This window comes from Kryptolebias marmoratus, linkage group LG8 (assembly GCF_001649575.2).
Source record: "Kryptolebias marmoratus isolate JLee-2015 linkage group LG8, ASM164957v2, whole genome shotgun sequence".
NCBI classification, from domain to species: domain Eukaryota; kingdom Metazoa; phylum Chordata; class Actinopteri; order Cyprinodontiformes; family Rivulidae; genus Kryptolebias; species Kryptolebias marmoratus.
The window spans coordinates 18038076-18165981 of record NC_051437.1 but is presented as its reverse complement, the minus strand read 5'-3'; the positions used below and the strand labels follow the sequence as shown (position 1 = coordinate 18165981).

At 40.3% G+C, this 127906-nt stretch overlaps 8 protein-coding genes across 14 annotated transcripts; 6 read left to right on the top strand and 2 right to left on the bottom strand.

Moving 5' to 3' along the window:
- Positions 1-15795: 15795 nt before the first annotated feature.
- On the top strand, positions 15796-52147 carry LOC108244602 (adenylate cyclase type 6). 2 transcript variants are annotated; one of them, XM_017430950.3, is made up of 25 exons: positions 15796-16009; positions 16239-16347; positions 19012-19191; positions 19302-20196; positions 35180-35329; positions 35692-35813; positions 37862-37973; positions 38186-38313; positions 38476-38634; positions 38707-38848; positions 38993-39121; positions 40846-40874; positions 41103-41250; positions 41349-41446; positions 41581-41668; positions 41745-41861; positions 44319-44468; positions 45366-45535; positions 45712-45744; positions 45830-45856; positions 45949-46081; positions 46325-46588; positions 48023-48227; positions 48399-48523; positions 50373-52147. In XM_017430950.3, exons 4-25 carry the CDS (start codon positions 19303-19305, stop codon positions 50496-50498), a joined length of 3549 nt encoding a protein of 1182 aa, XP_017286439.1. In that variant the 5' UTR covers positions 15796-16009; positions 16239-16347; positions 19012-19191; position 19302; the 3' UTR covers positions 50499-52147. The 2 variants fall into 2 exon arrangements, with proteins under 2 accessions (XP_017286439.1, XP_017286438.1); XM_017430949.3 differs by having other exon boundaries at positions 15797-15939.
- Positions 52148-54316: 2169 nt separating this feature from the next.
- Positions 54317-65812, top strand: galnt6 (UDP-N-acetyl-alpha-D-galactosamine:polypeptide N-acetylgalactosaminyltransferase 6 (GalNAc-T6)). 3 transcript variants are annotated; one of them, XM_017430953.3, is made up of 11 exons: positions 54317-54488; positions 55689-56194; positions 56753-56925; positions 61538-61687; positions 62729-62963; positions 63051-63168; positions 63262-63462; positions 63610-63741; positions 63828-63929; positions 64017-64175; positions 65230-65812. In XM_017430953.3, the coding sequence occupies exons 2-11, from the start codon at positions 55716-55718 to the stop codon at positions 65341-65343; spliced, it is 1863 nt and encodes a 620-aa protein (XP_017286442.1). In that variant the 5' UTR covers positions 54317-54488; positions 55689-55715; the 3' UTR covers positions 65344-65812. The 3 variants fall into 3 exon arrangements, with proteins under 3 accessions (XP_017286442.1, XP_017286440.1, XP_017286441.1); XM_017430951.3 differs by having other exon boundaries at positions 54317-54544; XM_017430952.3 differs by lacking the exon at positions 54317-54488 and having other exon boundaries at positions 55521-56194.
- A 189-nt stretch (positions 65813-66001) lies between these two features.
- On the top strand, positions 66002-69791 carry LOC108244581 (glucose-6-phosphate 1-dehydrogenase). Its single transcript, XM_017430897.3, has 12 exons — positions 66002-66720; positions 67254-67291; positions 67442-67550; positions 67631-67848; positions 67926-68084; positions 68200-68325; positions 68408-68501; positions 68594-68780; positions 68897-69132; positions 69215-69291; positions 69425-69517; positions 69609-69791. The coding sequence occupies exons 1-12, from the start codon at positions 66490-66492 to the stop codon at positions 69697-69699; spliced, it is 1659 nt and encodes a 552-aa protein (XP_017286386.2). The 5' UTR covers positions 66002-66489; the 3' UTR covers positions 69700-69791.
- A 706-nt stretch (positions 69792-70497) lies between these two features.
- zgc:158263 (ceramide kinase family protein) lies at positions 70498-77608 on the bottom strand. Its single transcript, XM_017430877.3, has 13 exons — positions 77234-77608; positions 75960-76055; positions 75694-75831; positions 75410-75538; positions 75252-75315; positions 74998-75143; positions 74841-74915; positions 74588-74740; positions 73029-73134; positions 72038-72141; positions 71728-71924; positions 71338-71636; positions 70498-71171 (listed from the first exon to the last, which is right to left on the bottom strand). Exons 1-13 carry the CDS (start codon positions 77355-77357, stop codon positions 71072-71074), a joined length of 1731 nt encoding a protein of 576 aa, XP_017286366.1. The 5' UTR covers positions 77358-77608; the 3' UTR covers positions 70498-71071.
- A 1300-nt stretch (positions 77609-78908) lies between these two features.
- naa10 (N-alpha-acetyltransferase 10, NatA catalytic subuni) lies at positions 78909-81690 on the top strand. The gene is made up of 8 exons (XM_017430887.3): positions 78909-79095; positions 79250-79348; positions 79449-79507; positions 79595-79640; positions 79727-79842; positions 79987-80031; positions 81014-81098; positions 81200-81690. The coding sequence occupies exons 1-8, from the start codon at positions 79075-79077 to the stop codon at positions 81380-81382; spliced, it is 654 nt and encodes a 217-aa protein (XP_017286376.1). The 5' UTR covers positions 78909-79074; the 3' UTR covers positions 81383-81690.
- Positions 81691-84211: 2521 nt separating this feature from the next.
- Positions 84212-94210, top strand: LOC108244562 (rho GTPase-activating protein 4). 3 transcript variants are annotated; one of them, XM_025009271.2, is made up of 22 exons: positions 84212-84290; positions 85996-86085; positions 86256-86427; positions 86518-86680; positions 86814-86876; positions 86961-87089; positions 87192-87320; positions 87403-87624; positions 87712-87813; positions 89289-89468; positions 89592-89676; positions 89903-89930; positions 90034-90127; positions 90226-90286; positions 90481-90558; positions 90660-90788; positions 90871-90976; positions 91681-91908; positions 91990-92039; positions 92111-92330; positions 93189-93237; positions 93483-94210. In XM_025009271.2, the coding sequence occupies exons 1-22, from the start codon at positions 84254-84256 to the stop codon at positions 93654-93656; spliced, it is 2589 nt and encodes an 862-aa protein (XP_024865039.1). In that variant the 5' UTR covers positions 84212-84253; the 3' UTR covers positions 93657-94210. The 3 variants fall into 3 exon arrangements, with proteins under 3 accessions (XP_024865039.1, XP_024865040.1, XP_024865041.1); XM_025009272.2 differs by having other exon boundaries at positions 84218-84290; positions 92132-92330; XM_025009273.2 differs by lacking the exon at positions 84212-84290 and adding an exon at positions 84318-84612.
- A 1589-nt stretch (positions 94211-95799) lies between these two features.
- Positions 95800-98806, top strand: ssr4 (signal sequence receptor, delta). The gene is made up of 6 exons (XM_017430888.3): positions 95800-95986; positions 96173-96291; positions 96378-96452; positions 97139-97228; positions 97317-97382; positions 98368-98806. The coding sequence occupies exons 1-6, from the start codon at positions 95815-95817 to the stop codon at positions 98470-98472; spliced, it is 627 nt and encodes a 208-aa protein (XP_017286377.1). The 5' UTR covers positions 95800-95814; the 3' UTR covers positions 98473-98806.
- A 7261-nt stretch (positions 98807-106067) lies between these two features.
- avpr2aa (arginine vasopressin receptor 2a, duplicate a) lies at positions 106068-127697 on the bottom strand. Of its 2 annotated transcripts, none has more exons than XM_017430966.2 (8): positions 127455-127697; positions 122536-126646; positions 121549-121607; positions 113807-114183; positions 110921-111166; positions 110531-110677; positions 108399-108969; positions 106068-106804 (listed from the first exon to the last, which is right to left on the bottom strand). In XM_017430966.2, the coding sequence occupies exons 4-8, from the start codon at positions 114179-114181 to the stop codon at positions 106602-106604; spliced, it is 1542 nt and encodes a 513-aa protein (XP_017286455.1). In that variant the 5' UTR covers positions 114182-114183; positions 121549-121607; positions 122536-126646; positions 127455-127697; the 3' UTR covers positions 106068-106601. The 2 variants fall into 2 exon arrangements, with proteins under 2 accessions (XP_017286455.1, XP_017286456.1); XM_017430967.2 differs by having other exon boundaries at positions 106602-106801; positions 127455-127693.
- Between the last annotated feature and the right edge of the window lie 209 nt (positions 127698-127906).

Sequence of the window (127906 nt, the reverse complement as noted above, 5' to 3'; positions counted from 1 at the left end):
AAGCTTGCCTCTATCAATCTCATCATCGCCTTCTCTACCAATCACACTAATAACCACAGATCTCTTTCTCTCTCATCAGCATCACACCCTCAAAGGTTGTTTTTTTTCATACATTCCTCCCTCATGTCAGTCCATGCTTTGATCCTGCAAAACATAGATTTTCTTTTTGCTCTCACACTGGGCATCATTTCACTAAAAGAACTATAAATAGGACTGAAGAAAGACTGAGCTAAGTGATTGTGGCAAATAATTATATCGGTGCACTGTAAAATTTCCACTTTAACGTATGAGTTAAAAGGCTGTAAGTTAGGTGAACAAAAATTTTAATGTACTAACATCGATATGTATTGATTAAAAACCCCTTGTTGCGTACACCTCAGTGTTAGTTTGGTTGATTTGAATTTACAGATTAAGCTCTTTTAGGTAGTTGTTTGGAATTTTTACATCTATTTAATAAATGGTAAGTTTTCTAAACTTTGTTTTAGTGAAGTTAATCTTGATTCCTAACTAAACTACTTGGTGTAGCTTTTAAATCTGAAAATCTATTTAACCTGTAATAACGTGTGTGATTATTTGAATGGAAGTTATTTTCTGATTGAGTTTAAACAACATTACTTTAAATTTAAAAGTTCACTTCAACATACACGTTGCTGCTTTTTGAGCTGAATTTGTTTTGGCACAACAAAAGATTTTGTCATGGTGTAATCCTCACGTTGCTCCAAAATTTTCTAACTGTTCTTTAATTGAAATAAATCTTTAAAGGGATAGTCTGGTCATTTCTAGGATGATGTTCTGTCAAATAGTTATCAATAATTAGTATTTATCAGCTGTAACATCAGTTGTGGAGCAGGAGGAAGGAGAAAATGGCAAATGTTTCTGTTTAGGCTTTTTTGTTCTTTTTAAATTGTTTTCAGGCTTCTAAAACACCTCTTTCTCAAAAAATTCTCATACCGTTGTGAAAGACGTTACATTGGCTAATATTAAACCTTTACACTTTTGTACAGCACAGTTTGTTTAGTTCGTCACGTTTCCTCATCTGAACCATGCCCGTGTTCCTACACAAACGTATGCATGAAGAGCACAGACCGTGTATACTCTGGTGGTCCTGAGAAGCTGCTGAATGTGTCAGTCCGACGGGAGTCGAGTGAACCTTTGGACTGACTAGACGTGCTGATCAGGAGGACTATTGTTTTTGAGAAAGAGTTGTTTTATAAGCCTGAAAAACAATAAATGGGGTAGTAGATTTCTGTACTTTTCTGCATACTCAGTGCTCTATGACTGATGTCACTGTTCATAAAATACTAACTATGGGTATCTATTAGACAGAACATCACTTCCAAAACGACCAGACTATCTATTTAACTTTTGAAAATGATCTACTGTATGCAAAAACTGCCTTAAATCTTGTGAAAAAAATTACAGAATAAATAGTGTTGTCTTTAAAACAATATGCATTTCTAATTCCGTTAGGCAAACAATTTTCAATTTTCAATTTAACAATTTATTTTGTAGCCAAGATGCTTTAATGCACCTTTTCATTTTATCTCCACAACTTCACCCAAAGTTCGTCAAACTGACACTCATTATTAACAACAAACTGGCAAACGCTCCTTTTACAGTGGCCTCAAACCATAACAGGTAACTTTTCCCTTTTGATATGTAAAAATGAAAACCAGAGGGTGGAGCAATATGTCCAACAGAGAGCTGGACATAAATGAAGAGACACAAACAGGGCATGTGTAGTGTGTCTGTTCGCTTGTCCAGCAACATCCGGCTGACAGCAAGGTGATGCATGAGCGTACGGAACAGAAAAGCAGAGGTGAGTCAGCAAGCAGCCATGTAGAGTCCATCAGAGGTCCTAATAAGGCAGCAGAAATGCCTCAGCTCTGTTATGGGACGCAAACTTAACGTTCCGGGCAAACTGTAGCTGCACACACGCTCATCGGGTCCCCCCAGGCGCTGAGGACCCTACTTTGGGGTCCATTATTGCTGGCAGCATGCAGGCACACACGCTCGCCCTCATTCAACTTTGCCTGCTCAGAAATTAAGTGCACTCTGCTAAGGCTTTTAGCAAAAAACATCTCGGGGCTATATTTCTGCACGGCTTTTCAAAAATTAGGGGGGAAAGCACACACAAACAGAAACATACTGTCATCGCAAAAACTCTCAGATGCCTCTGGTCCAGAGAAGAAATGATGGCTATCGTTTCTATCATTAGAGTTGTGCAGGAATAGTGATAGACACAGTGCTGACAGTGGACAGGGGAGGCAGAGATGGAAGGAATAAAACTAAACAAAGGCATTGTTCTCCAAATTCTGTGCTTTCTACAAAAATATAAAACAATGATGAGAGGGTCAAAAGAGGAATGAAAACATGAAAAGCAAGGGAGGAACACAGTCAAATACCTGGAACAATAGGACGAGAAATTAACAGAAAAAGATCTCTTGTTTTTTGTCGTCTCTTGGCTGTTTACTCGCTCTAAATATAGCTCTCCTCTGCTTTACTCACACTCCTCCCATCGCAGACTGGGGGCTGGCAGCGGGGAGAAGATGGTAGAGGATTGTCAAAGTTCACTGAGTTTCCATGAATTCCCCCAAGAAGGAGCAAAGAAGATTTGATACCGGCTCAGCTACATCCGTTGACGCCGGATTGCCCATCTGAATGTGAACTCGGAGCCTCAATGGAAAACCAGAACAAACAGACGCAGAGCCTGTCTCTCACCCGACAACAACATTTATACCATCTCTGCAGCAAAGATGCATCCCTTTTTTTCCTGTCCTTCTGTTATGCAGGCATGCATTTCCTCAGAGTTAATGCAGGTCTTCACAATCAAGACAATAAAAAACACACTTTGTTGGTGACAACTCTCACTGGATTGTGTCTATTTTTATTCTGATGAAAAGATTTTTGTTTCTCTCTGTTTTTCCATCTCCTGATCTCTTGGTATTCACAACATAATTACTTTTTTTATTTTTGGACTGTTCAAACATGGACACAGATCTCACCAGGCTATGCTTCTTTCAGCACTGCAAGCACATCTATATCTATCAAAACACTTCAGGGTAACAGCAATATTTGCTGAATACTGAAAACTTGTTCATTGCAACCTCTGTAGGAAGTATTTGTATCAACTGGGTGGAAGTGACACGCACTTGAAAGCAAACAACGTTGGGATGTGACTTTTGATAGTAATTTGTCATTAGACCCATATGTCAGAGGTGGTGTTTATTCTTGTTTTGTCAGCTTTGAAATACTGGTAAACTGACCTCTATCATTTCAAATGTGGAAATGGAAATAGTCATTCATGCTTTTATTTCATCCCGCATTGACTACTGTAATTCCATTATCACCTCCTAAGCTTTTTACCTCCAAGTGCTCTCATGTTACACCTTCTGTTCAATACACAACTCAATCCAAGGTTCTGGTCTGGACTTTTAAAGCTCTGCATGGTGATGTACCCTCATGTGTTCCTGAACTTTTACAACCTTATGTCACCATCAGGACCCTGAAGTCGACTGATCAGAGACTGTTATCTGTTCCTAAATCAAGGCTAAAAAACTAAGAGTAACAAAACTTTTGCAGTCATCAACGCTTTCATCTGCAATGACTGAAGACTTCTAGTTTAGAAGTTTTTATCCGGTTGTATTTTGGCTTTTTTTATTTGGTTTTATTTCATATTGATTTGTTTTATCTTGTGTCTTACATTATTTTGGTGTGAAACACCTTGTGGCTTTTATTTTGAAAGGAGTTACAGTAAATAAATATTATTTACTTCCTGACTTCCTAGAGAGAGTTCAGATCTTGTGAAGTAGGGTTCAGTGGAAAGGCTATAAGCAAATAACATCTCACCTGTTATAGATAGCTTATTGAACCACCTCTTTTTGGAGAAAAGGACATTAGTTTTCATAGTGATTTATGTGAATGTTATTTTATGAATTTTTGCATCAACATCAAAGTACTTGTTTATTCCAGCAGAAACATTATGACAGTCCTGCTGGAAGTGTCCCATGTTTAAACTCTTTTTCTCCAAACGGAGGTTATTCAACGAGCTATCTATAACAGGTAAGATAGTAATTGTTCATGACATTTTCACATAACTTCACTGCAAAAAGATCTGAATGAACTCCTTAAAACCCAATCCATTTGTCTTCAGCAGCTCATATCTCAAGGTGTTCAAAATGTAAAAACACACCATAATGTTGTATCTGTTTGCAGCAGGAGCTGATGCAGCAGAACTCAGAGAGGTGGATGTTTCAGAGCCAGGGAGAAGTGCAACCAGAGTAGGGCAGAGTGGATCAATATTAGAGCCACCCAGATTGATACTCCATACAGTCCTTAGCAGCTCCACCCTCCTTCTTCTCTAATGTAACTTCAGAATATGTTCACCCTGCCTGTTGAGAGGCCTTGGTAAGAGCCTGCAGCCGTTTTACTTCCAAGTCATTTCCGTTTCTATAACTGTTTTCTCCTGAGTCACCATTAATTAAAACAGAAATATTCTGATGTTGGAAGGACAAAGTGCATAGTAAGTCAGCTAGAGCTCAAATCTCAAAAATGCGCGACAGATAAAATAAAGGCGACCGGTAAGGTATGACTCATCTCAGACGGACAGAGAAGGAACAGAGGAAGAGGAGCAGGAAGCAGCAAACCTGGTCAGGAGTCTCTGCCTTCCGTACAGGCTGTCAACTTGGCCTCGCCGGCTACACTGCGCCTCCCACACCCCCTTACCCCCACCCCGCCCCTCAGGGACCCCTCAACCCGACTCCACCAAACCGCTTCAAAGCACGGAGAGGAGCTGCAGCTAACCCACATAAAGTTGTGTGCTTTTTTTGTGTGCAACGCAGAACTGCACCGTGCTGAATCCTTCATTAAGCGCGATGCGTTTGTTTGAAGCTGACCTGATTCAGGTTTGAGTCAGGCCTAATTGGTGCATCTTGAGTAGCGGGCCTGAGCTAACTGTGGGAATGTCAGATTTATGAATATGTAATGCCACCCTACATATTTGCACGTTCCAGCTGTACATTAAAATGCCTTCTCATGGGAAGTCCTTTCTGCATGTACATGGTGTTAGTTAAACAAAAATAAGAGTCATTTGTGAATAAAAACAGCAAAAGTTAGAAGCTGAAGAAAAGAAGCTATGCTTATTGAGGTACAACTTACATTTATTGTGGATCACACCACTTTTATGGATGAATGAAACTAATTTCTCGAATATCAGTGTAACAGGGAAGCACATTAACCAAACAGGAACTCAAAGCTAGAATTGGGATCTTTGGTTCTCCCAACATTGCTGGTTCATCAAATTTAATCAAGGCTTTTGCACACTGATACACCAACACACACACACACATACACACCAACACACAAAGCACTTTGCTCCTCACGGGACAGGCTTTTAGTGCTCTGTCTCATGCAGTATTTAATTGACCTCGCACAGGAAGCATAGCGGCCCCAAATGCCCCCCTCCCCCTTCCCCCCCTTTCTACAGAGAAAGCATGAGCCAGTGCACCCACAGCTTCCCACCGCTGCTGCTCCTCTGTCACACAACTGCTCTCCAAATGCCATTTTCTGCTTTGGAGCAACTACAGAAATGTCAGCGCTGAGGGGCAAGAAATTCAGATAAGCTTCTCATTTGTACAAAATACTCAAGAAATGATGTCATTACTCACTTTTTCCCCCTCCGGAAACTTACAAACTTTGCATTAAAACTGGATTTCTACAAACTAAACACACATCTGTAATCTAACCAGATGCCTTGATTAAAAAAAGCAAAAAAATAGAAATAAAGTGCTGATTGTCAAGCTTTGGAGGGAATCGCATCAGAGCACAGCCAAGTGATCAGATTTAGATGAGATAGCAGTGTACTTACTCAAATGGAGGAAGGAGAGCACTCTCCCCGTCTCTCTGCGCTCGCTGCTAGTCAGTCATGGTGTGCTCTCTCTCTTGGGTAACAATGAAGTGAACTGTAGCGTGCTTGTAAGGAGACTATCCCTCTCTCTGTCTTTACACCCCCTCCTCTATTCTCCACCACTCTCAGCACTCAGACTCCTGCTACGTCACGGAGGCTCTCTCTGCTCGGCACATCATCATCCTCCCCACCCTCTCTCCTCCTCTCCCACTCTTCACTTTCGTCTCTACCTCCCCACCTGCTGTACCGTAGGAGCTGTGCATTGCAAAAGGTGCCCAAAATTCATTCAGGATTCTATGAGGAGTGACTACAGAATGATTAGGATGGGAGATTTGGTTCGGTGTTGAAGTAGTCGGCAGCAAAAACATGTAGAGTTTGACAACCTAAGTCTGAACGGAGAAAACCGGACATTCCAAGTTGAGCAGAGCGGGGACATTCTTATGAAAAACTGAGAAACATGAGAGTGTGTTGGTGATGAAGGGATTTAGAGGCTTTGTTTAAGATGTGGAAGGATTCCCTGTTCAGCCCAGTGTTCAGAGAGTGTGCTCTGCAGATGTCATGGCTGGCTGTGCCGTCGGACAACTCAGACACAGAATGTATTACATTACAGACGTGTAAAGATGAGGATGTGGGACATTTTTTTTCTGAAGAAGAAGTAAGCCAGGAACAGAGCTGTAGCCATTTTGGTCAACCCCTGTAAATAATAGGTTGTGCAATCTCATGCAATGTTGTGAGATCTCATGGGATGTTACTGCTCGGAGTGTGTGTTGAGTACAACTCTCAGCTTCAACCACACCACTTTGAGCTCAGTATCTGTAAAACTGACTTAGTTACAGCCATTTTCTGTCTTTGATAATGTTGATTAGCTGTGGAAGCCATCTTGACTAGGTGTAAGTCCAAAAGTTAATCAGTTTCAGATGAAGATCCAGTGAATACTTTTTGAGATTTCCATCAAAATTTGTCCTCTGGTTTAGGAGACAGACACAGGCAAAAACATTATCACTCTTTTATCTTCAGCGGTGGGTGATAAGAATAGATATATCTGTTTCATACATTTTGAACACTAAACTAATTAAAAAGAAAACACTAAGACGTTTGGCTCCGCAGAACCCTGATGAGAAAATCTCCATCATGACTGAGATTCATAAATTATACGAGAGGTTGCTGAAAACATTGAGGCGGAGAAGAAGAAGGAAAACAAGAGGAGAGCTAGACGGAAGAGGCACCCCCTCAGATTCTGCATGAGCAGAAGATGTAAATAAAATATGAATGAATGAATGAATGAAGTTTGGAAAGTTCAACTTCGCTGTGCTCTGCAGTGAGCAGGAGGAGAAGACGGAGCTGCAGCCGAGCTCTGAGTGCAGACGTCTGTCAGGCTGTCCCGTATGAAGCGCCTCTGTGGGCAGAGATGCTGCTGGTGCATTATGGATGAGGGGTTATTTTAAGGCACTGGGGAGGCTGCATTTTGAATTTTGAGCAAAAGGAGATGACACGCAAAAGCTTCTGTCAAATCCTGAGGTTCGTACTGTACTGGATTGTTTTAGGCATGCAGGTACAGAACGGGTGCCAGCTCAGACTTGACCCGTGTTTGAAACACACACACACCAAGAGATGGGACGAGGCAATTAATGGCATGCCATTAAAATGACTTTAAGTGTCACCAAGCAGCAGTAATAAAACATTCACTGGCACAGCTTACATAAGCTCTGGTGTGGTTGTTCACTGAGCAGTTCATTTTACCATAACACAAAAAGACGGCTGCAAATGCAAACATTAACCAGCAACAAATGATAAAATAATAACAGAATCAAGCAATGCATTAAAGTGATGAATATTAAATTAAAGTTCTTCTTAAATTAATTCTTTCCATAAAGGAATGCACATTGCCTGACACTTTTCATGCCAGAGTTTTAGGCTGAGATCATGTTTTGATAAAAAAAACAAGGGAGTTGTAGCCACGAAACCTTAAAAATAACAATATGTGCAATGTCATGCAATATCTTGCATGATCTGTTAGCGCTTGGAGTATCTGTTGTGAATGACTGTCAGAAACTAAAACACTACATTTTTGCTCAAAATCTGAGAAATTCACTGAGGTATCGCTCGTTCTGTACACACCCTCTTGAATCATGAAAGGTTAATCAGTTGTAGGCGTCAACCCAATGATTACCGTCTGAAAGTTGCATTAGAAACTGTTCATTGGTTCATGAGATATTTTGCTAACGCTGCAGACACGCACAACCAAGCACAGACATGGGCAAAAACATAACTGCCCTTTCTTTCAGATAAATATGAAGATGAAGAAAATTGAACGGATTTTACCTGTAATCTCTTATTAATTTAAAATATATATAGATGAAGATGCAGTCAGTTTATTCCAAAGTGCATGTCTGAAGAAAAAAATACATATGTTGGTTTTTTAAGAAAACTGTACTTACTTGCCTTTTTTTACTTTTGTGACAAGCTGAGAGACTTTTAGGACGTCACCTTGAGTCCACTGCAGAGACCCTGACTGAACCCTGTGGAGTTTGCCTCACAGAAAGACACTAAAGCAGAAAAAGGATGGAGCTTTTCCAAGTTGGCAGGCTGGCAGCACAGTAAGGTCATCACTCTTGACTTTTTAATCACCTTTAGCACAGTCCAGACCCTCTGGGTGGGAAACAAGCTCACAGAGATGCAGATGGATACCCTGATGGTGTCAGGGATGATGCATTATCTCACTAGTAAGCTTTAGTTTTTAAGCCTCAAAAAGAGACAGAAAATGTCTCAAAGTTTGTTCATCCTAGAAATCATAAAACAACGAGAAAAGCATTATGAGCATGTTTGATTGCTAAAAAACAGACACAGCAGACTGGCTAACTCAATGCAAGTCAGCAAAGAGTCCAAAATTATTAGATTTTATAGATTTTTGTGTTGTTTTATGGTAAGTTTTTCATCCTTTTTGTTCTTAGTTCATGTAGTTTCTTAGTCTTTTCTTTGACTGATCAAGTTTTTCTAAACTCCTGCTTTCTCTGCACAGCTGACTTCATTTTATAAATGCACAAATACAGGAACCAAAGGCAAAAATATGACCCAAAAAAAACCCCATAAAGAAATCAATTAAACTGAACTGAGCCCCAAAGAAAGCACTCAAAGAGGCAACCAAGTAGAAGATAAAAGGCTTTGATATTACTGATTTGTTGCGTTATTATTTCATCACTTTTCATAACCATCATAAGATATGTGTCTCAGCTCCTTATTAGGAGTTGATTTATAAAACTAAGAGGGAATTCATGAATTGGTAAAAGTACACTTTGAAGTAATTTGGATGAGTGTTGTGATGTCGTGTTTATGCCATACATTTTGCTGAATCATTTGCAGCTATTGCATCATCAACTGCAACACATGAGTTTATGTTTTTTTTTGGGTGGGGGCTTACAGAGAAAACCTTAAAAACCTCACTTTGACACAGGTATTCTTTTTTATGTGGTATTTGTGTGAATGAGGGATATATTTTTGATGGATGTCCAGTCATTACTCCACAGCAAAGAGAAGGGAGGAGCCAGGTTGTATTCAGTACTCATCCTTACTCAGGCTACACAGTAAAAGTACTTGATTACATGCAAAGGTTGTGTAATAAAGTAAAACATTAAAAGTACTGTCATTAAAATGGATTGACATGGTTTAAGGTAAAGGTATGTAATGTATTACCAAAAAGAAAAAAAGACAGACAGAACTGAGCTGGAAAACAACTGAAAAACTCGAGGACTAGACAGGTAAGGATTTGTCAAGAAGTCTTGACAAAAAGCAGGAACTATATAACCTGAAGGGAGATAACAAGTGACGAGGGGCAGAAGGCAAACCCGACTCAAAGACTTCCAAATAAAACAAGAATTAAAGTTAGGGGACTGCACATATCACCATGTGAAGAAAATAACCAAATACAGACCAACATGGGAGACAAACCAATCAGTGCATCTGAACACAGAACTAAATTACAAATTTTAAAACGAAAACCAAAAATTATAACAATTTCTGCTTATTTAACAGTCCTGGATCTATGGCATATATTCATTTATAGGTCATAATACACTTTAACTCCATTGTTTTACCCATGATTCATTAATTGTTTGTTTTATTATAAATGGGTTAATTATATGTTATGTTAATTATTAAAAGAGCTTGCAGTTTTTTGTGAACTAATTATGCAACGTAGAATTTTTTGAATTTGAAAAAAAAGGTCCTGAATGCTGCAAAAATCCTAAATTGTTAATTAAGTTTGCTTTCAGATGACAACAAGTTACTTCAATCTGTACTAAACAGCACTTCAGTAGTAGTTTGGTTCCACCACAGGGTTTTAGCAAAGCACTTTGACTTTATGATCATTTTTAAGAGTGATTACAGAAGCCTTTTATAGAACTATAACCCAGATGTGTTGTGTCAGGAAAGATTGTGTGGATTTTTTATTTATGTGTGGATGACATGACAAAAGACAGATGAGTGCATGTAATGTGTCAGCATCTCCCCGGTAATTACGATCCATCAGAAGAGAGGAAAACAGCCCACCTCGTTCAGCAGGAAGATGCTTGAATTGGTGAGGGACATCCGCAGCTCACAGAAGTCTCATTCGTCACAGCTCAAGTTAGGTGAAAAAATACAGATTTGTTTTAACAGGGTCTAGGAAAAGGCATCAAGTAATGACAGAAAAGAGTCTTTCAGGAAAAAGAAAAAAGAAAACATACAGAAAAACTTGTCGGCTGCTCCTGAGCGCTCCTTAACGAGAAGCTGCTGAAGCATCTGTGAGCTGAAACCTCCAGTTTCTGCTCCACGGCTCCATCATCAAAGTCTTTGTACACAAAACCATGCGGACACACGGGAGGATACATTACAGCTTTCCCCATAAATTATGCAAAACCTACAGTTTTTTTTTTTCTTCTTCTCTCGACCCAGTCATGACGAGATATTCTATTTTTGAATCTGAATATCTAATGATTTGTTGGTGTGAGACCTCCTGAATGCTCTAACTCAGATAAGTATTTACAGCAGAATGCACGCTAAAGAGGAAATAAAAAGTGTTTTGAAGCTAACATAAATCAAAATAAAGTCATAAAAGGTGCTTGTTTCCAGAGACTCGTTTTAAAACAATTTAAACTAATCAAAAACTAATAATCAAAGATTGAAAAAATGACCGTGATCACTCCGAAGTGTGACGTATCCAGTGCCACAGGAGTGCCAACAAGACAGTAAACAGCAAATACAGACAGTGTGGGGGTGAAATGATTCAGTGCATTATAATTAACTGTGTAAAACCATAACTCCAACAGCTGTGTCGTTCTTCAGCTTCCTGAAGTACAAGAAACTTGGATGGATGTGGTTAGTTAAGCTCCTGGTGAAAATTACAACCCAAAGTCTGCTGACTGACTGTAGAGGTAATGTTTTAAAGAGGACCACCTGAAATACAAACCCTCAGCAGAAGAACCACCGCCTGATGTCGGTCCACCTCAAACTGTCCAGATGGGAAGCTCCTTGTAGATTGTGTGACATCATTATAAATCTAGGGGGTTCCCCTTGTGGGCTCCAGTTCTCGACATCATCACCGTTTGAAAACATGTTTTCAAACTGGTACTCTTCTTGACAAAACTTCCTTCTTCTGCTTCCATTTTCCCTGATAAACACTGCGACAGGAAGCTCCTACAGAGGTCTGCCACAGCTTCTACGTCATCAACCAAAGCGGTAACTCCGCCCACACAATCGCCCCACTTCAGGATTGTTACACAAAAACTAAAACCGAGTTTTTAATGTTTTAAATCAGTGAAATGGACCACTGGAGTGTTTTATGATTGTGGTTGACTAAAAGAAAAACATGAAGCCTCCTTATTTTGATATTTTTATTGCATTCCTCCTTTAAAGCAAACGTGACCTTTGAAGCTCAACAAGCCTGATCCTTTAAGCTTATGTAAAACAAGAGAAATAACATTTACTGTAAAAATTCAGTGTGAATGCCGAGCTCTGAATGACTTCACTGAAGAAGCTGAGACAGACTCGTTAAAGCTAAAGGAAGCAGAACGCTAGCTGAAAGGTTTGCTAAAAGTAGCTAATGTATCAAAACTCCAGCTAAAAGTAGCAAAATGCTAGTTCAAAATAGTAAAAAAAGGTTAAAAGTAACAAAATAGCAAGCTAAAGTAACAGGCTAAAAGTAGTAAAAGTTAACTAAATGCAAAAAGTAGCAAAAGGCTAGCTAACTAAAAGTAGGACAAGAAGATAAAACTAGAGAAAATATGCTAAATCAGATTTTAAAGAAAAGTATGTTTCTGAAGGAACTGAAGAGATCTCAGTGTAGGAGGAAAATATTTGTGAATATTGTTAAATATTTTAAAAGTATAAAAGTTACAAAAATCAAAAGTTAAAGAACATATCTCCTGAATGAGCTGAATGTTGTGATGTATGAACGGCTAAAATAAGTATGCAGAAGTTATTAAAGGGTTATACCCACCATTCAGAGGACAATAACTGCAAGTCAAAAATCACTTCGTCACAGGCTGAGATTTCATTTCCCATTTTTTTTCTGCATCAATTGATAAAACTTGTGATGCTGTTTTTAGACTTTTTGTGTCCCCGGGGTATAAAGGTGTCGAGGCAGAGAGGATTTGTCTCCTCAGCTTTCACTGATCCTGCACTCCACCCTCAAACATCCTGTAAACGACCTCCATTTACACAGAGACGATCGACCGCTTCTGTCAGGCAGCTTACTGTATGTGTGCTGCCAAAGTCAGGAACACGGGAGAAAGTCACACAGACAGGCTGCAGGGCCACAGAGGGGCCACCTTTACACTGAGCCACTGTCTGCGGTTAGCTTCACTTCAACAAACCAAAATGAACCAAAAAAAATAAATAAATAACGTCAGCAGGTTTCTACATTTGCTGCTGACATTCAGAGATAAAGAAAACAACTTTGGCACAATCCAGGATAATTATAAGCATATAAACTGCTTCTGGGAGACTTATTGAGCAACCTTTTATTACTCTCAGAGTACATCACTATCATGTCATAGCATTTATTTTATTTTATTTTTTTTTTACTTTCACTGCAGAGAAATTATTTAAAATGAGAAACATGGAGAGAAAAGATAAGTCTATCAATGACCAATGCTGCCCACTGCTGGACAAACTGACAGAAATGACATTTTTACTCCAGTGTGAAAAATAATATTATTAACAGCTCCGGCAGCGTGCTGAAGTGTCTTTGAGCAAGACATCACTGCCCCGACATGCTTACTGGTGTTGGAGTGAGAACATAAAAAATGCCTTAGATAGAGTATATGAACTATGAAGTAGAGGGAAAAAGCATAATATGTGTGTATATGTGTGAGTGAGTGAACTGAGAAACATTGTAAAAGCACTTTGCAGGCACTATATCAGTTACAATTTCCATTTAATAATGTTGACAACAAAAAAGTACAAAAAACACAGAAAGATTATTAAAAAGCGTCATTTTGTGCCTGATCTGAAAGTCTAAAAACTGCAACCCCAATTCTAAAATAGTTGAGAGGCTCTGTAAAATGCAAATAAAAACAGAATGCAATGAGTTTCAAACCTCATAAACCTGATTCACAGTGGATCATAATAAACATATCAGCTGTTTAAATAAGATATAGCACTTTTTTGGGGGTGGGGGGATAAGGTAATTCAACCTGGAGAGACTCCCACAGAGAAATACTGTGATTAAATAGTTTTATTGGACATGAAAGACGTAAGATATTGGCGCTCGGACCCCGTCAGAAGACGTGAGTTCTGCACAGCAATAAGCTTGGACAAGAAGCTTAGGATGAGGATTAGCGGAGTCTTCCCCGGTCGAAGAGAGGAAGGAAGCTTGAAGGAGCTGGGAAAATAGAGCTGGTGAAGGGGTGGAGGTGGGTTGAAGTTTGGCTCGTGAACAGATGAAGCCATGATGGTAGTCCCTTTAAACGAAGGCTTGCTTGCTGATTGGTTAAGATGGAGGCACGGTCTGGTGCTGATAGGCTGCAGTGGAAGCGCATGATGCAGCGATTGGATGATGCAGGTGAGGCTGAGGCAGGTCTTCCAGTTTGAATTTACACCCAGGCTCCGTTTTTGAATTTGCTGGCAGAAAAGTTGTTCCAGGTCCATGTTTCCTTCTTGTGAAGCGTCCCCTCTTCTTCTACCATCAGTCTGTAAACATCTAGAAGCTGAGGAGAGCAGCTGTTGGAGGCTTTGGAGGGAATGTTGTCCAATCCTTATAGATTATAGACCTGAATTTAAGATAAAAATATGACTCGAAACACATGTTGAGAATTTCTTTTTAATGTTGGAGGCAAAACAGCCGATCCATCTGTGATTACGTACAGTGTAAGCAAATAAAATAAATTAGACATACAATATATAAATTAGTATTGTTTTTTTTAATGGAAGTGGTTCATACATTTTGTTTATTAATAATAATTAACGATAAGAATGCTTTAAAATGTGACAAATACTATTTTTATTCATAAATGACAACAGTTTCATCTTACTTGTTTCAGGTGTGCCTTGTTGTAGATCCATGTAAAACAAATACTATGACATAGTAACATAACAAACATTTGACCACATATTAGGACATGTAATGTTTTGCATTATGCCATAAATTAAATATTTAATATTCCTGCTAGGATTTCTGAGGGTGCTTTTGTTGTTTTAAACACAAAACCTCTACAACTTGTGTCAACACCAAAGTTTCCCAAATGGTTTTACAGATAAATCCTAATTATGTGAATTATTTGATCCTTGTGTTGACATTAAAGAATCTTACATCACTGCATTGTTGTTAAAATGATAAATAATCGCTCTTTCTGGACAACTGTGTGGAGTCGATTCAGCATCACGCCTTTGGGAGACATCTGAGGTGATTTTATGAATCGCTGCCACTAGATGATGCTATAATGATATTTAAGCTTTGTTCCCAAAAGAATGATCCAAGTTTTATATAGTTTTCTGCCACTTTCTGTGTTGTGTTGTAAATATTGTGAATTTTTGTGAGTTTAAAGTTGAACTTAGATTAAAAAAAATAAAAGTATAAGCTGGGTTTGAACAGCTGTAAGTTGGTTTTAGATGATGGGAGGGAGATTTTAAAGAGGGTGCACAAATCTTCAATCTGAGCTACTGCAGGTACAGTTTCATGCAGTGTTAGATCCTACATTGAGCTCATTATATTAAAGGCACACTTGCAAAAATATTTGACTCAATGTCCCCTTTTTGTGATCGGTGTTGACAGGCCACAGCAAATTACTCATGTTAAGGAGATGTCCCTTCACTAAGAGGTTCTAACCTGAAATGTTTTCTTATTTTTTTTCTAATATACATGGAAAGGATACTGCTCCTTTAGCCTTAATTGCTTCGTATTGGGTATGGCCTACTTCACCTGATCTCTCTCCTGCTAATAAGGACTTAATAGAATTCACAACTTTCTTGTTCGGGAGGTTAATACTGCTAAACTGGAAATCTGCAGCTCCCTTAAAAATACAAGCTGGATTAGAGAGGTTCTTTATTTTCTTCAGTTGGAAAAAAAAATCAGGCTGGCTTCGGCCTGTAAAGCTGGATGAGTCGAAATAACGTGGAGTTTGTTAATGGCACAGGATGGCAGATCATTCTGAAATAAGCACCATATATTGTAAATATAAATATAAATTAATTTATTTTAGCTCTATTATGAAAGTTTTGCTTTAAAATGGAATTTTTGTAGCAATCATTGAATGTAAATAAATAAATAAATGTTTTTGTTTTTAAAAAAAAAAAACTTAACTCTGAAGGTCCCACAGCTTGATATAACCTCGGGCCACCACTAGGGGGAGTCATACGCGCATGATTGGAAACACAACATACGCGCGCGCGTGTGTGTTCCTGTTGTTGTTCCATCATTAGGACCTTTACTGGAACAAAATGACTGACCTTGCCGGGACTACTGACCTCGGTGGGACCAGAACCCGGTCCAGACGGGACCCGACGCCACCGCGGAGGGCTTCTGTTCGGCGTCAGGCTGCAGTCTGATGTGGCCATTAATGGTGAGCTGTAAAGTTCAGGCTTGCGCGCAATAAATGGAAGTTAACGCAGCGTCCTCGCAAGGATAGCAAGGTTAGTGTGTGTGTGTGTGTGTGTGAGAGAGAGAGAGAGAGAGAGAGAGAGAGAGAGAGAGAGAGAGAGAGAGAAAGAGAGAGAGAGACTGTGTGCTTGTGCGCGTGCGTGAGAAAGACAAGAGGGTGAGAGAGAGGCGTCGGGACTGTAGAGCGGAGCTCTGACTGGGAAGAGCGAAGGTTGTCCTGCTCGTTTCCCAGTTTTCTCCCCCTCCTCTCGCCTCTTCCAGTATCTGGAGCGAGGAGCCGCCACCGGGCTGGACCGAAGCCCCACTGCGGTGTTCGGACTCACTCCTGACGGATACGTGTAGTGTCCGTACATGACATGGATATCCGATGGTAAGTGCGCTGCCTCCTCTCTCTCTCTCTCTCTCTCTGTCGGGGAGGCTTTGTGGCAGCTGCCGTGCGCCACATTCATTGTTAATTTGTTGTCAGATGATACAGCAGTCGGATCAAAATGCCCAACAGCTGACTTGTGGTGTTTCGCTGCTCTGGTTGCGGCCAGGACACTTTCTGCAGGACTGGAACATACGCAGCCAAGGCAGGCAGGCAGGCAGGCAGTACGGGCAAGCCGTCCAGAATCCGCGTTATCCCGAAACAATCAGCTGTTTGCGTTTGTGGGAGACAGCAGATATGTCTGGTTGTGTGTGTGTGTGTGTGTTTGTGTAGGGGGGGTCCAAACGTGACACGGTTTGTTCCTGGAGGAGGCAGGCCCATCTCCCTGCGCTGGGAACATGTACCCCACACCAGCACTGAAGTTGGAGCTTTTACTCCTAAGTTAGACTCACGCACTCGAGCCTGACTTACCTGCATTTGTTTCTCCCCTTTTTCTCGTGAGCTGTGATTGAAAGATGGGAACGCACGCACGCACGCATGCACGCGCACACACATTGCAGTCGACTTTCCCTGAGGCCACTTAGTGCGACCTGTTATGTGCGCACCAGACCTACCAGACCGACACGTGTTCACTGCTAAATGTGTTTTCTGACACCTGCCTCAACAGAGACGGCGGCAGCACTAATGGTTCGTGTTAAACCTAAAAAATGTAATTAAATTAAATTAAAAAAGAAAGAAAGACAACAATAGCCTTTTGTCAGCCCTCCCTCCCTCCAAAAATGCCAGCATGACCGTCTTAATTTGTAATGCATGCTGGATGTCTGACTCATGTGATTCAGATTCAGTTCCTGATAGATGCCTTGCATATTGTGTTTTATAAGAGGCGGCTGACTTGTCCTAAATGTATGAGAGGTGTGTCAGCTAATGAGTTATTAATGTGCAGAAAGAGTGGGTCATTTATTCAACTGTTCGCAGCATGTAAATAACATTCTTGTCAGATATATTACGACTGGCTATTGATCAACTTGGAGAAAGTATTCATTCCATGTACGTCTACAGCTGATGAACTTCTGTAGTCATCCTTGTTCGAGTTGAATGGCTATAACTCGTGCAAATGTACAGATAGTGTCCTAACATTTAGGCAGCTGACACTGATCCCCAGCACATATTCTGCGCTCTAACAAATTATCTAAAATCTTTGTTTCAAATTTTGCTTTGAACTATATGGAGTCAGCTGTTGTGTGTCTTTCAGCCAAATGTCCCGTGAGCCACTTGACGGATTTTGCCGAAGGAAACAATCCCTGGGTGTCAGTCTACAACTGATTCACTTTTGGAACCAAGCCAATTTAAGATGGCTGCCACAATCAGCTGACCTTAGAAAACACAAACACGACTACAGGTTTAGTCATTTTTATAGATTTTTTGCTCAAACTCGGTGTGATTGTAGCCGAGCGTCCTTCACAGCACATGCTCTAAGTGCAACTCAGATCTTTGCTTATAACTTTAGCTTTAACTGTTGGAGACACCCCCGTTTGTCTGCTAGCCAAATATCTCATGAACAAGGGCATGGGTTTTAATTAAATTCTGTTAGAAAGCAATCATTGTATGTTCATCTACCACTGATTGACTTTGGAGTCAATCCAACTCAACATGGTCACCACAGCCAACTGATATTAGCCAACACAAAAGTCGCCACAACTCTGCCAGTTTTACAGCTATAAAGCTAAAATTTGGTCAGGCATTCTGCGAGCATGACGTCACGTATCCCACAAGACTGCATGTTATTTTCAAGGTTTTAACCAAAACGCTACAACTCTGTCATTTCTCAACACAAGGTGATCTTAGTCTAAACGTCTGGTATGAAAGGCGGCGGGTGATACGCATTCATTCAAGGAATGCTGGGACTTTTATTTACTACCGTGGTTTAGTAACTCATTACAGGCTGCTGGTTTGTGCATTTTGCGCGTGCTGTTCTCATCATTATCCTCAGCTGATTCAGCCTGGCAGAGATTTGCTTGTTACGTTTAGAGGTTAGCAGTGTCCTTGTATGTGCAGCCAGTAGCCAGCTATAGTGAGTCATTAAGGCTAATGGGGGGAGGCATGCACAATTTAATCTGGGCCGGAGAGGTTTTGATCTGCGATGGTCCCCACTCAGTCAGGTCTTTGTTGTCAAATCGAGCCACTCGAGATGTTAGGCCCAGATTTGCCGCGACAGAGTGAAGCAAGAGTGCAGTTTCGACCGAGAGCGATTGTTCTCGGGGATTCCGAAAGCCTCCGGTGGCGAATGATCAGCAGAGTTCGTTATAATACGGCCGTGATCAACATTACAGCGTGATGAATTGTCCAGCGGCACCTGCTGCAAGAGGAAATATAAATCAGTGAGATTTTGCTGTCAAGTGTTTTGCCAGCAGAACAGAAAATCATGCAAACCATGGAAATGTCTCAACAAGCTGTGCGCTGCAGGTGATGAGGGAGAGCGGAACGAACGAGCCACTCACTAGACATTATTTACTGACTCAGAGGGTCACATAAATTGATGCACATGCACGGTGACTCCGGTAACAGTTTGTCTCTGCTATGATCCTGAGCCACGGGACTTTTTTTTTTTTTTGCTCAACTTCACATGTTTGTTTTGTTTTGTTTTGTCTCTTTCCTTTTTTTTTTTAGGCAAACAGGTGACTTATCGAGATACTAGGTGGTGACACAAAAAGAAACAAAGAGCAGCTCAAGCCCAGACACACCTCTGATGCCTCTGGCCAGTCTGAGCTCATGTTGTTTGCCTGCCGGGATAAACTAGTGGCCTGGCCAGAGAGCACAGTGTTTCGTCACACAGCAAAGCCCACACAGGTGAGAGGCTCGTCACATCTTTACCTCTGTTGGCCTAGAAACGCCAAGTTTGGCATTGTTTTTGTGTAACGTTTTTGCTTATTTTTAATCGTATCTTCTGATTTTTGCAGGATGTCGTGGGCCAGAAGCCTCTTTGTAGGCAGAGAGAACGTGCAAAAGACAGCATGGGGAGAGCGCAATGGCAAAAAGAGGAAAGACAGCTCGTCACTATGCAACCCACGTTACATGAGCTGCCTGAGGGACCCGGAGGACTCAGAGATCCCTAATGCGGCCCCTCAGCATTACCACTGCGAAGCAGGTACCAACGGGGGCAGCTTTGGCCTGCGCTGCGGGTGGCAGGAGGACCACTATGGGAAAAGGACAGGCGGCGGCAGAGAACTGGGTCTAAAAGCTGCCGACCGGGGATTTGAAGATGGTGAGCTGAAGGATGCGACGAAAGAAGAATCAGAAGACTTAGCAGAGGGCAGCTGCAAGAGGATGACCGCTGCAGACTGCTGGATGTGGCTTTTGGGGGTTTTCCAATCCAAAAAATTTCAGTCCGCTAAGCTGGAACGTCTGTACCAGCGCTATTTCTTCAGACTCAACCAGAGCTCTCTGACGATGTTGATGGGGGTGCTGGTGGTGGTGTTCGGAGTCATGCTTGCCTTCCACTGCATCAACACAGGCCGCAATGTGGCCTACATCTCAGTACTCGCAGGGGCCATCGTGCTCTTCCTCAACATGATGATTGTGTGCAACAGTAAAGGCTTTCACCAAGACTACATGTGGATTGTGAACTACACGGTGATCGGGGTTCTGATTGTATTGGAGGTATTCGGGGTGCTGATAGTGTCGCCCCGCAGTGCCTCAGAGGGCATCTGGTGGACGGTGTTCTTCATCTATATATTCTACACTCTGCTGCCGGTGCGAATGAGAGTCGCGGTTCTTAGTGGAACTGTGCTGTCCATCATTCACATCGTCATCGCCTGGCAGCTCAACCAAGAGGACAAGTTTATTTTCAAACAGGTAAGTGATGCCAGAGTCACTGCAGCGCAAACGTCCCATAAAATCTATTTATATGTCCATATAAACATGTTTCCATTGCAATATCCTTATTGTTGTATTTGGATTTCAACATAAATAGAGTTGAAAATCTGCACTAATTTGGTTTTCCAGTTGAGTCGCTGTTTCATTTAATTAATTTTTAACAGTTGGCAGATAAATTTAATTGGATCACCAATTGTGTTGAGGAACATGTTGCTATTTCATTATCATTTATAGCTTTTATTAAGAAATTCGGAAGGTCTGTCTTTGTCATTTTGCAAAAATGTAGAAATAATGAAAATGTGATGTGAAGGTAACAGTTTTTTTTTTTACATTACATCAGTAACAAATTAATGTTCTTCACTGCAGAAAGTCTAATATTGTTACGAAACACTTAGGTTTATTAGTTTACTCAATGCCTACAGTGATTTTGCACACTACGTGTATACATTTATTTTATTTTATTTAATTGATTTTTGTAAACTTTAAGACTAACTTTAGCACACAAACATCATAATTCTGAGTCAACATTCCCTTGGTCGAATGAACATAAAAAAAGCAATAATTGGTCTTTGCTTTGGAAATAAATAGTTATAATTTTGCTCAGAGTAAAATTTATTTTCTAGATTAGATTTAGTCTTGAGCTGTGCAAAATTGGCAAATTAAGTGGATTAAGCTTCTTTAAAAAACGTATCAGAAGTTGAGAATGTTGCCCTAAAAGGGGTCTGCTTGACTGTGAGACTTTAGCTGCTAAAGCCTGACATCAGTCGGCTCCACAAAGCGTTATGAAACAGAACTACCACTGTGAACTGGGTTCTGCTGCACAATGATGTCACGATAGGAAGTTTTTACACTTTGACACAAAGCATTTATTGTTAGTTTAATTTTTTTAATAGCATTCAATATGTGCCCTTTTCAGTCCTGTTTGATGCAAAAAATATGCAACAAACCCGAGTTGAAAATTAATGAGAAAACAAACAAACGTAAAAAAAACAAAGACAGAAATGATCCCAGACGTAGCTGTCACCCTACAAACAAGAACAATGTTGTCACTGTATTCACTTGTGGAAATGGCCTACTTTATGTCTCATCAGTATGGGACAAACATTGTGCCGACTCCTCAACCACTTTTCCATGTCAAAGGTGTCAGACTAAAAGTAGAAGGTTCCGCGGAGCTCAGCAGCTTTTCAAAGGAGAGTTTTAATGAGCCTATGTTTTGAGCAGCTACTGGCAAACGCTTGTGGGATTTGCAGGAGGTCATCGGGGTCGAATGAGCCCGTTTAGCTGCATTGTCGAGGAATATCATGATAATGTAGCTTGGTGCCATTCAGCTCGTAACCCCCCCCTAAAACAAGGAGCCTTTTGTAGTTAAATGAAACAGGGTGGGGTGGGATTTTCAGATTGTGCAATGATTTTTTTTTGGAAAACAAGAGTGAAGTCTTCCTCATATTGGAAATAGTTTGTAATTGCATCAGCTTGAAGCACACTGGAAAAACCTCATCATCATTTCTTTGCCTCGTTTTGTGTGTTCTCCATTTTCTTACTGCATTTGTGTAAATAACACGTGCACACTACAGAAGACTTTACCATAAAGGTATTCTTGGATTTCACAATATCTACAAGGCCTCTGCTAAGAACTTTTTGAATTTGTAGCTAGTTTTTAGCAATTTTTCTAGGATTAATAAATCATAAAACAAGTGCAAAATGCACACTGTATGCTCTTTGGTCCAACCAAAAAACCAAAAAATAACTAGATAATTGTTTCTAGTGTAGAGTGGGTTTGTGTCGTGTGTACTTACTGACTCACTTCATATGTAAGTGGGTCAGAGCCATTGTTAATGATATTAGTAACAGCTCTACCTTTCAACTAAACAAGACACTTTCCACTTATTGCTTCTACTTTGTGCAATTGATCCTCAATTTTCCAGCCTTTTAACTGTACTGAAGGTCACTTCATGAAGAGTGGAGCAATATAGTTCATTGGTAGAAGAATTTTATGTATTAGTGAAAAACTTATTGTTCCTGTGATGATTTACATGATTTTCTGGATGTTTTTAACATTTAGATTTTCCATTGTTTTCTCTCATATTAACATGTTAAATGAAAAATTCTACAACAAGATTAGTAGAAGTAAACAAATCTCCTGATTGGATTTTTTTTTTTTTTTTGCTATTGAGCAACTCAACTCAGTCATTCTGAATAAGGTAATATTGACATAACTCTGCTGGTTTAGTGAGCCTGTGTGCTCACGACCTAAACCAGACAGGGTGCTCTGCTGTCTCTGGGTTGGTTGCAAAGGTCCTCTGATAATGGACTGTCTGAGGGCCTGGACCCTCATCACAGATTATTCCATGTTGCTTGAACAACCAGCGATGGAGCTTGGACCTCAAGCTGTTTTGTTGAGGGTGACACTCGTGCTCCTTTTTTCAGTTTACGGGCTGCTTTATAGATTTATGTAAGAACATGGGGGTTGCTTGGCAGTGCAGGTCTTGAAAAAATCTTGTTGGTTGTTGATATATTGAATTAAATTGTTCATTTTAAAAAAACAAAAAAACTTTTAGATATTTAAGGATCAAGCCACACAATTGTCTGCCACAGTTCCTCAGTTTTTAGGTTTCAGTTTAGGTTTTGTATTTGTATTCCTTGTTAATCACTCCTGTTCTGTTTCGGCAGCTTTACTTTCTGTTTTATTTTGTAGTGTCACGTCTTTTGTCCTTCTTCCTTCCCTGTCTCTTTGTCATACCTGTCCTGGATTTTTAATCAGCAAGCCTGTTCCTCATGTTCATCATGTTTTCACTGCTGAGGTTTTAGTATCATAAGTCCTGTTCAGTTGGCAAATAAAAAGGTTTATTTCATCTCTAAGTTGCACATTTGGGTTCTCAAGCCTTCATCTGTTCTGGTTTTAGTTTGGTGACATTTGCCATTTGCCCTGGATGTGACATTGTTTTCAAAAGTCTGTTAGTGGGTGGTCTGCTAGTGTTGTGCCAACAAAACAATCCATCCATTAAAGGCAGCCCTTATGTGTGAAGCACTGTTTGATTGGCAGATATACCAAAACCATGCTGCCCACAGATGTGCTTGCCTTTTAATTGACTTAGTATGCACAGGCCTGGCAGATGCTGAGTGTTGAAAAAACATGGCAATAATTGGCTAAATTAATTGGCTGACCTCTATGTTACAGTTTTGTCTCAATGTCAACAAAGAACATGCTTCAAGCTGCGTGTAAATATTAAGGAACTCCATTCAGTCTGTCTCAGGTTTACGCTCATGGAAAGCAGCGAAGTGAAGACCAACGTGCTGAAAACATTCAGGAGGTATGCCGATGGATCACAAGGAGAGTGGAGTTAAAGAGACTAAGAGGCTGATTTACAGGGAATCCAGTCAAACTGAAAACCCAGCAAGGCTTAACAGAGCTAAACCAAGATAAAACTTTGGTGGAAAGGACCCTACACTAAACAAAGGAAACCCAGGAGTAGATTTATTGCAGGGACAGATGGCATCGATCAGCTAACACGACCCATGTGAGAAACAAGGCAGAGAAGCGTACTAATGGGTAACTTTTAAACAGGCCGAGATTTTCCGAATACACAACGCAGATAAATCTAAAACTCAAAATCAAAACCAAGACACACAAATTAAAACATAACAGGGGTTCCTGGTGTCGCTCTTTAATTTGGTCCCCATTCTTGTCCCAGCCTGTTCCTTTAAAATTTCCCTGCAGAGATATTCATGCAGGATCAGAGCTGAGAAGATGTGAAACGGATGATGCTCGGACAAAAGCCCTCTTTGTGAGAGACCTCCACGATGAAGAAGGGGAGGTGGGAGTTTGTGGGGTTTAACAGTGGTGACAAGCGGACGACCGCTGATGGAGAGCATGAAATAATACGAGGGTGACTCACCCCGCTGTAAAAGACCCACTAGTTTATTCTCTCTCTTTTCTTTTCTACGTCCACTCGTTTTCTCTGAGTCATAATTCCATTCTCACACGACCCTTCTCAAATGAAGTGGCCTTTTATTTCACAACAAGATGAGGCTGAGCTCATGCTACTCTCGGGGATTGCTTCCATTGATCCCGACAATTCACCACTCTGCACCGCCGAGCTTTTCTCTGCTCTGAAAAGTCTCTTCACAGAGATGAAGGTATAAGTGCTCTCGGGAACAAGGATGTGACACTGCTGCTCACATGAAGTACCTCCATCCTCTTACAGGCACACAGTTTGAGGAACTTCAGTCCCTCTTCCTGTACATGCCTGCTGCCAAAGTTCAAAAGAAGAAATCTGCAGCGTTTTGTGCGAATGCCTGACTTTAGCCTTGTCCTTTAAAACTGGCTATCTGGGTAAAAGATATCTCGGAGGATATCTTGACTCAGACTTTGACTTCCATGCTGCAGTAATTGATTAAATGTTTGATAATAACTACTGAACAATTTGTTTTGGACTACAAATGATTCAGAAAACCTTTAGCCCCAAAGTCTGTTTTTTCCCCCCTTTGTTTGCAAATTCATCTGCAACTCCCTCATCTGTCATTGTTGCTTTTCTTTTAGTTTATAAGTTTGGAACAAAATAATATGACCGTCGCTTTCCTCAAATCATCTTTTTTTTATTCTGTATGTAGTTTCATACAAGTTGGAAAAGTCAGCATTGCGGTGGCAGAGAATTTTAGCGACACGGATAAAAAATAAAAACAGCTGGCACAAACTTTTTTATCGTTTATATGAGATCAAAGTAAAGAAACCTTGTGTACTCAATGGCTTAGATCCATTTGGCGGGATAGCTATTCCACAGAAGAGAAAATTTAATATTTACTTCTGCTTTTGCTGGAAATCACTCATTTGACTACATTTAGTTGAGGGGAAGAAAAGCTTCTGTAACAGGTGAAAATTATTTTATCACCTGGTTGCGACCCCTGACTGATCATCTTTAAATTAGACAAAAAAAACAAATTTCAAGTGTTATTTACATGACTTCAGTACTGGTCATTCATTTAGATTTTCTGGCAGTTTCTCTTTCTTTATAAAATCCAAATGTCCTAAGTAAAGATCTGCTTTAACAGAGGTAGACATTTGTTGATTTTGCTCGTAGAGCTGTGAAATTAGAAAAACGTGATCATATTATTGTGGAAGATGATGATGGCGATTTTGGTTGAGATAAACCCATATTTTCCTTGCTCCTCTCTGTCTGTTTTGTCATCACAACACTCTGTGTGCTTTAGCATCTTGATCACTATTATCTAAACCAGGTGTTGGCATCAAAGGAAGTGAAAAGTCATCATGGGATTGGCCAAACAGGCGTGGAATAAAATAATTTGTAACTGCAGTCGAAAAAATAATTTGCAATTTTGATATTATGCACATTGATATTGCAATAACAAGAAACGTTCAACACATTGTGCAGCCCTAGCCACATGTTTCATTTTTAATACTTCATTTTGGCAAAGAATTTTCCTCAGTTGATAACACCTTTTTCCAATTTGATCCCGTTCACTAAGATATGATTTTAGCTCATGGTGTCAAGCTCTCAAATGGTGATTGGTTCGTAACAACCACATTTTACCCTCAGAGAGTAACCACATGCTCTAAGTGTGTATTTGTCGCTCTAATTAATAAGCACCTTTTACACAATGGCTTTTGCTTTGATACGTGATTCTTGTTCTTTCATGTTCAGAAGGATAAACTAGTATTTCCATATTTTCAATTAATTCCTGTATAACAAATCTATGGAGAAAAGGATCCGTGAGGGTTAAATGTTCAGGTTCAGGCTTTGCTTTGGTCATTGTTTCCTAATCCAACATGGAGGAGAAACCTGTTCTTTTGGCAGACTGTTGTAGGATCAACATATATAGGGCTAGTGGAAACATACAGATCCTGCAGCTGAACGCTGGTGAGTAAGATACCAATCAATGAAATGTCATGAGAGCAGCTGAGGCTTACATAATGTGTTTAGTCCTGAAAACAACTTGAAAGCAGCCACTCAGGTTACTGTACCCTTTAGGGAGTGATTTATGATGTCTACCTGGAAAGTAGAGCAATGTCTAAAGCTCATTTGTTCTGGGAGAAAATAACTTCTGCCTTCTGGCTCACGTGTTTCTCTAAAAGAAACTGAAACTCGCCACAAATGATGCACAAGATATAAAAATTTGTTATTATTAGTTAACTGTGATGTTAGAAATTAATGAACCTATTGTAAAGACAAGTGATTCAAGTTAAAAGGCAAAACTCACCTTTGTATGTGGAATAAAATGTAAAATTAAACACATTCAGGTGTCAGTAAAGCTAGAGAAAATGATCTGGAATTTGAAAATAGCAGTCATAAAGATTTAAAAGATAGCTTATTCATTAAATTGGTTATTTAACCAGATGTGTCCTTTTTGAGAAGCAACAGATCTTCCAGGGAGTTGTGGTCAAAATGGTGGTATAATCGCAGCCTTAAAAAATATTGATCCATGGAGAAGTTTCAACACAAAAAGATAAAAAACTAATTTATATTTGGATGCAATACAAAAGGAAGCAAACAACTAGGGGAGAAATAAGCAACAAACACCAACTAAGTCCAACACATTTCAATATTAGTAAAAAGTGAAGTAAAACAGATAAAATTATTCTTCAAAGATTATTAAAATTAGGCAAGTATTTTTTTTTATGAGCACTTAAAGTATTTTTATGTTCTATTTACAAAGACAATTTGATATTCGGTATGAATATGTTATTTATAAAAAGAGTTCAAAAGCAGCTGCTTGTTGCTCACTGTGCTGCGTTTAGATGGTGCGAATCTATCCTTAGAACCTTCAGGTTCTAAACAACACAGCAGCTCAAATAATAGACCCCCCCCCCTTCCCTTCCCAACCACCACCACCCTCACAGCCCCACCTTCTCTGGACAAGGGAGGGAACGCTGGTAACTATTACACGTACTGTATTACAACCACAGGCGGTGATACAAACGCAGATGACTTGGTGGGAAAAATTTAGGATTAGCAGAAAGCCACAATTTGCTCTTAAAATACGACCAATGATAAGGGAAATGAGACCTGCACTAAAAATAAGTGTGTGACTCAAGGACGAGGAAGTCCAAGCTTTTAATAACAGTTCATTGTTTACCAGCAATTTGACTCCGTACAAGTAAATAACAGGGATTTAAGGGCTGAACTGACAGGGAAATCAGCCAAGAGATGCATATCAGGAATCCTTTACTTGTGGTAAATCATGGTGGTCGTTGGATTTTAAATGTAATGAATCCCATTGAGTGCCGTGTCGATCATAGTTATAGTTATAGTACGGTCGGAGCGAGTCTGTAGTAGCACGTTCACTATCATTGTACAAACAGGCACCAAACTTCCTCTCTCTGAAAGGTACACACGTCTTCCCAGTCTTTATTGTGAAGGCTATCACTGACCCTTTTTAAACCTGCTCAGTCTTTTCAAGGACCCGCTTCTTAAATGGAAAAAAGTAGGTCGTTCTAACGGTTATTTCCAGCTTGTGTAGACTTTTTTTTTTCTTAATAAAGCTGCTTTTTTTATTGTGCTGAGCTTCATGGCTTTCAAACATTTTTAAAGAACAATGTCATATGAAGCAACAAGACCCGTGTCACATGGGAATAATTGCACACATTCTGGGTAAATCCAAAGGAATTTGCACTTCATAATCTAATTCCACTGAATTGTTCCACTAGAAAATGCAAAAGGCCCATTAAGTTTCTAGTTTAAATGAATATATAAACAGTAAGATGGTACTGTTTTCCCTAAAGAGTCATTGTTCCTATATTTTCCTAAACATTGAGTTTGTCCCAAATCCCATTTCCCGGAGTCTTTTGTTTGGGTACACTGCAGTACAGCACAGCAGCTTCTGAGTGCAAGATGTCATAAAGCAAAGGTCGGAACGCTTGCTTTAGTTCTCCAAACACGTGTTGAAAGCCTACACTTGTGTCTAAATTCTCATGAAGCTCTGCTTATACATCATAAACATGTCACGTGACCACCACAGACGGCGCCCCAGGAGGCAGATCTGTCACATGCACGAACTCAGTATCAGCACATCCTTGACTGAGCAGCCTGTGGAGGATGGGTTATTTATTCCCGCTGTTTAAACTATAACTTGTTCTTGTCCCAGTATTGATCTGTGTGCTTTGTAATAAAAAAACAAACTAAATTGGGCATTGTTCAGGAGACAGAACAGAGAAGGACAATGGTTCGGAAAGTATTGTTACTATCTGGATAGTACAAATTCATGTAATGTAGGTTAATGCTCCATTCCCTGTGCTCAAGTCAGACATGGTGTAATTTTAGTCTAGCAGCTATTCTCCTGCTTCGAAGGAATCTGTGATTATTCAAGTTGCATTGGTCAGTCTAAAGGGTTCACATTTGTGCTTAAAAGGAGATGTAACAGCAGCTGAACTGGGAATTCCTAGATGTTTAGCTCAGACTCGCACAGCTCAAGGTCTGGACTGCTTCACGCAGTTCAGTCTTAACTCGACTGGTCGCCTGATTGGTCGGACTAATTGAGCAGATTTGGTGTTCCTTAAGCCAGCATGCTGTAACCGCAGCTGTGTCTTTGAGGGTGTCAGTGGACAGGAAGTGGTGGTTTAGTGAGAACACAGCTGGGAGGAGAGCGTTGTGTCCAGTCCTGCCCACAGCCTCCATCAGCCAAGCACTGAGTTTGGATCAGAGAGCTGCCAAGAGACCACTGACAAACAGCGAGCAGGGGGCTCTCATTCTCTGTTAGTCTGTTTTATATGAAGAGTGATCATTTAAAAACTGTTTTTTTTTTAAAACTTGAGAAGACAGATAGACGGAACTAGTGTTCCTGCTTGAAGCATTGTTACCACCAACCATCGATGGTGAAGAAGGAGGGATAATGTTTTTGCCTGTTTGTTTGTCTGTATTGTTAGCAAAATACCTCGTACTATCAAACAGATTTTAATAAAACTTTAGGAAAATAATTATGCAACTGATTCAAGATGTCTGCCACAGCAAAGCAGTCTCAGCAAACACAGAAAAAGCTAGAACCTTTTAGTTTTACTGATATGGAGCTAAAACATGATGTGACTGAGAGTGATTTCCAACTGATCATCCAAGATCTGCAAAAAAGGCTATACCTTAGTAAATTTTACAGATATTGTGCTAAAGCTTGGTATGGTAGAAGCTGACAGTCATTCTTAACACGTACTCCAAGCACTGACAGATCATGTGAGATATTACATGAGATTGCACACCATGTTATTTTTGATCTTAGTCTAAAGTGAAATGCTAGGGCTTTAATTCTTAATATCAAAATGTTTGAAAATCTTTGACTAAATATCTGAAGTAAATGTGCTGACAGTAAAATTGATGACGACACAAACAAGCTGTAGAAACGTGTTCCATCACTGACAACTTTATATACACAAGTGAGAAAGAAATGAAAACGGGAGCAAGAGAAGTAAAGCAGAGCTGAATCGGTCTATATGTGTTTGGGGTTTTTTATATAAAAGTAGCATTCCTTAATGGTAAGTTTTAAACAAAAAATTTGCACACTCTGTTAGTACTCAGGGTATGTGTTGAGAATGAGTCTCAGCTACTACCATGCCAAATTTCAGCTTGATATTTGTGAAATCGACTGAGTTATAAGCATTTTTTGTGTTTGAAAATGACGATCTTGAATTGGGCTGAGCCCAAAAGCTTAATCATTTGTAGATATACATCCACTGATTACTTTCTGTGAGTTTCATGAAAATCTGTCCAGCTGTTCATGAGATATTTTGCTAACAGACAGATGAAAGACACGGGAAATTACATGATCCCTCGCCTTTTACAGTGGAGAACTATAAATAATAACAGGTCAAACAACTGCTAATAAATTTGCAGGTATTTTTGGAAATTTTAAACTTTTCAAGCAAAAATCTCAAATAGTCTTACTTCAGTTTGTTAAAAGAGCAGTTTTACAATTTATAGTGTTCTTAGTAATACAATGATCAAAACAACTTTCCATGGGAACCATTTGGTGTAAATTCAAATAACCATAATTTTCTGGTATAAAACAACAAACAATATAAATATTGGTAAAAGCAGCAGCGAAATGTCAATAAACATGCATATTTCTCTTCAAAACCCGAGGTTGCGCATCCATTTATTTTTCAGCTCAAACAGGAAATTGTGGGAAAAAGGAGGGGAGAAGGTCAAATGATTAATGTCCTTTCAGCAAACTGAGAGTTGGATATTTTTTCAACAAAGTGAAGTCAGCCACAAGAAAGCAATGAGTCAAAGTAATGCAACCCTCCTGCTTTTTATTTCAGGGAACAGCTTCGTTCAAGGCCTTAAATAACAACACAACAACAACAACAGAGAAACCTTTCTGTCTGTGCTGAGTTTGAACTTTTATTTTTAGTTTTTTGCTTTCTTTCAACTGTCTTCTTTGAACCCAGAAAGCCCTTTGTGGGTTTAAATGCCTCTAACCTGGTGCTCTGAGGGCAAATATGAATAAAATAGCAGAAAAAAGTAGGATAATCACGACCAACTGAATGCATTCTTAACAAGACACATCCCAGTTTGAATGGCAACTGGGTGCTTTAATGTTTTGAAGAAAAATGTGTCATTTTAGAGAAAGGTTTTTCATAGTAATTTACTAATATATGGGAGACTTGCTCTTGTTTACTTTTCCTCATTTATTCATTTATGATTTGTTTGGATAACTGATGTGCGGCCTGCCTGTGTCCAGCTCACTTTAACTTTATAGACTTTAAGCTTTTCACAAAGATTATATTCTGAGGTCTCACGGGTCGCCGGGGACTAATTTTGGTTTGGTTTTTTAGTCGTGATGAAAAACTGAACTCCAGATGGCAGCAGCCCAAGATGGCAAAGGCAGGCGTCCACACCCCTATGAAACATGTATCTTTATAAGGAAAAAGCTTCTTTTCTGTGTCAGTAATTATACATCATAGTAACCCTCCAATTAGATTGCAACCAGCGCGACAAAGTCTCATCGTATTCGCTATTTTTACCATTTTGCTTCCACATGTTATCTTTTTTAGGATGCCATCCACAGTGTGATTCTGGCCTTTGTTGTTCTGTTCTGGTATACATTTAAAGACTTCCAGATGCCTATCAAAGGTCATTTTCTGGAGATTAGCTTTTATGTCAACAGCAGCCAGTGTCCCGAGAGCCTGTGTGTGTTGACTTATGGGACAAAGCACTCTGGCCTTTTAGAGTTTTCAATTCCAGCTTTTGTGGCGTCCAGTCTTACTTGAATATCTGATTTTTTTTTTTTTTTTCTTGTTGCAAGTCTTTAAAAGCTTGAAAAAGAATCCCAGTCACCTTCACTCATCTAGCATAAGAACATAGCACAAAGTCCTGTCTTGAAATGTAATATAGTTGCCTTTTATTCATCAGTGTATCAGTTTTGGTGTTGCTTTTTGTCCCTGAGTGAATGGTTAGCAAACTAATCTGTTCACAAGTACATTTCAACTTTCTTGTGCTTGAGGGTATTGTCCGTCGGGATATCATTAAAGACGGAGTGAATCTGCTGTGTGTTTGCCAGGAAGAAATCTTTTCCAGCCCCTTCCTCTATTTGTTTTTTAACATTCTGTCCTCCTACTCGACTTTATAAAGCACCTTGCTGTGAGCCGCACCTTATAAGCCAATGTTTGGACTCCTTTTAACTTCACCGCCAAGAGATCCCTGCAAAAGTAAATGTTGAGCAAGGCTAACCTTTGAGAGCCAAAAACCTCTCAGATCGAATGGTCAACTGACCTCACTTTGAGGATACTCAAAGTCCAGATCACTGGTTGTCAAGAGCGCGTAACTGTGCTTTCACTGGTGCCTTTCACCACATCTCTGTTTAGGAAACGGAAGGTATTGTTTTGTGATTTATGTGCAGCAACAAGCTTCAGGATCGAAGAGCTGCCTCTCACACGTGAACATGCATACCACCTGTTCAAGATTTATTCAAAATCCTCTTTGAATACCATGTGTCGTGACTAAGCATAACATTTTGCATCAACACAGCCTTTGTTTACCATATATCCCCTCACTTTCACCTGTTTATACCTACAGACTATTTAGAAGCCAACCTCTGTCTGGCATTTCAGTTTAAAATCTCCCAGAGATGCTCAGTTAGGTTGAGATACTCACACTCTTTATTGATGGGTGGGTAGATTTAAATAACCTTGCAAAATGGACAGTGGTGAAAAGGTTTATAACAGCTATGACATTTTTGAGATTAGAGCTGTTTTCAAACAGAAGTAATCCACTTTGGTCTTGGCCTTGCTTGGACTAGCTGTTGGCTCTTCAGTCTGGTGAGCATTAAACTTTGTCTCCAAACAGAGATACTTTAAAGAGCTATCTACAGCAGGTAAGACATTTCCACATAATCCCGCTTCAGAAGATCTGAACTACTGATTCAGGGTGGATTGTTTGACTGTAGCTGTTGCTGTTCCAATAATTGTAGATTTTCCGTAATTGCTTTAGCATGTTTTAATCATTTTTTTGCCTTACATGTTCATTGATTTGCACGTAAGCATGGTTTTACAACCGAATTTTGTGTTTTCATGGGACTCTGGTTAAAATAAGTCAGCACTTGTGATGTCAGTTTGTTAGAACTCTCTGTAGGCTTCTTGAAGAGACTTCTTGAACTGTCTAAATGTAAACTGCGTATGTTACTGAAAAGTGTAGCCGTGGGAACTGCAGGTGGTCCTGAATCTCAGACGGGCCACCTAACCGAGTTATCTTGCTTCGTCTCTTTAGAGCCATCTGTTTGGCATTAATGTGGTCAGGTTGTATTAAAGGTATTTGAGACTGGAGTGTCGGGTGTCCGCTGGTCGTCCGAATCGGGAGACCCCGGCTTTTGACTGGTTTAACAACACAATCGGCTAATCACAAAGCGAGTGACGGTGTGGCACAAATGGTTACGTAAAGAACATAAGTGGATATAGGTCCACATACCTGAAATCTTAAAGGGAATTCATTGCACCTTTTGATAAGCGTTGTATAAATTCTTCGATAGAGTATCAACCATTCTCTATCAAGGGTTTTAGGAAAAATGTTTCTCACTTTCAGGTTTCAATCTGTTCAGGTGGCCTAATGAATAAAAAGAATGATAATTAGGCTTTCTGACAGCTGCTGTTGTGTCAGGGGTTGGTATTTTCCCAATACGTCAAAAGTCTTCTTCTGCACCTGCAAACCATCAGTGGGTTTATTTTTGTTGACTGATGTGGCCCTAATCGAGTTTAGCCATTTGTTTTCAGGTTGAATAGGTGGCTAGAATTGATTGTCCTTTCTAATACTCCGAGTGGAATTTGCCTCCCTCTGTTTTGCAGACACCGTGTTCTGTTTTAAGCACAGGTTGTCAGATAATCTCCGTGTTGTTGTGACAACAAATGCTGAGGTCTTTTGTGTACAGTGTAAACTTGTCTCAGGACACCGCTTTACTTTTACACAGGCCGTGCTGAAATCGGCTCATTTAGGCAACATCTGGATGCTAAGGCGGCAATTTTAGGACCCCCTCCTAATTTAACGTTCATTCATGTTTCGAAAAGCCAGCGACGCATCCTTGAAAATATGCAGCATATGCATGTGTGCAGATAATCACCCTCTATCTCTAGCGCCTCATCTCTCTTCCGCCAGCCTTTTGACGAACTCATATTACAAGCACGCACACAAACAGACTCTGGTTTGGCAACATACCAGTCCTTTGCTCAGATATACTGGTACTGATGATGAGATTTTTCAACTCTTCCTGCTATTAAGACAGATTGAAAAAGTCGACCTTTATGTGAGGACAGTGTCGGCACGTTTTTTTCTCATTACTGACAATATCATCTTTGGAGGAAACACTCTGGTGCTCGGGTTCATGGGTCAAGAGACTTTCCCAGGCTGGAGTGTGTTTCTGAACATGAAGATCTGTGTGTGTGTGTCCAAGCGAAGGGGAAGTCCAGAGCTCAGTTTGTAATGTTCAGTCTCGGTTGTGGACTGCTGAGAAAATAAATCACTAACAAATTTGGCTTAACACACAGATTAACCAAGAAAAACACAGAAAGTGGTCGTAACAGCAGAGAGGAATGCCTTTAAGATCAATAACCCCACAAAGTTAACTACACTCTGTAGCTGAGTTTAATTTACTCAAGGCACAGATAATCTTATACAGACTGTACGCTACACTGTCAGAGCTCACAGCACTGGTTACACATATGGACATTATTATTTTTTGCAGCAGTTTTTTTTCTCTTGCTTAAATCTGCACATTAAAAGACCATTCAAGTTGTATGAATGCTGGTTTCAGCATTAATTTGGGTTTAGCTGCTTTTTAAAGTTTAAGCCATTAAAAGTTATGGCTAAAAGCCAAAAAACTAGCTAAATGTAACTAAAAGCTAAACTTAGCAAAACCATATCTAAAAGTAGTATAAGCAGACAACAGTAAAGCCAGTATGTTGAAGTACATCACAGAGAATCTTTTTGAAGACACTGAAAAGATTTCAGTGCATTTCTATGGGAATTTGTTTAGGAAAAGGTAAGTAATTCAAAAAGTATAAAAGTTACAAATGCTAAAAGTCACACCACACTAATTCTGATTGAGCTGAAAGTTTTGACATATGAATGGTTTAAATAGCACAAAACATGCAGAAGTAGTTTGGTTGAAAAGAACTCACTAAATAAGCTGTAAAGAGGAAAACAAAGTGTTCATACAATAAAATCTGGTATCGCAAAGTCCTTGTGAACTTGAGTGAACCATCTTGGTGTCTTATCTGCCGTGCAAAACACAAAGTGATGAAGATGTCCTCTTACAGAGCAACCGACATCTCCAACCAGATCAAATCTGATGGCTTCTCAGACTTTTGAGGAATTTTCCACCTTTCAGTCACTCCTGTTTCGCAGAATGTTATCAATTTCGCTCAGTGACCTCACCCAGTTCAGCCAGAGTTTACTGTATTCTTGTGATAAAACCTGTGTATACTTGGATCCTTTATGCCCGACTGTGTGTGTGTGTGTGTGTGTGTTTTCAGATCAGTGCCAACGTGTTGATTTTTCTGTGCACTAACATGATCGGGGTCTGCACCCACTACCCTGCTGAGGTCTCCCAGAGACAAGCCTTTCAGGAGACGAGAGGATACATTCAGGCCAGACTGCACCTGCACCGGGAAAACCAACAGCAGGTAGACACACACACACACACACAAACACACACACACACACACACACACACATAGAGCCACCTGTAAGTTCAACCAAAATAAGCCGTGCCCACAAAAAATACATCACAAGTGCAAATGAGCAACAAATGGGTGTCTCCGTTTCGTGGTCCAATTTGTTTGTCTCAGTTTTCGAGGTTGACAATATGCTCAGGAGTGTTGCACGTTTTTCCACTTCGTTCTATTTGACTAACACGTTCCCACGCAGAGGCTGGCAAGGCATGAGTGACTCATTCAGCATTCTCACTGCGAGAAATGGTGAAAACAAATGGACTTTCCTTCTCCTTCTTTTAATTCCTCTCCCCGTCTCCTTCTCTGCGTCTCAGGAGCGCTTACTCCTGTCAGTTCTGCCGAGGCACGTTGCCATGGAGATGAAGGCTGATATCAATGCCAAGAAGGAAGATATGATGTTTCACAAGATCTACATCCAAAAACACGATAATGTGAGGTAAGCCTAGATGGGGAAACATACAGCTCGGTCGTACGTTCTTCCAAATCATCGCACTCACCAAAGATGGTGTGGCGGGGCTAAAACACGGAGCTCTGACCTCACTCTGATTTCACTAATGTGCTCGTTACAGTGATCCTCAAATTTACTTGATAACTTTTATCAAGTTGGATGTTAACTGGAGCGCACTGTTGTACGTGTTGTTGCAAACTCCAGCTCGTCTCCTGAGCTGAAAGAACTGAGAGATGATCAAAACTCTCCTTCTGTTGTGATGCCTGCACTGGTGTGGAGAATAAAAACGAGGTTCCAAGCAGAACTCTTCTGTCACAGACGACTCAAATACGTTCCGTTGGTCCGCTTCATGTTATAATCTGTTGCATCACTGCTTCTCTGCCTAAGTGTAAACTTACAGGACCGATCCATTGTCGAAATGGAAACCAAGATTAAAACCTGCTGTCTCTGGCACAGATTGATGCTTAAGTCATTCTGGGAGAACAAGAATCCCAGACAACAAATACATCAGTTATTCAGTTTTTGTGGTTCAAAAAATGTCTTTTTATCCATAATGTTTCCATAAGTCTATTAAGGTTTTACTTTTTTATGCCACTTTTTCTTTTAAACTGTCCTTCAGACTGCTGAGTCAAAAGTTGAATTTAGAACAGTCTCTTGATTTTTTTTGACCAAATTTAATATCTACTTCCCAAGAAGTCAGCTGCCGCTAATAGGTCAAAGTTAGAGTTGTACTTATGACCATAACTTTTGATCAATAAACCCAATTCTAAAATAATAAAACTAGCATTCCATGAAGAAATGTGTATCGCCCCTTGTCTTGCATGCCAAATTATTACCAAAGATCATGTGTGATCTTTTAGGGCTCAGAATATGTGTTGGTGATAACTCTCAGCTACTAACACACCAAATTTTGTCTTAATATCTGTCAAACTGACTAAGTTGTGGCCTTTTTTGTGTTTGCTAAGGTCAATTAGCTGTAGCAGCCATCTAAAATCAGATTGACTCCCAAATATAATCTGTACATCCAGATGTACAGCCAATCATTACCTTTTTAAGAGTTTGATTAAAATCTGTTCACTGGCTCATTACCAGACAGAAAGACAAACACAGGCAATCTCCTGCATTTCATACTATCATAAACTTTTATTTATTTTAAATTTTCTTAACTAGTTATAGTTTTTTTCTTATCTTCACTAACATTTGCACTGAATATAGCTTGTTTTTTTCAAGAGTGTCAAAATAATCCTTCCACTCCCCCCTGCCTCTGACTGGCTAAAACTAATATTATTGTTTGGGTTGGTATGGCTTAGGCACAAGGCATGCAAGTTAGAGTTTATAAGCAGATTATAAAGTCTATATAATGATAAAAAAGGCAAAACAAAAAAAAGAAAGTATGCAAAATGAAAAAAATAATATAGACGGCATGATTATCACAAACATTGTGTAATAAAATGCCTGTGTATTTTGTATCCTGACAACAAGGAATGAGCTAATAAAAAAGGCATGCCAAAAACTACACTCACAACATGATGAAAGACTATCAGTGGTAATCTTATCATTTCAGTGACTGTATTCTTTGGAGGCAAACTAATCCATCCTGGCTCACAACCTTAGTCATGGTGGGAAGAGTCAAACATTCTCCAGACTGCTGTTTTGGAGATCCAGATCTCCTGCTCCCTCCAGGGGTCAGCCCGATGGGATCCACAGCGCCATCTGTCACCTTCAGCAGGAACTTTTGTTTTCATTCTCGTTTCATTAGTATCCAAAGTTAGAAATGAAAGGCACGCAGACAGGCAGATGGAAGGAATCGGAGCGGGGGGGGGCTGCTTTAAGAGGGAAAGGCTGGACGCGGTGACCTACATCAGCCCAGGTGATGAGGTCTGCGTCCCCTCCTAGTGCCTCTGCTGCTGGGAGGGAGTGCCATGCTCACACCCTTTGTACTTTATCCACTGATCTTATTTTTTTTTCTCCTCTTTTTGCTTTTCTTTGTTGGTGCCCTCTTTTTCCCATCTCTTCCACGCCCACCCTACCTGCAGCATACTGTTCGCAGACATCGAGGGCTTCACCAGCCTGGCGTCTCAGTGGACGGCTCAGGAGTTGGTCATGACGCTGAACGAGCTGTTCGCCCGTTTTGACAAGCTGGCCTGGGTGAGACACTCGTTAACACCTGCAGATCTTCGAAGCGCTGCCTCTTATGTAACTGTGCTTTGTAGCCTCAGCGGGTGTTGGGTTAGATTGTATAACCCACTAATTAGAGACTGACAGGTTATCTAAATCATGCATCTACTTGACATTAGCAAGCTGTGTGTGTTTGCTGTAATTGTTATTGTTGTTGATGTGTTTTCATCTTCGCTGTACAGGAGAACCATTGCCTGCGTATCAAAATCCTCGGAGACTGTTACTACTGTGTTTCGGGGCTGCCTGAGCCACGGGCTGATCATGCCCACTGCTGTGTAGAGATGGGAGTAGACATGATTGAGGCCATCTCGTGAGTAAATCGCACACCGGCAAACTAAAACACAAAGAAGTTACAAAGCATTTCTCTTAAAGGTTCATTGTAAATATCTTGTCATGATTTCTTTAGAGATGCTGTAAAGCTGAATGTGGCTTCTGACAACTGTGTGTGTGTTTTTTTTGTGTGTATTTGCAGGCTGGTGAGAGAAGTGACAGGTGTTAATGTGAACATGCGGGTGGGCATTCACAGTGGACGCGTTCACTGTGGGGTGCTGGGCCTGAGCAAGTGGCAGTTCGACGTCTGGTCTAACGACGTGACGCTCGCCAACCAAATGGAGGCCGGGGGGAAGGCGGGGTGAGTGCCTCCCATTCCACCTGCTGCTCCACTGAAGTTTCTGCTGACGGACTTTAACTTTTGTTTGTGCAGACGCATCCACATCACCAAAGCCACGCTGCAGTACCTCAACGGGGACTATGAAGTCGAGCCGGGATGTGGAGGCGAGCGGAACGCTTACCTGAAGGAGCACAACATTGAAACCTTCTTGGTGCTCGGCTGCAGCCAGAAACGGGTAGGTGCTCGGTCGAACATGTTCCCGATTATCCGCATGGCCCGTTCCAAATGTCACACGAGCGCCACATTTCACACAAACTGTAAAATAACTTGCCACCTGGCTTAGAGAACTTTGTTTGCGGTGGGGGGTTTTCCCTTTCAGAAAGAAGAAAAAGCCGCGATGGCCAAGTTGCATAGAACACGGGCAAATTCTGCAGAGGGACTGATATCGCCGTGGATGTCTGATAGACCCTTCTCCAGGAGCAAGGAGTCTAAAGTTTACAAGAAGATGGTGAGAAACACTGACACTACGACTTTTATATTTGATGCCCTGTGCCATCCTCTCCACTCTCTAGAATTCAGTCTAAATGTAGTTTTATTTGTTTCAGCAGCTCTTACTAAAAACTTTTTTGTCTTTTATGGATAAAAAAGTTACAGAGTTTGTGGTTTCCAAAACACTTAATACACCTAAATTTTGATTTTATTTATTAAAAGAAGAACACAAGTAATATTTCGACAGTCACAGGTCAGTTGCATAATAAAAGGGCACCGAGGAGCTAATTCTGCAGCTATGCTTGAGTTGCAAAGAGTATATTAAATATATTATATATTATTTAATATATTAAATATCTTCTGTCAAGATCTGAATCTATGGTTTGTGAGTGAAGACCCTGTATGTTGACAGGATTTTTGACAGCAGTGAGCAACAGACACAATTTCAGTGTTGAGTTGAATCACAGCCCTCGCATATCTCCAGCTAAATTTGTCCTGCGTAGACCCCATCTGCATGAACGGAAAAAAACACTTTACGAACAAGTTAAAAAGGCTCCAAACTTCTTTTTTTCGGAAAGAGGTCAACAAGAAGGTTATTTTTTTTCCCTCGTGAACACCATCCTTGTTTCTCAATCATGCTTATTAAAAATTTTAATTTTGTTAGGAATGTTTCAGTTACAATGAGCAAAACCGTAATTGTCTGTCGAAGAACAATGGACACAGCTGCAATGCTTAAGCAGGTTTTTAGGCCTGGAGTTATTATCATTGGCATTATCTGGAGGGAAAAGTGATCATAATTAGACTAAAAGGTGAAGGTAAACATTGATATTTGAAACCTAAGTTAAAATTACTTTTTTAACTTATAATATGTTTCATTGTATAATTATTTTTGAAACGATCATGAGTAAATTTAGCCAAATGCATGCTGAAAAAATGTTCTCAGTTTAACTCTGTATTTTATTTGAGTGGTTACACTCAAAAGCTGACATCGGCTTTACTTTTCTGACCTTTCTGAAATGTTTTATTTACGTTTTCTTTTTAAGGAATGTTTTGTAGATACAATATGCCTTACTCAGACAGCACATTTTAACAGGTAAACATGCTCATTATGATGATTACTGTAATCATCCCTGCTCGGCCATGTTAGCATTGTTTTGACGTTGAGAAATTTTATTAATTTTCTTTGTGTATGTGTTTATCCTTTGTACTTCTGATGCAACAAACATTAATCTAGTTTTGAGGACCAGAACAAGCCTAGTGGAGACAATGGAAATGTGAGAAGATTCATTGATTTGTTTAGTTCAAACAGACAGGAGTCACAACAGGGCTCAGAGGGATTCTTAGTTCATCATGTCTAACCTGGTTGAGGCTGCAGCTGCAGATATTTTTCTGATCCTTCACTTTTCCCCACTTACCCCCGACTCCCTCTCTCTGTCTCTAAGCTTGAAGTCTCATTTCCTTTTATTTCCTGCATTCTTTCTCTCCTCCTCCTCCTCCTTCTCCTTCTCCTCTGTCCTTTCCATCTCAGAGGGTTTGAGCCCTGGGGGCAAAGAGGGTGTAATTTGAAGCCTCCGAGCATTAATTAAAACATCAGTCTGGCTCACAGGGATTAACTGTGCAGATGCCTCAGACACTGTCTATTTTTCAGTTTTACTGTAACTGCACAATAACATATTCCCTCGTCGTTTTCCCCTTCTGAAATTTTTGCTCTCTGCATTTGTTTTTTTTTTTTTTTTTTTTCAGGGCATTGAAGCAGCATCCAGCAAAGAAAGGTGAGTATTTCAGCCCCGGTTTCTGTTATTAGGGCAGCTCTTGTTATTAGAGGTTGTCTGGCAGACTGTCACTGTAGATCTTTCACTTTGGAGCCTGGTGTTGATTTTATTTTAGTCAGAGCCCACACAGCACTAATACCAGATTAGCCCTGAGTCTTCCTGCCTGTCATAACCTCATCCTACAACTCCAGACCAACCTTAAAGTGACCTGCTCCATGTATCTCTTAGCCGCTGCATTCAGGAGGGTCTGAACCCAGAACTCGAGGTGGACGAATTTCTTGCACGGGCTATCGATGCGCGCAGCATTGACCAGCTGAGGGAGGATCACGTCAGGAAGTTTTGGCTCACCTTTCAGATGCCCGACCTCGAGAAAGAGGTTAATGCTTGAATGTAGAAAAGTTCTCCAGGGAATTGGGAAGTTTCATTGTTTCTTACTGAGCCTAACTGTGATGCAAATATCTTCTTCTTTCTCAGTACTCCAAAAAGGTTGACGATCGTTTGGGAGGATACGTGACCTGTGCACTTTTTGTCTTCTTTTTCATCTGCTTCATTCAGACAATCGTTTTCCCAAAGTAAGTGAGCCCTCCGTGAAGTTGTCTTTCCGAGTTGAGACTGAATTACACGCAGGAAATGTGTTTTTGATTCGTGTAGGAGGAGTTAACGAGAGCTGTACATCCTAACGAGCCTCCTTTCTTCTCTTCCACAGAACAACCCTTATGCTCGGGCTTTACATCAGCATCTTCATCATCCTCGCCAACATCCTTTTCATCTGTGCCATCTATTCCTGCATTAAAGTAAGAATCGAGCGCGCAAGCATCACTCACAATATTTACTGTCGCTTATCTGATCTTCTTGTCGTCTGTGCTGAAGCGCTTCCCAGCTGCCTTTCAGACACTCACCAAGAAAATAATCCAGTCCCGAGCAAACAGCACACTGGTGGGCGTCTTCACCATCCTCCTCCTCTTCGTCTCTTCTTTTGCTAACATGGTAGGCATCAGAGATCTTTGTTTAGTGGTTCTGGAATGAGGAAGCAGTTGTTTCACATGAACATGCTGTTTCAAGATGTCCCCACCACATAAATTGTAAAAAAAAAAAAAAAAAAAATCTTCTGAGTTGTATTTTGTTTGTTCTTTCAAAGTTTCCCTTGCACATGTTGCTGATATCATTTTTTTTTAATTTAAAGAAATCTTGAACTACTCTGGCTTTAAAACCAGAACAGTTTCCCAGGGGAGCATTAGAGGCATCTGTGTTAAATTTTATAAGACATGACTGTAGCCAGGAATTAAATCGGGCCGTGACTCTCCAGGGCTCAACCCCAGCACATATGCTTTGTTATCAAGGTTAACCTAACTTATACATACTGTTCTCACAGGGGTAGAGTAAGTTAAACAGAACAGGGCTTTCTTTCTATGGTCTGTGTTGACAAAATCTAACTCTACGAAGAAGTAACAGGTACTACAGCTGTTGTTCCAACTTTCTGCTATAGTTTCACATGAAAAAGGGCATTGCACACTTACTAGAAAACTCAAATATTCCTCACATGCTGCAGAAAATTGTTAGTTACAATAAATCAAAATAGGCTTCCTGCCACTGCTTAGATCAGGACAGAGAGATTTTAGGATTTTCTATTTAGCTCTGATACTGTCCCATAACATGCAAATCATTTCATTGATCAAATCAAATATGCTATTTATAATATTACCTGTATAATTAACATCTCAGCAAATCCAGAAAAAATATGAAAAATGGAAATAATTTATTAATCATCATCTACTTTTTTAAAGGCTTACACTTCAGTCTAACTACAGCTTCTTAATGTCACACAGCAGGGATTGGGCTTTGGCTAATGAGTGTATTCAAGCTTTCAAGTGTATTTTTATATATATTTATTATGCTGGCAATGCAGGCAACTGTGTGACAGGTTGAAATAGGGGCTATAAGGTGTTACATGCTCTCAGAATTTGTGTAGAGGATGATGCTCAGCTACCACCACACCAAGTTTTAGCTCAAAATCTGTAAAACTGGCAGAGTTAAAAGCATTTTTGGCTATTTTCTCAGGTGAGCTGGCTGTGGCTGTTGTGTCCAAAAGTTAATCAATTGTAAACGCCAAATTAATGAATACTTAATGTTAGAGTTGAACATTTTTCATGCATTTGAGGCGAGTTGTTCAGGGGGGGAAAGACAATATCACAATATGCAGTTATTTTACAAACATTTGGCAAGACTTGCCTTATTGTTAAAAACTTAATAAAAGTTGAAGTAAAAAAAAGTCTCTGCCTGTCGAAAAAGAATTTCAATAGGTTACCCGCCTATTTTTATATGTTGACTTATATTTTATGAACATGCAAGTACTTTTGCTTTATTATTGATTTCTCACAAAAATAAAAATGACTCATGTAGGTTTGTGTAGTTCAGTGTTTAGACTTCATCCACAAGAGTTTGCTCTTTTACTTTGTTCTAACATGTAAAAATTGCAATAAATGTCGAATACAAATCTTGTATGATCTCACAAGCTTAAGTTTTTGTATTTATGGCAAACGTACTGAGTTGTGTTATCTTTCTTTCGTGCTTCAAGTAGATTTTGTGGCTTTGAACAAATTCTCTTTCATGGGAGAATGGCTCTTCTGATTGTAAAGGTTGCTTTAGTGCCAGAAAGACCATTTTTACAGCTGATTCAGACACACAAAGCATTGCATTTACAGAAAGGTTTCTTTCCTAACTTTAGACACTGCCAGCTGTATCTGGAATGACTCAGATTGACGTACAGAGCGGACGGATCTGTCTCCTGCTTTTATCTCCAGTTTGTCAGATGGTGTCAGATGTTATTTCCATCCACACATGTGATGCTCTTATTGGAACCCCCAAACCACTGAGCCTCCCTTCTCAAAAAATACCATTTAAACCCTGACTGTGAGACATGCGCCCATGTAGAAAACATCGGTCTGTTTTTAATCATCATGTATTATTAACTTTAAATAGACTTATTTAATTTTATGTTTGCATATTTGTTCCTTTTATAATTTTTAGGGCTCCCACAATATCAGATTTAAACAGCATTACTGAAAGCAATAGATATTGCCTAAGTTTTATAGTTGTTTCAGTCAAAAGTTGTAAATGACGGTTATGCACAATCTCATGCAATATTGTGAGATCTCGCAAGATGTAGTAGCACTCACAGTATCTGTTGTGAATGACTCTCAGCTACTACCACATCAAATTTTAGCTCATTATCTGTGAAACTTACAGAGCTACAGCCAGTTTTGTGTTTGCTAATGTTGCTCGGCTGAATGGGGTTGACGTCAAACGTTAATTAGTTTTAGAAGTCCACTCAGTGATTACTTTGAGTTACATTAAAATCTGTCCACTGGTTCATGGGATATTTTGCTAACGCTACAGACAGAAACATTATCACCTCTTACATACAGATTTCTCCTTTCTTGCCAGTTTACGTGCAGCAGAGAGAGACTGCAGGACTGTGTGGAAGAGAAGCTGAATGCCTCTGCGACTCTCTGCCTGCTTTACAACCTGACGAAAACAGCCGACGACGGTTTGACTCTGTGTTCTAGTCAGACTCAGCCCTGCCATTTCCCCGAGGTCAGCCCCATGTTTGTTGGCAATTTTTTTAAATGTTTCTGTGTTTTGAATGAAAAGTATGTTGGAACTACAAAAAAACTTAATTTGCTGTGAAAGTGCAATGTGAATGGTTAGTGTGAACGTTAACCGAATTGTTAAAATAAGCAGAAGAGAAGCTAAAATCAGCTAAACAGCAGCTGAAAGCTAAAATCTGGAAAACCTTAATGAAAAGCTAAAACTAGGAAAACTGTTGTGACAAGCTAAAATGAGCAAAACAGCATCCAAAAACTTAAATGACCAAAACTGTACATAAAGCTAACTAGCAAAATTGTAGCTTAATATTTAAAATGGCAAAAAAAGTAGCTTAAAGTTAAAATTAGCAGAACTGTAGATAAAAGTTAAATTTTGCAAAACTGTAAGTAAAAGCTAAAATGAGAAAAACAGAAGCAAAAAGCTAAAATTGGAGTAGCAAAAAGTTAAAATAATTAAAACAGTAACTAAAAACTCAATTTAGTCAAAAAAATGAGCTAAAAACTAAAATTAGCAAAGTTGCTAAAATGAGCAAAATTGTAGCTAAAAGCTGCAATTAGCAAGACAATAGCTAAAAGCTAAAACGAACATAAGACAAAACTAGAGCAACTGTGAATTGTAAATTTCGGAGAACTGGAGATATTTCAATGTATTTATTAACATTTTTCCCTCATATAAAGTTAAATAATTTTAAAAAGTATAAAAGTTACGAACACTAAAAGTCATGACGCACTATTCCTGACTGACTCTGCGTTGATACATAAATGGTTAAAATAGCACAAAGTATGTGGAAGTAGTTTGCAAACTTTCAGCCTGAAAGCTGCAGTGTGAATGCTGACTCAGCATTCAGGCAGTCGTCACCATAACCCTGTCTTCCCCTCGCTGCAGTATTTCAGCTACAGCGTGCTGATGACCCTGGTGGCCTGCTCCGTGTTCCTCCACATCAGCAGCATCGGGAAGCTGGCTCTGATGCTGCTCATCCAGCTCGTCTTCCTGCTGCTGGTGGAGTGGCCTCAGGTGGCCCTGTTTGACAACGCTGACCAGCTGCTCACTGCCCTGTGAGTCCACACAGATTTACTCCTGTCCTAACACTCAAACCTTATACTGACGTTATGTGTCACACTGCTGTGGCTCAGGTAGGATACGGCCTACTTTTCCAAGGTTTAAAAAGTAAAAGACCTACTTGTGAATGTTAAGTCCTATTTTTGAATATGTTCTCATTTTTTTTCCTCAGGCAATTATCACCTGTTAATGATTCCCTCCAACAGTATGTTGCATTCTATGTTTCGCTCTACTTAATTTAAGTGGTGTGTGCGATTAATAGGCTTGACTTTATCTTTTCTTTGTTCCAGACTTTTCAATGAAACTGCAGAAGGGTGGTAAGGAACTGTCATTTCTTTTATATCTTGGGAAAGATCCATTTTTTTCACTCCAAATCAAGACACTGACTCATAACTCTTTTCGTTCTCAGCCCGGAAGATGTGACTAGAGTTCCCCTAAAGGTCATGATCCCCATAATCCTGACGGTTTTCGTCCTAGCACTCTACTTGCATGGCCAGCAGGTGGAGTCCACTGCACGCCTGGACTTCCTCTGGAAGCTGCAGGTAAAAATACAAGTTTAATTAACAGGCAGGTGATAAAGTGTTTCCTCATGTCTGTGTTTCCAACACATACTGATCGCACAAGAAGTGTTTTTAAAACTTTACCATTAACTATTGGGGTCAACACTGTCTGTTAGCAAAAATCTCATTAACCACTATCCAAATGTTTTTGTGCCTGTGTTGCTGGGACTTCAGGAATCTGGTCTCCTGATAGTCGGACTGAATGTCCTTTTTGTCTCTTCTTAGGCCACAGAGGAGAAGGAGGAGATGGAAGAGCTGCAGGCGTACAACCGCCGCCTGCTGCACAACATCCTGCCCAAGGACGTAGCCCACCACTTCCTAGCTCGGGAGCGTCGCCACGACGAGTTGTACTATCAGTCGTGCGAGTGCGTCGCCGTCATGTTTGCCTCCATCAGCAACTTCTCCGAGTTTTACGTGGAGCTGGAGGCAAACAACGAGGGGGTCGAGTGTCTCAGGCTGCTTAACGAGATCATCGCAGACTTTGACGAGGTAAGACGTACGGTGATGAATGCAGTGGAGAAAAGTGACTGGAAAAGGTGTGTGAGATGGGAAATAAAACCAGGAACAATCAGCATTTACCTGTGTGTGAAACTGCAGTTTGAATGCTGAGTTTGATGAAGTTTGTAGAAGAAGCTGAAACTGAATTGTTTAATTCAGAAATTATAAGCAGCAAAAATTATACATAAAAGCAAAATCTATTAAAACAAATGTTTAAGCTAAAAAAAAGAATGTTAGTTAAAAACGCCAAAGAAGCTGAATGGTAGCTGAAAACTAAAAGTAGCTAAATAGTAGATAGTCAAAGTCAAAGTCAGCTTTATTGTCATTTCTACAATATATCACAGACATATTGAGAACTGAAATTTCTGTTCTCTCTGGGCTCCCAGGCCACACAAGAAAAAGTGTTTAAGAATTATGGTAACAAAAAGAACAAAAGACACAAATGGCAAAAATTGTAACCAAAATGTGAATAACAAGTTTGAATAGTGCAAATTAGTAGTAAGTGTATATGTGCAAAATTTGCATGAGGAGAGTAAAATATATATATACAGTTATTAAATATTGTACCGAGAATACTGTTTGAATAAAGTGCAATTCCTTAGCAGCAGCTTAATTACAGAAGTTTGTCTGGGGGGGGGTTATGGAATTGGAGGGGAGGGGGAGGTGAGACAGTTCCAGTCCGTGTTTTATGTGGGAGTGGGGAGCAGTGGGGGGAAAGGGGGCAGAGCAGGGAGGGAGTTGAGTGCCCTGACAGCCTGGTGGTAGAAACTGTCTCTCAGTCGGCTGGTCCTGGCCTGGAGACTGCGCAGTCTCTGCGCAGTCTCCTCCCCGAAGGCAGCAGGCAGAGGAAGCTTATGTCAGCAAAACAGTATATAAAATTAGCATAACTGTAGCTAAAAGGTAAAGTAAGAAGAATGTTAGCTAAAAACTCCAAAAAGCAGAAAGGTTAGCTAAAAAAAAAGAGTAGCTAAGAGCTAAAAGTAGCAGAATGAAAGCCAAAAGTAGCGTAAGAAGACAAATAGAGCTGGTAAACTGAAACACAATTGAAAGAAAATAACGTTTGTTTGTTTTTTAAATAGAGATCTGTAAATATTTCTATGGGGAATTTTAAATGAAAGTAAATATTTTGTAAAATATAAACATTTCAGCAACCAAATAACAACACACACTATTACAAATCAAGCTGAACATTTTTCATATGAATGGTTAAAATTGCACAAAATATGCAGAAGTAGTTTGTTTGCAATAAAACATACAGGGACAAATATAAACAGTCAAACAGCAGTGTGAATGCTGACACAAACACTTGTTTTCTGCAGCTGATAAACACTGTTTTGCTGGCAGTGCGTGTTGTTCTTGCACTTGCTGTTGATGTTCACGGCTCTCATTTCCTCTCCTCGCGCGTGGCTGATTGCATGTCTCCAGATCATTAGTGAGGAGAGGTTCCGTCAGCTGGAGAAAATCAAAACCATCGGCTCCACCTACATGGCAGCCTCCGGCCTCAACAGCTCCACCTACGACAGAGAGGGCCGGTCACACATCCTGGCTCTGGCAGACTACGCCATGAGGCTTAGGGAGCAGATGAAATACATCAACGAGCATTCCTTCAACAACTTCCAGATGAAGATAGGTAAGCCTGGAAGACTGAAGAAATTGTTCCAGACACTTTATCTGATGAATCTTCCCTGGACGGGCTTTGTTGGGTTAGTCACAGGCAAATTAGACTAATGTTCTTTTTTTAGGCAGCCTCGTTGTTTTCTTTAAATGACCGAAGTCTCAAAGCAACACGATTTGTTCCCAGGGTTGAACATGGGGCCTGTCGTAGCTGGGGTGATTGGAGCCAGGAAACCACAGTACGACATCTGGGGGAACACAGTCAATGTGGCCAGCCGAATGGACAGCACCGGAGTACCGGATTGCATCCAGGTACCTCGTTAGCACCCGCCACCGACAGCGAAAAGGCGTGTTTTTTATTTGTTTGTCTGCAGCATTAGCAAAATATCTCGTGAACCAGTGGACTGACTCATTGGATGTACATTTACAACGAATTAACTTTTAGAGAAAACACCATTTAAGATGGCCGCCACAGCTAAGTGAGCTTAGCAAACACAAAAATTGGTATAACTTGGCCAATTTTACAAACATTGAGCTAAACTTTGGTGTGGTAGTAACTGAGAGTCAGACCCAGCACATACTCAAAGTGCTAATGAATCGCTCAAGCTTTGTTATTACCTTTTGGAGTCTGTGTCTGACTGTTAGCAAAATATCTCGTGAACCAGTGGACAGACTTCAAAGACTCTCAGTAAGTAATCATTGGATGCACATCTACAACTGAACAACGTTTGGAGTCAACCCATTTCAACACGGCCACCGCAGCTAATCATCTTGCTCCAACATAAATGCGTCACTCATTTCTGTTCAGATGCAAATCAGTGTGCAGCTCAGACAGGTTTCCTTGAAAAAGACTTTATAGCTCAAAGATAAAAATAGCAGATAAAAATACTTGTTGAGTCTTTTAAACATCTACTCTGAAGAGGTAGAACTCCTTCGTGCCAGACGTGCTGTTCTCTCCTAGAAATTAAACTCTTCTGTCCCCCCTGGGTGTAGACGGAAATTTTAATTTCCTCCAGAGGCCATGCATCCACCCCAACAGGATGATCATTCGATTTATAAACATTTAGCAGCTGTTGTTCTGAAATCAGTGAGTTAACCACAGTAAAGGCTAACTTGGGTTCATGCTGCCATCTGTAGTCGACTCAGTGTTACTGCTTATTAAAATGTCCTCCCATCTTCACCAAAGCAGGAACTAATTACTTTGCTTTTATTGTCAAATTCCTGTGAATATTGGTTAGGGTTAGAAGCTCATCCGAGGTTCTGTGTAGCACAAAGTTCCTAGGCAGTCTGGAAAAATATGAAGTTTAGTTTTAGTAATTTTCATGTCTGGAAAAAATGAAAATAGCATATAAGAAAACAGTTGTGTTTTTCAGACTGATGTATTTGTTTCTTAAAGGATAAAAATTTGACCTTTTAGAAAAACACTTTGTTCACTCTGAGTAATTTATTTTTAGATGAGTGTAAGACAAGTGCCTTTCACATTAGTCATAGAAAACGTTTAAACCGCAAAGTACTTTCTTCTTCAGCGCCTTGCATGACAGCTCTGTGTGTGTAGGTGTGTGTGAAACGCTGCAAAGCACTTTAGGAAATTTTAAAGATGCCGCGTTACTTCCGTCTATGTTCCCTGTAACGTAAGCGACATGTCAGTCAAACACTAGCCCGTCCCTAAAACAAATGTTCCTTTTACTCCATAGTTTTACAAAATGAATGTTTTATTGAAGAACGTCATGATTTAGGACATAAATGTTCCAAAAAAAATAAAAGAACAAGAATCCTCTTTGTAAACTTTCATATTTTGTTTGTTTATTTGTTTTGATTGCTTTTGGAACGTGCAGATATATGAAACCTGACGACTTTACAAACATTTACTGTAACTTTACAGGAAATGTTTGCACTTTAGGTCCCTGTTTGAATAAAATTTGAGTTTGGTAAAAGTATGAAATTCTAAAACTGTATAGGAGTCCCAGAAGTAAAAGAATATATTTCCACATATTTACCACGGTTATCCTCTGAAGTGTTTGCAACTGAATCTGACTGAACTGAACTGAATTAGATTGAATATTTGGAGATTGTCCAGATTGGGAAATTGGTTTTTGAGACTGTTGTTGTCTTTGGGAGGTTTAAATGTCTCATAATCTTTGTGTCAAATGTCCAATCCAAGGTGACCACAGACCTGTACCACATGTTGGCCAACAACGGATACCAGCTGGACTGTCGCGGCGTTGTCAAGGTGAAGGGGAAGGGGGAGATGACCACCTACTTCCTCGTCAGCGGCCCCCCCTGGTAGTTAACGGCGGAGCGACCGGCTGCACGGGGACTCTCACTGCGTTGATGAGACTGAGCGCTCAGCCTGACGATGAGCACTGTTCAGACACACGGGGAGCAGGACGAGGCCGACAGAGACGAGTTCACACGTGGACACATACGTGGGTCACTGCTCGTGTCCGAAGGCTTCGTCTCGAGCCGCCCCGAGACATCACGAAGCCCAGTTTGCCTTAGGATGGAAGCGGCTATTCTTGTGTTTAAGAGCAATAGTACAAGTATTTTATCTGGAGTCTTTATTTATTTTTGTGACAAAACTGTCTTTCTAAGAAAAAATATATGCAAGGACAATGTGAAGGAGAAGAATAACCAAAGAACAAACGACACAGAACACACCGATGGTTCTGTTCAAGAGTACAACAAACTCAGCTATAATACTCCACTTTGGAGAGCAAAGGCCACGGTAGCATCTGTCGTTGAACTCTTTATTTTGCTGTTAATGAAGGAGAACGCATAGATATGCAGACTGAAAACACAATAACCTTGGTTCAGACTTTTGTGTTTATCAGGGCTTTTTTTCTCCTCTCTCTCTCTCTCTCTCTCTCTGTCCCTTACAGTCTGTGATTATCCACAAGGCTGTTTGTTGAAATGTACAACCGAACACTCGTTCTCTGCCATGTGTTTTTAGTCTGGGGGAAAAATATTAACAAAGAAAAAAACAGGAAGTGCAAAATGAAGAAGTAAGATTTGTTTTCAAACCACAGAAGAGAGATTGTAAACTCGTTATAAAGCATTTTATATGTGTGTGAGTTGTGAGTGTGTGTGTGTGTGTGTGTGTGTGTGTGTGTGTGGGTGTAGGTGTTCGGGCACATGTTACTGAACACTGATCTGTAAAGGGGCCTACCCAAACTTTTCACTGTGAGGATTTTTATGATCTGCTTTCTTGCCAAACGTTTTTGCTGCAAAGGCACGTTTTAGTCTTCGTAGCCGTGAGTCCATTCCTAATTTTTTTGAGTCCGAATGATGTTTTTAAGGAGATTATGTCCTTTTATGCGCCTTTACTGGACTGTGATTTATGACTGACTTCATTCCAAATGAAAGAAGCTATGTTTCTGGGGAGGCTTGTGTTACAACAAGTGAACGATAACTGAAGACCTGACAGCTTCAGGATGAAGCGCAGACTCTCCATCTGCTTTGCCTTAGATATTATTCAGCACAGATGTCAGCGTACTTCACGGGCCAATATTCACATCATTATCAGTATTTGACCCCAATTTGTAGAAGAATGCGTTTGAAACAGTGATTAAATGAATGTATGCAGTAATGAAGATTTCTGTTCACACTACTGAAGGAAGGTTTTAGCTAAAACACTTTAGACTATTTGTCAGCTAAAGGAATAGTTTTGCTTTTGGTGTTGATCTCGTTTCTCTTTAGGCTCCGAAACACTGACCAGATGATCATATTTGCCTTTTTTTATTTCTGTCCTTACAAAGGAAAAAGCCAAGTAAACACACTTGCAATCTACACTTAAAACATTCAACAACTAGTGCAATGATCAATTTACTTATATTCCCCTATTAAAAGAAATCAATAAATGGCTGTTTTTGCACTACTGTGTTTGATTTCCATTCACTAAAACACACAAAAAAAATTAAAAGGTGTTTCACAAAGCCACACTTTTCCTCCTCTGCGTTTGTCTCGTCTTTCATTTTCTCTCATGTCAATCTGCAGCCTGCAATCAAGACTGCACCGTGTGACAGTAACCCTTTTTCTGAATAACACCGTCTGCGGTTTCAAGAGGGTGGTACAGGAGAGAGTATTTAATTGCTCGGGCGTAAATAATGCATTTCTGATGAGGTTATTGCAATGTTCACTTACAGCACTCAATGGTGATCATTAATTAAGTGACATAAATTCCCCCCTAATCCCTGATGAAAAACGCACTAATGTTACTCTAATAGATACATGACAGGGACATGAGCTGCATTATATTCACAGGTGTTTTAGCGGTTCTGGTGCCCCATTGTAAGCATTCAGGACAATAACAGGCCACCGAACTGAGACATTCAGTACTTATATAAGAGTTTTATTGAAATATAGAATTTATGGCATAGATATCAACAACTTCATGTTGTACTTTTAGTGACGTTGGGACAAAAGTTGTTAACACTGATAGTTTTCCGATAACAGTGGCCTAATAAAAATTCCCTAATATTAAATCCCAATGAATCATCCTGGTGTTTATTTGCAGAAGCTCAGCTTTAGGAACAGACCAGGAGCCGGATAAAAGAAAAGGTTGAAGCCCTAATTTAAGGGAGTTTATTATTATTTTCATGTTTATTGAGGCATTTTCTTATTTTAGTTACATATGTCGTCTTGGAGACTCATTCCGTTCAGCACGAAGCTGTTCTGAGACACTGATCGTTGTGTGTACTGTTCCGGGTAGGCAATATTCTCAACCAGTGGCCATGAATAAAGAGTGTAATATATATAATAAGCTACAGCCTTTTAGGTTTACTGGACCTCAGCACAACTGGTACCAAGCGAGGAAGTAAAAGCTGTGCCATCACTCCACTCCAGGTAGCAAACTTTGAGAAACTGAAAGTACACTTAAGTACTGAAGTAGTTTCAGGGGGCACTTTATGGCACATCATTGAAACACACACATTCAGGAAAAGTTTGTGAGGGAAAGTTTTCAGTTTCTTCATTTACAGTGCTGTGCAAAAATCTCAAGTCATCCCTCATTTTTTATATATATGTTTTGCTTCCAGACGATCAGACTTTCTTGTCAGATTTTAAAGTGATTTCAACTGATTTTTCTTCAAGCTTTTTCAAGGCCTTTTAAATAGTTTTTTTTTTTTTTTTTACTTTTTCTATCAAGTACTTGTCTATTTTCAGAGGAATGCTTTACTTTTTTATTTTGTGTAAGCCACCTAGCTCCTAAACTCAAAGGATAAAGCAGTGTTGTGCTTGTTGTGGCCCAGTGGTAAATGGGGGGTTCGGTGGTCCAATCCATATTGAAGTGTCTGTGGGCAGCTCTCAAAATGCTCATTGGTGTGTGAGTGAGATTATAAAAATGTGTATACAGAGTGGTCTGTATGAGTGTGTATAATGAATGGGTGAACAATAACCACTTTGCAGAACTTGGGTAAGTTTAAAAATGTGCTAAAAGGTTGTGGATGAATTACATCTTAGCAGGAAAACAGTCTTAAATCGGATTTTAAGGGACTTTGCTATCAGCAGTCTATCAGAAAGACCTAACTTGTTCAAATTAATTTAGATGAATCCATTAAAAAAATACAAAAGATAATACACTGATTCATAAAACAGTGCTTTAGCACCAATTGGGTAATATCATAAAGCAGAAGGCTGATGCCTGTGTCACGTCCTTGCAGGATTTTTTCCCTATTTCTTAAAGATAAGACTTTCAGATATTGTTCATCTGTTGTAGATAGCTTTTTTTAAGGCTTGGCTTTCTATCTTTTGTCCTCCACACTGCTGGATGTGCAAAAAAAGCAGCTAAAGTCCAAAGAAAAACTTCAGAAAGCCAAAAGGATTGATGATCAAGATTATTTTTAAAAGATGCTTCCTGGAGGACAAATATAAAGAAGTCTGAAGTGGTTTAAAACTTTTCCACAGCTCTATGTGTCAACTTAGCAGAAAAATGTGAAAATACTTTATTAAAAGCACATTTCCTGCTTGAAAGCTCCAACTTCAGCGGCGTTCTGACGCCTGTGATGCGTCTTTCTGTCTGTTCTCGGTCCCGCTCTCTGATTGGCTGCCTTCCATGTGATACAGCTCGCACGCGCCGACCAGCAGGGGACTCGCTTTAACACACTATAAAATCCTTTTTTTGCCTCAATGGCACCTGTCGTGAACTCGGGACTGCTACGGTCCTCTTCTACCCTCAGCGTGAGTCCACCTTGAGGAGCAGAACCGAGCCGGGCCCGGTTTAGGAGGCACGCGGAGCAGAGGGAGGACAGGTGTCGCGCGACAGCAAGCCTTTTACTTTTATGTAAGCATTTCAGAAACTTTTTTCACCCCCTCCACCGTTATCATCGACTTCCGGAGGTTTGTATTAAACTTGAAGCTAAGTTTTGTTCCTCAGCTCTTTAATATTTATGTCGGCCAAAAATAAAACATAAAAAAAGCGATGTGAGCTTTAAAGTTGTGACATTGCCACCATCTCTTCCTCTTTCATTTTGTTGTAAAGTTAAGGGTTATTTTCTATGTTTGTGGTCTCATCTCTAGAAATCTGTCTGCTATTTTCTCCACGGCTGTATATATTTAGTAAAAAAATATCATCCTGATCTTATCATTTCCTGTAAACTCACACCGGTATGATTATAATCAATGTTTTTGTCCATCTAGTATTGTCTTTATTCTGTCTGTTACTGGGAGGTGACTGCTGAGACACAACACAAAGTAGGCTGTTGTTTACCTTTTATTTATTTTATTTTATCTTTTCAAAACCAAGTCTTCTCCTGAATCAGTCATGAGGCCAGCTGGCTTAAGGATAAAACAAATTAATTATGAGCCAGGTAAGAGTGAGTCTCATGAACACTGATCACCTGAAGGACATGCGGACGTCCTGCTCGCCTGTAAGATCCTGTTTCACACAGCAGGAAACAGTCTCCCATTGTGTCAAGACCAGGTGAAGCTATGCCACCTTCCACATAACAAAACTCCAGTTCCTGTTGCAGTGGACAAATGTTCATGATGATGATGATGATGATGATGTGTGTGTGCGTGGTAAAGACAGATCGGTCAGCGTGTCACTTGCCGGCTGCACCTGCGGCGTCACAGCTCACCTGTTGCCACGTGGGCCCTGGTGGACTGTGGCCAGAAGCAGGTGGATTCAGGTGTTTGCTGAGAGGCGCGGCGTGTTTGTTCACTCTCACCACCTCCCTGTTCTCTCTCCACTCCCCCCTGCGGGACTGTCTCCTAAAGAGACGGAGCAGCAGGAGAAGGAGGAGGAGGAGGAAGAGCAGGGTTGGCTGGATCAGCAGCTGCTATGACACTTCGAGAGACACAAACCGGTTTGACAGATGTTTTTTTTTTGTCACCTCGTGCCTGTCATTTTTCCTTTCATTCAGGATTAACTTTGTGAGGGTGTAGAGGGGAAAGGCAGGGGACAGGAGCGTATGCTTTTAGCTCAACCATCCAGCGAGCGATCAAACTCAAGAGACCTTTTCCTTTTTTTTCTGTTTTACAGCCTTAAGGTTCTCAGCCTTCTCGAAACATGCGTTTTTTACGTCGCCGGATGTCCCCTCTGAAGCTGGTGCTCCTTGGGGGCACACTTTTCATGGTGATCCTGGTGGTTCTTCAGAGGGACGTGGGCTCTTCACCTGCCGGGGACCCCTGGCTACAGGACCTGGCTGACAAAAGGGACAAGGTGATGATCATGGTCCGAGACGCCGTCAACAACATCGGCTTCCAGATCGGAGCTCCGCAGCCGCCTCCGGTTCAGGAGCAGCCCACGCAGGACCCCAGATGCCCCACGGGATTCTACACTCAGGCCGAGCTCAAACCCCACCTGGAGAGGCCACCCCAGGACCCGCAGGGCTTCGGAGCTGATGGAAAGGCCTTCCAGAAAGATCACTTGAGCCCCGAGGAGGAGAAGGAGAAGGAGGAGGGCATGACGCGTCATTGCTTCAACCAGTTTGCCAGTGACCGCATCTCGCTCAGCCGCAGTCTTGGCGACGACACCAGGCCTCCGGAGTAAGTTCTTAAACCAGTCTTTAATAAAAAATTTAAAAAAACGCAGTCGCTGCTTTGCCAGGAAGAATGTCGACGTGTAGACACGGCGAGATAAAAGTGCGTATCTCAGCTGGAGCAGCGCTCACGCTGGTCAATCATTTACACGCACTTTCGATTCACACTCGCAGCTTTCTTGAAGAATCACTTTAACTGAGTCGCCTGATTGTAACCTGGACTTCATGGCACTCAGGAGCCCCGGCTGAGATGAGGCGGCGTTGTCAGCAGTCCCATTCACAGTAAATGTTTGTCCAACGTGATATCCTGACACCATGATACCGAGAGCCTTGACACATTTGCTTTACAGAGGTTTCAAGTGGCTTTGAAAAAGAGCTGTTTGTTAATGAGTGAGATACCTAAAGTGGCACCGTTCAGTCAGACCTTGAATATCTATAAACAATAGTCTCCTATGCTTGGCTGTGTGAGACCTTGCGTGACTTTCATTTAATCAGATATCCCTTTCACGCTGTCTTTTTTTTCTCTCTCTCTCTCTTTGTGCTTGGTGTGGCTTACCTCGCCCAGGTGCGTTGACAGAAAATTCCCTCGCTGCCCTCCTCTGCCTACCACCAGCGTCATCATCGTCTTCCACAACGAGGCCTGGTCCACGCTGCTCAGGACCGTCTACAGCGTCCTGCACTCCTCCCCCGCCGTCCTGCTGAAGGAGATCATTTTGGTCGACGACGCCAGCACCGCAGGTGAAGGCGCTAGTAACGCAACATTCGTGCAAAATGTGTCAAAAAGCTTTAAATGCTGTGACAACAAGAGAGGGTACTGCAAGACAAAAGGGCACCGACTTGTGCTAAAATCAATGGAAACCTGTAGAGTTTTGAAGGGAAAAAGTGATGTGAATTTGCGCCAAAACCATCTGGGCTCCGCCTCTATCAGTAATCTGTTGCTCCTTCAGGTTTTATCTCATTTTGATTGTTGTTGTTTGTTTGTTTGTTTGTTGAGTGACCGTTCAATCAGACAAAAGACAGAAAAAAAAACCTTTCAGACAAAATCAGAGAACAACTGCAGTGGTCGATTAGTTACACTTATCGGAGCTCCACTTATTTATTACTTCTTAAACAAAATTAAAACTTCACATTTGCAGCTAGAAATATTGTTCCAAAGGCTAAAATGTCAAACCTGTTTAAAACATGTTCTATGTCTTTGATTTTATTTATTGTAGTTTATTTTATAAAAAAATATATGAAGTTTTGAAATCTTTTCACTGAAAAAAACCCCTTTGTTTCATCTTCCTCTAAGAAACTCTTTTAAACACTTCCCCTACTTTTACATTTTCATTGTTGTATCATTAAATTAGATTTTTTTTTTTTTTTTCAAAGCTGAGGGAATTTTTAGCTCCAAAATTCAGAGGTACAGCGTTTGACTGCTTTTAATTTAGTTTGCATCCAAAGTAATATTTTGACAACTGAAATGCTTTGATTAGGAGTTGCGTATAAAATATGAAATTCATTTTCCCATTTACACATCTCTGAGCAGTTTAAATAATAACGGAAAATTAAAAAACTGAACTCATCAAAAAGAAACAAGTTACTCATTTATCGCTCTTCTCTCGCTGCTCAAGTTTGTATTTTCTTTTGGTCCACAATGCAGAACATCAGATGCTAAAAACATCAGCAGGATGAAACGGTGCCCTTGAATTGTATAAATGATACGACCAGTATCAGAAAATTTCACAAAGCCTATCTTGGTGCGTTAAACATAGTCCTGTCTGAGTTAATGTAATCAGAAAATGTTGATTAGTTTTCAGTGTCTAATTCAGAAGGTCTTAATTGGGTGAATATTGCTGTGCATGTAAATGGACCAAATATGCAATGAGTGCAGATTGGTTATTTACTGTAATTAATAATTATCATAGTAACTCTTTTTATGTACAAGAAAAAACATATTTAAGTTATTTAAAATTCAGAGTGTTTGTCTTTATAAATGCCCTGTAGACAACTAGGAAACTTTTATCTCACAAGTCAACATCTAACTCCGCTGAGGTTTGCTGTTGTTAAAGGGGACCTATTATGCAAAATTCACTTTTTGCATGTTTTTGTACTTCCATTTGGGTATCTACTGCTTCTAGAAACAGTCCAAGCTTAAAACAAAACACACCCAGCCATTTTTTGACAACAAGTAAATGTTTTCTGGTGTCTGAAAAACGACCCATTTCAAAAACCTCGGGATTGTTGCGTCGCAATCCCTGTTGCCTAGCAACCCCAAGCCGAGGCCAGCCCCTCACCTAGCAACCCCGAGTGGAGCTCCGCCCATTTCATTACAAGAAGACCGCCACGTTAGTTCTGCTGGTTTTACCGTTGAACAATGCCTCCTGGAAAAGGAAAATGTTCTGTTGTCAGCTGCAATATAGAACGTGTCCATGCATGTTCTCGCAGTCACAGAGAACGGAGCTGCATGACTTCATTTTATTTTTGATGCCAATGTCCCCGTGATATCGACAAAGAAAGTTGTAGTTTGAACAGCTCACCTGTCCCAGAAACACGTCTCTGTTAAAGTCACGGCAGGTGTGTCTAAACTTACACTAGAACTACGTTAATAAAAGAGAAGAAAAGTTGGGGGAAAAAAATAAAACTGATATTTACCAGGGGACCGGCTGAACACTTTTTGGGTTTGGACCATCTGATTGTCGCTGTTCGACTCGACAAATGTCGGTTCAGAACCGCTAAGTGCCCCTGTCTCAAAGTCAGAATCCTCAGAGTTTGAATTAATAACGATATAAATGTGTGTCAGATCAGCAACGTTTAATCCTTCAGTGAGTTTTGATGTTTTCAGACGGGACACTGAGTTGGGGGCGTGGCCAACAGCAGCTAATTAGCCCTAAAATCACTCATTCTGAAATGAGCTCAAAACAGGCAGAACTTATCAGGTGAAATCTCAATATCTGACAATGATTTTGTGTATTAAATGTAATGAACACGTTTTGTACAGAACACAGACCTATCCTAACTTGTTCAAGGAAGCAGAATAGGTCCCCTTTAAACTGAACCCTGATGAGTGAATCAGAGCCCAGATCTTACTTTATTTTGAAGTCTGGAAACGTTCTGTATTAGCTCATTGCCAGCTACTTGCGTTACATTCCGAGGTGTAAGTTTTCAACCAACGATGTCACTATGAACCGGGGCTCCTCACTTCTGTTCCAACTGTAGAAGATGAAAGTTGTCTCATCTTCCACTTTGCATCACACTGTGTAACTCGGCTGTGTTTACTTTTCTCTGAATGAGTGATGAATGTCAACCTAACAGGCTTTGTTTTCTTTGGGTGACTTGTCAATTCAAATATTCAGCTTACCCACAGAGGAGCCTTGGTAGCTCTGTGAGGTGACGGCAAATGCATCTGGCAAAAAGAAAAGTGTCGAAAAAAGACTTTTTCTTTACGTCTACATGTAAAATACCTTAGCACCAGACTTTTCCAGGGGGTTGTGAAACCCATTTATGGATGTTTGGTTTATTTTCTTGGTATTTGAACTTGATTGGGGCACGTCCTGTGGTGAATGAAAGAGGATGATGATTTGTGAAAGCCTCTAATGAAACAAAGGGTGTTGTTAGTCAAAACAGATGTAAAGAGCTGTTGTGAGGTGATTACACCGAGCATTCAGTGAGCACAAACTCTGAAAAACACTGTAAGTCTGCAAAGGCTCAGGTTACATGCAATTTATTAACAAAAAATTGTCTTCAGGACAACTCCAAGCCCCTGCATGACTTCTAATAAGACAACACGTCGTCGTGTTTGCTTTGGATTTTAGCAGCTTACTCCCTCAGAGCAAATAGGCTGAGTTGAGACGCACCGAAAAGACTTCGAGTGAGAGTTCCAGGGAGGGACACGACCGCTGCAGTGTCAGAAGAGTGAATGTGACTTTGTATGTGTATTAAACGGAAGCTGACTGCAGTAAATCTAAATCGCAGTGTGTCGGACAATCTCTCAGGAGCAGCTTCCTTATTTCAGAGCTGACAGGACAGCTGCGATAGAAGAGCTGTCGTTATGACGTCAACTGCAGCACTGTGAACTAATTTTGACAGGAAACTGTGTTCAAATCTGACCCGTTAAGTGTTGGGATCTGCAAAATAATAGATATAAAGATAACCGTTAACTTTTAGGAACAGCTACTTTATGATTAACATGACTAAATTATCTGTTGTGCCTTATTTCTCTCTCAGGTCTTTTAACTTTCTTACTTTTGACAGAAGCACTTCTGCTGCAGTTCGATCACTCTTATTACTGCATGTGCTGTGACATATTGTGTGCAAACAATGGTTTACAGTATAAATGTAAATATAATACATACATGTTAATTTACAACATTAGCTCTGTGAGCCAGCTGCTGTTGGTTCTTCCCTAGTTTTTGGAGGATGGCGCTGAAGAACCTGTTCATGTAAGGAGGAAATTTCAGCAGTTTGTTTTTATAGGCTGACGGTGCATTCAGTGGCAAATTAAATATTTGGAATTTCCAAATACCAACAAACAGTAAACCCAAAGAAGGAGTTCAAAGTCTATTCAGGAAATAAAACATTAAATGTACTGGAAGAATATTAACCCTTTTTTTTTTTTCTTTTTAGTTAAATATATATAAATCAGCTAATATTAAAAATGATTTAAAAAAAAAAAAGAGTTTGGACTTCAGAGGTCCAAGAAAAGCTGGATGATGTGAATATATATATATATATATATATATATATATAGATGGCTCTTTAGTTTTTGACTTGTTTCTGACTTCAGACATTAAATGACATGTTCTAAAATATAAAAATTATATATAATTGTAACCATGTGCCTTTAAAGATGGCAACCTTTTCCGGGGTTGACAATTTGCTCTGATAGAAATCTAAACTGGATCAAAACCTTCTGACAGTTACATGTATTGTTACTTCAGCATCTGTCGTTCATTAATAATTCATGTGGCTCGTTAACTGAAACATTCTGTCTGTTGTTGTTTTTTTGTTATTGTTCACCCGTTTCCTCCTTTACTTCTCTTTTTAGCTCCCTGAGCGATGACTTCCTGTTGGACCCTTTTTAGAAGATATATTCATGTGTTCTGAAACTTTTGAGAAATGCGTATCATTCGTTGTGGTCACCGAAGCACTGCGTGGTGAAGTGTGACCCAGTTTTACCAGCAGAGTTTCCACTTCGCTGCTTTCCTCTGGTAGGAGTGTCTCGTGCGTTAAAGGTTTGACTCTTTCTTCCTGTAGTCGTCGAGACGCCTTGTCGCCAGGGTTCACAGGTCCTCTGTGGCTGCAGCTGGAAGTCTGCGACCACGCTGACGTCAGCTGGCGACCCACTCATGAGGACGTTTTGTTTCCGCAGAGCACCTGAAGAGTAAACTGGAGGGGTTCGTGCAGCAGCTGAAGATTGTCCGTGTGGTCAGACAGCGGGAGAGAAAGGGCCTGATCACGGCCAGGCTGCTGGGGGCCAGCATAGCTCAGGGTGAAGTGCTCACCTTCCTCGACGCGCACTGTAAGAAAACACAACGCAACGACAACACCCGAACTGCTTCGGCACGCTGCTTATAAATCTTCATTTTAGAAGATGAACTAAAATGTGCTTGTGCTTCTGCAAGAAAACATTTCCAGTAATGACACTTTGGTACCTTGATATTATCGTTAGCTATAGTTATAGTTCAGATTATTTTCTCTAATCCAGCATTAGGAACCAGCTAATCATCATTTATTAGTGTTTGAAACTCTCAATAAAGATTACTACAAATAATTTCTGTTTGAAGCCAGAAAATGAAACCACACATGAAACTAGACACAAACCTTAGCCAAATAACACAAGAAGTTCCTGATTTTTTTTGAATTTTTTGCACACAATTAAATTCATTGAATGAGCAGCTTCCGATTTCTGCCTTTTTTTGACACTTTACCGGCTTTTTTTTAACTCGTCTTAGACCAACATCAATAGTACTGACAGCCATATCTTCCATTATTTTGGTATATGTGTGGCTCAAGATCAAAGCGTTTACCAAATAATTGTCATTTTGGAAATAACATAACATCATTTGACTCATCACCCATCATTTTTTGCCCATATGTGTGTGTTCATGTGTCTGTCTGTTACCAAAATATCTCATGAACCAATGAACAGATTTGAATGAAACTTGCAGAAAGTGATCATTGCCTGTACACCTACGACTCATTAGCTTTTGGAGTAAATCAAATTCAAGATGGACGTCACAGCTAATCGACATTAGGCAACACAAGAATGGCTAGAACTCAGTCACTTTCACAAATATTGAGCCAAAATTTTCTGTGGTAGTAGCTGTGAGTCGTTTACAATACGTGACATCTGAGATTTTCATGCCTTGACTAAAACGGCTACAACTCAGTCATTTCTCAGGCGATACGCATTCCTTTAAGAAATGCTAGGCCTTTAATTATTATCTGTACTTGACAGTAATTATTTGGAATAAATTAACACATATTGGATATTTAGAAGAGAATAATATCCATAAATAGCTTATTTTTTAAATCCTGTCTGTCCCTTCTCCATGTTTAGGTGAATGCTTTCACGGTTGGCTCGAGCCTCTCTTAGCTCGCATAGTTGAGGAGCCCACGGCTGTCGTAAGCCCGGAAATCTCCACCATAGACCTGAACAACTTTCAGTTCCACAAACCTGTGCCCACTAACCGAGCTTTCAACCGAGGGAACTTCGACTGGAGCCTGACGTTTGGCTGGGAGCCGATACCCGAGGAGGCAAAGAAGCTGCGCAAGGACGAAACCTACCCTGTAAAGTAAGACGGACCACGTTGTTTTCAGTCCTAACGTTCTGAATCATTTAAAAGCCTAAAGCTTTTGTATCTGCCCCGTGGAAATTTTAGAACACCTACTTTTGCCGGTGGCCTTTTCTCGATCTCGAAGAATTACTTTGAGCACATTGGGACGTACGATGACAAGATGGAGATCTGGGGTGGGGAAAACGTGGAGATGTCCTTCAGGGTCGGTCTCTCTCATCTCTGCTCTTACAGTTACCACAATAACAGGTTTCTGTCGCAGTCGCTTCAAACATTTGTTGCCTTTTGTTATTTTAAGGTCTGGCAGTGTGGGGGTCAGCTAGAGATCATCCCGTGTTCTGTGGTGGGCCACGTTTTCCGCACCAAAAGCCCGCATACGTTCCCCAAAGGCACCGAGGTCATCACGCGCAACCAGGTGCGCCTGGCTGAAGTCTGGATGGATGATTATAAGAAGGTCTACTACCGTCGCAACAAGAACGCCGCAGTCATGGCCAGCGAGGTGTGTTTTCACACGTTAAACTCAATCTGCTACATGTTGACGGGAGTTTGTCCCTCTGATGCAACAAGCTGTTACTGTATGCAAAGCAAATGCAGGTGTTTGTTTTGCCTTGTCAGTGTACCAACTATCCCTCCTTCATGGTTGCAGAATAAGTACGGGGACATTTCTGATCGTCTCAAGCTGAGGGAGAGGCTTCACTGTAAGAACTTCACCTGGTACCTGAACACCATCTACCCAGAGATCTTCATTCCAGACCTAAAGCCGGAGAAATTTGGAGCAGTGAGTTCAGTTTGTCAATGGAAATGGTGCGACACACTGCGTGTCCCGCGTGATTGGGGTGCCAACTTATTGTCTGTTTCCACCAGCTTAAAAACTCTGGATCCAACACCTGCCTGGATGTTGGAGAGAATAACCAGGGAGGTAAACCTGTGATCATGTACGTGTGCCACAACATGGGAGGCAACCAGGTACAGTAGCCCTGATTGACGAGAGAGAAATGAAGAACTGGAGTTGGAAGGGTTGTTTGGTGCTCACTGGTTGGTTGTGTCTTTTAGTATTTTGAGTACACGTCCCACAAGGAGCTACGTCACAACATCGGCAAGCAGCTGTGTCTTCATGCGAGCAACCAACCAGATCCGGTGAAGATTGAGCTGTGCGAGCTGAAGGGGAAGGGTACTGCTATATCTCCCAAAGAAGAGTGGATCTTTACAGAGGTGAGGAACACTTTGTGCCCTGACCTACTGCAAAACTTGATTTCCCTTATCTAATTTCCAAAAGGATAACAACGTCATATACTGTATTTCCCAATGAGCACTAACCCAAATTGCAGCAGTGGTCTGTTGTAGAAAGCTGATTCATTCTCAGTCTGAACATGGAAGACATCTTTTTGCTTAGTTTTGGTACATTAAATCTAAAATACAAGATAAAAAATAAGAAATTAAGAATCTCTTGTTTTTATGTGCATACATAATGAGAAGTTTACCACAGATTACACCAAAGGCAGAACCTCTAATACCCATGATACAGGCCTGAGGTAATCCTCATTTATGGAAGTTGCAAGATATTTTTTTTCAAAACTCTGAGATAAGGGGCTAATACTACAGTCTTGGGTTTGGTTTATTTGAAATTCCCAATGAAACACTTACTAAATGCAAACATTAAACTCTTAACATTTATTACTGATGTATGAATCCTCAGTGGTGACCATGTCCAATTCTGAACTTTAATAACTTGAATGAAGAAAAATGGGGAGCAGCTTTAATCAGTTACATTCTTTTAAAGCATTAATTTAGTCACTCTGCTGTAATTCTTGCTTTATTTTTTGAAGCCAGAAATGGAAGCCAAGGAAGGGCTCTGAGGGAGTTTTAGGATCTGAGTAGCAGCCTTGGTTGTCATCCTTGTAGAAGCCTGAATACAGTTTAAACTCTTGAACAACATGAAGTTTAGACCTTTTGTTTAGATGTCACGAACAGGAAAAATTGTACAGTTTGGGGCATGTCTGCATCCTGCATTGCTACGTTTACGTAGAAATAGAAAGACTCAAAAATTACAGAAACACCCACATTTTTTTTTTAACAGTTTTTTTTACAGATTAAACTGAAACTCAAGAAGTGTTGCTTTGAGGCTTTTTAAATCTAAGATAAGAGATGTTTGTGTCACATTTTTTGGATGAAACAATTTTTGTTAAACTATTCGGTGATTTTAATTAGTGTCGAGTTCAACATTATTTTGAGGTCTGGTTTTGCTTCTTGTGATTCTTCTCTGCAGGACAACCTCCTGAAGAATCCAAGCAGCGGGATGTGTTTACAGCTGAAAGGAGACCGGGTTCAGATGGACCACTGTAATCCTGCAGATGTCTACCAGCACTGGACCATCAGTTGACCCCCCCTCCAGTCTGCCTGTTAGGTGACCTCTGACACCTGGTGCCCTCCTCCCTCTCTGCCTCTGGAGCTCGGAGCCAAATCAACACTAACCCGGGAGGATCTGCTGCGGATATTTGGACATTTGGACATTTTGATGACCAGTGAAAGGTGGAAGACAAAGTAAAAACAATAACATGTTCTTTTTAAGAAAAAAAACCCCTATGTCAGGGTTTGTCTTAACTGTTTTTAAACTTATTTATAAAAGAAACTCAGGAACATATTTTTCCAGTGGGTGGGGCTCTTCAGTCATGTGCAAACTTTGGATTTAGGAGTGGCAGCTTGACAAAGGCTGTGCTACTGCCATAATCCTAACGCATGTTTTACACTCCAGTATGATAAATTAACAATAAAGGGAAGGGTTTTTTTATTATTATTATCATTTTTTTTATCTGAATGTTGAATTTTTACAAGATGAAGATATGTCTGGGTTTTTTTTAAATTTGTTTGGTTTTTTTAAACATCGTTTTTTTTTTTAAAAAAACAACAACGTTTTTAAATAAAAATTATTTGTCTTTTTGTAAGTGCTTTTCTTTTGTAATTTGTTCTTTTCACCTTAACCATTTAGGTCAGGACTTTAAAAAGCAATTTCACATTTATTGGCATTTTAAATAATGTTAGTGGTTTGTATAGTGTCGTACTTACATGAAATACAATCACTTTTCTTGTGTTGGAATGAAAGAAAGATATAATTTTAGTTAGTGACGTTAAAAGGAAATAATAAATCAGGATCCAAAGCCGCTGTGACGTTAACGTCCTTGAAGGGCTTCATGAAGCAGATCATTACTGATTTTACAGCCTGGTAAAAATACCCAGCAAGATGTTATGCGTTGATAAGACGTCTCTCTGTATTAAAATAGAAATAATTTCTTTGTCATTCTGAGTAACCTTTACAGGTGTGGTTTAGGAGGCGGACAAAAACCTGACAAATGTTTCATTCGTGTTTGACCAAACCTGAAATGTGACTTTAAGGGAATGGCAGGACTGTCGAACCTGATCTGGAGGAATGTCTAGATTTCCCTCTCACTCACCCAGTTTTTATAGAGCAGAGGTTACACTGACTTAGAGACGTAGATCTTTTTTTTTTTTTTTTGCTTTGCAACAATAGATGGCAGCAAAGAGTCACTTTAATTTCTGCAAGGCACCAGGATGTGTGTCCTGTAGCTGGTGGGGAATCGAGTGGTCACTGTCAGGGGCAGAGCCAGAACGGATTGTCCAGAAGATGAGCACCGAGCCTTTGACTCATTCGGAGGTTTTTGGACAGCTCAGGAGGGAGCTCTACGGAGAGGATCGGTCCTGTCCCTCCAGCACGCACATATTCATCATCCTGGGAGCTTCTGTGAGTGCACGTCTTACAACATCATGAAATGATGTTTTGGTTTTTTTGTGTTTAATCATGCATAAATGTCATGCTCTGTCACCTTTTTTTTTGTCATTGTTTTTGACCTTCCTGAATCAAATTGAGTTTTAGAGAAGTCATAGGGATCCAAAGGTCAACAAAAAGTCCCATGATTAGAGAATGGAAGGTTTTGCAAGTTTAGTGTTTTCTACAAACTTTTTAAAATAATCAAACAAGCCGTTAACGTCTCTGCACTTTAGCCACTTATCCAGAGTTTATCTGGTCTTTGGACTCTGGATAAGTGGTTAAAGTGTGGAGAAGTGAACGGCTTGTTTAATTATTTTAAAAAGGTTTGCAGTTTTGCAAGTTGTGTGTTTTCCACAAACCTTTTCAGAAGAATCAAACAAGCCGTTCTCTCCTCTGCACGTTAACCACTTATCCAGAGTTTATGTGTTCTTTGGACTCTGGATTGATTCCGTGTCACACTGAACAGCTTCAGCGGCTTTTGATTTAATTTGGTTTTATTTGCACAGGGAGATCTTGCTAAAAAGAAAATCTATCCAACTTTATGGTGAGTAAAAAAAAAAATAAAAATCTTCACCGACACATTAACTGACCGCAGATTGCTTAAAATTTGTTTGGTCACTTTGTGCTCCGTGGAGTTTGATCCTTGGCCAAAGTGTTCCACATGACTGCTTCTCACTGACTGTCCGTTGTTTAGGTGGTTATTCAAAGATGCCCTGCTCCCAGATGATATACACTTTGTGGGTTTTGCCCGGTCCAACCTGACTGTGGAGGGCATTAAGGCAGCATGCCTGCCTTACATGAAGGTAGGACATTTAAGGCTCCTCTGTGTTTACGTCCAAGCACAGACTGAGTTTATAGGATAACTCTGACTGATTTCTGTTAGGTCACAGATGAGGACAGGAAGAGTCTATCAGCTTTCTTCAGTAAGAACTCGTATCTGAGTGGCCGGTATGATGACGGCAGCTCCTTCGACCGACTCAACAGCCACCTGTCATCTCTGCCAGGAGGAGCAAGCGCCAACCGACTCTTCTACCTGGCACTGCCGCCCACTGTCTACCGCCATGTCAGCACAAACATCAGAAACCACTGCATGAGCCGCAGGTTGGTGCCTTTTTGCAAATCAGTGATGGCGTATGAGCTGCTTGATCAGTTTTTCTAAACGGCTTTATTCATGGCAGAGGGTGGAACCGGTTAATTGTCGAGAAGCCATTTGGCCGGGACCTCCAGAGCTCACAGGAGCTGTCGGGACACCTGTCTGCACTGTTCACAGAGGACCAGATCTATCGGATAGATCACTACCTGGGAAAAGAGATGGTCCAGAACCTCATGGTGCTTAGGTAACAAGCAAAAACACACATATTTGAATACTGAATCATACAGTAGGCAATTCAAAAGGTTGATGTAGATGCATTGTTTCTTTACACCGTAACTATTTTTATTCCTTACTTGTAGGTTTGGAAACAGGATTTTCGGACCCATCTGGAACAGGAACAGTGTGGCCTGTGTGGTCATCACCTTTAAGGAACCCTTTGGTACTCAGGGACGTGGAGGATACTTCAATGACTTTGGTATAATTCGGTGAGGAAGGTACCAGGAATTTGTTTCGTCATTGTTACCCTGTAAACCTGCTCAGACGCAACTTCTGACATTTGTAACGCAGAGATGTCATGCAGAACCATCTGCTCCAGATACTCTGTTTGGTTGCAATGGAAAAACCCGCCTCCACCAGTCCAGACGATGTGAGGGATGAGAAGGTAGCATCAGAGACTTGAAGTGAATAGTTTTCAGTGATAAGATTATCAATTCATTACAAACTTAGAGAAGTGTTTTTCATTTGTTGTTATAGATGAAAGTATTGAAGTGCATAGCACCTGTTGCTATGTCAGATGTGGTGCTTGGTCAATATGATGGAGATCCTGATGGGGAAGGCCACTCAAAGCAGGGTTACCTTGATGATCCTACCGTACCAAAAGGCTCCTGCACACCAACCTTTGCCACTGCAGTGCTTTATGTTCAGAATGAAAGATGGGATGGTGAGGCTCTTACAACTTTCTTTTTTTTTTCCTCACTTTTTCAAAGTTTAAATTTTATCACAGGCCCTTTAGTTTTTTTCATCATCTGTCTGTACATTGACTGTACTATTGTTTAGGAGTTCCTTTCGTTCTGCGCTGCGGTAAAGCTCTGAATGAGCGGAAAGCAGAAGTGCGTCTGCAGTTCACAGATGTGCCGGGGGGCATCTTCGGTGAACGCTGTCAAAGGAACGAGTTGGTGGTGCGGGTTCAGCCAGATGAAGCCATTTACCTGAAGATGATGACCAAGAGGCCAGGGGTTCACTTCTGCCCAGAGGAGACTGAGCTTGACTTTACCTACAAGAGCAGATACAAGGTGCCCAAATCATTCCTTGCTTATTTCCTTAATGCTGAAATAAGCTTATTGGTAGTTTTTAACGGTTAACATCTCTTTATAGAATGTGAAGCTTCCAGATGCTTATGAAAGACTGATACTGGATGTCTTCTGTGGAAATCAAATGCACTTTGTCCGCAGGTTGGTGGCATCGTTCACTGATATTAGCTGAGAAAATACATTTTAAGAAATCTGCAGACCAGACCTGCCAGATGGGGGGCATGAATATTTTTCTGTGCTTTCATCTGAGCTTCTCCGTTTTTTTGTGTCCCAGTGATGAGTTGCGAGAAGCCTGGAGAATCTTCACCCCTCTCCTTCACCAATTAGAGGGAGAAAAGAGACCCCCTATTCCTTACACATATGGAAGGTAGAGGGGTTTATAAAACAGAGATAAATATTTAAAGCGAATTGTCCTTCACAGTGGTTAAACTATTTCTTTGCTTTTCTTGTGTCTATAGTCGTGGTCCGAGTGAAGCAGACGATCTTATGAAGAAAGTGGGATTCCAGTATGAGGGAACATACAAGTGGGTGCAGCCCAACTCCACCTGACGCTCTGTGTTTCACTCATGCACACATAAACTCACATAATGATGAAAAGCTTTGTATGAAACTTTACAGTCAATAAAGATTGCTCCAGTCACTGCTGCACCAGTCCCAAAATCATTTAAATGGTAAATGGCCTGCACTTGTATTGCACTTTATCAAGTCCAAGGACCCCAAAGCGCTTCACAATACAATCAGTCATTCACCCATTCATCCATTCATCCACACACTGATGGTGGTGAGCTACACTGTAGCCCCAGCTGCCCTGGGACAGGCTGACAGAAGTGAGGCTGCCATTACACCGTTGCCACCGAGCTCTTTGATTTATAGGCAAAATTAGAAAGAAAGTTATATTGTACTATTGTTTAAATAAATGTATATTATGGCCTGTGTTTACAGTTGTCACTAAACTATAATCATGCAAAACATGAGTCACATCAAGTTAAACTAAGTAGCATTTATACCAGGAGGCCTCATTGAGCTGGTTATAAAGAAGACACATTAAAATGTCATTCTCCAGGTAAGACCTACTTCCAGGTAAGTGTTTAAGATGAATCAAAACTGTAAACAACTGTAAATCTCTTACTATACAAAACTAATTCTGAGATTACAGTATTCCTAGCAACAGTTTACCCTAAAAAATGGATTTTATTAGATGCCTGCACCAGATTTATGTTTTTTTGGGGGGGGATCTCTCCACCTTATCTTTACCAAATGTGCAGCATAAGTGGAATCACGCACAGACACACAAATGTGTACACACTGAGCAATAACAGCACAAGCAGTGATACGGGACTCGGAAAGTTGTGGGAAGAACAGAAAAGGCAAGCATGTGTTTAAACACATGTGGACTGCTGTTCTTCTTTTTTCTCCTTTTATTGGGTCAATATAAATGTTCTATAAATCTACAGAAAACAGGGATGAAGAGCACAGTGTCCACTGCTTATTGTTTTATAATACCTTAGTTTTGTTTGAATTAGAACTAAATGCTCTCACTGCATGACCGTTGATGTGCAACAAAAGAGAAGTTGTTGATGTTTTTGCTTATTTACGAGGAAAACTGGATTAAAAAAAGTCCCAGACCTAGAACCAGCACACACAGTGTACAGTAACAGATTAAATGGGTTCTGGACCAAAAAAATGTCCGTCATGGATATGTGTAGGAGACTAACAATACACGCACACATAAATACATGTAACAGTAATAAATACTTTTTTTCCCCATTATTACATTGAGTGTATAAAAGAACCTGAAACACCATAAACTCTTTGGCAATGAGAGACTGCAGCTGGCTGTTTTCTTACATTTGCATCACTCATGTTCCATACTTGATTTTTGTTTCCTCTTTATCCAAAATTGAGATAATTCATGTAGAGTTCATGTTCCACAGCAGTCGCCCGTCTCCTGACTGCAGCTCCTGATGGAAGCTATGTCCTCAATGCCTCGGGCGTACAGACGCACCAACTGGCCGTGAATCCTGGTAAACACAGTGAAAAAAACCCAAGATGATGACATAAAAAACACTGCCACACACTGGACTATTGTTTTTTAAGTGTGTACGACTGGAAAGATGTTTGACCTCAATTACAGAAAAAAAAAAAAAAAAGAGTAAAGTTAATTTGAGATGAGTCACATTTTCTTACTTGCAGGAGATGTTAGTGAAAGGCAGAATCTCTCCGTCGCAGTTCCAGACTGACACATCAGGAGCTTTTCTGCAGCACAGACAGCACATGAACGGAGTCACTGTTTTCTCCTCATTTCTCATTTGCTCCAGGTGAGGCTGAGACCCGTTTCTGCCTCCGGCATCCACGCAGCCACTTGCTCCTCCATCCGCCGCAGCGCTAAGGCTTCCAAATTCTTCATGTTCTCCTTCCTCGGTGGCTCCTGCCAGACAGAAACGCACCGCCTTCACACGATGGACCTCCACAAACGGAAAGTCAAACTAGGAAAAAGTAGAAAAGAACAATTAGCTCTGAGTTTTTAATATATATATTTTTTTAACTAAGTTGTGTTTTCACATTCAAACCCCATACCCGGTCCTGAGAGTTTGTGTGCCTGTGAAGGAACTTGAGAAAGCTCAGGGGGTGAGTGTTCCAGACCAGGATGAGGTCTCCTGTTCCGTCTGCCAGGTGGGCAGAGGGTGAGAGGCCCAGAGGACTTCTGGCACATGAGCTGGACATACATGTGAGAGACACACACTTGAACCTGCCCTCCACAGTCACCCACTCACCTGAGGGGACAAACAGGATGACAGGATTCTACATTATACAAAAGAAAAGATCTGGGCTATTGCTTTAAGGTAAAAAAAAAAAAAAAAAAGATAAACCCTGTTTGTGTTATTACCCTCTGATTCAGTACTGAGCTGTCCGGAGTAGGAGCTGTACAGGGAGCCCGAATCTGAAGAGTTGGGGAAAAGTCTTTCGGTGCTTCTGGCGCACACCCCACACCTAAACACACATAAAGAACAAACAGAGTTTCACTCTACCCAAACTCTGTGAACAAATCAAAAAGAAAAGCCCAACTTTGACACCTATTTACTATATCATTATGAACTCTTTGTTGACAGCCAGTGACAGATCCCACAGACAAAGACTACAACAGACTGAAGGCTGAGTCTCACCTTTCATCTAGATCAGGTTCCTCCTGTCAGGGTTCTTACTCTGCTTAAGATCCATCCAACACCTGAGGCCCCACTGCAGGCTGGGACTCTTAAGCTGCTTTTAGCTAGCCTTCTGCTTCTTTTGGCTAGCCTTTTGCTACTTTTAGCTAACCTTTTGCTACTTTTGGCTATTTGTTAACGTTTTGTTTTTTTAAACATTTGGCTAGTGTTTTGGTCCTTTTCGTTTTTAGCTAATGTTCTGCTTCTTTTAACAACTCAGTTCCCGCTTCTTCAGAAATTTCTGCAACCCTATTCAGCACTCAGCCTTCACACTGCGCTTTCTTTAGTTATATCTTAAAGTTCATGTGGTGTTTTGATCTTACTGCACCACTTCTGACTGTGTTGTGATCGTTGCTCTTTTAGTTTTAGTGTGAAATTTGTTTGCTTCTTTTATGGCCCAGTGACGGTTGCATCTCGGAGGAAACAGAGGCAGCGTTACTCCTGGTTAAATTCACGCCTTTGACACAGGAGATATCAGAAGTAGTGACATGCATGTAATAAACAGTGGGTGCTTGCACCAATATGGAGAAGTAGAGTCTGCACAACATTTACCACATTTGCGCTGCTTTAGTTATAAGATGTTAAAACATCAAGTTGGTGCAGCTTTCTTTCTTAAAATAATTGCATGCAGTTATTGATGTAATTTTGTGTGCTTGTCAACAGCTGGTCTTTTACCCTGAGAGGCAGCGTGTTTTGTCTCTGGGGCTGGAGAGCAGTGGGTCTGCTGGCAGATAATGAACTGTTCCTGCGTAGCTCCTGTTGCTCAGATACACCAGTGTACCTAAACAACAACAACAAATGGCATCCAGTTAGCTAAAACTGTGCAGCAACAGTGGTACAATCTTTTTTTTTTTAAAAAAAAAGGAAGTCACGGGCCACATTAAACAGTTTAAATTTGGTTACATAGCAGTAATAAACCACGCTGTGTATGGGTGGAGTTAGTTGTATGTGTCACAGATGCAGTTAGACAGCAGTCAGAGCAAACTGGAAAATCACCAAGGATGCTTACAGCTACTCAGAGGGCCCGTGTCCACAAGCTAAAACAACTTAAAGGAATAGTTTGGATTTTTTTGAAGTGAGGTATGGTAGAAAGGTTTTCAGCAGCCATTATCTCTGGAGTAAAGATCTCTCTGAATGACCTCAGTTTGAATAAATAAATGTCAGTTCTGACTGGATAGTCAAATTAACAGCTGGTCTGAGCAGAGCCAGGGCTAAAGTGGATTGCTACCATCCTAAAACAACTCCAGTCTTAAAAATATTAAAATGGTTCACTATTTTATGAACCTTTAAGCCGCTGTTAGTTTTGCATTAGACAGTTATTCACAAAGATGTCAGTGGTTATTTATTCTGTCTGTTTAGGTCAGTAACCAGAAATGATTGAGTGTGAAATATGGACTTTAAAACTGAACCTATAGAGCACAATAGCATAATGGTGGTAAAGTAAAGCAGAGAAAAATCCGTTAAGGTATGTTTGTTTGAACTGCGATTTTTTCTTTTTGTTGTTGTTTTTTGCTTTTTCACTGAGTTGCTTTTGCATCAGATAGTTTCTGTTTCCGGTCATGCTAAACACGTTTCATTTTGCAACACATGCTTCACATATAAAGTTATTTGGTAATGGACTTCAGCCAACTTGGTCTTCAGTGTAAATAACTATAAGCTTTATTGTAAATAAATCTCTAAAATGATGCAGTGTGTTATGGAGCTGTTACGGAGACTCTCCAGTTCCAACAAATTTCTGGTAAATTGTGGAAATCTACTCTTAATTGTGCCCTCTTCTAAATGGTGGTTAGTTTGACTCTCCTGTAATAGCCTCTGTTTAATTGTCCAAACTGAGATTGGTGTTTACCACAGGTAAGATACTGACTACTCATAACTGCTCCACAGAAACTCAGTTAAATAAATCCTATATATCCTATTAAAAATAAAATAAACACTTTAATATCATCTAAATTTTTTAAGCATGGAGTCAGTCACCTGATTCAAAATGGCCACCTCAACTAATCAACCTTAGCAAACACAAAATGTTCATAACTCTGTTGATTTTACAGATATTGAGCTAAAATTTGGTGTGGTAGTTGCTGAGAGTCATACACAACAGAGACTCTGAGCGCTAACTGATTGATAAAATCTTTGTATAAAACTGTGGCACGAAAGGTGGCAGGCAACATGCATTCCTCCGAGGAAAGTTAATTTATATATATATATATTTTTTTTAATGAAAAATCCATCCAGACCTGAGTAGTCATATCTAACAGGTCCCATCCAGCGGTGTTTTTCACTCTCCGACAGTACATCTCCATAGAAGCCATAGCCCACCAGAGACACCGAGTAGCGCACCAACCCAGAGCCATAATGGACTGAACACACATCTAAAGGCTGAGAGTCTCCTGCAAGGTGTTGTGGGATATCAAAGTGTTTAAATGTGCAAAGCAGGAAGTCAACAAAACAATGGCATAGTGCTGTATTTAAAAGAAACCCTCTTCTTACCAACGATAATGTGCAAAGCTGAAGTTACAGGGTCGATCACTCCCCCTGTGGCATAGCACACGCAGTCTGTGGAACCTGCATCAGGTAAATGAAATCAGAACACTCGTGTCACATCCTTAAAAACCCAACACCACGACTTCAGCTTCACAACAAGGACCTGCAGGGATGATGCCAATATGAAGTGGACACGGCTGCAAAGTGACAGCAGGATTGTTCTCACAAACGCCTGCCTCTTGCTGCGTGCGCCCAATCACACCATGGAGTATTTCACTGAACATGCCATCTCCACCCACACACACCACACTGTCAAAAAGCAAACAGAAGAGTTTCTGTTACATGAGCACGCCTGCCACCAGGCTTTATAATGCTCGCTCACCGCAGTGTTTACAAGACAGTGCTGGCAGCTCTCACCCATCAAAGCCTGTCAGATCTTTCTTAAGGAGGTGATCTCTGGCCTGGTTTGCCCGTTCAGTCACTAAACAGTACATATTAGGATTCAAATTGGTTTGATGACCAAGCAGATTAGATATTTTGAAACCAGTGTGTGAGTTAGGAAAAAACGAGTTCACCTATTACATGTGAGCTTATATCAGCCAGCTCAAACAGAGGGGCTACCAGAGAATGATAGAGCTGTCTTCCTTTCTTTTTTCCTCCATACGGATTGATGAACACCAACAGCCTATGTGGTCGCAAGGGACCTGAAAGGTAGATTCAAGATGTTACAGTTTAGCTGGATCATCTTTAACATGCGACAGATCGACAATCTGAAGGTTGTCAAACTTTAAAAATATGAATGTCCATCTTGGAGAAGCTCTATTGTAGCTCAGTCCCTTAACGTCTAATCCATCCTTACTGTGTGTTTTGACAGCGGTCTTTAGCTGTTTTGTCCACTGGTCTCTTAGGACCCGACTGGGACAGCTGAACTGGGTCCGGCCCAGTCTCCAGAGCAACCCATAGGAGTTCCTGGTGCTGCTACGCTTCACATAGAAAACTGAAAGCAAACGACAGATAAGAAGGTTAACGGTTACAACTGACACCGTTGCAGTCAACAGTTGTGTCATTACTGAGCAACAAGCAGGTGAAAGTGGTCTGCAAGGGAAAACTGTGATGTGACTGCACCTGTAAAGTCTTTGTCTGTATCTTCCACGGACTTGCGAGGCAGGATCTCCACTCGGCCTTCCTCCACTCCAACCACCTCGGCCACAGGCACTGAAACTTTAATACATGCATACAATTAAAGACATCCATCCGTTCGTCCTTTCTGTACCTGATGAGTTGCTTTCAGAGTCACAGAGGACTAATAATCCTGGAATTCAGCAGGCAACAGGGTATGCTTTATCACAGGAACCCATACACAAAATTAAATCACTTTAAGCCTCAAATTATTGAAACCTATCGATATACAGCATGGGTGTCAAATTCACTTCCACAAGAGCCCACAGTATATGTATTTCACCTGTACCGTGAGTAAAATTACATCTGAAAGAAGAATCCAGTGTGCATGAATTCCATTTGGTTATCTCACTGCCAAGGCATTTTGACATAAAACAGGAAAAAAAAGGTCTTGTATTTATAAAACCTTTTTTTTTCTCAGCCATTTCATAATAAAGGACAGTTGCACTGGTTATATTGCATCAGTGTCAGTCTTTCCTGGTTTATACAAAGTAAGCTTGGTTTGTATGAAACCATTGTTTGTTTGAAAAAAGACTGGCTGACCAGCACACCTAAAAGGAGGGACTTTCCTACTATATGTCTGTCTGAGTTCAGTTAAAAGTGCCACTAATTTTAGACTCACGCCACAGATATGTTGTGGTAAAATGTATATATAACTTAAAATGAAGCATATATTGTATATATTTGTTGGCAATGTGTTTGTCTTTTGTAATTTCAGATTAAAAGCCCCTCCATTTTTCTTCTCTTTGGAGGTTAAAGGTCAAATACTTGGAGAGATTTTTGGTGAAAAAAAAAAGCCATTGTCAGCATAGTCTTGTAGGCAACGTGTGTGTGTGTGTGCATTTTTCCTGTTTGTGTTTTGTATAAACTGTTTCTCATGTGTCTTGTTGGTGCTGTTCAACTTGTTCTTCACGTTTTCTGCATGCAGTTATGATAGCACTCCCTATACGAAGTTGCCAGAAATTGGAGCAAAAATTTATTTCCTTTGATTGTCTTTAGGTTTACTAGTAAGAACTAAATACAGTGAGAAAATTCAGTGTTTAAAGAGCAGGTTGTAGCTTTATTGTCTTTAAATGATTTATTCATTGTTTGCTGTTGTTAATTCATGATTAACTAGACAAATAGAAAGCAGAGTAATGCTGTATTTTATTTATTTAGTATCTGTCTGTGTGTGCTGAGCTTGTTTGGCTTCAGTGCCATACAGTTTCTGCTTCACTCACCTGTTTTCTTGTCCCGATTCTTCTTGTCTGTCTCGGTCCATTTGAAATGCCAGCCTGTCAGGACAGCCAGGTATCTCTTGTTTCCGACCCACAGACTCGACTCCAGTCTCAGGTCCGTCTCCATCTGAACAAGGTGCTTCTCCTCACAATATTGTCACGTCCTAAAACACCCTCCTATTCCCGTTTTACATCCATAACTTTTACATTTCTGAGAGGAAGATAGAAGTGCCGGCTGCCAAGTCTTCAGTCAACAATCTGTCCAAGTCCTTCTGTTTTTATAGGACATGTGGAAGTTCTCCTCTGAATCTTTTTTGTTTGTCTTCATCAAACACGTTCAGGTTAAAGTGTTGTCGCCACCACCACCTGACAACGAATGTTTATTCTAAAAATATCCTCTCCGCTCCCTCCCTCCACCTTATGACACCTGCTCAATTTGCATGTCGCAGCTGATTGGATGGAGGTTTACCTGAAGGACTGAGGCAGTTTACCTTGAGTTTTTGAGAAATCATATCCATTTCTTCATGAAACATGGTATACTTGCTACAAATATCACAACAAAAATGAAGACCAAATATATTCTATATTATGAGTTTAAAAAAAACCCATTGTGTATGTTGTGTTAGAATAATGGGAGTCAGTCTTGGGTTGTGTTTCATCAAACTTTGTATTGTTTGTTTCACTCATTGCAAAACAAGACGGTTCGCAGCATATTTAACTGATCATATGTCTTGTGAAACATATTGTGCAACTGTATAAAACAAGTTCTTTCTTTAATAGGCCATTTTAATATGCCATTTCAAAATAAGGGTCAACTAAAACTGATATATTTCATCCATTTTCTTTACCCACTTGAACTGATTAATTGCATAAAATAGATCAGAGACTTTTTGAAACCAGACAAATGTGTTATCAGCAAAATATTATTTTTTTGTATTTTATGTAACTGATTTATTTTACAACAACTGAACCTCTCTCCTTTAATTTTTTAACGATCCAATAAATGGTTAATTTATATAGAAGCAGTATTACTTGTAGCAAATCCTTGCCTGTAAAACCTGCTTTTTTTTTTCAAAGCTGCCTGTCTTTCCTCACAGGTAACTGTGGTTAATAGAAGAAGAACAGTGCTTTAAAGCACACCCCTCCTTGTAACACATCCAACCTGCTATTCTAACTCAATCAGCATGACAGAGTGATCTCCAGCCTTGTCCTGATGTCAGCAAATCCTTTAGCAGGACTAAAATCTAGAGGAAATGGGGTTTTGAGATAAACTACATACTTAACCCTTCTTAAATCTTATTTTTGACACATTATTTATTTATTAATTTATATAGTTTTGATAACTAAGTTTAGAAAAAAAAAATTTTGTGGTTTATACTGTTCTCATAGATTATTAAACCCATTTTATACCAGTTTCAATATCAAGAGCAAATAGACTAAACTTTCAGAAAAATTTAATCGGGTAAAATATATAGTATTTATAACGAAGATAATAGTAATAGTCATAAAATTGTACCAAGGTGTTGACTACTTCATCTGTGGATGTAATCGCTGTGTAAGTATTTTTCAAAATAAAATCGACGTGCAGTACGGCATGGCATTGTTCCCACCACAAGAAGTGCGTTAAATACTTTTATTGTGAAGTCCTAGGATATAGTGACCGGAAATACATGTCACTTTTCTCGCATGCGTAGTCTCTCCTCCCTTCATGCTAGCAAGTCGATTTAGCTTGCTAGCGAAGCAAGACCCTTTAAATTCAGTTGCTTGGTTATTATGAATAGTTTAATTTGAACAATATAATTTGAGGTTATTTTCTTGAGGGTGGTTAGAATCCAACTAACAGGATGAATATACGAAACGCGAGGGTAGGCAAACTCAAAATCTTATCGTCAGCCACGCTTTTTTAGCCACCGTTATTGCTAAGCTAACTCTGCCGGCTTCGCCCAGCATTTTACCTGGTATATTTTCGCTGAATGCATTTTATGACGTTTGTGCATTTATGTTTTTAATCTCTTGTAGCCGGAGGACCTCATGAACATGCAGCACTGTAACTTGCTATGTCTTCCAGAAAACTACCAAATGAAATACTACTTTTATCACGGATTGTCCTGGCCTCAGGTGATTCAGTCTCCTGGCTCTATGGCATGCTTGTTTCTGTCACGTAAAGCCCATCCATGTTTCATGCTCTGTGTCTCTCTGTTTTTCCCCATTCTTTCAGCTTTCATACATAGCTGAAGATGAAAATGGGAAAATTGTGGGATATGTCCTGGCAAAGATGTGAGTGTCTGTAACCATATCTCCTAAACTTGGTCAAAAACTGATGCGTGAAGTTTGTCGATCTCGTTTTTTTATTTTTTTTTTCAGGGAGGAGGACCCAGACGATGTGCCTCATGGACATATCACATCACTGGTAAGTTTGAACAAGTGACATGACACTACATGTCGCATATCACTCAGAAATGTGTCTCTCATCTATTTTTTTTTTGTGTTATTCAGGCAGTAAAGCGATCCCACAGACGTCTTGGTCTGGCCCAGAAGCTGATGGACCAGGCCAGCCGGGCCATGATTGAAAACTTCAATGCTAAATATGTCTCACTTCACGTTCGCAAAAGGTACTTTTATTAATAATGATGCTTTTCTGTGTGTAGTTGGATTAGTGGATGCTTCCCTTGGGGTAAATCATTTACAATCTGACTGCGTGTGTGTCGGTGGTCGTGTGTTTTTGGATATTTACTGATGTTTTCTCCCAACTGCAGCAACCGAGCGGCTCTGCATCTCTACTCAAACACACTCAAGTTCCAGTAAGTTTATTTTTTGTGCTAGCCCTTGTTACTAAGATAAACAAATGTGAATGCGGTTTGCTTTCAGCTATGACTTGAGAAGAGCAAAACCATTAACCCACTGACCCAAACAGCAGGTTACTTTATTATTAGGTCATAGTAGTCATTTATGTCAGCTGATAAGAAGTGAAGATGTTCTAAACAAAGCTTGAAGGCTGAACGCAGCTTTTGTAAACATATCACTAACTATCTTTAATACTGAGAAGCATTTTGTAAACTGGTGACAATGACTGTTTTATACTTTTTGCAGCAGTGTGAGCATTTCCATGTTGTGGTTTGCATCTTAGATGTGTGTATTTACAGGAGGTGCACGTCAGGGTGTGGTGGTCGTTCTCTCTTTATAGCTGAAACAGTAAACCTACTTTTTTTTTTTTCTGCAAAACTTCACTTTGTGTAATTTTCAGCTTTTGTAGAAACAATAGAAGCCTTGGTTTTTTTATCTTATGTTTATCTTATCTTTTTTTTTAATAATCACTGTTAGTGTCATTTTAAAATTATAGTGCAGTGCTCAAGTTGCATAAACTTCACAAATAAATGTTTGGGTTTGGGGAGAAAAAAAAGGTTAAACGTTTCTTCAGGTCTTACAGGGTTTGAATGGGTCAGAAGTTGCACATGTTCAGCTTATAAACAGGTTCAGATGGTTTCTATTTCTTCTTTGCCACGTCCCTTCTCCGATTGATGGACTGTAAGGTCTGTTAAGGGGCAGGCATTGTGTTAACAGTGGTCATGATTATTTACTCTTGAGAAGATTATATAAAAAGACTGTTTGTGAAGCTGAGGAGCCATGTTTTATGTAAATGGAGGTGGGAAACTCACTTTAGATTTGGGTTTTTGTAACCTGACAGATTTTTTACAAGCACAAAAAGATATTAGTCACACTGAAGGAAAAGGAAATGCACACAAATACATATTCTAACTGAAGTGTCATGTTGTGTCATCGCAGGATTAGTGAAGTAGAGCCGAAGTATTATGCAGATGGAGAGGATGCCTACGCCATGAAGAGAGACCTGGCACATATGGCTGACGAGGTGACTTTAACACTCGGAAAGGTTTCACTCTGGTTATTTCAGTGTTTTTGGTGAGTTTTGTTCTGAAAGGTGTCTTCTCTCCCTTTTGCGTCCTCCTGCAGCTGAGGAAACCTGGAGTCCGCGTCTCGAGTCAAGAGGCCCCGTCTGGCCAGAGCCCATCGGGCTCCGGAGATCAGGAGAGAGAAAGCGAGAGGGACAGCGGAGGAGAGAGCAAAGAGCTGAGTGAAGTCAGCGAGGCGACAGAAAGCACAGACGTTAAAGATTCTTCATCCGATTCACAATGACGCTGCCGTTTAGATCTTTTTAAAGCAGATTTTTTAACTCAGTATGTGGCTGTTTCTGGTTTTACAGACTAGTTATTTGTGCATCAAAGCCACATTTCCAGTCTTCTTAATTCTTTTATTTTTGTTTCTGCTGTGATGAACGAAGTGACCTGGATTAAAAACAATATGCTATCTAAATTAATCTAAAATAATTGGTCATTTTTTTGGTGTTTTCAGAACTAAAGGTCTGTAATATCTTTGCAGTTGAAGACAACATGGACCTTTTACTTTATAAACAAAGTGACTACAAATAAAATATTCAAACATGACATTTGGTCTCCAGTTACTGAACAAAAACAAAACCTTTTATATTGTAAAATACATAAAATATCAGCACTACAATAAGATCAAAACCTCAAACAGGTTAGTTTTCCTGCATAAAATTTAGCTCTTTTTCAGTTTTTCATAACAGAAAGAGCAGACAGCATTAAACATGGTGTTTTCCAGCAATGTTTTTCAAAAGACTGTATTCAACACCTAAAAACTGAGTCGAGAAGTTTCATGGTCAGAAAACTTGAGTCATCAGATCAGGATGTTCATATTAAATTTCCTGAGAAGTCTGCAAAGGTAGGTGTAGGTAGTGGGGGCAAAAAAAGTAAAAAAAATATACATGGCCTTCATAAAAAGTGATGGAGCAGTGGTGTCAAGCTACACTCTGAGCCAAGTACCTCACTGCATTTAAAGAAATGTGGAAAAACGTGATTATAAAAACAGCTGCAGATTTTCAGGAGTACTATTCTGCAACCAGAAGAAATCAAAATAGTTTTTTGGAATCCAACTAAGGACCTACTTACTAAAACGTATCAGAGAGGTCTTGTTATGCTGTGGCTGTTTGAGGCAATGTGAAAATAAAAGAATTAAAAACAAAATGTGGAGGCAGTGCAGAGAGAAACTTGTGAGACATTAAGTAGGACGGTGACCTAAGGAGAAACCCAACAGAGTACACAGAGCATGCACGCTCAGACCTACAGTCAGCTAAGAATCCTCAAATAACCTAAGATTTATATTTAAAGATAAATGGATGACTTTAAAATTTGGTAATGAATTGTTAAAGAACGTCTCAGTACCTTAATAAAACCTGTGTGTGCATGGGGAGGTAGTACTACTAATCACCAAACTAACCTTGGAAAGAATAAAAGGCTAAATAAATGAACTTCAAAAATGAATGACCTTTAGTGTCTCCTAGAGGTGGGATCAGAATACACCATGACATACAGTGGGTCTCAAACTTCTCCAAATGATTACCACCTGATAAAATACTAGGCTCTTCAGGTGCCACCATTACGGCGTCTTGTACTGAAACTTCTCAAGCAGATCGATATGTGACAGAAACAATCAACCTGATAAATGTGCTTTAACATCTTGAGGTCCAGAACTGAGGATATGTCTCAAAACAACAACCTAAAGACGCTCTGAGCACAAAATAAATTTGATAAATTCAACAATCTTTACATTTTAAAGGGGTCTTTATTGACAGGCACCAACCCCTGCCATTCCTTTGACTCTTTAATCCGACTCTTTGACTTATGCAAGGGGAGCTATTGAGGTTTATTTATTTTTTAATCACATCTTACCCTGGTTAACGGAGTGCCATTTAAGATGAGATGGTTTCAAACATACACTGATGAGAAGAGCACCGCATATTTTGTGGTACCAACTTGTTGCTCCACAAAAAAATAAGCAAAAAAAGAAAAACCTGATTTAAACTTCCTGGCTCTTTTGCTCCTTTTGTTACAAAGCAGGAGACGTTGCCACGTGCACATCAGTTTGCCATCATCCACTCCAGTTTCTGTAAAGGTTCTCGAAATATTCTTCATTTCAGTTTTGTTTCAAGTAGTTCTCCTTTATAGCTTCTGCTCCTTTTTCTTCCAGCTGTTCCCTTTTCAGGGGATCGCCACAGGGAGTCATCCTCCTCCATCTAACTCTGTCCTCAGTCCAACTACCTCCATGTCCTCTCTGACTGCATCCAGATATCTCCTCATTGTCTTGTTCCTGGCAGCTGTCCACAGTCTCCCTCAGGTTCCCTCTTCTACCTGTGTTCCTCCCTCTTTTGGAAAAAGGTACTGACTACAGCCATTGTAATTTGTTTGAAACACTCATTGCTTTAAGCCATCTCTGGGGTTTTTTTTTTGTTTTTTTTGTTTTGTTTTTAGCTTTACAGCTCAGTTCAGCTTATGATGTGCTCGTACCACAGCTTGAGAACCAAAGATATACAATGTTCACAGCAAATCTTACTTTTTGTTGCGTTTGATCTAAAAGCAACTAAAGTAAAAGTAAGAACTTATAATGTTTAAATGATAAGTTTGACAAATTTATGAAGTAAATCCGAGAGGAACTGAACCTAATCTGAGCTTAAAAGTGGAGTCAGATCCCTGCTTTTAATCCAAAGGACAAACAATCATTGAACAAAAAATAAAGAGAAGCACTCAAAGTGCGTCCTCTGTAACAGAGACCAAAAAGTGTCAGTTAGGAGGAATTTTAACACCCTTGTGCAACACCATCCAGTGTGAATGAGGAAGTAAACGGCGCAGAGAGAGAGAGCTGCATGTCTGATAAGAACAAATGATGTGCAATGACCTTTCAGAAAGTTTTTATTAATAGCCTGCTTTAACACCTTTACATAACACTTCAGCCCGATGCAGAACAGATAACGACTAAACAACAAGCATATTCTTAAACTGCTTCTGGTGGTTATGAGGGAGGATTCTGAGGGCTCCCGAAGCAGCTGATTTAATTCAGCCACTGGGAAACAACCAGCGAGGATGGAGCAATCAGTGGAGACAGCTGGCGTATGATTGGAGTGAAAATCTGCTGTGGAGTTCAAGAGGCAGCATGAAAAAGAAAGAGAGGAAGGGCCTGACTCTGAAAGGTTTTTTTTTTTTTTTCCTGCTCGTCACACTTGCACAATCACACACCGAAGCCTCAAACTGTTTGTGTAAGAGAGATGAGGGGTGAGAAAGAGAGCAGCGAAACAGCAAGTCTGTGTGTGTGCGTGCGTGCGTGCGTGTGTGTGTGTGTGAGTGAGAGTGAGAGAGAGAGAGAGAGTCACAGAGATGAGTTCTACTCCACCCACATCCATCCATGTCCAATGTGAGGGGGAGGTGAAACCATTCAGTTTACTGTGCTGTTAACTGGCATCATTTAGTTGCCCGAGTCAGGAGAAGAGGCTAGTCTGCACATTTCTTCATAAGGTAATACAGCTTTTTTTTTTCCTCCTTCCTTGCTGTTCTAAGCCTTTATTCATCTTTGTACAGCCAAAGCAGAATGAATGGTTTCTATTTAATACAAATATGCATCCTGTTGGCAATCTCTCTGCTTGATTATTTCAGCTAGGAATCAATAAGAGCTGAAATCTCTGACTGTACGGACGTAGCCATAACTAGTTTAGCCACAGTGGCATTAGGGTTAAGATGATCCCTGATGAAATATTGCAGCAGACTGGTGGTGGTGATCGCACAGTGAAAGCATGAGAGGTCTAATGGAAAAGCATGACATGTGCTGGAAAATTAAAAAAAATGAGACTCTGTCTTTCTCCCCCACCCCTCGCTGGATGAGGGAGTTTTTGGATTTGCTCAAAAGCGCAGGTCATTTTTGAGCAGGTCAGTTAATGTCTCCACTGAAAAACTCAAAAAGAGGACATTTAAGATGAAGAGAATGCTGATGAGGGATGTTTGCCTTTTGACCAAAAAAAAAAAAGAGGAAGTCAAGACATACAGAAAGCATTGTGGGGGCAATTGAGGCTTTTACATTTTCATGATACAGTAAGAAAACCCCCTACTCTTCCCTTACTGATTCTTTTTCATTTAGAAGAAGCATATCTCACCTGAGCGACTAAGTCACCGGTTTGTTAAAGTACCACATATTTAAAAAGCATACTATTTTCTCATTTCTTTATCAAATATCAGATGGCGGCAAACCACTAAAACCAAAAGTGTCTCATATTTCTTTCTCAGAGGCCTGATCATTGTAATCTCTGAAACGCCAAGTCAAAGTACAACTTACCCTGGGTTGTAATTTACCTTTTTAAAGTATTCAGCTGTCTGATTAGAGACGCATATCTACAGCAGAGAGTCAAACCTTCCGGTGTTCTCTGCGACTTTCAGTAAACTTGAGTGTCATTGGTAAAAACCACCTGTTATCTTTTACAGCAAACATCCCCGCAGAGAGTTTTGTGCCTCTTGGTTCAAACCTATTTTTAGGGCAGCTAAGATGTTGTGAGAGCTATTTTCACCACGTTGTTGCAGCTCTGCAGCATGACTGGTGCTGCAGGCGAAGCATGCCAGCTGCTTTTCTGGTTTGTGTGGAGCACGGCGGAGGGTGGCCAGTTTGAGGAGATGTGTTGCAGTAAAATGAACGAGCTGTTTGTGCTTTGTGTTATGTGGCAGGAGGAAGTTGGTGTGGTTGGTTGAAGTTTGTGACAGTTTGAAGAAGTGTGCAGCACTAGGTCACAGACTTTGACTTCTGTTGTTATAGACTCTGCCCAGCGAAACCAACACAGCTGTTTGCATAGCAGATACAAAAAAATAATAAAACATTGTCAAAACTCATATTTTCTATTGTGATTTACGCCGCAGAATTCAATCCTGTTGGAGCAACGATGAGTTCCCACGTAAAGCTGAGGAAGGAGAGGGTTGGCACGCTGGACTACGACACGCAGATAAAAGGTACTTCTCTTTGCCTTTCTGTCGCTCTCTCCCTTTTCACCACATGGACGTGTGCTTCTGTAGGAAAACAAACTTGTGAAATTTTGTTTCTCACCAAGAACGAAGACTTTCAGGTTGAGTCAGGAGGGTTCTGACAGCTGTTCTGTCTCCCCTTCCTCTTCATCTTTCAGAGGTTCGTTGCCAGCTTGTAGATCAACTAAAGGTGTTAGATTTGCAACTTGAGCAGAAGACTCAGCAGCTGCAAGACATGACCGACTACCTGCGGCGACGGGGGGAGATTGAGAGCGAGTACGCTCGCTCCCTGGAGAAACTTGCCGAAAGGTTCACTTTGAGGATTAAAAGGTAAGGGGATTCCAGCATGCAAGGCTGATTTGTTTGGGGCCAACTGTCTAGTAATCTTTGTTTCTCCTCCATGTGTATTTCTGTGCTCAGGAAGGACCCCAGTACTCACTCTGTGTCCCAAGTTTGGGTGGCTCTGCTGTCCCAAACCCGACAGGAAAGTAAGGACCACAATGGACTTAGTGAAAGTTGCAGCAACCTCCTCATCCAGCCCATCGTACACTGTCTGGAGTACACTCAACGCCTCGCTAAAAAGGTACTACAGTAAATACCAACCAACCTGCAAAACAAGGCTTCACTTTAGAGTAGTTAGTTTGCCATTGAAAGCTCACCGTGTTCCCTCCGTGTTGTGCCATCTGTGATATTTTGTCTCTACAATCTGTTTCCAGAGTAAAGACATCTGTGCTCAGCTACAAGATGGACTACTCAAGGTTGCCACCGAGCTGCAGACTGTGAGAGATAAACCGCAAAAACCCAAAACATCTCCCATTTTCTAAAGATATGCAAAAAAAGGAGATCTGTTTGTCTGTGTGCAGGCCTGGCGGACGTACTACCAGTACCACTCAGACTTTGTGTGTGCCGAGGGGAAGCTGAGGGAGGCGGAGAAGCAGGAGGAAAAGCAAAAGCAGAGTGCTGCTAGGAAACTGGGGAGGTTGATAGAAAAAGTAAATGAAACGATGTTTCTGAAGCGCCAGGTCTCTGCGTGTTCGTTTTTTTTTTTTTTTTTTGTGGTTATTTGATTTCATACTGATGTTTCCATTCCAAAGAGACAAGTAAAATGTCAAGAGATCCAGCTGAAGTGCAGCAAGTCCAGAAACGACTACCTGCTGAACCTGGCTGCAGCCAATTCTTCCGTGAACAAGTACTTCCTCCAGGACATCACGACTCTCATCGATGTGAGCTCCTCCAGCTTGAACCCTTGACCTTTTAACATGATGCAGCTCCAGGTGGTGTCTGAAATGATGTTTTCTCCCTCAGTGTGCAGATGTGGGGTACCACCTCTCCATGGGCCGGGTCATGCAGGCCTACCTGTCTCGGCGGCTGCGGGCCCAGCAGAACTTGAGCTTGGGTCTGCAGCAACTCCAGGAGGCCGTATCTGGGCTGGACCAGAGCCGAGACAGAGACACGCTCCTGCAGGAGAACTACAACGCCTTCTCCATGCCCCTTCGGTTCCCCTATCAGCCTCATGAAGGGGACCAGGTGTGTGTGTTTTTAAAATCAGTAATCTGCATGCAAGTAAATAGATTCGTGGAGCAGCACAGCTCAAGGTTTCATTGTGTCTCTCAGATTTCTGAAGTCAGTGCAGACTGTGAAATGAAGTGTGAGATGGAGACTCGATTCAAACAGATACAAACCCGACTGAAATCCGTCACACAGGAAACTGAAGAGGTAAAGAGCTCCTCGCACTGATTAACACCTCCATGAGTTCAAGATTCCTGTTTACAGATCCAACAAATAAGGTTCAGTTAATCTCATTTCATTAAAGTAAATGGAAATTGTTTCAAAACTGAAAAAAGAGTTGGGGAAAATTTTAAGTCATCATGTTAGTTACAACCTGGGATAGTTTTGTCAGTTGACTATTTTTTTTTCCAATGGAAGCAAATCAGTCTCACCAGATTTAAAACTTTAAAAAACATTAAAGTAAAAACGCCAAAACATTGTATGCATTGACCGTACAGTACGGAGTAACATTTTTTGATTTTTATTCATTTATTTGCCTTCGAGTTAAACTTGTCCATGTTTTAGTAAGCCACATTTAGTGTTTCTGATGACTGATCTGATTCAACAAAAGGAGCAGGATGTTGTTCGACCCAATCCATAATCGACAAATTGAGTTTCTGACGGCAAATTTGAGATGTTGAAACAAACCAAAATTTAAAAAAAATTAACAAGAGGGGGAAAAAAAAGAAAAAGCCATTTTTTGGCATTAAAAAATAAATAAAAAAAACATTGAATTTGAGTTATTGAAATTTTAAGGAGTTGAAGTCAAAGGCAAACAAAATCAAATGCATATAAAACATCACTGCATTAAAACATTATTTTTTAAAAACATCCAAATTCAGGTGAGACTGTTGTTTCTGAAGTTGAGTTCAGGGTGAGAATATCAGGAACTCAAGAATCAAACCAGCTTGACTAAAAAGAAAGAATAAATAAATCTTTCTTTTTTCAAACTCTTAACCCTGAGACAGGAAAGAAAATGTATATATTTTACATCATAATCTTCCATAACAGAGTCACTCTACTGAACTTTCTATATTCTGAACCCAGTTTAAGTTGCTCGGCTTGTGTAACACATTTACTGTGATGAAATCAGTCACTCACCTTGGTATTGAAAAGCTGCAGCTTTAATGATAATAACAGTTCTTCAAAACCATAAACTCAGAATAATTTAAGGGTACAAATCAAAAAGATGCATCAAATTCCCTAACAGATTAATTACATAAGTATCATGTAGCCTGTAAAGATTCACACAGAGGAAGAAGGCTGCATGTAAATGTTTTATGATAAGTTTTAGCTGAGGAAGAACCGCTTTAACTGCAAATTCAGCCAGTTTAGGGGAAGTGTTTTCGGCTGGAGAGAAGAACATGCGTAATTTGGCCTTTTGAGGTTTGCTTTTTTGCAGAACTTTTGGACGAACAAAAACTTTAAAACTCAGTGAATAAAGAGGGGGTGGGGAGGCTAAAAAAAAAAGCTCTTTTTAAGGTAAAACCAAAAAGGAACCATTCTGTCTTTTTATATTCGGTCGATGTTTTGCACAAAACTGTATTTTTTTTTACTTGTATTTAATTCACCTGACTCTTCATGTTCCAAGTTTGACAGCACGTCCCTTCACTGTTGCTGCTTTCCTCCCGACTGTCATGCAGGCGTGTAAGAGCATGTCGACATCCCAGTCCTCCCTGCTGGAAGGGATCGGTGACGATGATCTGGAGGCCGGCGGTGGTGCTGGTCTGTTTCAGGGGGGCAGCACCGAAAATCTGACCGTCCGGCCCAGTGTGGCCCGACGCAGGGCCAACCTGCAGGAAATAGAAAACCTCTACCTCACTGTAAGCCTCAGTTGTTGTTTTTAAATAAAAAACTGCAACATTTCACTGTTTTTACGGTGCGGGCCGACACTCATGGTGGCAGTGTGGAAACGTGACTGTGTGTTTGTGATTTTTGTGTTGCAGAAAGTTAAAGAATATCTTGTTGGCAGCTCGCTGGTGTCGAAGCTCCAAGCCAAACATGACCTGCTTAAAGAGGCAGTGGAAAAAGGTTTCACTTCTGCATTTTGTCACATTACTGTATGACAAAACAGAGTGCTGACACAAAGTGTCATTGAGATACAGTCAGCAATACTGAGGGCTATTATTTCACAGGACAATGTTGTTCCCCCCCTTTTTTTTTCTATTTTTGCATAATCATACAATTCTTTGGACTGGATTGTTTTCAGTCATGCTTTGTTTAACTTTTTTTTTTTTTTTTTTTAATTTTCTTTCAGCTCAAGCTTCAAATACCGGTCAGCCCAGGTATTATGAACCCAGTTTTTAAACATTCTGAATCATTTTTTAATTTTAGACAGACAATGACATGAGCATTTCTGTTTTTTTTAATACTGTGTGTATTCTTCAGACAGAGGTCTCTGCGAATAAGAAAGAATCCGTCGAGCGCCAGTTTGTTGCACAACCACAAACTTTTTAGCGGAGACATGCTGTCCTTCATTAAGGTACAGAAACGTGTCATTTCATCATCTTCTCACTTTTAACCAGAGACAAAGAATCTCCTGAATCTGTGAACTTTATCACTGAATTTGCTTTCATTTAGGCATCGGGGCAGCAGATTCCAATTGTGGTGGAGAGTTGCATTCGCTTTATCAACCTTTATGGTTAGTATTCAAGATTAAACAAGTAGTAAAGCAATAAATTATTGTTTATATTTACTTTGATAGCTGATTGTTTTCATATTGAAGAGTTTCTTTAGTAGGATGCATTAGGAAAAAGGAGGATCTCTGCACATTTTTGGCTATTGATAAGTTCTCCTCCACTTTGGAGGAGTTATAATAATATGTCTGCCCACCAGGTCTCCACCATGAAGGGATTTTTCGAGTGCCAGGTTCTCAAGTGGAGGTTAATAACCTGAGGGATGCCTTTGAGCGAGGTAGGCCTGTTTGTGTGTGTATTTGAAAAGTCTGTACGCAAAGCTTTGCTCGCTGTAGAGCATTAATAATGTGGGGCAGTGTGCCGTTGGTTTCCCTGCAGGTGAGGACCCCCTGGCTGAGCGCAAATACGATCTGGATTCTGTTGCTGGAGTCTTGAAGCTTTACTTCAGATGTCTGGAGAATCCGCTCTTTCCCAGCGACAGCACCAGTCAGCTCCTGGAGTCTTCCCGTAAGTGTGTGTTGGTGTGTGTGTGAAGATGGGAGGAGTTTTGTGCAGCAACAGCTCATTTTTTTTAATCCCTTTTCCTCAGAAATAATGAACGAAGCGGAACGAGCAGCTCAGCTCAGGACGATTGTTTCTTCCTACCCCAAGCCCGTGATTGTTGTCATGAGATACCTCTTTGCATTCCTTCATCAGTGAGTACTGTCACGTGTCGTTTTTGTACAAGACAACATGTCACTGGGAGAAAAAGCCAAGTGCTGCAGATTAAACAACTTTATACAATTTTTTTTTTTTTTTTTTTTGAAGTTAGGTAGTTGGGCAACAGCAAAGTGATTATAGGAAACTATTTTAACAGTAAACAGGAAGCGTGTTCACCACATCAAGACCTGGAAGACCAATGAACTGCTAGAGAATCTAAATTTGGCAAACCCCCTTTTCCTGCAAAAGGCCTTCATGAGTATTTCACAAATTCTTTCGTAGTAGTGATCCACTGTTCTGTGAGGAAACATCTGCATAAAAAGGACTCCTTATTGAAAAGTCAGAAGCAAATCTTTCCAGACTCAAAGTGCAGTTTTTGGGGCTGCAGTGACTGAAGTTATCTTTGACAGAACAGCTCACTGGTATCAGAACAGGGAATGATCAGATGTGCTGCTGTGCTGAAGTTTCAGCATTGGAGGGAAGAACAGATTTAAAGTTCTGAAAGTAAAAAAATTATCATTTGATAGAACACAAAATTGCATAAGTACAAACAGGGCAGTCAACAAATCCCAGACTTTTGGCTTTCTACAAGATCTGTATAAGCTGTGAGACTTGCCTGCAGAGTTAGAGGGTCAAAGAGCGAGTGTAAAAACTTTCATTGTTTGTCTGTCATCTCTTTCAATCCTTTTCCCTCCTTCAGTGTGACTCAGTACAGTGACGAGAACATGATGCAGCCTTACAACGTGGCCGTGTGCTTCGGCCCCAGCCTGGTGAGGGGGAAGCAGGACGACGACGTCGTGGCCCTGCAGCCCCTGATCAACGCTCTGGTGAAGAGCATCCTCCTCCAGCACGAAAGCATCTTCCCCAGTCAGAGTGAAGTACAGGGGCCAGTGTATGAGAAGTGCATGACGCTCGAGCAGGATGACTGGTAGGTTAAAATGTTTGACCTCGCAGACAGAAATACCTACATGAAGTATTGTGACATAAATACATGTGTGTTCTCATGCAGTGAGGCTATTATTGAGGAAGGGGAAGCAGAGTACACCTATTGCAAAGATGGTGAGATTATATGCAGTTTTTGGTTCTTCAACAACAACAAAGAGAAAAAACAAAACTTTTTTTGAATGCAGATAGAATTTGTTTCGCTGTAGATTTGGAAACCGGATCCTCAGCTGAGAATGGTCAGATGAAGTCAGATCGTCCCCGAGCCAACAGCAGCGGCTCCATCGATCACAGTAAGACACCAGCAGGCGGCGGCTTGCCCTCAGCTGGAAGGATGTCTCTTCAGATACCAGTTGGACCACTAATCATGCAGAGGAGACCACTGTCTCCGAACTACATGCGCAAAGAGTGAGTACAGAATGCAGAAATGGTTCAAATTTAAAATATTCACAGTAAAAAATGAGAAATTGTATGAAATATTTTAAGTTAAAATTGTGATTTCCTAATTCTCTTCTCTATTGCCTTTTGAATTTGGTCTTTTTACTTTAAGGTTAGTTTTAAATGGATTTGTTTTTTTGTTTTTTCCTGAATGGAAAGTCTGCTTTGCATTTTACCCTATAAATATTCACATTTTTCTTTTGGCTTTAGCTTTAGCAAGATTTCTCCAAACGTTCTCATGTTTCCCTTTTTAGATGTCATCATGCATTTCTGCTTTATTACAAAAAATAAATAAATAAAAACAGTCCTTCAGAGTTGGTCATTCATGGATTTTTTGTTTTTTTTTCTTCAGTGGCCTCAAACGCTGAGCGAGGCTCTCTAAGGCAGTCCAAAGTTCATCAACCAGCTTGAAAAAAATTTACTATTGCAACATACTGACAGGCCCTATTTGCATAATGAACCAAAAATGCACAAAATTGGAAAAAGGAAACATGTAAAAAGAAAAGTGTGAGGGCAGGGACAGAATAAAAATATGAAGGGGAAATAAAAATAAGCTGATGTAAAACAAAAGAAGAAAAGGAATGGAAAAAAATTATAATTAAACATATTTACAGTATGTGTAAATATGGGCATTGATTTAAAAACAATTTGAATTTTGAAATCTAATTTATTTCAAAATGTAATAAGTACATTAAAGATTTTTTTGTTTTTTTACCGTTTACTTGCAAAACATTTACAGAGCTGTTTGAGGGTCTGCATTTTTCATTTTCAGTCTTGAGTAAATTTAAAAGATGAATGTAAATTCTGATTTATTTTATTTTTTTGCAGATTTCAGGAACATTCATCCTCGGAGGACGTCAGTGTTCAAGTGGACAAGGTAAGTTTAAACAAGTGGACAAGTTTATAACTCTGCTCTTTAGATGAAGTTTCTAGTTGTAATAAGTGTTTTAAAAAAAAGGATCAACTGCTTGGATAAGGGTTCAAATATATTATAAAGACTTTTTTATTGAACTCATCATTATATAATGATAACGTTGTAGCTTTTACAATTATAAGCCACAGTTCAGTTTGAATTTGACCTCTTGTTTTCCTCTCACCACACCTGTCTCTGTCACACTGAAGGACGTCTGTCGCCAGATGCAGTCGGTCTTCAAGGAGCTTCTGCTACGACAGCCTCTGCAGGAGCCCTCCTCTTCCTCGGCACCTTCTGCCCAAGCCCAGCAGAAAAAGGGGAAGCGAGAGGGCCGGAGGGGGAGAGGGGTCGGGCTTTTTAGGGCAGCCGACCCGCTGGACTGAGAGGACCCACATGAGAGGGAGAGAGGCCATGTTGAGGAAATCTGAGGGCAGTCTGAGCAGCTCTGACAGCAGCTTTCAACACTTCAGAGCCTGGAAAACTGAAGCCTGCTGACCCATAGTCCCTTCTCCCACCACTGGTTTAGGATTATTTCATCTGAGTGGTTCCTTCTTCAGAATCCCTCTGAGACATGAGTTTTTTTACAGTAAATCCCTGGAGTGACTGCAGACCTGCAGGAAGAAATGAAATCTGTGAATTACTTGAAAAGCATGTCTGTGAAATGAGAGTGCGCTGCTGTGTGACTGCGTCTGTTTTGGTGTTCCGCTGCTCCGAGTTTAGGACAGTTTTCCTTTTTCTTTTCAGTGATTTTCTTTTGTTTTTTAATGATTAAATACAGACTTTCAAAATAAGATGGAAAAAAACTTAAAGAATGCTGTGAATTCTGTAAGAGAGTTATGTAAATTGTTTTTACTTGTTTCACATTGCAATTTGTCTGTACATGCATATTATTAATAATAATAATAATAATAATAAATAATTTTCTCATTTTCTCAGATTTTATTTAAAGTACAGGGAAATCTTCATTTGTACACTACCTTTTATAACTGTTGCAATGTTCGACAAAACTCCTTAAAAATGTATTTCAGGCTTTTATTGAAGTTGTCTTCAACTTGACAGAGACACCTCCAGAATTTTTTTTTTTTTTTAAGGAGCCAAATGAGGGAACTGTTGATCTTAAGGAGATGCCAAAACCAGAATTTCAGAAGTTTTATTCTGCTGTTGTCACCTACAGCATAAGATACTTGATGTTTTGAAAGATTAGTCAGCATAATTTGTGTTGACTAGTTAATATTTAAGGATGTTTGATGCTGACTAGGTAACTTTTACGACAGTCATTGACTAGTTTGGTCCAGTGCTCCATTAGTGAGTTAAAAAGCAGACTTGTTAGGACTTTGGGGCTGCTAGTGTGACTTCTGCTCCGACTAGTTGGGCTAAAGTGCCACTAGATGGCGAAAAAGGGTTTTACTAGAAAGCGTATACAACCAGTTTGAGGAGCACATTAATGAACACCAGAAATAAATACAGATGTAAATATGCCCAAGTTAGCAGGGTTGCTCGTTTTTATTCATAGTCCCTTAGCAGGGAACGTATAACAATTAATAAATACAGAAAAATATACGGTAATTAAATGATGCAATAATGGTGAAAAGCACATAACAGAAAGTGAAATTCTTACATACAGTATGAGATATATCTTGGCTGCTCCAGTCCATCAAAGCTAACTAGTGCAACCAAATGTGCAACAACTACTTTATAAGAAGGACAATAAATACACAAATTATTTATTCTATTTCCAGACCTTATTGTAATCTCCTTGTGTGGAAACAAGAGCAACTAAAAAGTGTTCAAGGTGTTTTTTTAATCGGTCCTGCTCATCAGTTTATTCATTTTAGCTCATTTGAACATCTTTGACTCTGTGGTGTCTGTTTCTTTGCAATAACTGTTTGTTGGATGAAGAACAGATTTTTGACTTGGTCATTAAAAACAGGAAAGGATCTAGTATTCTTGTGGAACTTGTTTTCTTGAGGATACATAATTTCTGTTTCCAAACTATTTGATCGTTACTACTATTACCATTTGATCTGTAGTGTAACCCTCAGCTGGCTCCTCTTTCAGTGATTCCACTCAAATGATTTTACTTAAATGTCCAAGCTTCTCATATATATTTCAGTTTGAGCCCTCAGTTTATGGAATATCCACCTGTTTTGCCTTTCATGTCATCTCCCCCCCTTCTACTACATCTGATTTGTGGATTCAGCATCAATCTGCCTGCTTTATTTTATTTTTTTCTGTGAATAAAGTTCTTTCACTCAGATCAATTTCTTCTCCTTATAAAAGGAGCAATCATCATGCATGACCCTCTTTAAAAGATTACTGCATGGAAGTAAAATGTAAGAAATTAGGGCTGACTCGTGACTCTTGCACAAATATATACATATATTATCTTAAAAAGATTTGAAAAAATAATTAAATACATCAACAAACAAAGTAAAGTATCTGACGGAGAATCAATCTGCTCTGTTTTCCTTTTGGCTGACGTGTCTACACTCTAGTTTCCCAGAATCCTGTGCGGCGCTTCAGTCCACGTCATCGCAGCGCATGCGCAATGCTGTCGGTAGCCCTACGCTGAGGTGGACTTCCTTTCATTCAGTCAACGTGAAAGTCGCTCCGCGCTTCAACGAACTAAGCTCAGGAACAAAACGAAGCGTACCAGACACCATGATAATCCGGGTCGCTGCCTTCCTGACGCTGCTGCTGGTCGCCTGCTCGGGTAAGGTGTTCGGAGAACCGGCGGAGGAGGTCTGTTCGGTTCGGTTAGCTTGCTAGCTAGCTAAGTTACAGCAAATTATACTGGTTTGTTCCAAGTCTCGGTGAAGCGTGTGGTCGGTACTGAAACGGTTTAGATGACGCGACAATGTCGCAGATTATAGGTAGTCTAAAGTCTGCATTATTCCAGGAGAGAGCTGCACGGATCCAGTCATCACTCCGTCAGCCTACACCACCTCTGACGCCGTCATCTCCTCGGAGTCCGTCTTCATCGTTGAGCTCAGCCTGACCTGTGCCAACGGAGCCCAGGTAACTGTCCACCTCCAGCACGTCAGAAAGCCAGCGCGAGCTCTTACTGACGCTGCAGTGATGATCTGTCCCCTGTCCCCCTCCAGAGTGTGACTCTGTATGCTGATGTCAATGGAAGACAGTTCCCTGTAACCAGGGGTCAGGATGTGGGCAAATACCAGGTACGAGTTCATCACTTTAGTGGTTTTATGTGTGGTAAATCACTGTAAACAATAGATATTTAGCCTTGATGTTCAACAAATAATCAGTTTTTAAGCCACAAGTATTGAAACAATTTCTGTGCTTACATAGGAGTTCACTTTAGTGCAGCTACAGAACGAGCCATCCTTCTACCTGCATGTTCCCCTACCTACATACACTTCATGTTGTTGTTGTGGTGATCCTCAGCATTATTCAGCTGCCTCCTAGTGTCTCTTGCTCCACAGATGGACTCCAATAGCAGCGTTTGGAGTAACACAGTAATCCTAAAATAGTCCCACAGTGAATTTTGTGTGGCTGACCTCAGTTATAAACCCTCTGCAGGAAGTGGTTGGAGCATCCTTCCAGCTCCCAGCAGAGCATAGAAGAAGTAGCGAACTGAGATTTTGTTGATGAGACACGTCAGGAAGTTTGCTGAGTGACAACAAGTGATGCCAAAAAACAAAAGGAGAAATTGATAGGAAAGCACTGTCAAGAAGCACCACCAAAACCTAAGATTTATGAGATATTATGCTTCTTTTGGCCTCAGACTGACATTTAGCAGCTAGATGGAGTTAAAAGCAAATTTCTCTTATTGTTGAACTAATGATGGCTGGCAAGTTAAAAAGCTTCGAATCAGTTGTTGATAACATAAGTGTTCCTCTTTCAGGTGTCCTGGAGTCTTCCTCACAAACAAGCCGCCTCTGGAACCTATCAGGTGAAATTCTTCGACGAGGAGTCCTACAGTGTCCTGCGCAAGGTTTGTTTTGAGTACTCATGGCTCAGCTGAGACTTGATAAAAACCTGGTGTCTTTTTAATGAAATGTGCTTTAATGATTTTATTCCAGGCTCAGAGGAACAATGAAGATGTGAACGCCATTCAGCCTCTCTTCTCTGTCAACATTGACCACAGGGTGAGTCTTCCAGGAACTGACTGAAGTCTTAATCAAGGCACAAAATGAGTTTGTTTGGCATCAGTGTCACTCAGTAGCTTGTGTGTTTTTAAATGTGTGAAATAAATCCACAGCTTTACAGAACATGGCACCATCGCTTAGACTGTAGCCTCTTCTTTCAGTCTTACAGTTCTTTTTATATTTAAAGGCAGAAAGTATTTATGAGCTGAAGAGACAGATATCATCTTTAGTAGTTAGTTTAATCTAAAACAAGAGCCAAAGTTTGGTTTTCTGTTCATTATAGGATCAAAAACAGTCCAAGTCAGAGATGAATTTATCATGACTGAATGTTATAGATTTTTTTTTTTTTCCTGATAAGTGTTTAGACATTATAAATGTAGGTTATTGGACCGTGTTCACTAACAGTGTAAAGATGGAGCTTAAACTGTTATTCACTTAGCAAAACTGCCTTTTTAGGCTTTGTCACCCCAGAAAAAGTGAATTTTTGTTTTACAGCTGTCATAACTTTACCCTTGAGATAAATCTTTACAGATTATTAACAAGAGCATTAAAGTGCATGAGTGTTATTATTAGTATTATTTAGGACCTTAGTGGAGTTGATTTATTTGTTTATAGATTCCCCCCTCCACTATCACAAAAAATAAATAAAAAGGGGAAATTTTGGTGAAGTTCTGTAGTCTCTTAGTAGATCTTTATTTTTAATGTCTGCCTTTAAAAAAATGTTAAGATGTTTTTTCAGCATTTCAAATTCTTATGTTTTTCTTTTCAATTTCCAAAACCCTCTGCTTGTTTAAATAATGCAATTCCAATAACGGGGACCTGATTGTTCACTGTGAATTTCGGGAGTTCCATTTTCCACAGCCGCCCATGTTGTTTTAATCCTCGAGATCCTCAAAAACAAATTACTGTGTTTGCCATTTGAAGAATTTGTCTGATCCTCTTTGTGTATAAAATCCCTTCAATCTTTCCCCTCTTCTTGTTCCAGGGTGCGTGGAGCGGCCCGTGGGTTTCAACTGAAGTGGTGGCAGCCCTGATCGGTATTTTAGTCTACTACTTGGCCTTCACTGCCAAGAACACCATCCAAGCATAACCTGATCCACAACAATGCTTCCACCACCGGATCATTAAAGACTGAGCTCTGGTGGATTGGACCAACAATCCGTCATCCAGTGTTGCAGCAGCGAAACCAGCAACATGTTGCTGCTTTAAAGGGCAAACAGCAAAGTGGCCTGATTTCTTTTTTTTTCTTTTTTTTTTTTTTTTAATTGAGTGTGCAACCAGTTTTATAAATTTTCATATTAAGTCATCCTGTGAGTGCACAAAGGACTTTGATTCTTCTCTTTTTTTGTGGGTACGCTGGCCCGAGTGGGACTTTTGAATACCAACTGAGTGCCACGCTGAATAAATGGCTTGTTCTAATTCCAGTGTAATGTGTTGGTTCTGCTCCTCTATAAATACCCTTTTTCTCCAACAGGAACAAAAAGAAAATCCCTGCCTCCTAATTCATAGCAACATTTCAAGTAAGATGACTTAAGCTGTTTTGATTTTCTTTTTTCTGGACGATGAATCTGCTTGGGTAACCACCTCTGAGCAGATTTATATTCCTCAGACTCATCGTAAGAAAAGTTGTTTGAAGGAGCTGTTTTCTTCTCTCCCCATTAATTTAAACATTTTCATAAAATATTACAGTTGCCGTTTAAAAGAAAAGTCTTCAAAGTTAAAAAAAAAAAAAAAAAACCAAGGCATTGTTGATGTAAACCCCTTTGACTTTGAAAGTTGTAAATGAGCTGCAGATTGACGTGTCGACTTTGCTTTTTGTCAGCAGAGAAGCAGGACTGCTTCACCAGCATTTTAACAAAGTCAAGGACACTTGTGTTTGGAACGCCAGAGCACTTTATGTCCCGCCGCCTTTTAATTTCACGATACACACCAGCAAATTTAAGTGTTTTGGTTCAGCGCGGCGCCTGTGGAGCCTCCCGCCTGTGCAGTGCCACCAGTTGGACACACTGTGGCAGCTCGGTGCTGCTGTTTGAAGCATCTGTCAGGAAAAGGTTTGACAGGATTAAGTTGTTGCTGCCTAATGCACTTTAAAAAAACTTTTGTGTTATTAGTACCTAAAGCTAATTTAGCTGATGTGATGTAGTTCATTGAAGCGATACAAGCTGCTCCGTGCAGCTAACGCCCCGGTTGGAGGGACAGATTGGAAGAGATTCATTTCAAGGAACACGGCCTCCTCATAAATGCTCTGTACTACAAAAGAACGCAGGATGTTTATCAGATGTCTGCCTCTCTTCTTTTTTTTTTTTTCCAGTGACTTTGTCATCACACGCAGCCTTAATGTGAGCGTGTCTTGGCTGCTGGCAACGGGACAATGGAGATGTTAAATCCAGATGCTTTCGTGTAGTCTGTAGGAAGAGGCGGATGGAGGGATGTAAATGGACTGAACAAACAAAAAGTCAAAAAAAAAACAGCAAATCACTGCTGAAATGAGATTCTTCCTCTTTTTGTTTTTAATTTTATTTTGTGGTTCAGTTCTGGGTGGATAACTCCACTGACCACAAAGTGGTGAACGGAGACTGAAGCATCTTAAGATAATCATCATTTCAGAAGAAATAGGTGCACAGGAAGTCACAATTTATTTTGGCAGAGATAGTTAATCTATGTTTTAAAAATAAATGTATCTTTAAAGCTCTAATTTACAAAAAACACAAATAATCTACAATATTTCTGTCACTGAACACAAACCACAGGATTGCAATTTGGTAAAACGATGCCTTTAAGGCACTGTATGCACGTGATTTAATCTTTTAATTATTAATCAAGACAGTGGAATAAGTAATATTAGAGGAGTGATACAATGTCAATTGAACGTTTTATTGATTTCTGAAATTCTATTTTTTTTCCAACTAACATAAGACTTTATTTTTTACCCCTTTAAGAAGAGTCTGTCCTACTTTGCAGGTCAGTTTAAAGAAATGTCAGAAGCTCTGGTTTGTCATTTTCAAGCTGAAAAAAAACCATGAAGCTATTATTTTAAGAAGCTAGTCGTGGGAATGTGTTTTAGTGAGGGGGGGTGGCTGTGAGCAAACCTAATGTTACGCCAAATAATGACACTGGCAGCCTAAATGGACGACAAGATAAAGCTGTATGAAAGCATATAATTGTGTTTTAGACAGTTGCACAATGTTGCTCGTAGATGTGCAATAACAGTGCAACTTTATGTACTATATATACAAAATTATATTGAAATTGAAACCTAATCAAATATCTATATTTGTTATATTTTTTATAGATAGTTTTATTTGTGCATCTGGACATTCATGTCCTCCTACATCTATCAGGAGTTGCTGCAGCACCCACTGCACCCTTGCTTCCTAAAGCCTTAAGGCAAATTCTGCAATCAGAAGGTGCTGTTTTCTTTGTCATTTCTATGCAGATTCACTAAATGTTTGTGATGCTATCCAATTATTTTTGTTTATACTCAATATGTTGAAAGAATGAGTAGCTCAGCTTGTGTGTGTGTGTGTGTGTGTGCGCGCTGTGAAGCAAAGAAAAGCTGCTTTGACGGAGGTGTGCAACACCAGCTCCAGGCGCAGACACTGATGAGCTTAGTGGGAATCAGCAATGTGGAAACTGGCGTCTCACAAATGATTCTCACATGGAGTCACACTTTCTGTCTGCAGTCTGCATCAGTTTTCCTGCTCGTTATTCTTCCCGTTTTTTTGGAAAAGCAGACCAACAAACTCAATCATCAAAAAAAAAAAAGAGGGCGGCGTCCATTTCCTTCCCTACAGCAAGTTTCTGTTTTGGTTGTTTCATGGACGCCCAGGTGTGTTAGATGTGTCTCCTTTGAAAAATAGAATAAAATAAACAGCTTGGAGAGAATAAACTCAAAGTCATTTTAAAGTGTTTTTCTTCATTATCTCTCTCTTTTAGTCCTGTTTGCACACACTATAATCTGCTTTGTCTGCTAATTTAATTTCCAGTCCAAAAAACAACCAAATATGGGGAATGTGTCTATTTTGCTCATCTTATTAGAAACCCTTCATTAAACACCAGAAGGTCAGGCATTGTTTGTATGAGTTACAGCTCTGCTGGCCCCGCAGCTAGGAAAAAAGTGTAGGTTAAACAGGAGCAGACGCATCACAACAAGCATTTCTCTGCATATAAATCCTGCAAGAGTGTGTTGAATGAATTCCCATAAAAAAAAGTTTTATCAGACCCAAGTCCACATGCCTGTTCTTACCGTGAAGAAAAACCTGGAGGGAGGCTCGTCGAGGTGTAAAAACCAAAAAAAAAACCAAGCACGCTTCACGTAATGAAAACAAGGTGGCTGAGAGTGATAAAAGCTAACAGCTTTGAGAGAAAAGGCCCCATTTTGAACACATGTGCGTATCATAAACTAGGAGGTGAAAGTTTTGTGTTGAATCATAATAGAAGAATGATGAAAAGGAGGCACAGCCATGTCACTGTTTTTCTTTTGCTCCGTCTTAGAGTTCAACGCTCCGCACTGACATCGGAGTTGGCTGGTTGGACAGATTTGCCTCCCTGTCATCTTGGAATGAGTTTAGCAGCCTCAGCAGCCGTCGTCAGGTCTGCAGACTTAAGCAGTGTAGACACATCGCTCTATATAGTGAAGCTCGTGGCTCCGGGCCTGATTTATACAGACTGTGATCAAGGCTGTGGGGCTCCGTCATTCTTCAGTGCCACTGGTTGTACTCCTTGGCCGACCTCAGGCTCATCCGAAGAGGGAAGGTGGCCCGCTTCTCTGTCCTTGCAGCCGCCGAGCTAGCCGAAGGGGGGCGTGGGGTGCTCATATATTTATTTTCATACCCCATCACAGCAAACAGGCCAGACAGAAAATGCTGTCCACCTGTAATGATGAGGTAACCTTCATTTCAGACATTGACCGTGCTTCAGTAAGAAAACAAAGAACATGAGGACATTCAGCATAAACACCCACACGCTATGGCCTCCCGTATAGAACATCTGTCATTCTATGACAGGGGGAGGGGTGATGAGGGTTGCAGTTTCAACTGCAACAACTATGAGTCCTTTCTACTCTTAGTAAACAAGGTAGAATCAAGAGGAAGTACATTGCAATGATGGGTCTATTTTTAGGTGATGTTTGGAGGCGTTCATGTCAGGAAATTCTCTTACCTATTAGAGTATATTTATTATTAAACTGTTAAATTCCCTCTAATGGCTGCACAAAGGCATAATGCACTGATCCAGCATATTCGGCCCCTCCCATCAATTTGAAAAAGCTGGGTCAATCATCCTCTGACCTCCCAACTTCCTGACAGAGAACGGATAAATACATGAATGCTCAGAAGGTTTGGGAGAAGTTTATCCATTTCCTGATATAACAAAGTGAGACGCGGGAGGTTGTTGCCGTAACCTTTTGTTTGGCCGAGAATCAAAGCGGGGGGGGGTTCGTGTCTGGGGAACAAACGCACAGTGGCGTGCTGGAAGCCCAAACACTTCAGGCACACAGAGGAAAAGGTGAGGCCTGTCCTTTCGACCTGGGCGAGTAGTCCAGAGAGACACCTTGAAAGCATCCCAGTATTGTCTTGCAGACTCACATAACACTCTCGGAGCACGGCTCTCTGATGAAACAGGGAGGAGGCGCTGAAACTGGCTCAGCAGCACTGAACAAAACACAGCATTATTATCAGGAACATCTAATCTGAAACTGATAGTTTGACAAAAATATGTTCAATTCTAATCTCCATTCGCACTCAGATTTCTCAGATCTGCTGTTTTTACAGTAGCTCATTTAGTTACACTTTTATATACGTATATATATATATAAATATATATAAAAGAAATCACATTTAGTTTGACATGCAGTTAGGGGCATAAAACATTACTTTATACACAGATGGAAATGCAATGTAAAGTCAGGCAGGATAAGAAAGACATATATATATATATATATATATATATATATATATATATATATATGTGTGTGTGTGTGTGTGTGTGTGTGTGTGTGTGTGTGTGAGTGTAAATTATTCTCTAAAACAATAAATAAGAAGATACAGTATATAAATGGCTCATGGTGTGATGTAACATATCTTATGATCCCTGCTCTGATGGTTGCTCAGCCCAAGAACAACTTCATCTGAAGAATAATCCTCTAAAAACATCTCACTCCCCCCGCAGGCACTTGGTTTGTACTTGGACTAATTTAACTGTTAATGTGACCCTCTTTCCACTCATAAAACAGATATGCAGTTTAATATAAATGCAGTTCTTTCACTCTACTGTTAAAGTTTACAACTTGTTGAAGCTCTGTGATGCTTTATCTGTACTGTTAAGACCTGTGTGGATTGTTAAAAAAAGGATAGTTTTGTTATTTTGATGTGAGGTTCCGTGGAAAGGTTATGAACAGTTAATATCACAACATTTGAAGATCGTAGTTTTTAAGATGTCTGTAAACCAAAGCTGCCAGTAAATTACTGTAAAAGTTTCAAATAAATACCATGAAATGCTGTACAGTTGCACTGTGTTTTTCTTTTTATACTGAAAGACCGTTATTAGATTTATGGTATTTCAGATGTTTTAGTTTGTCTGCCATAAAGAAAGAACAGTTCCCAGCTGTGAAATTTACAGTTTCAAAAAAATAAACCATTTTTTGCTATACATACATTGTCGCTGTATTTTTTTAAATATTTTTTTTACAATAAAATTCTGGCAACCACAATATTTTCCCATAAACTTTACAATTTTTTTAATACTATGTTTGAACAGCTTTAGTTTGGAAAAATACAGTTTAAGAAGGAATGGATAGCTACATGACATGAGAGCGCATTGCTTTCTGGGTACCTGTTCCTCTCACTCACTCACTCACTCACTCACTCATGATGATAATTAGATCGTGAATAAATGAAGAGTTCAAACCATCGACATGGACAAAATGTCTCCACTTCCTTACATTCTGGTTTAGGAACACTGTCATATTGTATTTATGGAGCCAGAGTCTGCTCACTAAATATGCTAGACTGAAAGTCCTGCCAACTCTCCAACACACATGGTGTTTCTTCAAGGTATAAAATAACTAACTACAGCTAAAGGAATAAAAACATTTTATATTTGTATATACAGCAGCAAGACGGGAACCCCGGGAACCCCCCCCCCCCACACACACACACACACACACACACAAATCAGCAGCAGTCAGATGCTGGAAAACATTATCAGAGGTGTATTTTTATCTTTTTGATCAGAAAATTGTTCGATTTGTTTACATCGGCTTAAATTCTATTCTGTAGCCAGCCTACAGGGGGCGCTCATGCTGTTTTAGCTTCAACTTCTGCGTTATGTACCAGTGTCTAGTTATTAATATACAGTATGTCGATGGTTTGAACACAGCAAGTGTTAACTGTGGTTGAAGAGAGAATACATTTACAGTAAATATGGAGAGAAAATGCAAAAAAAGAGTAGTTTTTATTGTGGTAAGTTATCAAAGGAGGATTAATATCCTGAGACGATGAGGCTTTGTCAGATCTATGAGACTATCGATGAGATTTATGTTGACTGGGAATCAGCTCCGTGCACCTTACAGACAGAAGAGCTGTTGACAGCTGCATGTATTTGTTCGGTAGCTGCGCGGCGGTGTGACATCACCTTAAACATTCCCTGTCCTAATCAGATTGAGCCTAACTAGTCCAAGCAGGGTCAAGACCAAAGTGCTGCTGTCTTAAAACAGCTCTAACCTCAATAATATCATGGCAGTTTATGTTAATGCTTAAAAAAAAAACACTTTACGTCAGTGTTAGGTGGTTATTCCAGCAGAAATTTTAAAACACTCATGTTGGAAGTGCCACCACTGCTAGCTGCTGCTGCTGCTGCAGCTGCTACTTGCTTTTGAAGATAACCACATAATTATATTCAAATACCTTTATAATGCAAACCTGACAATAATGCAAATGTTTTTATAATAGGGTTTGCATGAATCAGTATGAAATCTTAAAGATTAGAATGAATCAGTATGAAATCTTAAAGATTAGAGTTGTTTATAATGGCATCGATTTACTGTGTTTGTATCTTTGTTCCCGTCTTACTAACTCATTAATTCAACTCCAAACTGAGGTCCTTCAAAAAGCTGTCTACAACAGGTAAGATATTACCTGCTCTTAACCTTTCCACAGAACTCCACTTCAAGAAATCTGAACTATCGCTTTAAGCTTTTGCGAATCTTTGGTTTGACGTCACTACAGTTCATAATATACATTCAGCTTTTTAAATAAAGTGTAATAACATTTAATGTGCCGTACATGTTCAATAAATATACTTTACACTGTTTGTGCTGCACATGGAATGTTACAAAAAAAGTTTTCATTCCTTTTCCAACGTACTGTTTGTGTTTCATACTTCCAAGAGTGCATAAGGTCATTTAGTGAGACTTATATTCTGTGTTTGCACAACAAGCTGTCACATAATTGCGGCCCACTTGGTCATGGATAAACTGTTTGTTCTTTTTGAGTTATTGCCCTCTTCTGTTTGTTTGAGGGTGTGTGTTTTTTTCTGTATATTAATCCTCAGTATCGAAGCTCCGGGCAGGGCTGTGTCTTAACCGCCAGTTCTCTGTTCTTATGAACAAATCATCACAGTCGAACTGAATATAAGTTCAGCCTCCAGTTTCTGTTTTTAATCCTCTCTCTTTAATATGACACATTCTATGTGCATTAATCTGTAGCATTCTTTTTTTTTTTTTTTTTTACAGCTGCTTGGTTTTCTTTCCACCCAAAGCATGTCTCAGCTGTTTTGTACATTACATGTGACGTTGGTGATGCAGCAACCCATCTTTTGCATTCCTGGTGTTCTGCTATGTCAGAGTCAGCCAGTGTTTTCTTTTTTTTTTCTCTCTCATGAATCGCTGCACAACTCAGGAGCAGCTGAAGCGAAAATCTCTTTACTTTCCAGGTCACTTTGCATTTCAGCTGCACTGAAAAGTTGGCTTGCACACAATGTTGACATTTCCAATGACACCCTTCCTTTACTAGAGAGGTGGGGCAGACAGGTGATAACAGATGAACGTCCTGTTGACAAAACAGCTGTCCTTTGTAGCTGCGAACATCTGGTGGAGGTCAGGCTGTTATCAAGCTGTGATGCAGCGGCAGAGGAGCTGTGTGCAGCAGCACGTCCTTGCAGCTGATGCATTTCCAGGCGTGTCTGAGTGGGTGAGTTTCCGTCTCGTCAGACCCTGTCCTGTCAGTACTGGACGTCTTTGGTGGTGGATGTGTGCGTGGCTGTGGAGTCGTCGGGCAGGGAGCCCCGGCGGCCAATGCGCGTCCGACAGTGGAGCAGGTTTTGAAGCTCCCTGGAGACGCTGCTGGAAAAAGCTGTGTAGATCCACGGGTTGGTGCACGAGTTCAGACTGGCCAGCAGCATCAGGATGGTGAAGGCCACTCCTGCTGAGCAAACAAACATATCAAAAACAAACACGATCATATTCAAAGATGAGTCCAAAAATAGCATGAAATAAAAGGCCTGGCATTCCGGACTACATGCTGCCCACTAACTTTCATGCTAGAGTTTCAAATTAAGACTGGAAAAAAGTTATGTGCCAAAGATCTGGAATAACCTGTTAGCGCTCAGAGTATGTCTCAGGAATTACTCTCAGCTACTACTAAGTTCAATATCTATTAAACTGACAGTATTATAGATATTTTCTTTCTTTACTGGAGTCAATTAGCTGTGGAATTGTGTTGACTAAAAGTTTATCAGTTGTAGATATATATCCAATGATTACTTGCTGAGAGTTTCATTAAAAGATTCTGTGCACAGAAGCACAGAATCAGTTACGTTATTGCCCACCTTTCTCACAAAAAGCAGTCACGTAATTACAACCCTGCTTGCTCCTTAGGCTGCCTTTTGGCAGCGGGTGATAAAAATTGTGAGTTTTACCACACAGACTGAGGACAAACTGAGGACAGTTTACAGTTTACATGTCATTGTTTTCTCCCAGAAAACAAAGACAAGAATGTACAACTATTCCGTTTGGACAGAAAGCGTTCATGTTTATTGTTTTTTGCTTTATTTCCTGGTGGACTAAAGATATCCCAAGAGAACAAAATCTCACATTCTGGCTTTTTTGTTTTGTTTTACTCCTATTAATAGGTCTATTAACTACAACATGTTTATTTCTCCATGGCCACTTGAGGACAGCAGATGGGGACAAACAGATTTTTTTAACATAAAGCTGATAACAATCAGATGTGTGTGTTTCGGTTTGTGTGTTTGTAGCTGCCTGCCAGTAAGGACTCATCCATATTTAAGCACACTTGTAGCTGCATGTGTGCGCACTCTGTATATGCATGTGTACTCGTGCGTACATGTTTACACTCTTTGTCCCGTGTATGTTTTTGACAATATGCGCAAGCTGCTTGCTCGGATCATTGTTGGTGACATGTCAACATCTGTATGTTGCACAATTATCAGGGCGATAAACAGATTATTTACCGGTATTCACCTCTCGTGTTTGTATTTATCTTGAGATCAGAGGACGCCTCCTCAGGCCATGCTGTTACTCACAGCTTAAGGTGGAACTAGTCATTGTTGATTGCCTCATCTGACCTCTAGCTGCCGGTAAAGACATCAGCAGATGCTGTTTGTTTGCCAAAATCTACAGACATGTGATCCAGAGGTTTTTGGTTGTGGCTCAAAGCAAACAGTGTTTTTCACCTTCCACTTCCCCTCACTGTTCCTACATCTGAGCTGGAGCTTGTTCTTGGAATAATGAATGGTCCCTTTAATAATGAATGATCGTTGCTCAATAAGATGGACAGCAGTGCTGATCAGAGGTTGCAGATGCAATCACTTAGCTTTTAGTGCCAAAATAGGTCAGCTTTGCTAATTTGAAGCAATTAAACGGATTAACTGGGCTGAGGAGTCGCAATCCATCTGGGAAGAATAACAGGGTGATTCACTTAAAATCCCTGAGACACAGACGTTTGCTTTACTTGTTTTTTTGGAAGATGGGCTGCAGACGTTGTGTCTGTAACATACCTTGATCTGGAGGGTGAGGATCCCAGGCGGCCCACAGCTGGACGATGAAGTATGGTGACCAGCAGACAGTGTAGACCAACACGATGACCAGGGTCATTCTCACCGTTTTGGACATTGCTTTAGTGATACTTGGAGGTGGAGCGACAGGGTGAGGAGGAGGGGGCACGTAATCAAGGGAGCAGCGGGGAGAGTTGGTGCATGGCTCCTGGAAGTCGGACCTGCTCGGTGTTTGCTCGTCCGTCGTTGTTGTTTGGCGTTCGTTGCAGCAGCTGCTGTACTGAATGACGGATGGAGCGAAGTTGTAACCCTCTCCCGCCTGGCTGTTATGATTGTTACTATGATGATTGCCATTCGCAGTCTTTGAGAGTTGTCCTCCTCTTCCATCCCTGTCTCCCCTCACTCCTCCACCTCCTTCGGAGGCCTGCCTCCCCCTCTCCCTCTCCCTGGCCCGCTCGTCCTCTTTCTTGAAGCTGTGGAAGCGAAAGAGAATTTCATTCCTCTTCAGCTCAGCCATCACCATCCTCTCTGACTTCTGGTAGATGTTGTTGTGAATCTCACGGAAAATTCTGATCTGAAAAATAAGATTTTTAAAGACAGTTTTAATGTGAGGAAATTAGATCTTCTATCATTCACAGATGAGTTTTATAACTGCAGCTAAATCTGTTGAACAGTGACAGGACATAAAGAAAAGCATGTTCGTCATCATCCCAAACCAACAGAAAAACACCACCATTTTTTCACTTTACTACGGAGTCGTTAACAGAAAATTTCTCAATAAATTCTATAATTGTTCAGCTCCTTCTGGGTCGGAGGTGAGTTTCTGCCTCAAGTGGAGGAGTTCAAGTATCTCAGAGTCTTATTCACGTGAGATGGTAGGATGGAGCAAGAGGTGGATCAAAGAACCAGGACCTCTTCCTCAGTAATGAGGACGATGTTTCGGTCTGTCATAATTAGAAAAGAGTTGAGTTAAAGGTCTCAATTTACTGGTCTGTCTACGCTCCAACTGTCTCTGATGGTCATGAGGTGAAGCTCATGATTGAAAGAACAAGATCCTGAATACAAATTAGCTTCTTCTGTATGGTGACTAGATTCAGCCTCACAGTTAAGTTGAGGGACTCTCTCAACTTATCATCTTACCATGAAGTCAAGGATAGATGCTGTATTATATTTTTCTATAGTATTTACTTAATCAAACGCACATTGCTTGCAGGTGGCATGGTGGGGCAGTGGTTAGAGCTGTTGCTTCACAATGAGAAGGTTGTAGGTTCAAAACACAGCTGTGACCTTTCTGTGTTTTCATGTTTTCTCCATTCCTACAAGGTGCTCCTTCAGGTACTCTGGTTTCCTCCCTCAGACCAAAGACATGCATGTTAGGTTCATTGGTAGCTAAACTGTCACGAGGTGTGAGTGAGTGCATGTCTGTCCCATTTTTCTCCGTCTGTCCCTGTGATGGACTGGCAACCCATCCAGGGTGTACACACTAACCCCTGGAGATAGGCACCAGCTCCCTGAAGGAGATTGGTGGATATTGTTTGTGTATTTTAGGTGAGTAAAATACTATTGTAATCTTTTTTTTTTTTACTTCTCTTTTCTTAAAAAACAAAAAAGACTTTAAGACAGATTTTTGTTAAGTACTTCAGTTCAACATATTGAAGTTGGGTCTATTTACAGTTTCAGAATTACTTTATTGAGTTTTTTTCCAACTTTGTTCCTCTCTCGTAAAAAGTCAAAAAATATTTCAAACGGGATCTTGAAAAGCAGGTCATGGATTCTAAGTTTGGGTGAGATCTGGTATATTCCACCTCCTGGCAAAAAGCTCTCCGAGTGGGCAGCCATCTCAGCAGCAGACCCCAAGTGCTGTTTTAATTAGGAGAAATAGCTGGACTCTAGAAATATCTTTCCCCAAATAGAGCAGGACTGATGGGAGGCAGCCCAGAATGCCGGTCTGCTACATAACACCAACTGCGGGGTCCCATGGGTTACTCAACAATGGCCGCCACACGCAGCCAGCATTTCATTCATGCCACACACATGATCATTAATGGATAAAGTTGCCCCGTGATGTGCAGTCCTGTTATCCTCTTATCAACAACCTTTGTGGATGTAGAGAAGACCAGTCAAACCAGAGTTACCTGACAGACAGTTATGATGAGGGCAGGCAGCAGGAACACGGCCACAGTCATCCAGGTGACGTAGGCCTTCAGCCCCCACGGCTCAGCGAATTTACCCCAGCACTCGAACACTCCAGGAGCCACTTCCGAGCGAGAGAAGATGAACACCTGACAGATGCAACGAGACATGGTAGTCAGAACACCCGCAGGCAGAACACAAGGTGAGCTTCCCTCACCTGAACTGTAGTGACCTCATCAAGCTAAAAATAGACCAACATCTTGAGAATCTTCACTGTAGAAACAAGGGTGTGAACACCCACTGAGCTCTTATTTCACCATGTGTTTAGGGTTTTTTCTCTGTGTGTGTGTGTGTGTGTGTGTGGAAGGGTTTATTTGTTCACCCCTCCCTACCTGTGGTATGCTGAGCATCAGTGCCAGGCCCCACGCCACCATAATAGGAGTGTTCCAGCGGGACATGGCCCCAACACGGTAGGCCTGCAACGGGCAGCAGATTGCATGGTGTCGGTCCACTGTCATGGCAACTATCATATAGGAGGAAGCAAACATCCCAACTATCTGCAAGTACTTGACAGACCGGCACAGCAGGTCAGGCCCCTGAAACGTCTCGGTTATGTCCCATATGAGCTGGGGAAGAACCTGGACACACAGGTTACAAAAAACACACACAATCGGTCATGTTGCTTTTTATTTATTTATGCTAACTTGCAGAAAAGGAGAAGAGAAATTCTGAAGGGCAAGTCTGAGGATGTTTATTATCACCTTTGTAGCCCAAGCCTGAGATATAACTTATCCTTCTGTGCCACAGGCTGCTATTCTTAATTGAATGCACATCAGTAAATCACAAATTATACTTTCCTACTGACTTTAACATCACGTGTTCGCATGCAAAAAATAGACTTTCAACTCCTGTTTGTGTAACGTTTGTCCAATAATGGTAACCTCTTAAAGCACTTAGAGTACAGAATAATGAATGTCATCACATTTGTCCGAACTGTTCGTGTTTTTGAACTGCATGAAAAATCGTGCATAAATAAAATCCCCAAGTCAACATAATAAATCTTACACTGTCAGAAATGTTTGTAGAAAAAACAGCAAAAGATGAAACTATCATTCCTTGAAGCGATTCAGATCGCTGCCTTGCATGGCGAAGTTTGAAACTGAAATCTTGTGCACTCTGTTAGCACTCAGAGTGTGTGTCGGGGATGACTCTTAGCCACGACCACATCAAATTTTAGCTCAAAATCTGTAAAATCGACGGAGTTAAACAAAGTTAGACATTTTGTGTTTGCTAAGTTTGATTAGTGACGGCAGTCATCTTGAATCTGGTCAACTCCAAAAGTTAGCCAATTGCAGATGGACCTCCTTACTTTCTGAGAGTTTCACTAAAATCTGTCCAGTGGCTTAAGAGATGTTTTACTAACAGAAAGACGAAAAAAGCACACAAGAGCTGTAACATTGTTTTTTGACAGCGAGTGACAATTACTAAATGGCAACAATAAAAGACCAATATCTTTAAAAATAAACTTTCAATTACCCCATAGTACTTTCATATTTACTGTCTTCATTTGTTGAAAATAAATAAATATTTATCATAGTATATTTAATTTTGGCAAAATAAAAAAGTAAGATTTTCTGCCAATAAACATCAAAATTCTATATGAATTACAGATAGTGCTGCTTTTGACTTTCTACTTTAAAACTTTAACTAAAAAAAACAACAAGTTGAAACATTGTGCTAGCTTTGTCATTTTCCTCTTCTATCAGGATAATAAACGTCAAAAACCACAACTCAACTGATCCCAAGTCTGTTAAAGACTGAGCCATAATTATGATGCTCTTAATTAAAAATCAAATTCAATTTCTTATCAACCGTCTTTCTGGTTCAGTATTTGAACAATCATACAAGAGAGTGATCTCCAACATGAATAAAAAATATGTTGAACCTAATACGCATGATCAGTGTGTTTTCTTTACTCCGTATGATTTAAAAATGCAAAAACATTTCACCTATTTGTCAGATTGGAACTTTCTTGAAAAAAAAATCAAAGTGACTGCAAAAGACCATCAGAAACATTCCTTGAGTGATGGTGCACTTTCTTTTTTTTATCAAACAAACACATCTACACAAAAAAGGCCTTAATTGAGCCATTATAAGAAAGCATTTCCTGTGTCATTAACAGAAAAAAAGGAGAAAAAAAATCAACCTCAGATGTTTACCAAATAAAAAAAAAAAAAAACAAGATTTTGGAACATGCCTTGTGTATTGATGAAGATAAACTTTCTGGACACAGTGTGCTAAGGTAATTGCAAAGGTAATTACAGCTGAGAATTGGGGTCTAAAAGCCACGCTTTGTGCTTGTGTAGCTCTCAGAACAAATCACAAGCAGGAGAGAGAACCGATTCAGAATTACAGGAACAAATCCTGGATGAAAAAACAATCATGCTGTTTAAAAAAAAAGAAGTCATTTCTACATATGACAACGTAATAATCCAAAAACAGCTAAATGATGACAACGAGCTGCTGATTTGTTCCACTTTATGTCCTTTTAATGCTGCCTCACCATTCACAAAACTGTTTCCCTGTTTTTTATTTTATGTTTTTTTTTTTCAACCCGACTACTTGTGCATCCTTTGAGCTATTTCAGCTATTCATACATCAAAATATTCAGCTCATTCAGGGGATTTTCAAAATGTTTGTCATTAGTTACAAATATCTTCCTCATAAAAATACTTTGAGATCTCTTCAGTTTCTTCAAAACTTTGTTCTTTTTGAAACTTACTCCAGCATGCTACCTCTATTTTTGTTTTCCTTTCCTGCTTTTAGTTTCTATGGTTCTGCTATTTATAGCTTTTACATAGCCTTTGGAAACTTTTCACTTTTAGGTGGCATTTTGCTACTTTTAGCTTTTAGTTAGCCTTTTGTCCCTTTTAGTATTTAGCTAATAATTTGCTGAGTTTAGCTTCTAGGTAGCCTTTTGATACTTTTAGCTTTTAGCTGGCATTTTGCTATTTATAAATAGTCTTTTGCTATTTTTAGCTATCATTTTGCTACTTTTCGCTTTTAGCTAGTGTTTGTCAACTTTTGTTTTTAGCTGGTAAATTGCTCCTTTAACCATTCAGCTAGCATTTCTTTTTTTTTTTTTTTTAGCTTTTAGCTAGTGTTTGGCTTCTTTTTTTTTAGCTTGAATAAGTTGGTTTCAGCCTCTTCAGTAAAGCAGTCATTCAGCACTCACACTGGATTTTGGCAGAAAATGACATTTCTGGAGTGTTTCTGACCTGAAAGAGTGCCACCACCAGGTCAGCCACGCACAGGTTGACCATGAACTGGTGCATGGGCGCGTTGAGCTTCCTCCTCCTCAGGAGCACCCACAGCACAAAGCTGTTCCCCAAGGTGGTGAGAGCCAGCACCACCCCGAGAACCGCAATCTCAGCCCGGGCCAGGCCCTGGTCCCTGGTCCTGGGCTGAGGCAGGGTGTGAGGAGTGACGTTGGAGCCATTCTCGGGAAAGATCCCGAACAGGGACCCCCCGCTGCGAGAAGCGTTGAAGGAGTTCAGCTCAGTAACAAACAAGGAGATGTTGTTTCTTCCTGCGGCGACCGGAGAGGAGAGACCTAACCCATCCCAGTCTGTTTCCGCACTGATTCTTTCCATTCCTGAAAAACAAGCAGAGTGTTAATGTGTTTATTGTTTAACTAAGCTTTATTGAATATGGCTCGCAGAGCATGCTCAGAAACCTCTGTATGCTCAGATTTTTCCAGGCGCTGCCTTTTACAGCCCCATGATTAAACTTTCCTAAATTAAACCGGTTTTCATCAGCTGACCAGTTTTGCTTTCTGTCTTTTCTACATTTAGCCGGTGAGAACCCAATGTCCTTGAGCCGTTTTATAAGACAATAAATGTGGATTCAAAGACTGACCACTAGGACACTTTCACATAATACGCTACAAATAGATTTTCTTGAGTAACCTTGTGATATTTGACTAAAAATAGAGCAATCCTGCTGCCATTTATATACTGTTGTGCTTTGGTGCTGTCTCCATTTTTTTAATAACTCCTCAGCCTGTCTGTTTGTCCATCTCCCCAAACTTCCCATTCTTTCTGACGCAAGCCCTCTCGGGTTTATTTTCTTTTTCAAACTTTCTCAAGGTTAAATTGACAGCTCTCCCCTTTATCCCACCAGTTTTATTCATTCACCTCTGCACTCCTAATAGTTCTCATCCCATGCTGACCCCCCCCCCTCTGCATTCCTGCTCTCCCTTGTTTTCATTCCCTTCTCTGCAGCTTTTTTCACATGCACGGGGGCACACTTTTCTTTTCTCCCCCCCCCATCCATGTCACACTTGCTCTCGATCACAATAAACTTTGCGTTTATTTTGATTCAAAATAAACGCCTAAGGAGAACGGGAAGTTGAGAGGAGCGAGATGACAGTTTGAGAAACCGAGCCGTGGGTTGCCGCGGGGGGCACGTTTGGTCAAATAAACGGGGCAGGCTGAAGTCTGTTAAGGCAAAATTGGAAGGACACGGTCGAAGAGCTACGAATCAAGTATGGAAACCTGGAAGAAATAAGCAGAAAAGAATAGAAAGAGTAAAATTGTGATTTGGTGGACGCAGAGGGGGCCAGAGATGGCTCTAAAAGGTGGTGTGTTTTGAACAGAGAAGGAGCTGATTGACCCCATGCTGAGTTATTACTTCTGACTTGTGCAAAAGACCCATGACATAAGTGTTGCACTGAGTGTGTGCTTGGGTTTTCTTCACATCCAAAAATAGGAACGAACGTCTGGTGTTAATATTAAGCAATCAAGAGCAACCAAGAAGCCATTACGAGGATGTTGTCACTGTTACGCCAAGACCTTATGACCAATTTGCACTCATCGATGGGCGTGTGAAACAACACAGCTGATAATACACTTAGGCTTTACATAATGGCTCCGCCAGAGGAATGCATTCAGATGAACAAATGATGGACCGGGCCAGCTGGTCTTTTCGGTCCAGCACAATGTTGGGGTTGAAAAGACTTGTGGAAAAGCATTTCTCAGAACACAGAAGAACATTTTTGTTTTGTAGACTCCTGCCAGGACTTCAGAATCCTTTGAAAATATTTGCCTTCGTCCAGAAGCTGTTTGCGTGAATATCTTTGACGTGCCTTCTTTGCTTGATTAGGGCTTTTGAAGGGATTTAAAAAGGTCTCTTGACCTTGACTTAGTCGGAAACTGGAGAGAACTGTGTCCTTCTCTGTAATTACAGAATAAATTATGAGTGCTTTCATAAGAGCTGCTGTGCTCCTTCATAACCTCCAAATGATCTAATTATACATATCTGCCCATGTGATTAATTTGTCATGTGATTTTTTTTTTATTTTTTTATGAATGCTTCCATGCAGGTTAGGTTTAATAGAAGGCCAGTGAGGAGAATCCAGAGTACTACAGTGATGTAATGTCCCCAAACTGTATTCAGTGAAATGAAATGAGAACGCTGCGTCGGGTACGGTCTGCCTTGAAGGTGATTGGGAAGAACGAAAACCCCTCCCTCCAGGAAATTTATGGGCAGTCTGCACTCACACATCCTTCATTTGGAGTGTGGGCTCTTCTGCCACAGCAGAAGGTACATCTATTATTTATGTTGTTGTTGTTTTTTTAACTGTACATTGTGTATTAAAGGTGTATCATGTTTGTGATGTTTACATTTGCTTTCACGGTCAGTTTATTTATAAATCTGTTGTGATGGAAGTTATTGGACCAGAACTGAGTTCTAAACAAGTTTATATCCTCTCAAATCACATCATATCCTGCTCTATTTGTATCATATTGTCCTTTGTAGTATTATGCTGTATCATGTTACATCATATTGTAAAATATATGGTATCATATCATATTTTGCATCCTATCATATATCCTGTCCTGTCCTATCAGACAATATCATATCATATTGTATCATATCATAATGTATCGTATCATATTATAGCAATAAAATATTTGTCTCAAAACTTATTTGTTGATTAGTTGACCTGGAAGTGTGTGTTGCATATCTTCCTTCACAGTTGCATGTGTTGTTCTGACATCTAATATACTGGCTCATTTTGTCCTGAACTGCTGAAGGACATTGCGTTTTATATCTAATTGCTTCAGGAACATTTGCCCGTGCATCGACGCTTCATCTTCAGATTGTCCAGCGGCACGGCTACAGGAAAGCATGACCCGTGCACAGCTCAAAACCACTCGTGCTGTCGTTTCCAGCATCCGAGGAGGAAATTCATATCTACATAGTGAAAGCACATCATGTGTGCAGAACATTTCTCCGGATGCTGTTTAATGTATTCCAAGCACACAACAATAGGCCTGTTTTTTTTTTGTTTTTTTTCTGAATGACTTAATGTAAAACACAAATTATCCCATCTCTCATTGCTGGATGGACTGTAAACACTGCTTTTAGTAGTTAGTCCACTGCATTGCTTCCTCTCTTTCCTTTAAAGCTTTCAGTCTGATTAATGATAGAGTCAGAACCCCCACCACCCCCCCAACCCTCCCTCTGCTTTCCTCTCCACGGGCAAACTGGTGTGCAACCATCCATTTTCATGTCCTTTGCTTTCCATCTTCCACTCTCCCGCACATGGGGGCTCAAACTCACCGAGCCTCAGGGATGACAGAAACAGACTGTGGAAGCGCATAAACAAAACAATACGAGGATCAGCCGCTCATACTGTATCTTTTAACAGCGGTCATCCTTTGCTCACACATGTTTTGCTCATTTTCCGAACAAACTACATCACGTTCCAGCTATGCTACGTTATAAAAACGTACTCCTCTAAAACTATCACCAAATTAAAAATCCAGATGTCTCAAAGAGGCGTATTTTAAAGTGCAAAACATTTACCACTTTGCTAAGTTGGTACAAATTCTTGCGGTTAAGACACACATGTTGTTGCTTTTAAAACGATGTAAGCAGTGAGGATAACTGAACCATGAATCTGATGTAAACTCATTTAAAAAATCTATAAAAACTTAAAAGACTTGTTGGGTTTGGTTGGAAATAAAATGTAGGTCGGGGTAGGTTTAGATATACAATTCTTATTAAACGCTTCGGATGCTGCACAAGCAGTAAAAGGAGCCAGAAAGCTAAAAGATGCTTTTTTAAAGTCTGCCTAGTATTCCTCAAACGAATGCATGTCCCCCACCACCCATCATGCCAGAGTTTTCAAACAAAATCATCTTATGACAGAGTTTATAGACGTCCATTTTGGTTAAAAGTTCAAAATAATATGCTTGAGACGTCACACAGTCTGGGAGTGCTCAGTGGGAGTGCTTGGAGTATGTGTTGGGGACGACTCTCAGCTACTACCACACCAAATCTTAGCTCAATGTCTGAAAAGATGACTGAGTGTCCAACATTTTTGTGTTTGCTTATGTCAATGCGCTGCGGAAGACATCTTGATTGGTTGACTGTAAAAGTCCAGTCAGCTGCAGATGTGCAGCCAGGGATTGTTTTCTGAGAGTTTCATTCAAATCTATCCAGTGGCTCGTGAGATATTTTGCTAAAATTATAAACAAACAGGACCCCCCTAACACACACACACACACACACACATGCACACATACAGACAAAAACATAAATAGGAGACAATGCAGTTGTCTCTTAAAATCTTTCTTTTCTAAAAAAAAAAAAAAAGAAGAAGATAAAGTTAATTTCTGCATAAGGGCAACAAAACCACCACAAAGGTTTTAGCTTCTAAACAAATAATTAAAACTCACAGTAACTCAGTGTTTTCTAAAATGGTTGAGTTGTTAACCTGGCCTTCCTGCAATCCAAACCTTTCACCCACTGGAAACTTAGAGAGGATAATGGAAACAAAAACACAAGAAATGAGGCCCTGAAACGTTCAGGTACTGAAATACAGAAAATTCAAAAATATTATGTTTTAAAAATAACAGCCTATTGTTGTCTTATTTTACAAATCTTTATAAAGTAGATTAAATAGTTTTATTTCTCCTGTCCCTATCCTTTTTCTAAATCTAATGCTGGCATACAATTCTGAATTATATTTGTATATATATGTTTTATATTTTTAGATTATATTTTTAGGCATGGCATTTAATTTATTGAATTTATATAATTTTCTTAATTGAGTGCAAATCAGGTTTTCTTCTCATTCATATTTTACAGGGTGACTAAATAGGGTTGAAGTATTTGAAAACTTGCAAAGAATGTCAGGATTTGGGGTTTTGTTTGTTTGGTTCTTCGAGTTTCTTTTGGGTTTATTGTTTCTTTTATTTTATTATTTAGTCGTCTAGGTTTAGGTTCAGTCCTTGTTCTTGTTGTCTTTATTTCTTGTCATTTTCCACTTGTCCTCAGCCAGCACTTGTTTACCTGCCACGCCCATCTCTACCTGCCTGCAATTGTAATCACTCACCTGTGCCCACTTCCCCTAATTATCCTCTGTTTTTAAAACCCGGTCATCTCCTCCACGTACTCGCTGGTTCATTTTGTTGTGTTTGTTGTCACGTCACAGTTGTCCTGCTCTGGGCTTTGTTCTCTGGATTTAGTTTTTGTTTTGTCATGCTGCCACGTCAGCTTTTTGTTTATTTATTTTAATAAATTAATTTCTTTTAAGAAGAGGGTACACTCTGGGTTTGCCTCTCTCTCCGCCCAACCTGACAAAAAAAATCAAAAAAATATCGTAGGATACCAAAATTTTAGATACAAAATTGAGTCCAAATAAATGTAAATCACGTGAAGTTCGGTTTGTGATGTAATCTACAGAGGTATTTATAAGAAACAGGCTCAACGATATAAAATCTCAGCCGCTCAGAGAAACATATTTCCTTGGTTGCTGAAGAACAGGTGCTCAGACGTTGGGCGCTGTAATCCAAACATAATTAAAGATCAGTCACTTTCCCTGCTGCCTCTCCGGTCCTGATTGAGCTTGTCAGTCCCTTGATTAGCTTCCGTTGACAAGGTCCGACCCGGTCTGATCGATGGGAACCTCTCAGTCCTCATTAGCAGACCAGCGTGAACCAAAACAACATATTGCAAACTCTCCTTCTAATCTTCGCTCCTTCCTCTTTTCTGTTTTTTTCTGTCACCTGCTATTTTCATCAACTTGCTCCACTATCATCCTTCTTTCCGAGACAGACCTCCATCTCCTGTCATCAAGGGTCAAAAGCTGCAGAGAAGACATGACTAATAATTATGTGTGTGTGTTCGTTTTGCCATTGCCTTTTTGGAGTAAATCCTGTCTGTCTGTTAGCAAAATATCTCATGAACCACTGAATAGATTTTAATGAAACTTTCAGGAACTAATCATCGGAAGTACCTCTATAGCTGATTATCTTTAGGAGCCAACCTAACTCAAGATGGCCACCCCAGCTAATCAATCTTAACCAACACAAAAATGGCTATAACTCAGTCAGTGTTTCAGATATCAAGCTATAATTTGGTGTGATAGTAGCTGAAAATCATCCACAACACAGTCTTTGAGTGGGACATCTTGTAATATTGCGTGAGATTATGCATAACATTATTTTCAATGTTTGATGGAAACGACTACTACGCTGTCATTTCTCAACATAAGAAGATCTTAGTCTGAAACTCTGGCATGAAAGGTGGAGGGTGATATGCATTCTTTCAAGGAACTCTAGACCTTTAATTTCTCTATGGTTTTAACCTCCTTCTCATTAATAGAAGCTGGCAGCTTGAAGCAGGATTAAAGAGGCCCAGTCGGCTCAGCGTGGCAGAACATGCAAAACAAGTGTATCACTATAGGCTCCTCTCCTTAATATAGCATGAAGATTTACACATTGATTAATAGATTCTTACACAATAAAAGCTCTGATGAGTCATTTGGTGCCACCGGTGTTGCTGTTTGGCATTTCATCTGCATGATGAGTTACTCTGACCAGCCATTCTTCTTTGAACCCTCACATATAATTAGATCAATGCTAGCACACACACACACACACACACACACACACAAAGTGTAAATTTACCGTATGAATGACTCAGATCAATGACACCTGGATCCCCTGTACATATTCATGCATTTCGATGTGGCGCACCTGATGTACTCATTAAAAATCAGCTTCACGCCTCTTCATTCATGACCCGTTCCTCTCCGTCAACATGTGTCGCTCAGACTGTCCTGTTCGCTACCAACAGCAGCCCGAACGACTCGCTCAGCGTTAAGCCTGCAGGCCCACGGGTCAGCGCTCCTGATTGTGAGGTCGTCACTTGCCCACATCGTAGCTCTGTTGTGCCACCTGAAGCTGTTTGGGTTTTGTGTTTCCATTCGAGAGCCAATGGGCACAAAGTTTGGTCCAAGTTCCCCCTTATCGTTCACTGATAATGACCGTTCATAAGACCACTGTGTTGTTTTTCTTGTCATGTATCATTAACTAGAACACCCGCAGCAAACTTGTGCCACTTTACGAAGCGGGACGTCACTCGGCTGATCTGAAACTCCGAGTATTTCCCCAGCAGAATGAAAAGAAGGCTGTGACTAAAACAGGCCTGGTGGCTGGCAGCTGCCACGGTCAGATTTGATGAAACGACCCGCTGTTAGAAACCAGACGGAGCTGACGGTGACAACAACAGCGGTGATTAGGATTTTTCCAGGTAGAGGCTACAATCAAGGGACTGATTTTGTGCTTGTTATAAATGGCATGAAACTGGGGGAGTAAGTGGAATGTGATTACACTTTGTGAGCAAAGTTAGCTTTCCGATTCCTCTGATGACTTAATGTTTGATGATATAAAGACGTCTGTGATTATCGCTCGACTGTCGATGAAAATACAGCTCTATTCTGTTAATCTTCCTCTGAGGTCCGGCAATCAATCAATGAGCTCTGACAAATCAAACATACGGCACACACGCTCGCCCAGCCTGGGATAACAAATCTCCTCTGTCAACTAAAGACCTTTAATTGTCCTTTCAAAATATGGTCTGGACACATGCATTGTCAAACACATAAAACACACACGCAGGGAAAAAAAGACCCCCAAGGTGAGCTAAAGCCTCTGCCACTTACCTTGTTGTCAGTGCATGGTAGTTGTTCTCATGTGTGTCCTGTTCCTTTGCTCAGTTTGGCTACGAGACAAAGCATGAAAAGGGAACATCATTACAGTCCATTAATAATACATGTAACAGCAGATCGCATTAACAAGCTCCGAGTTGTTGCCTTTATTTTTAATTTACGGAAAACCTTAAAACAAACACATTCTGAGCTTGACAAAATACTTCCGACCGAGCCACCCTTATCTGTGCTTAAAATATGATAAAAAATAAAATAAGGACTGAAAATTGCACAAAAAAGAAGAGAAAAACAACAAAATTATAAGTAATTTTACAAACTTGAGTTCTACAATTTTGCAAAATACAGCATCTGAAGGAGAAAACTAAATAAAATGTCATGTTTTTTGTAAATATCCATACTTGTTATTATCTTGGACTTGTTTAATAAACGATATGGCTCATTTTCACTCAATGTAAGCAACAAACAAACAACAAACTGATTGAGTTCTACAGGAGAACGGCCACATTCAGGTGTACAGCTTGTTCTTTCTTTAACTGACTGTTGCAGTTTGATTTTTTTTTTCACGTTTTAACATTTTAAACATGTTACATTTTGTTTTACTCAAGAATTTCGGAAGAAAAAGTCTCAACGTGTAATGATGAAACCGGTGGCGGAGGCATTATTCTGATTAAGTTTCAACTGTAGGACAGACTTCACTGATTCAAACTAAAGATAAATAATAAATAATGCAAGCAGAGTTTAAGTGACACTTTTTTCCTATGCATGCAGAAACAGAGAGTGGGTGACCTAGATTGGTTTGTAATTAAATTTGTGCAGGTATGGAGTGAAAGTTTCAGGTCACTAATTATTTTTAGCTAGCAGAAGAAGAAAAAACACTTAAGAAATGTGACTGGATTCTTGCACTTAAATAAGAAAAAATATAACTATTTGTATTAATAATTAAAAACTACTTCCTGATTAAAAAAAAGGGGTTTTACTCACTTTTGATCTACTTAAGTGGTTAAAATTTCCTCCAAAATATTCCCATCTTCAGTGTTCTGAATCCATGTTTTTCCACTCAGCGAAATATCAGCTGGCTCCTGAATGAATCTGTCATAACAAAAAAAACAAAAAAAACTTTTTCCTTTGGTCAGAGTAATAAAGGCGCTGTGCACACACTGTCCTGTAGTTCCCAGCAGTTTATCAGCAGGGTCCAGTCGATAGCCATGTGTGTCGCCGCTCTTTGTGCGTCTCCATATGCTTTTGCAATGTGCCGAGCCTCCAGGAGCAGCAGCAGAAATGGATTTCAGCTCTGTGTTCTCGCCCCCCCACCTCAGCTGTCTCCTCCTCTCAGGTCAGCCAGCCTGTGCTCTGGGACTGAGGGTGGAGCCTGGAGGGAGGATGTTACACATACCTATGAAGTGTGAGTGTGTGTGTGTGTGAGAGAGAGAGAGAGATACACACAAAACACACAGGGACAGCTCTGTTTATAGACGTGCTTTGTGTTGGGTAAGTGTGTGTGGATGCACGAGTGGACAGTATGTGCTGTCTGGATTTAAAATCTGGATCTGAGAGTGACAGACCAAAGAGAAGGCTGAGATACACACACGCACCCTACCTCCCACACCCAAATTCAATAATTTGTATCCTGTGTCACTGGTATAAGCGGTGTGTGTGTGTGTGTGTGTGTTTTGAATCTGAGCCCGCACCTTCCCTTTGCCTTTTGTCTCCTTAGAAAAACAAGAGACGAAACGCTCACTTGCACCAAACGATGAATGCCGAACGGCTGAGTCAGCCAGGCGAGCACCAGGGGTCACGCCCTTGATGTACCCACACAAGTTTACACAAAATAAATAAAAGATGCTATTTTGCAGTTTCAGTAGTAAGTCCTTCTCTCTCGTGTAGTCGTGTGATTGGAAGGAGCACCGTGAAGAAACACTCACAGGTTCACACAGTGAGGGGATTCGTAAATCCATGTCTAAACACTGGAAAAGGCTTGTGCACATCAAACAGCAAAACAAGAGCAACGTATGCAAAGGAGCAGAACTGTGCAAAAGTCTTGAGTTGTCCATCGTTTCTTCATATTTTGCTTCCAAAATGTAATCTTACAAAGTTGAGAAAAAGTTCTTTAGGCTTTCTGAAGTTTTTCTGGCTGACCAAAGCCACTGAACTTTCACCAATGGACCATTCAGGCATAAAAAAGAAATCTCGTAAACTTGTGGTTGTGTCAGATTTGCAAGAAAAATCTCATTTAAATTAGATCTTTTAAGACATTGTTACCTGCAGCTTGTCCAAAGACACAATTTGTTCCCATGCCCTTAGCTGAATTTTAAAAAATACCAAAGACATCACAGTCTGGCACAGAGAGTAAAATAGTAATATTTATTGTTTGTTTAAAACTTTTGCTTAATACTGTGTGTTGCTGTAACATTTAGTGGCGACAAGCAGGAGGCTAATGGAGGAGGAAATCTACAATTTCATAAATGAAGGCCTGACATTCCTTAAAAGAATGCATATCTCCAACAACCGTCCATGCCAGAGTTTGAAACTCCTTAATAACAGATCTTGTGTGATCAGATAGCACCCAGCAAACGTGTTGGGGTTGACAGTCAGGTACTACCACATCAAATTTACCTCAGTATCCGAAAGTTATAACCATTGTTGTGTTTACTCAGATTCCTAGCAGTGGCGACCCATCTTGAAGGGGTTGACTCCAAGGGTTGGTGTACGTCCGCTGATTTCTTTCTGAGCGTTTTAGACAAACAAACAGACACTCTGACATACAAAAACAATATCGCTCCGCCTTTTGCATTCAGAGGTGGGTGAAAATAAATGCGCAGGAATGCGACGCAGCGTTACAAGGCAAGACATGAACACAAATAACAGGGATTAAAAATGAGATCACCAGGAACAAGCAAGAGGACAAAGTCTGAAAAACACCAGGGAGAATATATTTGCCTCGTTCTTTGCTTAAACTAGAACATTTCTGTATTGAGGAAGTCGTGAAATGGTTTAAAATATTTGCACCCTAAAACAGAATATTTATACTGATATTCACAACTGCACCTTACAATCCTCATCAGGGCTGATCAGGACCAAAGCCGTGCAGCTTGTAGCATTTAGCTCTCTTTGTTGCGCATCTTAAAAATAGCTGGCTTTAATCTTCACAATGAATTATTTTACCAATATGGATGGGTTGATGTGTTTCTATTTTCTGCTGTTTTCCTGCCGGAAATTCGGGAGTATTGCAGAAGAAAAACTGACGTGTAAAGCCCCTGTTTGTCATTGGAAACATATCGTGCTGTGGCAAAAGACAAAGTGTTTTCATCTGTTTCCAGGATTAAAAAACTTCTGATCAGTCAGAAAGTTCTGATCTATTGTGTGGAAAAGTGTCACCAAACAAAGGTTTTATGTTCAGATGTTCATGTTTTTCTGTGCCAAGGCTTCTCTACATGAGACTCTGCAGCGTAATTAAAAGGTTTTCATAATTGATTCCAGGCACAATAATCCTCCCAGTAAGTGACTGATATATGAAGGATCTTAATGCCATCCGGGTGTCGCAATAGAATTGTCAAATGGTCTGAAATTTGGTTTGTTTTTCTACAGCCAAACTGGAAACGTTCTTCCAATGGTGTGAAAACCTGAAGGATAAGACTGCAGTAGGTCTATACGGAGAGCAGTATTAAAGAGTGATCACAGGTGTGCTGATTGCTAATGGATAACAGGTGGCATGTGAGGGGCTTGAAACAAGGACTATGGCAGAAGTCTAGAGCAGGCGTGTCAAACTCCAGGCCTCAAGGGAAGTTTTAGGTTCAAATGGTTTAATTACTTCCTCACCAAATCATCAAGTTCTCCAGAACCATTTCCGCAAGTCATTCATTTAAACCAGGTGTTTTAAAGCAAAAGCACATCTAAAACATGCAGATCGGCCCCCGAAGAGTGGAGCTTGACACATGTGGTCTAGAGGCAACGATTGCATAACAAACAGAATTAAAGAACACAAGAAAACTAGTAAATTTTAAAGGGTGACAATGCAACTACTGTGAAGTATGTGTGCGCTGTAGAGCTCCAGAGAGGGGTGGGTTTTCTCATGACCTTTATCAAAATGCCATTGATCTCCATTGGGTGTTTTTGAGCAGTTTTTTGCTAATTTTATCTACGTTATCTACGTTTATCTAGCACATCATTTCCAATTGAGCCATACATTTTGTTGTATAATTTGCATGTTTTATTTTAAAGCTGCACAATAAGATATACAACAAAAAAAATGGAATAGTGCATCAGTGCTGATGCACTGGTGCTTTAAATAACCAAAATTCTGAAATTCATAATGGTAATGATAAAACCTTCTTTGCAAAACTAAAATAAACTCAGACAGTGGCAGTTGCTTTCAGCTAACTTCTTCCCTTAAACTCGTGACAACAACAAGGACATTTGAACTGCACAGGCATTTGCATGTTTTTTTCACATTCACTGGACTCTGTCAGCACAACCTGTCCCAAAAAATGGTCCTTTTTCCTCTTGTGATCCAACCAAGTTCACATAAGATGTTTTCCTCAGCTGAACCATTTTGTTTTCAGCAGAGAATGTGGGACTGTAAATTCCCCGAGAGTCTCTATTTGGATTATCTAGTATTAGAGGACATTTTGTTACAAAAAAGCTATATTAATCCTTTTTTTTTAAATCCAAAGCAGCCAAAATAGACTACTGAAGAACAGGGAAACTCTGAGGGGAAAAGTTAGAAGCAGTAAAGTGAATGAGATGCAGTATTACCTGTGGGATGACAACTTTTAATCCAGTTTAGTTTATATATTTAGCTCCAATTCACAACTAAAACCGTCTCAGGGCTCTGTACAAAAACATTCACATGCTTTATAAAAAGTCAATTAATAACTGTTATCTCTCTAGGGAAGCCAGCAGATTGCATCAATTCTTCACTTCATCACAATCTTCCATCCTGAGCAACACATTGGCAATAGTTGAAAGGAAAGACTCCCTTTTAACAGGAAGAAACCTCCTGCAGAACCAGAACCAAGATGGGCAACCATCTGCCCCGACCAGCTGGGGTTTGAGAGGAAAGACAAACACAGAATGACTGGTCCAGGTGTAGTTTCTATGAGGAAGAAAACATAAAAAGAAATTAATGATAGAAATAATTACAAATAGTGGAGCAGGTAAAGACAGCAGCAGAGGCAGGAAATGTGGTCAGTTTGTCCTCCAGCAGTCTGAGCCTATAGCAGCAGAACTAAAGGAGAGCTCAGGAAACCCAAGCCGACCCTAACTATAGGATTTATCAAACAGGAAAGTCTTAATCCTGGTCTTAAAAGTAAACAGGGTGTCAGTCTCACAGACAGAAACTGGAAGTTGGTTCCACAAGAACTGAAAGCTCCGCCTCCTGTTCTACTTTTAGAAACTCTAGAAACCACAAGTAAACCTGCAGCCTGAGAGCGAAGTACTCTGTTAGGAAAATATGGAATGATAAGATCTTTAATATAAGATGGAGCTTGGTTGATGAGAGCTTTGCATGCTAGAAGTAAGTAACATTTTTAATATGGGGGTTTAAAAGACATACCCTGATCCAAAATAACACCAAGGTTCTTTACATTAGAGCTGGAGGCCAAATTAATGCCATCCAGAGGAAGTGAAAGGCTACAAGGTTTGTCCTAAGATGCTCAGGTTCAAAAGCCAATCTCTAACACAAGCTAAGTAATATAACTGAATATCATAGCAAAACAATAAAAATGTATCTCATGTTGTCTGACTTTTCCTAATGGAAGCATATAAAAAGTAAAAAGTATTGGTCCAATCGTGATGGAGGAATCATTTATAATTTGCTCAGATTTTTAAGGCCAAGATTACAAACTCTTATAGAAAAGGACATGCTTTGGATGATATTTGTGGGGAACTCTGCGTTCACTTACCTTTGTCTGTTATCGAGTGGAACATCTTTTGTCCGACGTGTTCAGCTGCACACCAGCAATTGAGTTTGAAAAGAATGTGGAGACTTTAAATATCTCAATCCGTGACACGCTTTTCCTTTGAGGTTTCTGGCTGGTCATTCTCCCACATGTTGGAGCTTATTTTCAGCTCCTGTTTGTGGCCAGAAATAAAGACGGCAGCTGTTTCTCTCGGAGACGGGGCTCTCACCTGCTAAGACCTCTCTCTAGCTCCTCTCGGGGACCTCTTTGTTTGCTCAGAGCTGTTTACAGATACAAGAAATCTGGAAGTGAAGTCAGAAACGAGCGAACCTCGTGGCCAGTCAGGTCGGGGGGCGCTCTTCAGGAGGGAGGAAAGCTAAATGACAGATCCTGAAAAGGGTTCAAGAAGGAAAAAAAGGAATAATAGTAATAATAATAAAAAAGAACACTCAGTC

What these genes read in the sequence shown, in the direction of transcription:
- LOC108244602 (XM_017430950.3), top strand. Translation starts at nt 19,303, where the DNA reads ATGTCGTGGGCCAGAAGCCTCTTTGTAGGCAGAGAGAACGTGCAAAAG. An exon ending in GACATGATTGAGGCCATCTC is followed by an intron (nt 38,314 to 38,475) that starts GTGAGTAAATCG and finishes GTGTATTTGCAG; the next exon opens with GCTGGTGAGAGAAGTGACAG. An exon ending in CTAAAGTTTACAAGAAGATG is followed by an intron (nt 39,122 to 40,845) that starts GTGAGAAACACT and finishes TTTTTTTTTCAG; the next exon opens with GGCATTGAAGCAGCATCCAG.
- galnt6 (XM_017430953.3), top strand. Translation starts at nt 55,716, where the DNA reads ATGCGTTTTTTACGTCGCCGGATGTCCCCTCTGAAGCTGGTGCTCCTT. An exon ending in AGCCGGAGAAATTTGGAGCA is followed by an intron (nt 63,742 to 63,827) that starts GTGAGTTCAGTT and finishes TGTTTCCACCAG; the next exon opens with CTTAAAAACTCTGGATCCAA. An exon ending in AAGAGTGGATCTTTACAGAG is followed by an intron (nt 64,176 to 65,229) that starts GTGAGGAACACT and finishes TCTTCTCTGCAG; the next exon opens with GACAACCTCCTGAAGAATCC.
- LOC108244581 (XM_017430897.3), top strand. Translation starts at nt 66,490, where the DNA reads ATGGCAGCAAAGAGTCACTTTAATTTCTGCAAGGCACCAGGATGTGTG. An exon ending in ACGATGTGAGGGATGAGAAG is followed by an intron (nt 68,502 to 68,593) that starts GTAGCATCAGAG and finishes TTGTTGTTATAG; the next exon opens with ATGAAAGTATTGAAGTGCAT. An exon ending in CCTACAAGAGCAGATACAAG is followed by an intron (nt 69,133 to 69,214) that starts GTGCCCAAATCA and finishes ATCTCTTTATAG; the next exon opens with AATGTGAAGCTTCCAGATGC.
- zgc:158263 (XM_017430877.3), bottom strand. Translation starts at nt 77,357, where the DNA reads ATGGAGACGGACCTGAGACTGGAGTCGAGTCTGTGGGTCGGAAACAAG. An exon ending in GACCGCTGTCAAAACACACA is followed by an intron (nt 75,539 to 75,693) that starts GTAAGGATGGAT and finishes TCTACCTTTCAG; the next exon opens with GTCCCTTGCGACCACATAGG. An exon ending in ACACAAACTCTCAGGACCGG is followed by an intron (nt 71,637 to 71,727) that starts GTATGGGGTTTG and finishes ACTTTTTCCTAG; the next exon opens with TTTGACTTTCCGTTTGTGGA.
- naa10 (XM_017430887.3), top strand. Translation starts at nt 79,075, where the DNA reads ATGAATATACGAAACGCGAGG. An exon ending in ATGGACATATCACATCACTG is followed by an intron (nt 79,641 to 79,726) that starts GTAAGTTTGAAC and finishes TGTGTTATTCAG; the next exon opens with GCAGTAAAGCGATCCCACAG. An exon ending in TCACTTCACGTTCGCAAAAG is followed by an intron (nt 79,843 to 79,986) that starts GTACTTTTATTA and finishes TCCCAACTGCAG; the next exon opens with CAACCGAGCGGCTCTGCATC.
- LOC108244562 (XM_025009271.2), top strand. Translation starts at nt 84,254, where the DNA reads ATGAAAAAGAAAGAGAGGAAGGGCCTGACTCTGAAAG. An exon ending in TAGAAAACCTCTACCTCACT is followed by an intron (nt 89,469 to 89,591) that starts GTAAGCCTCAGT and finishes TTTGTGTTGCAG; the next exon opens with AAAGTTAAAGAATATCTTGT. An exon ending in CTCTTTGCATTCCTTCATCA is followed by an intron (nt 90,977 to 91,680) that starts GTGAGTACTGTC and finishes TCCCTCCTTCAG; the next exon opens with TGTGACTCAGTACAGTGACG.
- ssr4 (XM_017430888.3), top strand. Translation starts at nt 95,815, where the DNA reads ATGCGCAATGCTGTCGGTAGCCCTACGCTGAGGTGGACTTCCTTTCAT. An exon ending in GCTGCTGGTCGCCTGCTCGG is followed by an intron (nt 95,987 to 96,172) that starts GTAAGGTGTTCG and finishes GCATTATTCCAG; the next exon opens with GAGAGAGCTGCACGGATCCA. An exon ending in AGGATGTGGGCAAATACCAG is followed by an intron (nt 96,453 to 97,138) that starts GTACGAGTTCAT and finishes TTCCTCTTTCAG; the next exon opens with GTGTCCTGGAGTCTTCCTCA.
- avpr2aa (XM_017430966.2), bottom strand. Translation starts at nt 114,181, where the DNA reads ATGGAAAGAATCAGTGCGGAAACAGACTGGGATGGGTTAGGTCTCTCC. An exon ending in TGGTGGTGGCACTCTTTCAG is followed by an intron (nt 111,167 to 113,806) that starts GTCAGAAACACT and finishes CTGTGTGTCCAG; the next exon opens with GTTCTTCCCCAGCTCATATG. An exon ending in TCCTCACCCTCCAGATCAAG is followed by an intron (nt 106,805 to 108,398) that starts GTATGTTACAGA and finishes TTGTTTGCTCAG; the next exon opens with CAGGAGTGGCCTTCACCATC.